Source organism: Ictidomys tridecemlineatus, chromosome 1 (assembly GCF_052094955.1).
Source record: "Ictidomys tridecemlineatus isolate mIctTri1 chromosome 1, mIctTri1.hap1, whole genome shotgun sequence".
Lineage (NCBI taxonomy): Eukaryota > Metazoa > Chordata > Mammalia > Rodentia > Sciuridae > Ictidomys > Ictidomys tridecemlineatus.
This window is the reverse complement of record NC_135477.1, coordinates 70,629,842-70,736,970: the sequence shown is the minus strand read 5'-3', so window position 1 is coordinate 70,736,970 and position 107,129 is coordinate 70,629,842. Positions and strand designations below refer to the sequence as shown.

General features: G+C 38.6%; 2 protein-coding genes across 5 annotated transcripts; one reads left to right on the top strand and one right to left on the bottom strand.

Moving 5' to 3' along the window:
* Positions 1-18,472: 18,472 nt before the first annotated feature.
* On the top strand, positions 18,473-35,474 carry Acta2 (actin alpha 2, smooth muscle). The gene is made up of 9 exons (XM_005339183.4): positions 18,473-18,626; positions 22,374-22,525; positions 23,929-24,057; positions 27,223-27,333; positions 29,577-29,661; positions 30,036-30,197; positions 31,368-31,559; positions 32,658-32,839; positions 35,178-35,474. Exons 2-9 carry the CDS (start codon positions 22,397-22,399, stop codon positions 35,319-35,321), a joined length of 1,134 nt encoding a protein of 377 aa, XP_005339240.1. The 5' UTR covers positions 18,473-18,626; positions 22,374-22,396; the 3' UTR covers positions 35,322-35,474.
* Positions 35,475-44,592: 9,118 nt separating this feature from the next.
* On the bottom strand, positions 44,593-89,088 carry Stambpl1 (STAM binding protein like 1). Of its 4 annotated transcripts, none has more exons than XM_040272641.2 (12): positions 88,950-89,081; positions 88,123-88,444; positions 65,965-66,049; positions 61,782-61,999; positions 58,602-58,677; positions 56,499-56,594; positions 55,123-55,480; positions 53,876-54,000; positions 51,767-51,904; positions 47,375-47,487; positions 46,412-46,511; positions 44,593-45,710 (listed from the first exon to the last, which is right to left on the bottom strand). In XM_040272641.2, the coding sequence occupies exons 3-12, from the start codon at positions 65,992-65,994 to the stop codon at positions 45,654-45,656; spliced, it is 1,311 nt and encodes a 436-aa protein (XP_040128575.2). In that variant the 5' UTR covers positions 65,995-66,049; positions 88,123-88,444; positions 88,950-89,081; the 3' UTR covers positions 44,593-45,653. The 4 variants fall into 4 exon arrangements, with proteins under 4 accessions (XP_040128575.2, XP_077898323.1, XP_005339241.2 ...); XM_078042197.1 differs by lacking the exon at positions 88,950-89,081 and adding an exon at positions 88,718-88,849; XM_005339184.5 differs by lacking the exon at positions 88,123-88,444 and having other exon boundaries at positions 88,950-89,088.
* Between the last annotated feature and the right edge of the window lie 18,041 nt (positions 89,089-107,129).

Sequence of the window (107,129 nt, the reverse complement as noted above, 5' to 3'; positions counted from 1 at the left end):
ATTTTCAAATCACTAAAGAGGGAGGGAATTTTAATTATCGAATTATAGAATTTCAGGATTGAAAAACCTTGAATTATATCAGTACACTGTAAGGTATATTAAATGTGATCAATGTACTTTCTCCCTTCATTTTTCATAACCCTGTTTTACATGAGCCACTGTTTCAATCTTGACTCCATCCACCCCTCTGTTTGAGATGAAATATTGCCTCAAAGTTTTACTCCGTAATTTGTGATAATAATACTATTATTTATTTATATACAATTACATGCATTATATAATTTCTATATATAATTAAGGGTAATAATCTGTGATAGAGTCCTCATCTAGAAGGGACACAAGATTCAGTGGCTGGGCCACGGGCCCTGTTCTCAAGTCTGATAAGGAACTCAGATTTTGGTAACAAACTGAAGAATAGCCAGATGAGACTTATTCACAAATACTGATTCTACATTAAGATTATTGACTTATAGATCATTAAATTATAGTATTGTAATACAGCACGATAGAATTAGAATGATATACCATGCTACAGGGAGCACTCCTCAGGGGAGGAGGCAGATCTAAAGGATGCACCTCCAAAGCTGCAAACTGCCAAAGCTTTATCCTAGTACCAGGCTCTTCCTGTCCTAATAATATAGTGTCCTCCAACTGGCTTTTATTCAATAATTTTTATTGATCCAGGCGTGGCAGGTGTATACCTGTAATCCCAGTGACTCAGGAGGCTGAGTCAGGAAGATGACAAGTTTGAGGCCAGCCTCAGCAACTTATCGAGGTCCTAAGCAACTTAGTGAGAAACTGTCTCAAAAGAAAAAAATTTAAAAAGCTGGGGATGCATCCCCAGTGGTTAAGGGCCCCTGTGTTCAACCCTCAGGACAAAAAAAAAAAAAAAAAAGGAATATTTTCAGATAGCACATTATGTGGCAGGTACTGTTTTATGTCCTAGAGCTGCAATAATGAAGAAAATTGAAAAAAAAATTCCTACCCTCATGAGATTTACAATTAAGAGAAAAAGGAGTTAGGGTCTCAATCTTGTAGAGTCCAAATTCCATAGATGTGTTTTATGACTCTTTTTCTTTTTCTCTATGTTTTTATATACTATGTATTCTCTCTCTTTTTACCTGAAATACTTGATTTTTCAGAACACTGGAAGAGAAAATTTTTGTCATACCTAATTCAAAACAAGCAAAAAGAAAGAAAGAAAGAAAGAAAGAAAGAAAGAAAGAAAGAAAGAAAGAAAGAAAGAAAGAAAGAAAGAAAGAAAGAAAGAAAGAAAGAAAGAAAGAAAGAAAGAAAAGAAAAGAAAGATCAAAAAGGAGAAATATTTTCTGTTTCCTAAAAAAAAAAATTAAAAATAGCAGTGCTATTTTCCTTCTCTCCATGAGGCTAATAGTACTTCAACTGAAATTCAGAGACTGAATCACAGAGGTCCTCTCCACCTCTGATTTATCTTCTGCATTTATCTAAATTAAGCAATCTTTTCTTCACAAACCTTAAAATGCCCACATATTCAAAGAGATAGAAAATATTGAGGCAGTATCATTGTTTGCTCTTGCTTAAATTTTTATTTTTTTAATCTGTGACAACACATTAATTTGACTTTGTAGTTTAATGTGATACTAGCGCAACCTATAGTCATAGTTAAAATGCATGGAGCATGCTAGACATTGCGCTAAACAATCTGTATCAATTTCATTAAACTCTCAAGATAACTATATTATTTTTCCTACTTTAAAGATGCGATTTTGGAAAGTGAAGCGAATCACTCCAAGTCACAGAGTTAGCAATTGGCTGATCTGGGATTCAAATTCAGTACAGCTAACTCCAGACATGGAGTTTTAGGCCGCTGACTACTAAAAACTCAACTATCTGTCCCAGAAAGCTGCCCCTCTCCCTGCTCCTGTCAACTGTAGAGAATATTATTTAAAACAGGAGCCACTGCCCACATATTTTCTGACCCCATGTTAGAACATTAGTCAGGTTCCCAAAAATGCTTCCTAATTAGGAGGAAAGAGATTTATTTTACCAAGGTCTTAAATGAGCTATGCCAAGGTCAACAATAGTCAGGTGGAATTCACAGAAATATTTTTATTACTTGATAAACATTAACTGAGTTCTCTGACTACCAGAGAGGAATCCTTTATTTCAGAGGACCACCGGAATTTTATAAATCGCATGCTATGGCAATTGCATTATACAAATTTTCAAACGAATTGAGTGGAGTTTTAGCTTCAGTCTCACTTTTAATGCATATAACATCCAGTTTAAAGTACAAACTTTTTGGACATCTATTTTGAGAAAAATATCAAGAACATTTTTCTATTTGACATTGGTTTCCTAAATTGAGAGCTTAATTTCTTTAACAAAGAGTCAAGCCGGCTGAAATATCACTTTAGTTTGGCTCTAGGTCATCTCAGTATCTGATTTGATCCCAGTTTTATAATTTTAAGAAATTTAAAGCTCCAGAAGAATATATTTATATAACTATACAAAACAGATAGGTAAATATTTATTATGTGTGTGCATATGTACCTGTTTATATTTGGTCTGGCAAAAGGTAGATTGCCAGGTGACTTTCTGGAAAAGGATTCAGTTTCGTAGCAAAAATGAATATGGATGTTATTCAAATGTCTGTAAATTAGTTAGAACCAATTGAAGTTAGTTCAGTCTAAGTTCATCAATCCTGAAGAAAGAATGGCCCACGTTAACAAGGCTTTAAGGATATGGGGAGTAGGGGACAGGCATTACATTGCATGCAAACAGGGCCTAGTGTTAGGGCTCACTGCCTCTCATCCATGGTAATCTGATTATTAAGATGGAGTAATGTATTTTTCTTTACAAAGGAGAAGAGACAATTTCTAATAAAAAAGTGTTTTCTCTTCTCAACCCTCAAATCCTAACTTCAATTTAAAAGAGCCACATGAGCAAAGATTGAGATGGCATCAGATGACTCCTTGCCATTGCCACGCTTTATAAAACATCCTGCATGGAATTTGCTTTTTTGTGTTTAGCTGTACCTTTTTCATCAAATTAACTCTTTGAGGATGGAAAATAAATGTATTATCTATTACTGTACACATTTGGAGGTGTTATACCCATTTAAGTAGTTGGAATTTGCAACTTTATGAAAAGTGAGACAAAGCAAAACATCTGTCTTCTCCAGCTCAGGTGCTCTGGAAAACCCTTTCCTCCCCAAACCCACAAGTGACTGAACAGTACTTAGAAATCAAATTCCATTTTTCAGGAAGATAGCTCTTAAGAGTATATACCTTTCATGGATCAGGGCCATAGAAAACAAAGTTTGTCTTTGAGTGGTGGAATCCCAATGTCAAAATGCAAACATTTTTTTTTTAATCAGATTTGGGATATATAAATATCAAATGGGAAATTCTACAGCTATGCAAACCCTCTAATTCCTGGAGTATCTCAATGTAATTTTGATATTCTAATATAATGTTCTTCTTCTCATTCCTTAGAACTAAGCTGAGTTATGCGCAGCTAGAACTAGGCCTATTTGGATGGTCCCAGTACAGTGAATGGGGTATCCTCCCTGAAAAGCAGGAATCTGAGTTCCAACAAGACTGGATGAAAACAGAGATGGCGGTCAGGAGGAGGCTTAACATTTGCTGCATTCAAAGGGAACCCAACAAAGAAGACAAGACAACCAGCCTCATGCCAGAGAGTTTGGCTCAAAGGAGCCCCAGGAATGTACCTACATCTTTTACACACTGCAAATCCCAGTAATCCCAATCTCCAATCCAGAGAGTAGAATAGGAAGCAGACATTAGAGAAATGAATCTCCTTGAACTGGGCAATGCCTTTGCCTTTTAACCAAGAAACAATTGATAAGAGCCTTGAAGTAGGAACATAAACTAAAACTTTTTCCAGAGCACCATACCCAGAATTTTAACATTGAACAGAAGGATATGTAGAATGCTTGAACATTTGGAACATTGTTCTGTCTCTCAAAACTCATCTAAATTCACACTCTTTCCAGTTATCAGTACAGTTATATCTGAGATCTACCATCAGCATATTTTTCAAAAAAGTGCCTTCCTTGAAGAGTTAGAGGCATTTATTTATTTATTCATTCATCATAAAGCCAAGGTAAAATTTGTAATTTACAACATCCATGCAAACAATCTTTACTAAGCCAAATGCTAGAATTAGACCTGTCTAGATGGTCTCAGCACTGTATCTGAGGCACTGTGATAGACACTGGCATACAATGGTGAATAATCAGAGTCCCTGCCCTAGCCCAGTGAGGAAGGTAGATGTAATAGAAATAATCACACATAAATATATTGTTATAAGCTATGATAAGTACTATGAGGAAAAGACTGAGTACTATTCAACCATATAAAAATATTTAAGCCAGGCATGGTGTTGTGTGCCTGAGATCCCAGTTACTCAGAAGGCTAAAGCAAAGGCTGAAACAGGAGAATCTTTTGAGCCTAGGAGTTCAAGGCCAGCCTGGGCAACATGGCAAGACCCTGTCTCAAGAAAAAAAAAAAAAACACTTTTACAAACCAACAACAACCAAAAAATTTGAGTCAAAAATAAAGCAAATAGATAGATCTAGTTGAGAGACTGGTACGGTGGTCAAGGAAGACATCTTACCTTGATAAACTCATCATCCTAGAGATCTGAAAATTTTAAGCAGTAAACCAGCCAAAACCTTATCATGATACTGGGAACATAAAGCTGCTTTAAGAAAACAAAATATACTTTTAAATGATAATGAAAAATGAACACTAAAGCTCAGAAAGTCTCCTTTATGCAATACAGGATGTGTCATGTTTTTCCTCTGATTTACAGGCTGTTCAAATAGACCCCAAAGGCAGAGTGATTGCTCAGCCCTACAAGCAGGAGTTCAGGCCCAGTGAAGCCCCAAGACATAGTAGTAGGTAGAAATATTCATATTCATTCATTTCTTACAAATAATGTTTTTCTTTGGAATATTGATATTGAAGTTTTTTTGTTGTTGTTGTTTGTTTGTTTTAATGAGAGAAGCAGCTAGGTGAAGAGGGCATTAGAAAAATCTCTGTTAATCCTAGGGAAACAGCAATGTGTTCCAATGTCCCTCATCCCCACCACTCAGGATTTTATTTTTTAGCTCCTACTTATGAAAGTTCTATTAAATATGGGAGAAAAAATTATAATACTACATAGATAATAACTTTCCAAACCTTTAACACCTATGAGTTCTGAAATACTCCTTTTTCAGAAGACTCTTCTACCCAGCCACATTTTCCATCTGTATGTAGTCTTGGGAAAAAAAATTTTTTAATAATGTAATGTGTTACCTAAAATACTAAACCCACACAGAATGCTGATGGACAGAAACTTTTCTAATTCTGAGAAATCCTCCTCCACATCTGCTTTCCGAGAAGGCTGTAAAAGGGGTGAGTGAGGTATAAGAAACCTGCGACATGTCCACACTATGTTACTAGAAAAGACATCAGAAATGCCTAAATCAACAGTTGCCAGTCCATTTTTAGCAGAGCCTCATTCCAGGCAGCCAGTGAGAAGGAAGCAGGAAAAGCCTGTGATTCAGAAGCTGCCTTCCCTTATAAAGTCAAGGTTTTCCAGAGTGGTATTTTGACTACTTTGGAGGAGGGGTTGCCTGCACCCAGTTCTGTGAGGAAGCCAGTAATTTCTGTTCCTCTCTACCAAAAAAGTACTCCACTGACAAATATGTGTTCAAAATGCAGACCGTGCCTGCATTCTTTCAGGCTGTGGAGTGCCCCGTTACCAGCATTCATTGCTGGGATTTGGACAAGGTTCTTGTTGCCATGGATTCAGGAAAACAAACAGGTTTTCAATTGTTCCATTATGAGATTTCAGTCCAAGGTGACCAAAAACTTTATGTGCACATTCATTGGGGTCTGTCCCCGAAACAAACCATTTTTGTATAACCTTACTGGAAAATAAGAACATTAATTGAATGCATAGATAGGAACGCCTCAAAACATAATTAGATAGTCTGATTAGTCAACCATTCTAGATAAATTAGGATAGCTATACCAAACCAGTTTTTCAGGACTTAAACGCCAATTAAATACACAAAATACAAGTTAAATACAAGTAACTATAAACATTCAAACTATTAATTTGAATAGTTTCTTTTCTTCTTCTTTTTTTTTTTTTTGAGGGGGGTGGGTACCAGGGATTGAACCCAGGGGCACTTAACCACTGAACCACATTCCATATCTCCAGCCACCTACATTATTATTATTATTATTATTATTTATTATTATTATTTTGAAATAGAATTCCACTTAATTGCTGAGGCTAACTTTGAACTTGTGAACTTCCTACCTCAGCCTTCCAAACCACTGGGTATATATGCTGAATATTTACTTCTAAAAGAATATTAAGACCATGAAATACTTAACATCACAACAAAATCCCAATTGTTGTTATGTGTTACAGCAACAAAACAGTTTTTATGTGGACAGGATTATTATTATGCAGTTTTAATTCTGGATAAGATATAACCTTGCAGTACTGTGATCATACTGACAAACTCTTGAGATTTTATTCCTGTAAAAACTCAAATTTGTATTTGTTCCAGGAAGTGTCCCCAGAGATTGAAAAAAAGGGTAACCTTGTCATTCATCTTCCTGTGTTGCGCTGAGTGAGGACCAAAATGGGCTTAGGTATGTGGGGCCTCATTAGGCTGAAGACAATCACAGTTATGTGGCCTCTTTTCCTTTTATTGGCCTTTACAAGACATGATTTCCAGGAAGAAAATCAGGAACTTATGTGTACTTTATATGTTCATCTTTCATCTTGGAAAATTTAAAAAACAAGGGCTCTTCCACCTAGTTTTGTCAGTGTTTGAAGGTTATCAGGTTGCACTGCAGTTAGCAATTTGGGTTTAAGCAGGGTAGATTATCACAAAATGCATGCAATTGATGCCAAAGAGATAACAGTGAAAGTCACTGGGATTCTGCACTGTCCTTTCATCAGTCCTCACAATCTCTTGATGAACCCAGTGCTACACCATCCCACTTTAAAGATTGGAAAGCCAAGGAGGCAGGATGCTGGAAAATTTACCCAGGGACTCAAAGTAAGTTGCTAAAATATTGGTGTTTGAATCCAATCTAATTCCAAGGTCCACACTCTTACCCTTATTTTATAATGTCTTTCAGCACAGATAATAAGAATTTTGTCCTCTTTCAACTATCTCAAATTCCAATCAGGTTTTTAAGCAGTGGGAGCTCTGCAGTATAAAATTACCCTATAGGGTCTCAAATTTGCAGTAAAAGGAAGTGAATGCCTCAAATTCCAAGTTGCAGCTTCTAAAATTCTTAAGCATCCAAAGCTGCTCACAGGGTCCTTTCTGTTCACTTTTCTAGGGGTGGGGGCGGGGGTGGGGGGTGCAGGGGAAGTATGCCTAATGCTAAAATGAGTTGTGTAATCTCTGGGGCTCATCTTGGCAGGCAGCCTTCCCTCTCCCAGTTTAGGTCACTTAGCTATTGTGGGATCATCTCACTAAAACCTCAGACTCTTCTAGTGGAATCCTCAGTGTCCAGTGCTTCACACATGACTCTGGACAACAAGCATTTAAACACTGCCTGACACCTGACGCTAGCCTGAATTAATTCAAATTCAGGTTGACAACTGATTGGCAGTTTATAGTTTTAAGACACTTAAGCTGGACTGCAGTTCAGTGGTAAAGCACATGCCTAGCATGTGCAAGGCCCTAGGTTCAATCAACAGCAAAAACACACTGAAATAATAATAATAATAATAATAATAATAAAGGCATTTAAGAAGATTATGTCTTTTTTTTCTGCTCAAGAACCCTACAAAGTGGTTGCTAGCAGGTGTCATTATCATTTTGCAGATGAGGAAACTGAGATGCAGGTTATTTGTCCAAGTCACATACACCGCTAGGAAGTGATAAAGTGCCCACCCAGGAATGCATGTGTCCAAGTCACACTTTCCCTTTGGGAAACTATCAACCTCATTGGCTGATTAACTCACAGATGCCACCTACAAACAGGAGAGTTTACACTTTCTTTTCAGAATTTCAAATTCCATATTCCAGTGAAATACTGTTAGAAATAGGCAGAATGTTAAATATAGGGGCCCAGGGCCTGGTCCAAGAGCTTAACCAGCTGTTTGAAGACACACAATTAGCAGCAAAACCTAAAAGAGAACAGGGGCCACACTCCTATCCTTTCCCCTTCCCCTACCTACATATATGCTGTTCACTCAACTGTTTGGGGATATGTGCTTAAGATTCCATAATCTAATGAGAGATAAATATGTAATAATGATGAAGAACCACCATTTTTTTGTTTCCCCTAACAAAGTTTTCTTTACTTCTGGGAGTTCCATGCTCCATTTTACTCCTGTCCTCTGTCCCAGAGCTTCTGTTTGGCTCCCGTTTAAATGTAGATCTCCAGGCCTCAGCCCAGATACTCTGGCTCAGATGAGCCCCATGAATGTACATATTAATCTAGTGATTGATCCTGGTGATAATGATTATGTGTTTATCCCATACTATAGGAAACTAAGCTTGAACTCACTATTTCAAGACTTGGATGGAAAAAACATTGGCTACTTACATTTAAGGAACAATTTACCCTTTGTAAATCTATCCCAAAGACCAGCTATAATAACTGGCTAACAGCCAATCAGCCCAAATCAGCAATATTATCATAGAACCTAGACTCTTCCAATCATTATGCATTTCTTTAGAAAAGGGATTCTCCATTCAGTGATCCTGGGGAAACCCATGTTTTGCAGAAGTGCTGAGGAAACATGATGGCTAACCTTGGATGCTTTGTTTAATGGCCTGACCTTCCACACCATGGGCCAACCTGCTTGTCCAAAGACTTCTGTTCTGTGTGTTGACCTGTGGTTATTGATGTCCATTAATATATGTAACTTTCTCGACCTCCTGAAACAAGGACACCAGGCAGACACACTCTGCTTAAGGAAAATGAGGCAAAATTGTCATGTTGTAATATTCCTGAAATGTGCTAAAGCAAGCCTAGAGCCAGAGAACTTCCCTTATCTCATGCATCTTATCTGTTCTTTTCTTAAAATAAATTAGAAAAGCTTTCTGAAAATAACAAAGTCTGAGATGGCCATTGCAGCTCTTTTTAAGGTTTTGGGGAAAAGAGGAAGTTGCTTAACTACATTCCTGAGCTCCCACTACACATAGAGGGACAAAATGCCCCAGATGTATGCAACCTAATAGTGACTATGTGGCAAATGTGAGAAAATTAAGAGCTTCGGAAAGGTAATTGTACTGAGGGAATCGCTAGAAAGGTTAGAATGTCCTCTGCCTGGAAAATTTCCTCTAACAAACTTTGCTGTAGATGAATTTTGACCAGGCTTTTGAAGTAAGGACAGGACATGATTTAGCAGAATAAGAAAATGGAAAGCATCCTGGGCCATGGAAATATGTGAGAACTTAAGAGACTGGACCATATGAATTTGTGTGATGTGAAGAAAGAGAAAACTTGGCCATTCTGAACCGAACATTTGTGAAGCTTGGAGTGAACATTGCAGGAGGATAACAAGTAAAAGTGGTAGCAGGAAGCCTTTCAATGTTCATGCTCTCCTAATAGTTTAATTTTTTGTAGCTACATAAAGGGAAGCAAGCCAGCTGGTACAAGATAAGTAGATACTATCTGCTGGGATGCTAGAATATACCACCCAGAAGGATGCTCCTTTGGCATAAGGATTACTTTGAGCTGAAACCAACAAGAGAGGGGGGGGAGAGAGAGAGAGAGAGAGAGAGAGAGAGAGAGAGAGAGAGAGAGAGAGAGAGAGAGAGAGAGCATTTTCTGTCCTCCACCTAGTTTTTTTAAAAAAGAAATTCATAAATTTACAAAGGTGTCTCCTTCCCTCACTACCTGGAAGGACAAAGTTGGATTGCCAGTTATGACCTTAGACCCCTACATTGCTGAGAGACAGGCACAGAGGAATCTACACAACAAACTACTAGCTTTTATCCACCATTAGTTTCCCATATATTTTGGCTTTTCCACAATTGACACTTTTAGGTACTCAAGGTCCTTTTCCTTTGTCTTGCTACTGCCCTCAAAATTTATTATTCTTTCTGGAAAATGCTACTTAAGTCAGAGTTCCAAACCACCTTTTTGAGTATTGCTCATTCCCTGGATGTCTCCCATGTGTATCTGAGTTAAATATGTCAATAGGTTTCCATTGCTTTTTGGAAGATTAATGTCTTTTGTTGTGGGTTAAGAACTCAGAAGGGTAGAGAGAAAATCATTTTTTTTCTTGTTGTATAATGCAAAAATACATTGATGCATAGTCCAAATTTTGATAGGGCCTTTGATAGGAAAAACAAGAATTAGAAATAAGATGCTGAAATAAGAAAAACCCTTTTAGTCTAACTTAGAAGGCAATTAGAAACTGTAGTGTTGTTACCAAAAGTTTGGTCCTTGTCCTCAATGCCCATCCAAAAATAAGGAGAAAAAGTAAAAAGTCTTATTGAGAAAAAAGAAGTTTTATTGCTTTGTTAGCAAAGGAGAAAGAAGCAGAGGAGACTCCGATTCAAAAGGCTGTGATTCTGCCCATCAGGGGGTGATTCAAAGGCTATATTCCACGTGTTCTCTGTCAGAATTGTAATTCACTTGTTAATTTGGGAGATAGTCATTTCAGTGATCTTCTGGTGCCATCCTCAAAGTTTGCATACTTAGTCCTTGTGGTGGGCATGTGCTCTGGGACAGCTAACTCTGCCTAGGATGGGGAAGAAAGGTAATCTTGTTTCCCCTGAGATTAGAAAGTAGAAGAGATGTTAAGGAGGACGTTACATCATTGTAATAAATTACAGAAAAGAGGAATTTTTCAGAAAACTGCAAGAATGTATAGCTAAATATATATTGTACATTTTCGTTCATTGTAAGCCACATAAGGATACCAGACTGATTACTCCAGAATCTGCCTCTTTTTTGACCAAAAATGTTAAAATCCAAGTGTGCCCATTCACCCTCTTTACTAGCCTTCCATGAGAATGACATTTTGTGGCAGATGAAAACCCAAACTTAATTCTCAAAGGACAGAAACTTGCCAACCCTACTGTGATCCAAAAGAATTTGCTGTTGGCCTAGGTCCATGGGACCAGACTATTTGAGCAATGGCAGGCACTGCTGAAATAGTTTAACTTCCCAAAATGACTTGTAGGAGAGGGACAAAAATTACCTGACTCTCTACAAAACCAGTTATGTTTAAAAAAAATTAAAATTCTCATTACAATTCTAACTATAACTCTCCTAGGAAGTCTGTTAAACTCCTTACTCACAAAGAGTAAGAAACGATATCACTTTTCTTATTATCTATGTAACCAGTATTAACCTTGGGGTCATGAGAACCACTAAATAAGTGTAAGTTCTGTTCCTCTTTGGAAATAAATCTGGACTACCTAGGATATCATCAGGCACTTCCCCCAATTCTGTGCAATTTAAAACTGCCCAGAAAACTGGTGCAGATTTCTTTGTGGAATCTGCTGTACCTCCTAGTAATCTCGTTACTTCAGACTCTGAAATAGTGCCTGACACTCTTATAGTCAGACAGTTGGTATCTGGGACAAAGACTTCATCAAAGACAATAAACAAAGAGCTTTTGTTGCTCCTTTCTAAGTGAAAATCACAGAGCCCCATTCAAGAAGCTGATAACACAACAGGAGAAGGAGGCACACCTGACCTCCCCCTAGCTGAGACTGCCCTCTTCCCTCTTTCCCTTTTACACCAACCCTTGAAATTATTTCATACTTCTGCCATTTTAAAATTAGTTATCTATTGAATGCTGTAGGATGGCATGTCAGAAACCACGGGAGTTGTGATTGGACTGATTGCCTTATTTGTACGTCAGAGTGAACAAATTGCATGCCCACAGTGCTATGGTTTGAATGTGAGGTGTCGTCCCCCAAAGCTCCTGTGTTGATGCAGGAATGTTTGGAGGGGAAATGATTGGACTGGGAGAGGTGTGACCTAATCATTTATCCTAGTTCAAATGAACCAATTGGGTGGTAACTGTAGGCAGGTGAGACTGGAAGAGGTAGGTCACTGGGGGGCGTGGCCTGGGAGGGTTTATCTTCCCTACACCCCTCCCCCCCCCCACCGCCCCACGCACACACCTCTGCATCCTGGTGGCCCTGAATGCAGCTGCTTCTGTGCTATGCCCTTCCACCTTGGTGGACTGCCTCATCATGGGAACCCCCCAGCAGTGGAGTCAGACTAAACCTTTGAAATCATGACTAAACCTCTGAAAGGGTGAGCCAAAATAAACTCTTCCCCCTTGAAGTTGTTCCTATGGGTCATTGTGGTCACAACAATAAAACATTAACTAACACATTCAGAAAGAATTTATTTAGCCTGTTCCCCTTTTGCGATTTCTACTTTCTTTTTAAAAGTAGAGGAGCTAGGAACTCCAAACTAACACATTAATAATAGGCAGGAGCTGAGTGATGGCTGATGTCTTTATAGGAGGCCTGTTCATCAGAAGTACCACTTGTTCTTTTCATTCTTCCCTTGTTTACGGACTCCATTGCTAGGGAATGCCCTTGGTGAGGCAGAACACCAGGGTAGAAGGGTATAGCACAGAAGCACGCTCCACTCAAGGCCACCAGGAAGCAGAGGTGGAAAGAGGTGTCCCAAGGAAGAGGAGCCCCCAGTGACCTACCTCTTCCAGTCTCACCTGCCTACAGTTACCACCCAGTTGGTTCTTTTGAACTAGGATAAACTAATTAGGCCACACCTCTCACAGTCCAATCATTTCCCCTCCAAACATTCCTGCATTAACACAGGAGCTTTGGGGGACACCTCACATTCAAACCATAGCACTGTGGGTATACCATTTGTCATTCTTCTCTTGTGGGCATTTGAATTTGCAAATCGTGTCCTAGATTTTGGGACGTACATGACTGATGCATGTAAAAAAAATATCATATATAGTTTATATGAAATTAAACTAAAGAAATTAAGAAGTATATCTCTTTATTCTATTTACCTAAAGAAATTAAGAAGTACAAATTCAATGCAGCAGTAATAATCCTGCCATTTATAATTTTCTGGACCACCATTAGCAAACCCTGATTTCAAGGCTTGCAGTTTCCATCAACTAGTAATACCTAGCACTTTCTCACAGCTACTGAGCAAATGCTGAGGACAAAGGGAAGATTGTGTAGAATGTTAGAACTAAAGAAAACTCACAGGCAAATTAGCCTGAAGCCTTCATTATAATATGAGTAATTGAGATCCAGAGGTGAAAAGATCTTGTCCCAGGTCACAAGGGCTTCTTTGTGGAACCATCAAAATGATGGGTCTTCACACCTGAGCCCTTGGTCCTCCTCTGTAGCTGGTCTCTTCTTGCAGGTGCCAAGTTTTCCTCTGATGTGTGTAAACCAGGTAAACCTTAATTGGTAAAAGCTTCACACTCTTACTGCAGACTACTTCGTATTTGTAACAGTTAATGCTGATGAAAGGACAGAGATGAGCACTGACATTTAGACTCTCCGCAAGGTGCCACTTCACTGTGTCAAAAGGTTGGAGAGTCAGATTTAAAGGGTACTTAAAGGCCTCTTGAAATCTCACGTAAAACAAAAGTACTTTCTGTAATAGCCCTGAAACCATCTTGTTGCCTCTGAACCAATTCTATGGGCATAGCACACACTGCCCCCAAAGCAATCTTTCCTTCATGTTATTAGGTTGTTTGTTAGAAACTTAACCTATATTTCTAGGTGAAGGTAAATGAGATCTGTTTCCTTGTAGATGTAATCTATACTAGTTATACTTTCATATTTAATACACAGGCTGCTGAAGCAAGTATTCATTTCCGACTAAAACTTTTCAGCTACTTAGAGATGCTGCTGTTTGTGGTCAGGTTTCCAGGTCCCTCACAATCCTTGCCACATTACTGGGTATTTCCGGAATTATTAAAACTTAACACTGTGTTGATCGTGCCCAGAGAAACCAACGGGTCTCTTAACTGCAGCTTTGCCAAAGCCAAGCAGGGATGTAGGGAACAGAGACTTTCTGTGTCTTATAAACACAGAAATAATAAAATACTTTCCTATTGGGAAAACAGCTTTGTCACTACTTCAGGGTATTCCCTAGTAAGAGTTGGGTTTCTGAATTACCTTTTACACCATAAACTCTGAATAGTTCATCTGCTGAAACTCTTGCTGATGGTTTAAACCTCGGCTTGTCTTTCCTCGATTGTTTCTCCAAAGTGAGTGGCTTTAATAAGGGTGGTTCCTTTTTCCACCTTCCCAAGTGGGAGCATGGTTGCCTCTTTCCTGTTTCCTGTGCAAAACATCCTATGTTTGAGGATGCACTGTTCCTCCAAGCACGAAACTGTTCCTCCAAGCATGCAACTGGTCTTCTTCACTTTAACTTCGGGTCCAAAGTCATGCTGAACTGACCCTGAATTTTATACCTGTCACTCAGTAATGTTATGACTTTGGGTAAGTTGCTTCAATTCTTCTCAGCCTCAAGTACCTAATTTTAAAAATGGATCTATTAATAGTAGTACAGTTGATGCAAAATGCTAAGTGAGTACATGGTACATGCTAATTGCTTAATGAATGTCTGGTTTTTATTGTTAATTATGGCATTGTATCTCTGAAGTGTCCAGTTATGCTCATGGGCCATAATAGTCCTCTACACATGGCCGTCTAGGTCCCAGAATCCTTTCCTTCCCAACACACCCATTTCTCTGGTTGGTGCAGTTGATATTTTCTCCACCTTTTCTCCCACAGTGTCTATGACTTGTTTCAAAGCACCATATATATCCTTCTTTTATGGCTTTTTTCTCTGCCAATATGCTAGGTTCCAATTCCCAAACACTCCATGGTGGTAACATCAGCAGTTCTATATTTATTCACTGTTTTGTGTCCAGAGGATCCATGATTTGCCTTCCCGATTAAATAAGTGACAGTCAGTCTCCACAGAAGTTCAGTATACCGACCCCTTCACCATGGTGTGTATACTCAGTGAATCAGAATAAACCTGGAAAGCCCCATGTCATTACATGGTTCTTCCCCCTTCAGTTCTTTATCTGAGAGCTTCTCAAATTTTGTAATGGATAAAAAGCATTGAGGACTCTATCCAAATCCAGATAATTTACATAGATACTCTGCCCTCAAGGAGGTGAAGCATAACTTCCCACTCTTTAAGTGTAGCTATACATAATGACTTCCATACAAGAGGAGAGTATGGACAGGGTTGAGGAAAGAGAAAATTTACATTAGAGAAAAACATCAGATGAATAGAGGAGTATCAGTAGTGGTAAACCATCTTGATAACCTGTACCCTTGATGCAAAGTGGTGGGAAGGGTCTTAACTAGGGTCTTGCCCTGAAAACATAACCTGTGTAATCATAGGGGAAGCATCAGACAAAACCAGACTGAGGGATATTTTATAAAACACCTGACCAGTATTCCTCAAAACTGTCAAGGTCATTAAAAATAAGGAAAGTCTGAGAAACTGTTTTGGTTAAGAGCAATGTGGCGTTCTGCATGAGCTCCTACAAAATAAAAGGGAAAATAAGTTAAAACAGAAGAAATTCCAATAAAGCACTGACTTTAACTAGTAATAATGTATCAATATTTGTTCATTAATTATGACAAATGTGTGATACTGCTGTATGGGAGAAACTGAGTGTAGGGTCTATGAAAACTCTCTGGTCATCTCAATTTTTCTGTAAACTTAAATCTAATGTAAAATGATTAGTTTATTTAGGAAAATTGATCCCAGGGATGTGGCTTAGGAGGTTGGGGGGGATCATCCTTATGTATTATTAACACACTCTCTTGTTAATTCTGATACAGAGAATTCATAGGCCTTGCTTGGAGAACCCTCTATTCTATATTCTGTTCTGAAGTTTCTGACCTTTGGCTACACATTAGACAGTAGCTCTGCGTTAACTGGTCTAGAATGTAGCCTGGGCGTAGGGATTTTTAAATGCCCTTTAGGCAATTTCAATTGCAGCCAAGTACAAAACTCACTAATATGGTAGTCACTAGCTACATGTAATTGTTCAAGCTGAAATTTAATTAAGATAGAATATAATTCAAATATTCCAATCCTGCACACATTTCAACCATCAGTAGTCACATGTGGTTAGTTCTGCTGTGTTAGTGGATGCTGATAGTGAACATTTCCATCACTGCTGATGAGCACCCTCTGTTTACTCAGCTCTGGACTGGGTTCCAAAGGGAATGAAAATTTGTCCCAGTTCTCAAAGGATTTATAGTGAATCATCATTAAATACATAACAAGATGGTGTGTGGTATTTGAACAACATGCCTGGAGTTCATTCTTAAATGTGTGCTTATAGCTTGGAATTTGTTTTATAGTTTCCCTGAACTGCAACCAAGTGGCCAGACACTGTTTTTCTAATTGCTCAATAATTCTTTATATATATGGCTGTCAGCCCCAAGAGCTATCTGGCCACTCGAGTGGAGTTTTCTTTGTGCATACACATACATACTCATCCAGTGCTGCTTTCTCTCACTGAAGAGACTTGGAATGGATATAAAAGTATAAATCTTGAACTCAAACAATGAGACTGTGAATCACACTTAGAAATTTATTTCAGTCACAGGTCTTCCCTGGCTAGTGTCAAAGATTCTTTTAAAACACTTGTAAGAAAAACTAAATCTTAAGTCCTCTTTTATTATGTCTTTTTTATGTCATCATATCTGATTCCTATTAGGGCTATGGATGTACACTACTATTATCAAAGAATAAATGATGCAAGAATCATAGGGTGATTTAAAAAAATTTAGTTGTAGATGGACACAATACCTTTATTTATTTATCTTTATGTGGTGCTGAGGATAGAACCCAGGGCCTCATATATGCTAGTCAATTGCTGTACCACTGAGCCACAACCCCAGCCCTCATAAAGATGATTATCAAGATTCTTCTGTTTGATTTTTAAAGGAACAGTCATTTCATCAAGATATCAGGGATGACATAGACACTGCTTGAGACAGAAAGGATAGTGGAGGGGATCCTACCTCTACTCAATCAGGAAAATATGGAATTTGTGCTTCACATGACCCCTTGTGATGAAAACTGTTGGATTAATACCAAATGCCCAACTCTATGTTGTACTATGTAGTCTTCATATTTTAGCATTCAAGCACTTGTATTTTATGGTTGATAGAAATGAGGTACAGTTCACAGAATCCTGAGTAATACAGAGATATTCTGTTATGATTTAGTATTAAGCTATTTAGGTTTTTATAATGATGGCTGGGTCTGGTGGTGCATGATTGTAATTCCAGTGATTTGGGAGGCTGAGGCAGGAGGAGTGCAAGTTCGAGATCAGCCTGGGCAATTTAACAAGGCCCTTAGCAACTTGGTGAGACTCTGTCTCAAAATAAAATGAAAAGGACTGAGGATGTAGCTCAGTGGTAAAATATCCCTGGGTTTAATCCCCAGTCCCTCCTCCCACAAAAAAAAAAAAATTCTAATGACCAACAACGAAATTCCTCAAAGATAAATATGCACATATGTATGTGTCTACCACAAATCAAATGAGTGAACAGCTGATCACAGTTGTAAACTCAGGCCTTTCATTCTGGAACTTTTCTCACATGTCAACAGTCCAGAAATACTCACAGTATCTATCAAAAATATTTCTATTATGAATTGATTTATAATCTTGGCTTGGAGGAAAGTAGTAGAGAAGTGTAAAACCATTGAAGTTATTCACTGATGCTTGAGAATGACAGCTAATGTTTTTAAGAAATGATGGGGTCCCCTGATCTGTATTCCTGTCAAAAGAGTTCATGGGAGAGAGGAGGAGGCTTCCTCCCCACCTTCTCTTTTCTCTCCAACTAATTTTGTGACAGGGTGCCTGGTAGTCTTTCTGGCCAAAGGATGGCTCCTTACCATGCTGCTAGATTGCTCAGTGACAAATTAATAGACAGATCTAATGTACCCAAGGATTAAAGTGGTTAGGGTAAATCTTACATTCTATCTTTGAAACAGGGCCCATTAGTTCTGTATCTATACCTCAACTCTTGTTTCCATTAAGCACCACTCAAGAACTCGATTTGTAAACATGGGGTGACCACCATAAAGACTCCCTCTACCTATCTGTGGGCAACTGAACTCATAGCTTTCTTTGTTGCAAGCCTCCTTTGCAGGAGAGTTTTTAAAGGTCCCTGCTAGTCGGAGGCAGCCCCGTTCTGCTCTAAGTTCCCTAGGAAGTAGCCTGAAAGGCCAGCCAGACAGCAGGCTGACATCTCCTGAGGAATGTGCAAACTGTGCCTGCATCTGCCCTATAATACTAGCCCAGTGTCTCTGGGCACTCCAGCAGTTGTTCTAAAGACTTGAACTGTTTATCTCCCACGGGCAGCTGAGCTGCCTCCCATTTCACAAGCAGAGCAGTGGAATGCAGTGGAAGAGACTCCAGCCTCCAGCCACCCAGATGAGAGAGTTTTGTGCCGAGGTCCCTATATGGTTGTGTTAGACTGAACGATGGGCTCCAGTCCGTCTTTGCTCCTTGTTTGGGAAGCAAGTGGGAGGGGAGCAGAACAAGGGGCTATATAACACTTCAGTGTTCAGCTTCCCTAGACACCACCCACCCAGAGTGGAGAAGCCGAGCTAAGCACCATCAGGGTAAGTGGTACCCGCCCAGGGATGTGACTTAAGAGATTCCACTGGCTCTTGTATTATCCAATATAATCAGACATTGTCTGCAGGGTTTTGGATAGGCTCATGCAATCTGATATTTTTGAATGAAGATCGTACCATTCATATGATTATAGCTTTTGGCTCTCGTGATTTAACATCTGAGACAAGGTGAAAATGCAGGTTGGATGGTGGAGGAAGCAGAGAGGAAGATGGAATGAATTTTATTCATGCATATCACCTATGAATGCTGTTTGTACTAAACCAACAGCTCAGATTTTGTAGCACGTTCTAGGCATAAAGACTAGCTCTTTATAGTAAATTACACATTTATTTATATTTAGGCAGTGGAAACTCCAGAATTTATTTTATAGTTCAAATTTAGTGTGGAATTTTCATTGGACTGTATTTTAGGTGCAGCTGATGCTTTTGGAAGTGGATTTTAGAAGTGAACAGAGGGTAATTTGATTTTGACTGAATTTATGTATTGCTTGTGGATTCCCCCGGATCTAATTAGTAGTATCTTATATTGGAAATGTGTGTCTCTTGAGTGTATTTGTGAACTTATTTGTTAGGATCTGCATCATTGGTCATTTTCTGCAGAATTCAGCAAGCAACCAACTTAAATTTTTCTCTGCAAAGAAAGAGGGAGGGAGCCGAGCTTGCATCTGACAGCTGTGTGCCCCAGCAGAGGGAGGTCTGGTTTGCATTTCTCTCAGCCTCAAGCTCCCCCCCCCCAGCCTGGTGAGGCAAGTGTGACTGTGGAACCAGCCCTGCCACCCCAGAACTTTGCTGTAAATCAGGGTTTGGCAGCGTCAACCAGGACTGGACCACAGTTTTCACGCTGAGATTTTCCTTCCGTTTGTGACTCATGACTAAATATGGTTTGTGTTTCAAGACCAAGGAGCTGGGAAAAGTACTATTCCTCCCTTCTCCCCCGCCCCCCCCCCACCCCATCTAACTACTCATTTTTGGCACAAGAAGGACTGTACTTGGTTGGAGCAAACCCCCTGACCCGGGTGCAGTTCCAAAAGCAGACATTGGAGCGAACATGTTTTACCTAATTAGGAAATGCTTTGCTGCAAACCAAGCTGCTCATTTCAGGTTTGATAAGAGTTGTTTGTAAACCATCAAATCAGCTCTCTCTGGGGACACAGACTTCTTACAGATGACAGTGCTCCTTTTGGAGATTCTAAAATTCTTCCTGGACATTTTTCACCAAATATAAATATATTTACTGAATTTTGAGGTTTTTTTTTTTCTTTCTGCATTCTTGCTAATGCTATGGGATCAGCCTACTTTTTCTGAGTATATTCAAACACTTCCCCCAAACCATCACTGCCCAACAAAAGGCTTCTTAGGAATATCTCTTCCTATTTTCAGAGAGCAACCTAATTTTAAATATTTTATCCTGTGATCAGCTGTTACTGTCCATTTGGAGACTAGCCTGCCTGCTGATCCCCTGCGGCCGGCTGCCTTTGACATATGCTCAGCACTCAGTGCTTCTTCTGTTGCATCTCCCTTATAGTTCCTACCTGTGTTGGAATGTCTCTGGATCTGTTAGGAAGGAAGCCAAATACAATCAGTGTCTGAAAAGGGAAGGGAAGCTGGGTGGAGGGAGAACAAGCCGTTTATAAGTTCCATTTTCCATTTTGCAAGTGGAATACACACATTGAAGATTTTCATTCTGATCTTGAGTTGTGTGTAAAGAAAGCAAAGATTAGAAACCAAAATATCGGGACAATGGTGTTAGTCATATAATAATGGTGATCATGATGAAACAGACATTTATGGAGAATTTATAATGTATATGAACAATTTATTATTTTAAATATTTCTTTAAAAATGTAGTCCTCATATGAACTCTTTGAGCTATCTACCAGTATTATAACTGTTTTATAGTTCAGAAGACTCTGATTTTGAGATTTTGGATAACTTGCTAAATCACAAAATGTTTAAGTGGTGGAGACTGGAGTCAAATCCTAGCAGTCACAGTCACTATGTAATCTCCAGAGTCCTCAGTGTGTCAGTCTGGGGATCTTGGACTAGTCACTTCAATGCCCTGAGCCTGGAGTTCCTTGTCAGTTGGAGATAATTTTGTAAGCCTTGATCTTAAACTCTGTCATCTCAACTGAGGTTTATATTCTTTGCAAAGGACTATGCTACATGGAGCTCTGCTCTGGAATTTCTGACCATTTGAGATGATATAGTGTTGATTTTGTGAGAATGATCTGGCAAAACCCCAGATCATTAATAGAAAAAAAAAAGAAAACTTTTTTTTCCTACTTCCTAGAAATTTCCTTAACAGAATCGTCGTTTATGCGTAGGTCTGGAGTAACAATAAGTTCACTCATTTAAAAGAAGAATCTGAATGAGGGATGTGGCTCAGTGGTTAAACATTTGCTAGCATGCACAAGGCAAGGCCCTGAATTTGATCCCCAGCACTGCAAAATTAAATAAGTAAATAAAAACAGAAGAATCATCTTGCTCAACTTGATATCTTGAGATCTCAACAGCATCAATGCCAGGCAGAGAACTCTGATAGTACTTCTCTTCACATACTATTTCTCTTTAATTCTGTTTGGAAAATGTAAGGACTCTTAGATTAAAAGCACAAGGTGGCCAACAGGCACCTGGTATCTGTCTGGGCTCTGCCTCAATGTCTTGTGTGCCCTTGAACAAATCACTTTACAAGTGGGGTTTCTCACTTGTAAAACTGAGAGCACTGGATGAAAACATCTACTATTATGCCTTCATTTTCACACAGTTGTACTGATACTTCTGCTTCCAGACTTCATCAAAGAATCCAAGCTTAAAAGTGGGCTGTTTAAAATATTGTTTTATAACCAAAGGAATTTATAAAATTAGAGAATATAGCAGAACTCAGGGAAGATAGTTAAAAACCGCTACAAAACCCACCACTTCCAAATATCCCCAGTCAATATCTTGATAAATATATGTAATCTTTATGGACAAAAATACTGCTTTCTCTAACCTTTTATTACTACATAAGAATATTCCGTCATCTTCTTTTTACTTATCTTTCTTAATGGCAGCAAATATTCTAATACAAGAAATGTAATTTCAATAGACTCACCCTTGCTTGTTGAACTTTTAGATTAAAGGTGACTTTTATTAATGAAGAATAAGTGTAACGCCTAAAATTTTAAGTACCATCTTAGGAAATCTTGACTCATTTTAACATTTCTCCGAGGGTCAAGTAAAAGTCCTCAGGATCCAAAAAGAGACCATTATTTTGAACATTTATGTTAACTAAATATCTAAGCAGTTTAACATTTCCAAAGTTTCACATGCTACTCGTCTCCCAGAATTTTTTTTTTTGAAAAAAAATTGAAAAGTATAACATATCTAGAAAAATGTGTTTGGGTTAATACAGAAAAGTCTAGGTGCTTCCTAAATAGTATGTGATGTGTCCCTGTGAAGATTGAGTCTCAGAGGCTGGAAGCTCAGCCTATCTTTAAAGTGCTGGTAAGAATATGTGATGTGCCAGTCATTGTGTTGGGGGCCAGTGATACAAACGTGCAAGTCAGAGTTTTGGATTATCAAAACCTTGCAGTCTAATGAAAGTACTTTAAGGTAAAAAGGTTGTGTGTTAGATAAGGGGAAAGCCTGAAACAGAGGAGGGGCCCAAACCCACTCTGGAGATGGAAGCCATCTGGTAAGTGCTTAATAAAGGCTCTTTTACACCTACTGCTTCTTCCCTGTATTCTGTAGAAACCTGTGAATCAGTTCCAGTCATGTGTGAAGAAGAGGACAGCACTGCCCTGGTGTGTGACAATGGTTCTGGGCTCTGTAAAGCTGGCTTTGCTGGGGACGATGCTCCCAGGGCTGTTTTCCCATCTATTGTGGGACGTCCCAGACATCAGGTGAGTGAAATTCTGAGAACAGCAAGAGAATAGGGCTATAGGTTAGATCCCTCTCTGCCCATATGTACTCATAAATTGTCTGTTGCTCTCTGCCCAGCAGGTATGTAACCTGTTAAAAATATATCGGTGATGGATTGAGGATGTGGCTCAGCAGTAGAGTGATCTCCTAGCATGTGTGATACCCTAGGATCTATCTCCAGTGCCACAAAAATATATAGAGAGATGGATAGATAGAGTGATAGAGAGGTAGATAGATAGATAGAATGATCCATGTCTAGGAGTAAATGCCAGTTTCATAGAAAATACAGGTTGTTTGGTGGGTGGGTGTCTATCAGATATAGTTGGCCCCTTTTTCATATGTTCTTTTTGTCTAAATATCACCATTGTCATCATCATCATAAACACTTTGAGTTATCCTATGTACACCATATCTACTCTTTGAAAAGAACCTAAAATAAAGATCCAGGTCACTCAACTTCAGAGAGCTTGGTATTAGATGGAAACAACATTGATATCAATGTCTTTTTATGTGACGTTAGCTGTCATCAAGATACATCTTCATAGTCACTAAGTGATTTTACATATTATGTATAAACAAAATATTGGTGGCAGCCATTTGGTAAAAACTAGGTGGTTTCATCTCAAAAATTCTACCTCACATCCAAAATGTATTTTGTGTATTAAGCCCATCGTTATGGCTCTCCATTTGGTGTATATTCATGAGAATAAGTCACAGAAGCCTCTTCTGATGGATGAAATCTGTCTTTTTCTTGAACTCTGCACAATGGACATATTTTATACAAGACAAATATTATATGATTTATAGTGGCCATAGCTATTTTGCAATTCTAAAACAGTCACTCCAGAGCAATTTAAAATCCATTGAGGATTTTTTTAAAACATCACCTTAATGATTTAGAAAAAAGCAGCTAACTAGTTTAGACAATTATAATCGTTGATTGCTATGATAGTTAATAGCAGTCTGCTGCGATGGTGAGCAAGACAGACATAATCTCTGCCCAAACAGATCTCATCAAGAAACATAGAAGTTTATGGGCTGGGGATATAGCTCGGTTGGTAGAGTGCTTTCTTTGCATGCACAAGGCCATGGGTTCAATCCCCAGCAAAAAAAAAAAAAAAAAAAAAAAGACCATATAAGTTAAAAAAAAAAAACAAACACACACACAGTGTAAAGTTGCCACTCCCACAGCATCCCCTGCTGCTTAAAGGCTGGTTCTTGTCTGTTTCCTGTCAACTAAGGAACTTTGCAAAGTGACAATGACTCATATTATTGCTACTAAAAAGGAGCCTCCTGTCTCAATGTTTTAACCCTTTGTGAGCTGGTTGCAACCAATTTGCAAGTGTTGGGAGAAGCTGACTTGTGCTGTGTTGAACCTTTTCAGGGAGTGATGGTGGGAATGGGACAAAAAGACAGCTACGTGGGTGATGAAGCACAGAGCAAAAGAGGAATCCTGACCTTAAAGTACCCCATAGAACATGGCATCATCACCAACTGGGACGACATGGAAAAGGTACCAGGAAGTTTGCTCCAGGTTGAGACCCCAGCTTGCATAATTCCCACAGTTCCTGATTCCAAACAACATGCTACTTCTGGGGAACATAACTGGCTCATCTTTCTCAATTGCCCTTTTATTTGTTAATGTTTATTCTAGACTATTACTCAATGGGAAAAAAATAACACTGAAATACTTCTTCTAAAACAAAACAAAAATCCCTTGCCTACCAGATTGTGTAACCAACTTAGAGGGGAGGAGTTTTATAGATTAGAGAAGCAGCCCTTTGCTAGTGGTGGGAATTAACGGCCCAGGCCATTCCTCATGTCATCTGGACCACCCTCATAGGACAAGCATTGCATGAGCATTGGCCTAGGGAATGACCCTCCCTGACACTCTCCTCAGAGGCTGTGTGGCCATTCCTTCAGTGCCACTTAGCTAAAGAGGAGTTGAAACCCGTTCTTGAAAGCTTTTCATTAATTCACCCCAAGAGTTTAAATAAAAAGTATTATTATAGTTTTTACTGTTGAAAAAGGGAACTGTGATGTTGTGGATTTGGTACATTCCTGAACACTCCTCCACATACTGAAGCACAACCATAGCTGACAAAAGTTTTGAAATTAATATTTAAAGGATGACCTTTCTGCATTGCATTAAGTGAGGCCCTATCTCCAAAACGCTTTTAAAAGAGCTAATAAAGAGGATTGTGATATTTGCTATTAGGTATTTTAAAGAAATACCAGTGATCAATGAATAAGCATAAGGAATGATAAGAAAGTGACAAAAAATATTAAGTGCAGGGGACTGGGAATATAGCTCTGTGACAGAGCATACACACTTAACATGTGTGAGACCCTGGGTTCCACCCCAACACCAAAAAAAAAAAAATGTAATTAAAAAGTACATCTGGCATTTATTTATCTATCGGCTCACTAAACTCACTTTGACACACATACTTTCATACACATTTACCAATTTTAAATAAAAACACGTAGTGTTTCTAGAATTCATTAGTAATTTAGTACCTACACCTGTATTTCTCTACAAAAATTGCCTATAAATTGGTTCACCTCATTTAAGATTATGGCTTTGGAAAGATGGCCGTTTGCACTGAGTAGAAGACGCTAACATCAGTGGGAAAGTGCTTTTTAGAAGTTTCTCTGTGGAGCTGACAGCATTTAGAATGGATGCTCCCAGACAGAGATTAGCAGAATATTTTTTTTTATTATTTCTAACATTTAAATCCAAAGAAAATTCTGGAAGGATAGAAGGAGAGCTGGATTAGCAGTTTTTTGAGTTTTTTTTAATATTTATTTTTTAATTGTAGTTGGACACAATATCTTTAATGTATTTATTTTTGTGTGGTGCTAAGGATCCAACCCAAGGCCTTACACATGCTAGGCCAGTGCTCTACCACTGAGCCACAACCCCAGCCCAGATTGGCAGTTTTTTAAAGGTAACCACAGTACACAATCTGACTGGGAGGGTTTCTTAAGTGCTCTACTCCCCTCGCCCTCGCCCCGGCCATTTTTTTTTTTTTTTTGAGAGAGAGGAGAGAGAGAGAGAGAGAGAGAGAGAGAGAGAGAGAGAGAGAGAGAGAGAGAGAATTTTTTTTTAATATTTATTTATTTTTTAGTTCTCGGTGGACACAACATCTTTGTTGGTATGTGGTGCTGAGGATCGAACCCGGGCCGCACGCATGCCAGGCGAGCGTGCTACCGCTTGAGCCACATCCCCAGCCCCTCGCCCCGGCCATTTAAAAAAAAAATGATAAACAATTTGATAAACAATTTAATAAACAAATTGAACATCTAGTTGGTGGGATGAGTGTGGAGAGTTCAGGAGCAGCTTTCCACGGATTCTTACAGTGGTCAGTTTCAAGGTTCCTAAATCACCCTTGTGTAGCCCTGCCCTCTTCTTACCAAAGAAGCAGAACTGTCAAGTGTCTCTTTTCCTTTCTAGAGACCCACAATTTCAAAGGCAAGGAAATGGAACCTTTTGTTAATTTATAAACTTTCACTAGCAGTCTTTATTTTGTTTTGTTTGGATTCTAGGTGAATCTTGTCTTCCTGGTGCTGGTAGAGAATTTTCGTGCTTTTAAAAATTAGCTCATAGTTCTTGACATATCATATTTCACCCTTTGATTCAAGTGGGTTATGAATTCCCATTTTTACCCCGTATACAGAGTCAAGAACTATGTAATGTTTTGAACGACCAACAATAAAAAAAAATTAAATTAAATTAAATTAAAAAAAATTAGCTCATGTTGCCCTGTTTAGAACAGTGTGTTCTTTGGGGCATCTGGGCATTAAAAAGGACTCTCAACCATAAAGTAAATGTATTTTTACCCAAAGCACATTCACATAAACACGCTGTATATAAAATGGCATGAGATATTTTTTTTAGAAGCACCTGAAGGCCAAATGCCTGTCCCTGAATGGAAGACCCAGATTGTGTGGACAGAGGCCAGCTTCTGACAGCCCTAGAGGGCAGAGAGGGAAGCAGGAGGCAGACTTGTTCTCTTCTGCACCCACACGCAGCAAAGAGCAATTTCTCTAAAAGCATTAAAAGTGGCAATTAGGTTTTCAGGTCAGCTTCATTTGTTTATTCATGTATGCATTCATTGTCATTTTATTTACTAAATTAAAACTTTAGTAACTAAAATGGAAGGAGAAGGTGAAGAAGATACAATTGAATAATAATAAAATTTGCTCTGTAACTAGTAATAAAATTGACTAGTAACTCTAGGTTTCTCTTACTTAATTCACATAAAGACTTGATGAGGTACATTCTAATTATTCTCATCTCCCTATACCCAGTGGTGAGACTAGAGCTGAGAACAGTTAAAAACTTGCCAAGCTCCCTAACTTTGTAAAGTGGCTGAACTGAGATTTGAAGCCAGAGTTTGCTGTAGAGTCTGTGCCCTTGATACTCCACCACCTAGCCTCACAGACCTGGGCCTGGGGTTTTGCTCAGTCATTTACCAGATGTGAACCTTTGCACAGAATACTAACACTCTTTGTGGTAAGTCTCTGCATCTGCACAAATATGAGCACGTAAGGAGGACTTGTGGCATTTCCCTTGGCCCTGGTTTAATCTAGCTCATTCTGGTCCCTTGTCGGTTTCTTCACTGCCCTACAACATCACCTCATGTGTTTCTCCCCTGTCTCCTCTGCTCCCTAGATCTGGCACCATTCCTTCTACAATGAGCTTCGAGTTGCCCCTGAAGAGCATCCAACCCTGCTCACTGAGGCACCCCTGAACCCCAAGGCCAACCGGGAGAAAATGACCCAGGTAAATAATGGCTTAGGCACCTAGGACTTTGGGGTTGGGAAAAGTCCTATTAGAATATAGCTACACAGGACAACAGAGAGAGGACCCCAATCAGCAATCCACAACAGACTGATCATTTTCCAGAAGCTAAGAAATCCCAAAGGCCAGGAACATCTTGATGGTATTCACATATTTAGTGCAAAATAGATCTTTTATCTCCAAGAGCAAAAGAAAATTTAGAAGATCTAATCAAGAAGGGACATGATTATGTTACTATTTCTATGGAAGAGTGATTTTAAAAATGTGGTATGACATATAGTAGGACCGATCTAGGCTTGAAAATGGATGTGTCATATATCAGTTATATAAAGAGCCCGCTTAATTTCTCAGAGCCTCAGTTTCTTTGTCTAATAGTTGGGAATCATAGTAGTACTATTAATTTTCAAATGGTTGCTGTGAAGGCTAATGATCCAAATGATAAACGTGTATCATGGTAACTGAACATGAAACAAATAATTAAAATAGTCATTATTGTTACCTGTCTAATGCTCAAGACCTTACAGCAGGAGCCCATCTAGCCCACTAGCCATAGAAAGTTTCTGGTTTGGATGAGCTATTATTCACAACATCTAAAGTCAATTTGGCTCTTGCTGTGGTCAAGCACAGGACCAGGCATTTGGCATGCACTGTCTCTTTAAATCCTACCACCATGGAGCAGCAATTACTATGCTGACTAATTGATTGAAGAAATCAAGACTCAGATACATTAAGTGATTTCCCCAAGATCACAGAGCTGGGAGAGGCAGAGCCTGGAACTGACCCATGGTCTTCGCCCTTGGAGAATAACATGTGTAAATCCTGCAGGTCCCTTTCCAGAAGAGCTCTTGGTGCTCACACCAGTGCCCCTGAGGTTCTTCTCCGCAGCAGAGCCCAAGTGGTCTGGGAATGACTCACAAGCTGTTGTTCTGATGTCAGTTTCTGTTCCTCTAAACGGCATGTAGGCAGAAAAATGGTCGAGAATCATGGCTCTTTAGCAAATTCCAGGCATTCTGAGTCACAGACCAGGGAGGGTAGTATGGATGGGGAAAATCAAGGCCCATTGACATCTTCTGGAGCATGAGTGGCCTGGAGGGGCTCTGGTTTTTGGGCAAACTGCATCAGCTGGGGCACTGGCACTCATCATGCCATGAAGCAGAACCTTCCCACTGCAGCCAGAGTGGCCTCATTCCAAGGTGAGGGTTGGTCCCCAAAACTATATAAAAAAGGAGAATGGATGAAATGGAAGCACAGACAGATTCACACAATCAGGGGTACTCCCAACCAGCCTGAGCATCAGATTTTGAAAAGCCTCAGGTTTAAAAGGTCTCTTTCTTTTTTTATTTTGTTTTTTTTACTGAGGAGTGGACCCAGGGGCACTTAACCACTAAGCCACATCTCCAGCTATTATTATTATTTTATTTAGAGACAGGGTTTTTCTGAGTTGCTTAGGCTGAGGCTGGCTTTGAGGTCATGATCCTCCTGCCTTAGCCTCCCTAGCTACTGGGATTACAGGTGTGTGCTTCCATCCTGCACTGGCATAAAAGGTCTCTTTTTTTTAAGCCAGAGAAATCAAAACTGGATTTTGTCTTTTCTTTCTCTTTTAGCTTTCATATAGTTAATAAGTCTTAGACTTTCTATTCTGGATGAAACTAAAAGCTCATCTAGTCTAACCCCTCCTCTGAAAGATGGTGGAATGAGATGGACATCATTACCCTAGGTACATGTATGAAGACACGAATGGTGTGACTGTACTTTGTGCACAACCAGAGAAATGAAAAATTGTGCTCTGTGTACTATGAATTAAAAAGCATTCTGCTGTCATTTTTTAACAAATTAGAATAAATAAATAAACTTTAAAAATAAATAAATAAACCCCTCCTCTGTTTATAGTTGAGAAACCTGGAATGAAGCCCACATCAGTAGACTATCAATTTGGTGACTTCTCACAGGTCACACTCAAGGCAGGGCTAGGATCAGAGCCACAAGCTAGACCCTCATTTCTCCTGGCCTAGTCTTGCATGCCTACTACTCCCCGTCTTCTCTATCAGGTCACCGATATGAGTCTCTCCATTAGTGCCTTCATTTCTCCTTGGCTCTTCATTACCTTGGTCTCTGCGGCCCAGAGCCAGATGGTCCCGATGGCATTCATCATGGAGGAACATTCTTTGAACATTCTTTGTAAGACTGGCAGCATCACTAATTTAGCTCTTTGAATTATTTTGCAGATTATGTTTGAGACCTTCAATGTTCCAGCCATGTATGTGGCTATTCAGGCAGTGCTGTCCCTCTACGCCTCTGGACGTACAACTGGTAGGTGGCTGGAATGGGAGCCTTAATCAGATGCATATACCATGAGTTATGGTATTCGATGGTTATAAACATGGTTCATGACAGATAAGGGGTGAGTTAGAATTGGTAGGATTGATCTCAGCCCTCAAAAGATCTTCTCGCCTTTTCAAGATAATCCCCAGACATCTTATTTCTAGCAGGAATTTCTCTATGGTTTCCATCTTTTTTTTTTCCCAAGCCTTGAACCACTTCTCTCTTCCACCAAATACCTTCTTTCTTCCTTTCAAATAAAAGGCTTATAAAGTCCCCTTCCCCAAAAACCTCCTTCTACTACACCAGTAAGTGACTGCCCACCACCTGCTGCAGTGACTTGTATCATGCTTGTTGTCCCCCAGGCATTGTGCTGGATTCTGGAGACGGTGTTACCCACAACGTGCCCATCTATGAGGGGTATGCCCTGCCCCATGCCATCATGCGTCTGGACCTGGCTGGCCGAGATCTCACCGACTACCTCATGAAGATCCTGACGGAGCGTGGCTATTCCTTTGTGACTACTGGTGAGGCCTGTGGGAAATAAAAGCCAGAGGGTGTAGAGCAGTGTGTTCTTCAGGGGAACTTACAGGACCACTGTGACTGTGCAGGGAGATGATGGGATGGAGACTTGACGATGGCAAGGCCTGACTCTAGGAGAAGCAAAGCACAGTTTCGTTGGCTATGTTGAATTGCTAAATTATGATACACTCCTTTGGGGAATTTCTTTGAGAACGGTTATAATTGCCTCCTATTGTGAGCCGGAGTTGTAATACTTGAATATTTTTAAATCTCCATTAGCAAATACAAAAGATTATGCGGAAGATGAAGATAAAATGATGTGGTGATTGGCAATCTTTGGCAACTCTAAACAGGATTTAAGTCCAAATTCTACTCACTAGCTATGTCTTTGGACACGTTTACAAACCTTGCTAACCTTGCTAAGCCATAGTCTCTTTATCTGAAAAATGGAGAAGAGCATAAATTCCTACTCTCATGATTGTAAGGAATGTGACATAAAATAATCCATGTGGAAAACCTAGCAGAGCATAAGCATTCAGCCATTGTTAGCTATTATTAACACTGGCCAGGCAGGTCTGTCAAAGCTGCTGTCACACACTCTCTCTCCACAAGAGGGCAGTGTCATACATTGCTAGAAACATGGAGACAGTTCCTGCACTCCAACTGCTTATACAGCCCTCACCAATTTGTCATTATCCAAATGTACTGATTTCTGGATGCACCTGAGGTGTATTTCAGGCTCCAAGTTTGAGCCCTGGTGATATTTAAAGTCTCCTTTTGCAGTATGAAGTTGAGTTAATTTCATTCCCGCTCCCCATAAGGGATCCCAAAACACCTCCCAAAAGTTCCTAGGGATTCCTATGTAATCAGTAGCTCAGAACTTCAGGGCACAGGAGTCTGCCCACTTCTCCCATATCTCCTTCCATTTGCACCACTGGAGCCTCCAGGACCGGGCTGGTCCTGAGCCAGCACCTACCTCTTTCTGGAAAATGGCAAATGTGCCTAGGGTTTGAGCTACGATCTATCTGGGACAGGCAGCAAAGATCTTAAAGGCTTCTGGAAAACTGTGGGTCCTCCAAGGAGCTGATTCTTCATAAGACCGAAGTGGAGCAGGTAGATCTTTAGCATCTGTGTAAATCCTAATGTGTGCCGTAACATCTGCATGTGTTTGACAGCCGAACGTGAGATCGTCCGAGACATCAAGGAGAAGCTGTGCTATGTAGCTCTGGACTTTGAAAATGAGATGGCCACTGCTGCGTCCTCCTCCTCGCTTGAGAAGAGCTACGAGCTGCCTGACGGGCAGGTGATCACCATTGGCAATGAACGTTTCCGCTGCCCAGAGACCCTCTTCCAGCCGTCCTTCATTGGTAGGCAACAAAAAACCCTCCCCCAGGAAGGGGAGACACCCTCTTTTCCTGCATCCAGCAGCCTGTGGCTACCAAAGCCCATCTGCATGTGAGATGTGTCAGGGACCCGAGACCAAAGACATTTCTAAACCAGGGAAAAGAAGTATCATGTTTCCAAGATGAGAAGGTGGAGGAAGCCCAGGAAAGGAGTTTTCTTCCTAGGAAGACACTATGTGGAGATCAAGCCAAAAGCCTTAAATCTGTGCTTAGAAGCCAGTGGGATGTTTGGGGAAGATGTGCTCAGTGCTTAGTCTTTGGGAATAGTGTGTGTGGGGGGGGGGAGTCGGAGAGAGAAATGGACAAGCATTGACTTGGGGAGATTTGATTTTACACCACACTCCTCATAATCACGAGAGTTGGGGTGGCATAGGTTTTTACAGAGCTAGGCTCTGGGAGTAGACACTGTGGGTTGATGACTTTGTTCTTATTTCTTCATGTATAAATGAAGACTGTTTAGATATCATTAGTAATTAATAATTAGGTGCTAGTACCCTTGTTAGTATTAGATCTCAGCACTGCAAAAAGGTGAAGAGCCACCTGAAGGTTTTTCCAAAAGGCCCACCTCAGAAATTAAAAAAAAAAAAAATTTTGACAAAAAATTATTAAGACTGAAGAAAAATGAGTCTTTGTCCAGATAGGAAGAAACACTTTTCTAATGATTTGGTTCCATTTAGATTTGAGTGGGGGTAAGAGGCAGCAGCTACAGAGAGATGGGAGAGTTCTGAGTGATGGCTGTGACATTGACTAGATGTGGGACCTTCTACAGGGAACTTGAAGGTTTTGCCTCTGATTTAAATTATGTATAATAGAGCATCTATTTAAAAATTGGTATTAGCATGCTGTATTCCCACCGTGGAGAGGCAGTAAGACTTCCCCATTAGAGGCAGAAGGACATGGAGCATAACAAGACTCTCTTGGTCTCTCAGATGAGTGACTTCTAGATTATTACACCTGCCTAGTCTCATCCTGTGTAAGATCATCCAAGTGCTCACGTCAGGTCTTACTGGCTAACCTGAGTGTTGTCCCCACCCAAGGACCATGGCTTGTGTTTCTTTTCAGGGATGGAGTCTGCTGGCATCCATGAAACCACCTATAACAGCATCATGAAGTGTGACATTGACATCAGGAAGGACCTCTATGCTAACAACGTCCTCTCAGGGGGTACCACCATGTACCCAGGCATTGCAGACCGGATGCAAAAGGAGATCACAGCCCTCGCGCCCAGCACCATGAAGATCAAGGTACTGTTCAGTGACAGTCCCCAGGCTATGCCACCAGGGGTGTCAGCCCCATAACCAGATGGAAAGGACTCTTTTGAGGCCATATCCTGGTCTTAGGCACTCATGGGTTCCAGGGCCAGGCAGTGGGTAAAATTCCACACGTCCCATACTTTGTTTAAGTCAATCCAGTTCATAAGAGAAACTACATTATTTTATACAGAATTTATTCTACACTTCTGCTTGTTTATCAGCCTCTTTCTGCAGCTGCCATCGAGGTCCATGCAGCTCCCCACATGCCTATATCTCTTCAGAACATATATTTTGTCGTGTTACCTCATCACAAAAACAGTGTGTCTCACATGTAGAGCATTTTCTAAAACTACAGATGAGCCAGACATCTCTGAAGCAGTTGAAACCTTGTAGATTAAGTCGCTTGTATTCTTTCATGGCTAGATGTGACCACCAGTGGCCAGGAATTAGAGTCCTTTCTTCATCTCTCTGTCTGAAACATCTTTTGACACAAGTGGCTCAAAAGCACAGGATGACTCTGGCATGACCAGGCTCAGTCCCTGAGCCACCCAGGTCCCTACATGGTTTTGGCTTTGAGTTCCAAGCAAGGGAGCTCAGAGATGAAATGGTGATGGTTCCTTTAGAAGGAAGTGTCCCCTGGCTGGTGACTCCTCAGAGGCTCTTATCTCTGAAATCAGAATGCCACACTGAGACCTTCTGACCCATGTCATAGGAAGCGAAAGTGGCAATTTTCGTGCAGTTCACACACACACACAAGGCAGTCAAGAGAGCAGACAAGCTCTCTGTTGTTTGCACTCCCTTCTCTCTTTAGCAAAGGATTTGCAACATAAGAGAATGAGCTAGACTTCAACACACGGTCTTTCTCTCTGTCACGCTAGCCTCTGGGAAGTCCTGTGCTAAAAGACTTCAGGTGGGGAGAAGAGAGGCTTTCCTGAAAGGCTTGTGTTCCTTGGATGTCTGCGGGATCAGCCCACAACCTCTTACTACCATACAGGAGGGAGGGGCTGCTGGGGGGTACACTTCAGCACCAAACTAGTGATGTGGGGAGGTAGCTGAACAGAGAGAGGCTGTAGGGAGAGTTGGGCAATTCCTAGTTCTCCAAACTGATTTCTTGAATAGAACTGAAAGTGAAACTTTGGCCCCCTGCATGGCAACAGAGTACAGAGATCCTTTAAAAACTACACATTAGGGAAGAATGAAACCAGGTGAGGGAACTGTGGGAACTCTCTGTACTGTCTTTGCAACTTTACTGGAAATCTAAAACCATTGCCTGAAAAAAAAAAAAAATCCACAACTAGGAGAACCCTGGTTTGAATATTGGGCCTACCCTGACCAGTTGCACTGCATTGGTTGTGACTGGTTACTTACACCTCTCTCAGCCTCTGTTTTCTCATAGATAATGTGGGAACAATTTAATATTCATTCTTCAAGGTGGTAATGAGAATTAAGTGAGATAACGCATGTAAAATGTCTAGCATGGTGCTTGGTATTTAGAGAGGGCTTAGTAAATGTCAGCTATTTGTTTTTTTAAAAATAAATGCTCAATCAGAGCTTAAGGGGAAAAAAGAAAGTTATCCCTTTCATTGCAGTTTCAGAAACACCTGTTGGTTGAAGCGTTCATTTCTACCAAAGAATCCCAGTCTGGACTGGAATTTGGAGTTGCTCCGTTCTAGTTATTTGAGTTGCTACAGGACAAGACCTGGGGTCCAATTCAGCTTTCTCCTCCTAAGCCATTCATTTACTTAATAATCGTATCCATGCTGTCACACATCTGGCCTGAGCTCTGGGAAAACTCAACCCATATAGCTTAATGGGGACCCATTCCAGGGAATTGTTCTTCCCAACTGGGACTATGGACCCAGAGTCCCCTTATGGCAGAGAATTTCTGAGAGCAGCAGTGGACTTCAGTGGGAAAAGATTTGAATAATAGTTCTGGCACAGTTAAGACTTCTTAGAAGATGCCAGTGTTTGGTTCTACAGAAAGTGCGTGTCAGGATGAGCTTTGAAACACAGCTCGTGGAACTTGGAAGACTTGTTTGTCAGGGCTTATCTGGTGGTCACCCAGGACTGGTGGTCATTCCCGGATTTGAGGTCAACTTTCAGTTGGCTAAACAATGTGACAGAGACGCTATGGGTGGTTTGGAACTGATTCCATGAAGGAAGCCAGAACAATAAATGGGTTCCGTGAGGAATCTCTAAGGACACAGCCTCCTCACCACCCAAGATTACACAGGAACAGCAGCCAAATCCACAAAATGGGGGCCAGGGTAGAAATCCCCTGTGCTGCCTGATGGCACTAATGCCCTTTCCTTTTCATCCGAACCCACAGATCATTGCCCCTCCGGAGCGCAAGTACTCTGTCTGGATCGGGGGCTCCATCCTGGCTTCTCTGTCCACCTTCCAGCAGATGTGGATCAGCAAACAGGAGTACGACGAGGCCGGGCCCTCCATCGTCCACCGCAAATGCTTCTAAAACACTCCCCTGCTCTCTGTTTCCAGCACACAACTGTGAATGTTTGGTGGAATAATGCCTTCAGTTCCTTTCTAAATCATTCCTAGCCAAATCTCTGACTTGTTACCTATTTGTTTTTTTTTTTTAAATAAATCTGAAATATGCTACCCACAACTTCTGAGCCTTGGCCTCTGACCCACACCCTCTGATCACTTCTTTCCCTCAGGTTGACCTCACTCGCTGAGCGTTGGCTCCCTCTAGTGGCCCACCCTAGATACAGCATGAGTAGGACGGCTCTTTCCCAGGCCAGGGGTAGAATCCCATTAACTTGGGAAAGTCCACCTAAATGAAGCAAACAGGAAGGATTTGAGAATACATGGGAGATGTAAAAAACAAACACAGATTAAAGAGTGTCACTGGGAAAATCCACACTGACTTCACAATTTGCTGAGTGATTACTTTACACTCTTATAACCTCAGTATTGATTGCCTGATTCATGAACAAAAATGTCAATTTTTTATGTACATAAAACTTTGTAAACAACTGTATATTTATTAAATCACATATTTTATATTAAAACGCATATATGCATATGTGTGCATGTGTAACTTTTAATATATAATGTGTGACTTTAATATATGTATTAAGCTTTATATGTAAATGCATTTAAAATAATATAACTTAAGTTTATATATGTATGTGTGTGTATATGTACTTATATGTATACACACACACACACACACACACACACACACATATTTGGTATCAGGGATTGAACCCAGTGGCGCCTAACCTCTAAGCCACATTCCCATCTATTTTATTTTTTACTTTGAGACATAGTCTTACTAAGTTTCTCAGGGCTTCACTATGTTGCTGAGGCTAGCTTTGAACTTGCAATCCTCCTACCTCAGCCTCCCTAGTTGTTGAAATTATAGGCATGTGCCACTGGGCCAGTCTTAAACATGTATTAAAAAAACACTGATAAAGATTTAAAATCTCAGTACACACGTGGATCATCTGTTTCCCTTCTTCTTTTCACTCTCTCTCACTAAAAAGGATGCTACAGTTATATTCACAACAGAAAGGATGGGAAAGAGAACAGTACTTTTCAAGATCAGTACTGTCAATCATCACATGAAAGGTTTTGCACACATCTTTCATTTGTTCTTCAGAACTATGTGGGAAAAGTATTGATATCAGCCCATTTTATAGATGAGGGAACAGAGGTTATTCCAGAAATGCAATTATATAAGAGAGCTATCATTCATATATATATAAAATAGTCCCTACCATCACAATCCTGGCAGACATGGCACAAGCTTGTTGCTACTTGAGTTTGTAAACCCACACTCTTAGCCAGCATTTCTCAGTGAACAGGCCACAGGTCAAACTCATCAGGGCTTATTTTAAACACATGGGTTTATGGCCACTTTAAATATCTGATGAACTGGAAATTCTCAAACTGAGACTAGGAACAGAGGTTTTAATTAGATTTCTCAGCTGATACTTAAGTACATCAAAATTTTAGAATGACTGTAATATGATTAAGAGACAATTTCCACCTGTAAATGAGCGCTTTGGGGGCACATTCTATACCCACCAGACTTAAAATCTACGATTAATGTACAGCTACTTACTACCATATCATAATTTACATATACATTTTCAAAAGTTAGGCAAAAGTCACCAACCACTGCTGTCATCATTACAAGGTCTATTGACTTAAAACAGGCCTCTTGTACCGTCGTTCTTTGCATTTGCCACTAGGGGGTGCCCACTCTCTGATAAAGAAATAAGTGCTTGAAAGGTCTCTCAAGTACTGGGAGCAGGCATGCCTACTGGCAAAACTGAGGAAAACCAGATGAATTCACTGAAGGAGTGTTGGTGAAATGTTTCTTTCTTGTGAGTCAACCAGCTGTAGTACTCAGCACTGTCACAGAACATTAAATCCTGCCCTGGGTCCACAGGATGTCCAGTGACTTGAAGGGCTAAGTCCCCAGGATATGCTTCATCAAAGTCCTCAGAAAGATAAAAGCAGCAACACAGGATTGTCTGCCTAGTCAACGACCTTCTCTCTTCTAACAGTAACCAACCAGACCCTTCAAAGTATGTAAGCACACTTCTTCCAGTTTTCCACAATGAGTTTTTGTAACTTCTGAAGTGCTACAGTTTTCTAATAACATTTAATTCAGATGTGTGAGTAAATGTATGGGAAGAAGCACCATTTTTAAAAATAATAGTTTTCTGATGTTGGTATGGCATTATTTGTGCATCTTGGAAATTCTCTTTGGAAGAACTTCCAACACAGAAAAGCCTTGTTCAACAGAAAACAAGGAAAGGGGCCAGTTAGAGCTGTGGTTTTTCTGGGTCAGGGTAGGAGAAACAGATGTCTAAGTAATATCAACTCAAATGATGACTATCATGAACATTTTCCTGAGTTAGGACAGAGAAAGGCAGCAAGAAAATAGAGCCAGGCAAGGCTCTGCCTGAATGCAACTTAGAATCTAGCAAGGAAAATGGACATTAAACAGGGCAAACAGGGGTGATGAAAAAAAAATATCTGGGTACTTGCTCTTATGGCCAAGAGTTCTTACCTGAGCCAGGGGCTCGGAACAGTCTTCCTGGAGAGACACTAGTGCTTAATTAGTTTTTAAGAGGAACGAGTGAGTAAATAGGCAATAAAGATAAATTGGGGGCCAGCCAGGGGTTGAGGCTGGGTAAAGGCAAGTAGGACATACATGAGATTTTCAGGCACACTCCCAGAGATGGGGCAAGTGCTGCAGACACAGAACTGAAAAGGCCAATGAATTGGATCACACATGGACTTTAGAAGTACCACTGGCTTGACTGTAATTTTCCAAAGTAGAATTCATACCACTTACATTGAAATGCCTTGAAATCAGACACCAATTACAAGCAGCTAAGGCAACTTTAAATGAAATTTAATCTGATTCAATTCCCATTCCCAAGCATTTAGTCTTGCAAGTTAATTAAATTCTCCATCTTGTGTCTGGGAAATGAGTATCCAAACACTGCCACCTCCCATTCTATAATTTATTCATGGAAGCTACAGCTATTCCAGAATGTTCTCCTTAGCAACTTTATGCTCCTTAAGGGCTGAAGGGACTATAAATGACTGTTATTTGCCTGATTGGGTTTTTAACATACTCTGTTACCAAGGAAAACTGATGACCAGAATCCCACGGTTGGTGTCAGACTCCTACTTAGTTTATGTAGATTTTCAGACACCTAAGTCTCAGGTGTCTTTAAGCAGATTTTCTATTCTTAGAGAACAATATGTGTTTCTGTAGACATACTAAGTCAAAATATGGTCTTTCCATATTCTTCTTAAATCATGCCTTTTACTTCTTTCCCTTGACATTTAATTTTGAACCTTACTCCTCCTCGTTTTACTGGATCAGAGATTTTCTTACATTTCCTTGCATATGCTTTAAACCTCCAAAGAAATGGCCTCAGTATTTGACTTCTTTTACAAAATAACAAAACTTATTTGAGAAAACATGTATTAAACAGTTCTTAAAATTCTGTTCTTAAAATTTAGAACTAGCCCTGGTTCTTAAAAAAAAATAAAAAAGTTTGCGATTTCAGTTGAATGCCCCCTTAAGAAGGCAGGAACCATTGGGTACAATAGAAAGCAAATGCGGTCTTTTAAAGTGCTACTGCAGGTGGCTCTTGTTGGATCTCTCTCTTCTATATTTCTAACCCTACCAGCCAAAAGAGCTGACCATTCTTGATAAAAATAAAAATTTTTCTCTTTCTAAATACAGTGCTAGTGGATTTGGTCAAGGCCTGATACGGGTGACCTACAAGATGAGGGTTCACTGAATTATGAATACTTTAGACTTCATCAACTTTGTTTTAAAAAGCTGACTTTGAAAGAATTAAACTAATGATGTTTTGCTGTGTCCGAAGCACAATAAGATACCACTTCATCTCTACCAGGATGGCTATCATAAAATTTTTTAAAACAAACCTAACAGAAAAGAGGTATTGGTGAGGGTATGGAGAAACTAGGACACTTGTACATTGCTAGTGGGAATGCACAATGGTTCGGCTGCTGTGGAGAACAGTCTGGAGCCCCCTCAAAAAGCTGAACATATGATTCTGCAATTCTATTCCTCTATATGTAAGCAAAAAGCATTGAAAACAGGTCCATGCAAGTGAATGTTTGCAGCTCTGCTAATCACAATTGCCAAAAGGTGGAAAAAGCCTAAAGGGGCACCAATGGATGAGTAGGTGGACAAATATGTGGTCTACAAACACAATGCAATGTTAGTAAAAAAAAAAAGAATAAATTGGAACATGATACAACACAGATAAACCTTCAAAATGTTAAGCAAAAGAAGCCAGACAGAATAGTTCACATATTATATGATTCCCTTTATATGAAATATCCAGAATAGATAAATCCATAAAGATGGAATGAAAAGTGACAGGCACTGGGGATGGTAAGAAATTGGGAGAAACTGCTTTAATGGGTAAAAGAGTTTTTACTCTGGAGTGATGGAAGTGTTTTGGAACTAGATAGAGGTGCTGGTTATGCAAATACTACTGAATTGTGCACTTTAAAACGGTCAATTTTATGTTGTGTGAGTTTCACTTCAATAAATTTTTTACTTTATTATTTTATTTTTCTTGTGGTGCTAAGGATCAAATCCAGGCCTCATGCATGCTAGCCAACTGCTCTATCATTGAACTACAACCCCAACCCTAATAAGTTGTTTTTTAAAATAATCAGTTTCCCTGGAGAGAATTTCACAAATACAGAATTTCACTGCTGAAAGAAACCTGCTAAACCAGCCGATGGGTAAAAATTTCCCCAATGTGATAGAATGTGCTTGTGGCCTTCCCCTGAAGTCAGGGATAGAACAAATGTCTTCTAAGTTTGTGCTGTTTTCCTTAAATAAATAAGCTTTAGACTAGGAGGCAACCTAACAGAGCCTGGGGCTTGTGTTATAAACAATCTGTAAATGATTTTTCTCAGAGAAGAATTTTTAAAAATCCTTTTCAGAGTCAAGAATATAAATTCACTTCTCATTGCTTGAGTACATCTGGGACCCACCTGGACAAGGACTATTTCAAGTAAACAATTTTGGTTTTTCTCTATAAACTCTCACTTACCTGACACAGATGTATGGGTAATTTTCCTTGATGGAGAAAAAAGATCTAATTACCTCCATTTGGTTGTAGAACGTCTTGTGGTCTAGATAATGCCAAGGCGTTCACTTCGCAAAAACAAATTAAATAAAGCCAGTCTGCAATGCTCTTATTTTATTTTCCTCCTCCCAGGGTTTTTCTGTTTTTTTCTCTCTCATCTTCTGCATCTCCACACCCCACCACCCCTGAGTTCTAGCAAGCCAGTAACTATCTTAGGAGTATAATAAGCTTCTTTTGTAAATAATGTTACCTCCCCTATATTTTTCTCCATCTTTTCCATTTCTCCAGCTCTTTTTTGTTATTGTTGTTATTCATACATATGCAGGGATATGGATTTTATTAAATTCCTTTAATTATAAAAACATAAATTAAAACATAATCATAAAAAACATTATAATTATAAAACATTATAAACATGCAATATATATTGCTCTACTTAAACAAAGCCTTTTTTCCAAGAGGTTTACTTTTTTTCTTAAATTGAACTCCAATACCTAGTGTAACTTAATCCAGTGGCAATTCTTTTTGAAAACTGCCCTTTTAATGAGTAATTCCTTAAATCTACTTGAGGACATATTAATACCAGATAAAGACAATCTAATAACTGAAATTTCCATTTGCATTTGAATGGTACTTTTAAATGTAATAACTATGGGATCTAAAGATTTATATTGCAAAGACTCCATATGCCACTCCAAACATACAAACTATTAGCTATTTTAGAACTTCCCTAACTATGGTCTGATGTCTGTGTTTCCCCCAAATTCATATGTTGAAATCCTAACCTCCAAAGTGATGGTATTTGGAGGTGGGGCCCTTGGAAGATAATTGGGTCCAAAGAGTGAGACTCTCATAAGGGCCTTGTGATAGTGTCCTTACAACTAGAGACATGACAGAGATGATCTCTCTCCCTTCTGTGTGAGGACAGAACAAGAAGGCAGCTGTCTACAAATTAGGCCCTCACCAGGAGCCCGATCATGTGGCACCCCATTCTTGGACATCCAGCCACCCAAGCTGTGGACATAAACATTTTGTTATTTAAGCCATCCAGTTTATGATATCTTACGATAGCAGCCCAAACTAAGACATGAGTTTTGACAATTTCTTTTTAAATATATTTTTTGGATATCAGTATGATGACTCTATAGAAGCCACTAAATAATTTTTTTGCAGCAGTCCCCAAAGAAAAAAATGCAGTTGCTTCATGAAGGATCAAGATACTAGAAAATAAACAAGTTTCTTAAAAGAATAGAGAAGAGGTCTTTGTATACTGTTTGACTTCTCAATAAATAGCAAACTAGACTCTTCTAAGAACAAAGAGCTAAAAGTTTACCTTTCTTCCTTAGTCATTGCGAAATACATGGCATTTCTCAAGCATCCTCCTCACAGAAGACATTGCTCTTGCCAGACAATTCTGCAAGACATGCCACAAGAGAAACATATGCTTTCCACATTTGGGACCCCTTCAGCCTGTTTCACAACAGAAACCTTAACTAAGACCAAACTGCTATCATGACAATCTCCAACACCACTCATGTGGCTCCAACATGGGATGAGCTGTCGGTGAGGACGGGCAGAATGAACTCATTCTAGGATGTGGTCTCAAATAAAATGTCAATTTTCCACAAGCAAAATCCTTTCAAAAAGAAGCCAGAACAATTTCAGTAGCTGAGAAAAAAAGCCATAAACATTCTGCTTTCCTCTTCTGCATTTCACAAACCCTACAGAGAAGAGAATGATCTGTACCCCATAACAACAAAGAAAGCCACTCTTAGTCAGTCTCTGAGAAAAAGATAAAAAATATTTGTTAAGAATAGTTTGCTAGGGTTTTCATAATAAAATACACAGGCTGACTGGCTTAAAAAACAGAAACTTATTTTCTCATAGTTCTAGAAGCTAGATGTTCCAGATTAAGTTGTTAGTAAGGCTGATGTTTTTCTGAGACCAACTTCTCCCAGTATTTCATGTGGTCTTCCTGTGTGTGTGTCATTTCTCATCTCTTCTTATAAGGAAACCACTCATATTGGATTAGGATTCCTCTAGTGGCCTCATCTTAGCTTAATGATCTCTTTAAAGACCCTCTACAGATACAGTCACATTGTACAGTACTAAGGGGGTTAAGGACCTCAAAAATATACTAGGTGCTTGACACTGTATGTAATAAACAGACTAACATTCACATCCAAAGGAAGCAGGCTTAATTGGTTCAATTGTCTACACAAACACAAATCTAAAAAGAAATGCAGAACTACCGTTGTCTTAGGAGGTCAGGAAATGGCACGAAGGACTGCGAAGCTGATTCACGAGTAAAAGAGGGAGCCTCACTATTGCTGTGCAAAAAACCCAAGTAGCACCCAGGGAACTCCAGGGGTCAACCACCTGCTGCAGGGGCACTCAGCCACTCAGGGTGGGCTGGCTGGCTGTGCTCTCTGGATGGTGCATTCCTCAACGGTGTGCCCACACTCCTGTTCTCCTTTGGTTCTTCTTTCAGTGATGAAGCACTGGGGACTCATTCGACCAGGCAAGGTCAGGTCAGTGGTTTGTGGTCTCCAAGAGTCCAGCTCTGTGACAAGTCTGCTGACTAACTGGGTTTGGAAATCTAAGAAGCTAAATGTTCTCGGCTCTCAGTTGAATTGTTTGCGTCTCTAAGCAACATTCCATATGCAAAGACTTTTCCTCAGACGTCATTTTACATTTTCTTCATCTATTACTGTATCTTTGAATACAATACAGAAGATAACACTCATTTCACAACCACCACCTGTCCCTACAGTTATTTTTGCTAGAATAAATTATATAATCTTGTTCTTTGCTCAGGCACATGAGAATATCATAGTGTCCTTAAGTGTTTAGAAGTCAAGGAGAGCACACTTAAGAAAGAGCAGGGGAGACAGCCTTGCAGGGTCAGTTTGCCTTTAGCAAGAGGTGGCCACAGACTCAAGTCCCTAGGCCTAGGACCAGCCAAGCTCTCTTCTGAAATCTGAGACCTGAACTTTCTAAGGCTATAGGTTGTCAGACAACAGGAACAAGTCATCCATCTGCCCATCGTCAGCTCTTCATGGAAGAAAACAAGCAGAACTTGTATGGCATGCTTCTGGAATTGAGGAACAGATAAGTGGAAGAAGACATTAACTTATCCAAGTACAGAACACAGGGTATACCCCTCCTTCAGAAATCACCGAACTAAAAAGCAGATATTAGTACAATTAGGTAGAGTTCAGACACCAAGATGGAGGAGATAGCGGGTTAGAAAGAAGCTGCGGGAGGACAAGACAAGAAGTCATGTCCATTTACAATAAATCCCATTACCATGACAAGGCCAACCACTGAGGACTTATCACCATGACAACTCCTGCCACAGGTTAAAATTTTAAAATGATCCATGCAGGTAAAGTGGGGAGGGGAATGGAAAATATTCTAATCAGATACTCTAATCAGAAAATGAGGTAAGGTCTTCAATCGGGTCCATAGAGAGAAGAGAACACCCCACAGTTCAGGATAGAAGACTGTAATATCCAGACACGGGGGCCTTGAGCCTCTCTCTCTTGCTAGGCCCACTCCACTCTACATAATGGAGCATTACCTTCACCTTCAGTAAATCTGTACTATATCTGTTACTTCTGTGTGTCTTGCTCAATTTTCTGTTTGGGACACCAAGGAGTTGGACTTCAACTGGACATCCCAATGATAACAGTACTGTGCATGTATACATGAACTGTCCAGACACCTCAGATATAATGCCAGGAGGAAAGCAAGGAGTGGGATAGCTGTGGTTGAGCATATTAGACACGGGGAATAGAGGACATTAGATAGGATTAGTTTTACCCTGTTGGAAAGAAATGGAGATCTAAGAAGAGACAGTAAAACTATTGGAAGAGTTGGGGTCGGGGGAGAGAAAAGCTAGACTAGAATCAGCTAATACCCCAAAGGATAAGAAAGGGAACTAAGTGGTGGCCAAGTATGGTTCATCAAAGCTAGGGCAACCAGCTCAGGATTTCCCCAGGTGCCTGGGAGCAATTTCTGCCAAGACTGAAGTTGTGCATGCAGAACTGGTGTTCAGTATTGTGAAGACTCTTTCCATGTCCTCAAAGTAGTCAGCATTATCACTTTCACTTTTCTTATATTTGTAGCTGAATTTTTCCCACAATGTTTCCATTCTCAGGTTTTCCTCTAACAATCTAATTTGCCAACAGTATTCATAAGACGCCCATTACTTCCATTTAATCTGCACCTTTTGGTCTAGTAAGTGCTTACATTATCTAAGTCACAGACACAAATGCTACAGCAAGCCTCAGCAGTCCATGCCACTGTATTTAGACCCTCCTATTCAGTTCCAAATTTATTTCATTTCTCTTCTCTGTGCACGAAGGTAAACATAAATACTTCAAATTACAAGTATCTCTCTAAATTGTTTTTTTTTTAATTTATTCTATTTGGCTAAGGAATTGTCAGTTATCTCATCATATGCCTCATGTTTTTCTCCCTGTCACCCTTTTAACTTTTATGGTAATAGGTTCTGATTTTAGCTGAGATATTTTTGTTGCTGTTGTTTCTCTTCCAAGCTTCTCTGCCTTTACTCTTCTAAATCAAGTTAATAAATCCTATGCTGCCCCAGATCCTCTGATACCTGATCCCTGAGTTGAAGCCTGCCACCTCATGTCCTACAATGATTCACTGCAGACATGACTCTCAGCCTGGGATTTGATAACACTGAAAACCCAGGATGGGCTCTGCTGACTGTAGCCATGTTTCTTTTCACAGGAAAGCAAGAAACGGTTTGCTGTACAGACCACCTGCATACAGAATTTGTTTGGAATTACATTTTACATGATGTATTTTTTAAATATAACAAAACACCTAAAAGTCTAAACATGTATGTAGAGATCTCCATAAACACCAACCATTTTTTTTTTTTTGCAGCACAATTTATTATCTGGTGATAGTATTTGGGTACATTAATAGGTATTTGATTTAACACCATGTGACTTTTCTTGAGACAGAGCAACCCAAAAAGAAAACTTCAAAATGTGCAAGAGCAATAAATATCAAACTTTCTGGTCTAAAATGTATAAATATAAAATATCAGTCATTTCTGGAAACATCTTAAGAAAATCCAGCCACCACATGTCCATGGGCAGATGTCTGGTGTTGATGGTGCTTACATTCGGAACATATCACCTCAGATCCAACACAGTTATTTTTATGTCTTTAACCAACACGTGTTTGCATATCTAGGAAAGAAAAAATTGGTTTTACATCATAATGTTTCACAGATGATTCTCTTTAGGGAGAAAGCGCAGATTTCCTAATTGAAAAAAATTTCCTAATTTAAAAAATATTTCCAATTAGAACAAATATGATGTTTTTTTATTCATTTTCAACAAGAAAATATTTACAGATTGCCAAGTAATTTCCATTTTAAATAAATTCTGAGCTCTCTAATGTTTTTCTAATATTGTAGCCATAAAACTTCTAAACAAGCAGAAAGAAAAGATGTAGTCAAATAATTATTTGGGGGCTATATAAAGCTATCCAAAAGTACAATTACAGTTTTAATTGGTTATTAAAAAATGATTCATCCAAATGAAGCAGAAAGAATTCATGAGACACTTAATATCATTTTTTTTGGAATAACTGTTTGCTTATTTTGACACTGAAGAAAATGTTTCAACACCACACAAATAAACAAATATAAAGGTAATTTTATGCATATCAACCCTACTATGGAAATCCTAACATTTTGTTATAAATAAATAGAAGAAATCAAAGAAGTACAAGATTGGTTTTCTGCGATAAAGCTCTGAACTAAGCAGTATAGTGTTTTACTCCATATCACACTGCTATTATTTTTCTCCTTTAAAAGAGAATTTGGGTGGGGGGATAATAACAAAAAAAAAAATGCCTGCAAAGGTAACTAACACTGTGTACTCACACTGAATAGTCTGGGGTCCTTGGTGTGAGGATGAAAGCCCTTCTTTTTACAAGCAGAAACCTCAAGCATGCCCGCATTGGTGAGTCTGAAGATTCCAGTGCTAAATTTCAGGGTCAAAAAGAAAAACAAAAAGGTATAAAATTCAGGACCACTCGGGATTTCCAGATGCTTTACTTCAGTGACACAGCATACATAGTCCCCAAATGGGACAGAGGAAGAAAAACACAAAAAAAGAAATTCCACTGTGGTTTTTCTAAACCAGCATTTCCCTGACTGGTCTAGAGGAGAGAAACTTACGAGTAAGTAACACCTTCAGGACCATAATGGGTCAGGCAGCTGTGCTGTTGTGTGAAAGATCAGAAGAAGATCCCCCCACAGAGGAAATTACAAGGGGGAGATATTTCTAATTTTTCTTTTAATGGTATTTATAGCAACAGCAGCTATTTATTGAGGGCTTGCTGTGGTGCTCAGTACTAGGCTAAGAACTGTACATACACCATCACTTAATATCACCTTCTCATCAATCCAGGATGGGCAGACACTCACAGGGATCAGGTGTCTATCCTATGACATAAGGGTCAAGTCAGGACTCCAAAATACATTTGATTCCTGTGACCATACTCTGCAATATCTGATCTCCCCAAACGAGGGACATTTTGGAGGTAATGAGCCTAAGTCTGTGGAATTTCTTGTGATAGGACATAATACAGTAGAAATAGGTTCTTGAAAATCGAACTGCAAATAACAGTTAAGTGTTACCCACTTCAAGGTCTTATTAATCAAGAAAAGAACTAGGATTTTACCACTGAAAGGACCTTCAAAACCAAAGGCTGCAGAGATACTAGTATATAAGAGCCAGCTGCTACTTAATTCTTTTTCCCAAAGACCACAAGCTATGTGTAGACACACATGGACCCAGGAGCCCAAAGCCTTCCTTGGGCTCCCCTCCATAGTTACACTTACTCTTTATGCTTTGGTGAACAAACAATGGCAATAGCCTCTGGTAACATGAGCTGATAGGAACAGTGAGTGTGAAGATCAACGCTGGATAAGAAAGCAGTTTGGGTGGGATGTGTCTATAAAACAGAAAGAGGACAAACTTATTAGAGCAGCTGAGGCTTAGCCAGGCCATAGCCTATTCAAAAAAAAATTCTATTGATTTTTTTTTAAATTTTACCATCATTATTCCAATAAGAATGTTTTTCCCTGTAAGGTAATGGGGATTGAATCCAGGGGTAGCTTAGTCCACCACGGAGTTACATCCCCAATCTTTTTAACTGTTATTTTGAGACAGTCTCACAAAGTTGCTGAGGGTCTCACAAAGTTACAGAGGCTGGCCTCAAACTTGCAATCCTTCTGCCTTAGCTTCCTGAGAGATTATAGGTGTGCACCACTGCACACAGCCGAATAAGGATTTTTTAAAATATTTTGCTGACATCCTCTTTCCTTTTATGCATTCCTATTATTTGCTTATTTGGAATAACTACGATTTTGAGAAGTGGCTCCCAGGTCTGTTATCTACTTTCTTCTTGTTGGGAAAGAGCTAGAAAATGACTTGCCAGAGGATTTAAATAGATTACCATTTGATCAGCAAAACTCATCCATGATACTTATTTTATTATTTCAATTTTATGTATAAGAATCCTGAGACTCGGGAAAGTGGAGACCTTGGACCACAGATACTTCTATGCAAAACCATGGAAGGAACCTATTCACTGAATATTCCACATTACTGTGTATCCTTTATGGATCACCATTCTCTGTAAACAGAAAGGTGGGAGTCTGTAGGTTGTTGAAGGTGTTTGGGGTCATCATGCACAGCAATGAATATTCATATTAAGAGAAAGAAAAGGAGAATGCAAATCAAAAGAAACCTTCCAAAGTTCCTGGCTAAATAAAATCTTTGGTTTATCAGAGGCAAATGAGAGGTTCATATGTGAATAAAAAAATAAATGCATATATAATGACTTAAAAATTCACATTCAAACCTAACGACCCTTGAAAATGGAATATGACAATTTTATTTATGAAAAAAAAAGGTCTTTGATACACACTATCTGGGTCTTGGCTCCACGACTCACTTGGTAAAAGACACAGGGAAGATCACATAGCCTCCTCCTGCTCATTTCATCATTTATAAAAACGTATGAGAATCATTTTCTTGGTGGGGTTGTATAAAGATTAAATGGACTAATCCATGTAAAATTCTTCGAATAGTGCTTAACACAAAGAAAGGAGCCAAAGTCATTAGCTGTTATTATGACTCTGTTTTTGTTATTTTAATGTTGTCATTATTAACTAAGGGCACAGGCCCATAGTAATAGCTTAATGCCTTTACACAAGCAGGGTATGTGGTAGAAATGAAAGATTCAAAACTCTTCTCTACCTATTTATAGATTAAAGGTAAAATCACATGGTTATTTACAGAAAGATACACGTTCTGCAAGGAAAAATAACTCTTGGCCTATAAAGAATCACATAATTTCCCAACTTTCTGTGCGTAGGTGTGTCTGTGGGCACATGTGTGTGTGTGCGCGCGCGCATGCATGTGCTGCATATTGACCCCAGAGCCTCATGCATATTAAGCATGCGCTGTATCATTGAGCTACATCCCCAGTCCTATCCTAACTTAAAGAACCCAAATATTTAGTAGGAGCATGAATACAAGGTTTAAAGCCTATTTAACTGACTGGGAATGCTTTCTTTGAGTAACATAGTGTTTCCAATGTCTTGGTGAGAAAGTAAGAAGTAGTCAAAGGCACTACTGTGCTGTGGAGGCAGCAGTTTGTCAAACAAGCAAATCTCACTCTGCCCGTTAACTTATTTTCAAGAATGTACCCAACATGACTCTCTGAGCCCTTCATGTCTGCCAACAGGAGTCACTTCTATCCAATGAGCACAGGTCTCCTGGGAGGGTGGTGTGGCCACTCCCTGAGTCCATGAAAACAACACTGATGATGATGATGATGATGGAGACAACGATAATAGCTGCAGATGCCATTTACAGCAATTGAATAATGTGCCAGGCACGGAACTAATCACTGACTGAGAATTATATCATTGAATTCTCACAATAACAAGACGAGATCAGTGCTGTCATTATTCTCATTTTATAGTTGAAAAAAACTGAAGTAAGCTGGAGAGCAACTCCTTGAAGCTCATTAAGCTAGTCAAGTCAAGAAATCTAAATTCTATTCCAGGTCTGTCTGATTCTAATTCAGTCTTTGTTTTCTATGACTAATTTAGATCTGAAAAAAAGATCTGGAATTGGTTACTATTATTATGCTCCGTCAAAACCAGCATAAAAATGTTATTGCAATCATTGAGATTTAAAAATGTAACATATTCCTATTTTCATTGAATCACAATTTGATACAGAAAAATAAATTAAGTGAAAGTCCTAGAATTCTATAATTATGCCAAATTCATTACGTAAACAATCTAAATTCATTATGGCATGCATTCTATATACAGAAAATTATAGGGAAAAAAAACCATGTGCTTTTAATTTGGAAATTGCTTTAAATAGTCACATTAAGAAAAGGAGAATGCAAATCAAAAGAAATCTTCCAAAGATAAACTACCATTGACTTGTCAATATAATGTGTGGTTTAAAAGACTATCATTTTTAATTTGTTACAATTTCTATACTTCAATTTGTTTTGCTTTAAAGTACATTTTTGTACTTAGGTTAAGCTAAATATCAACTTTAAAACAGAGCAATTTTCAAGCACACAGCAAGGCTTATTTACAGGTAGAATGGGAATACAGTCTCCTCTGTGCTCCTAAATCACATAGTATCAAATACTTGACATGTGTCTGTGTATGTTGACCCTACTCAGTGCTTCTCTATAAACAAGAATACAAAATGATTACATCATTCTTCAGGGACTCTTGCCATCATCCAAGCTGTGCTCCGGAAATCTCAGCAAGCATGGGATGACTTGTCTCCACACACTATGGTTTGAATGATGAGATTCTCTCCAAAATTCTTGCTGAAGCTTAGTGTAACAGCATGAAGAGGTATGGCCTTTGGGAGGTGACTATCAGCATACTTCTAAAAGGGTTCAAGGTTGAAGGGAGTGCTATCTTGCTCTTCTGCCTCTAACATGTAAGGACCTAACATCAAAGCACCATCTTAAAAGCAGAGAGCAGCCTCATCAGATACGAGTACTGCCAGTACCTTGATCTTGGACTTTCCAGCCCCCAGAACTATTAGAAAGAAATCTCCGTTCCTTATAAATTCCTCAACCTCAAATATGTTGTTATAGCAGCATGGATGAACTAAGACAGTATCCCAAGTCCAGCTGGGATACTGTCTTAGGAGACCAAATGGAAAAGATAGAAAAATAAAGTATCATCATCAATAATAACAGTCATAATTTTTTCTGAGCCCCTAGAAAAATATGCTAAGGAATTCATTAAGGATGAATCCAATTATTATGATACCTATTTTATGGATAATAAAATTGATGTTCACATTGCTTAAGGAACTTGCTGAAGTTCCCACAAGTAAATTCTTAGCAGAACTGAGATTTAAACTCAAGTTTATTTGATTTGCAAACACTTTCCTACTCCTATGACGGCCTTGTAGATGGTAGAACCCAATGTTCTTGACCCTATCCATTAATCCGATTCCATGGCTGTTTACAGTGTGATATTTTCTTTCCTGCTCCCAGTCTTTCTCTCTCTTCTTGACCTATAGGGGCAGTGCAGTGAAGTGAATGGACCCTATCTGATATATACAAAAGCTGCTTAAATGAAACATCTTCAGAATGTTTTTAGATAATCTAATGTAAACCTATAGAAAATATTGTAACTGCTTAGTCAAATCTATAAAAAAAAAATCTGACTAAGCCTCCATTAGACTATGTGAAATCATCAGAAAGAGTCACCTAATTTCCAAACGTTTTAGGTTTTCTTTCTCAACTATGGGTGGTACAATAAATAAATAAATAAAATACCCCTCTTCAAATCCCAATTTGAGTGGGCTATGGAGGCACATGCCTGTTAATCCCAGTGGCTTGGGAGGTTGAGGCAGGAGGATTGGAAGTTCAAAGCCAGCCTAAGAAACTTAGCAAGGCTCCAAGTAACTTAGAGAGACCCAGTCTTAAAAAATAAAAAAGGGCTGTGGCTGTGGCTCAGTGGTTAAGCACTTCTGGGTTCAGTCCCTGGTACCAAAAAAAAAAAAAAAAATCCATATTTGACAGATTTATATACAGCCTAACATTGAATTAAATACTTTAATATAATAGCATTTATTATACTTAAAAAATACAAATAAAACTAAATTTCTTCAAGGAGGAAAATAATATGCCTTACAAAATAAACTGAAATCCAACAAGTCAAACATACGTGGATCCATCCCAGAGTGAGGAGATCGTGTTGATCCTGAACACTGAATAATTCTTCTACATTCTCCACATCACAATAGTCTGGCCCAGCAGACTGCTTTGGCACGATCACATGAGTAATAGTAAATTCATTATGTGTCTGAAAGACAATTAGTAAAAAGAACCGTAACTAGTAAATAGGAAAAAATGGGAAATGTTTTGCCACAAGACTAAAGCTTTCCCTTACAACCTGGCTCCCCCCTCACCCTATACACTCCATCACAATTTAAAATGTCCCAAATATAAAAGTGGATTCTTTGCCCCAAGTTTTGAGAGCCAGTTGTTTAGAACTCGAAACCCACTTTTATAGTAGCAAATCTATCATAAATAGAAAATACCCTTCTGGGAAGCGGGGTCCAGGACAATTTAGTTAATAAATAATATCTTGACAGATTTACAATGGATAAAATCAGAACAAAACAAGGGCAGGTTTCTTTGGAAGGAGAGATGCTAGTTAAATAATTTTGTAGTATTACTAAAGTGCATTTCTAAGAGTTATGCAGATTGATGGTTTTGGTTTTATTTTATTAATTATATTTAATTTCTCTAAAAAAACCTATAACCTATAAACTTTCTTCTAGTATTGAGAAGACTCACTAGATCTTCCACAATAAAGATAATATTTTAGCTTTCACAGTTAAAGAATAAAAGATAAATTATCCCTCTTAGGTAAAAGATAAGAGCTGAAGTGAGGCTCCCAGGTGGTGAGAGATCCTTAGACCAGAGGCCCAGAGTGCAGAGTCACTGGTGGTGAGAAGCTGTCGTGCCCAAGGCAGGTTGGCATGTCCATCTATCCCCAGCACTATCCTCTCCCTAGCATTAAGACCTTCCTGCCAGTTGGGCACTGTTCCTTCTGCCTTGATTACAATGGTTCCTTCCATTCCACCCAGTCCTTTCAGGGCTGCTGGATTTACTCTTCAGGCCTAGCTTCAACATCACCCCTCAGGGAAGCTCATCTCACATCCCTGCCCACAAGGTCAGGTTCCCCAGTTACACATTCCCTTGATAGCCTGGGCTTCCACCAAGAGCACTCAGCCCCACTTAGTCATCTGTCTGATTCTTTACAAGCAGGGACCAAAGCTGTTGCAGGCTGCTGAGTGCCTGGCACAGTGCTGGCACATACACTTTGTAAATGTCTGAGGCAGATGGAATGAATAATGAATGAATGAATCAACCAATCAATCACACCAAATACAACATAAGATGTTGGGAAGGAAGCTTCCACAGCCCTCAACCCCCTGAAGGACAACCAAGGTGACTGTGGGTGGGAAATGATGGTCACTCACTGCTCATCCCAGGTGGGCTTCCCCTTTCCTGGTGGAAAGAGATGATTAAACACTGGAATTCAGCAGGAGGATGTGAGTTGAATAAAACATTGTTCAAGCAATAATTTTGAGGACTGAAAATGTGCCTGCATCCAGAAATTTAAACTGATACCCAGAGGAAATTAAAAAAAAAAAAATGCTTCCAAAGACACATTGCTCATCTTTGTTGTGGTAAGAAACCAAACCCATCCTCACTTAGCTCCTTCTATTTTGACACTGCCCTTTATTCACATACTTCTGGTAACATTTCCATAATAAAATAGAGCCACTGCTTATAGATCTTGGTTTGCCAAAACTATTGCCTTAAACCAAAGAAAACAACAAAATTCCAGTTTTATTCCACATGTACCTGAAAAACAATGGCAGGGTACCTGCCATAGATGAGAATACGTAGAAAGTCAATTATATGAACACATGTGAAACTAACAATGGTAAAGGAAATACGATGTAGCAAACAAGATGAATCTGGAAATCTGAATACTTGTGATCTTCTATTAACAAAGATTTAATTTATGGCTTGATAAAGTATTTCAAACAGGCCTTTATACAGAGCCCCTGAAATTTTCCAATCCATTTTCTCAAATTATTCCATGAAAAATGGTTGTATTTTTAGGAGATTAATATTTTAAGGCTAATTTATTATATTTACAGCTCTTAGCATGTTTTTATTCTGCTCTGCAGATTACAAGGAAGCCCTACTACTATTTGAAAAATCATGTGCAGAGAGATCTAGAAAAAAAACATACCAGCTTTCCACAAAGTATTCCACAGGTTTCTATTCCTCTTATGGTATTAGATTCAGCTAGCAGCAGAAATTTGTGGCAGAGATCTCTTGATAAGACTACACATCTCAGTCCTTCAACCACTAAATCTAAGATACAAAAAAGGAGAAAAAACTGAAATACAAATCTTCACTTTCCATGTTTTGTTTAAAAACTCTTAAAACATTGATTAGAAGGAAGGTAAAATTACATTTCCTATACAAATTATTTTATAAACAAAATAGTAAAGTGCAAGTGGCTTGTATATTTTTGTGCCCTGGAACAACTATCTTCCATGAATGTGTATGTTTCTTTTGGCACACAGCAAATATACCATTAAATAGATAGGATGTAGAAAATGCATCTTGTACCTTATAAGACATGGTATTAATATTTTTTAAAGTTTTTTTAAAGATGAATGCAATATCTTTATTTATTCTTTTTAAAATTTTTATGTAGTGCTGACAATCCAACCCAGGACCTCATGTTCGAGGCCAGCACTCTACTGCTGAGCTGTAACCCCAGCCCCTGGTATTAATATTCTTTAATGTATTTACTAGAAGTTGCTTATGTCCCAATGAAAATTGGTAAGCAAAAGCACATTTTTAAAAATGATCAGTAGCAAAGTAGCTAATTAAACAGTTGCCTATCATAACACTCTGAAAATGAGAACAGAAACTCACATCTGACAGTGTCTATCAGGAAGAGATCTCTTTGATTTTAGAAACTGGCCAGCACTGATCTAAAAAAACTAAGCAGCACTAACTGTTGGCAGAAATGCATATGCCATTTGGATTTTAGCTGTTTATGTGTATGAGACCCTCTCAGCACAGGGATAATGCTGAACATCCCTGGAATTAACATTTTATTACTGAGCAAAAATCTGGATAAGAGATTTACTCAGCAGCTTCCTTTCTTCTCTGGGTAAGTGTTTACCTTAAAAACATATGTGCTTCTTGATTAAAACACATGGAAGGAAAAAAAATGCTTGGAATTCTCAAAATTCAGTCCTACAGAGTTTGCCCTATCATTGGGCATGTTTCCTGAAATTTAAAGTTAATATATAGTAAATGTCAGAGAGTGCTGAAAGGGTCATCTGCAATTCACACCATTTAATATAGGGATCCTACCACAATTACTAATAAAATAAAGAGAGACCTTCCAAGATGCTACAGAAAAATGGTTCCATCAGGGAGCATCAGAGTCTTTGCAGGAGGCATGTCAGCACTTACTCTGAACAGCACTTAGAGTAGCTGCTGGCTTTAAGGCTCTATTCACAGGAGGAGAGTGGCTAGCATAATTGGTTGCATCACTTTTATTAGCTTGATCTGCAAATACATTCAGCAAGGAATTGTTCTGGTGTGCAGAAAAGCAGGACAGAGCACTTCCATCAATCTGCTCTGACAGCGAAGAGGTCTCCTGGCTTCGCATCTGGCCTCGGGCTAACTCTTGCTTTTTGAGTTGATCTTCAAAAAACAGAAACTGCTCCGATTCCAGCTGCTGCTGGCGCATCTGAGCAATCCGCCTCCTTTCGGCCTCTATCAATCTCTGATGCTCCAGCTTTTTGAGAATTTCGGCTTTATATTTGTTCTAAAAATGTGGATGCCATAAGAAAAAAAAAACAAAAGTTAGTTCTCAAGACAAAACAAAATCATCAAACTGGGATGAGACAGCTTAATACCCTCACAGGGACACTCATGAAACACTAAGAAAAACACACATCACAGCAAAAGCCCCTTAATCTGATTAAGACAGCTGTTCTAAACCTACTCCTATTTTACCAGAGACCATCAGTTTCTGCCTTTCCCCAGTGCTTCTGAATATTGGAAAATCAATGTCAGGGTTGTTGACTCAGCTTGACTGGCCAGACCATATGGAACAAAATATCTCACCTCTAGACTGCACTGCTCAATCTAGTAGCCATTAGCCACATGTGATTATTAAAATTTAAATTATTTGAAATTTTTTAAAAATTAGAAATTCAGTGTCTCAGTCACACTAGTCACATTTTAAGCACTCAATAGTCATATGTGACCCATAAATTGATCCAATTTCTTCTTTTGATGCCTGTCTCTTAGATATCATTATCATTTTCACTCTTTATTTTATAATGATCCAGGAAAAACCACCCTTTGGTGCCATGATTACATTATACCCATAGGGTTAGCTGCTCTATCTACAATGTAATATTGACTGTAATGATTAAGAGTCAAAATTACATTTCCAAGACCTACATAATTAGATACATCAGAAACCACACACTGTTCCCTCTATTTCCTACTGCCTTTGTTCATCTGGAAAAAAAATCCAGCCATCTGGCTCAAGGTTACATTGGCAAAAGTTGGTCAAAAGCACTATTTAAATCTCTGCAGCAAATCTATTTTCTAATGCATTGCTTTAATAGATGTTGTAGGGAAAGAAAAATACCACATCTTTGGTGAGAGTGCTTAACTTGTACACCAACATAATTTTTTTATTGATTTCACATTACTGCATCTTCAATCTTTAATTTAAATACTTATGACATTTGGAAAACATATACAAGTGAAATTTTTTTAAAAACATGCAAAGAAAACAGTCATGAAATAAATGTAGCAATTGAACTTACTTTGCTTTGCAAATATTCTTGGTATTCTACATTATATTTCTTTAAAAGGTCCTTTTTCAATTCATCTGTCCTTGGGAATGCAATCTCCTTCAGTTTCTTTTAAAAATATATATACATATTGATTAGTGGGATTTTCAGTATGTTCGTTCCGATCATTAGCTGAGAAAGAAAAGCAGCTGGCATGTGTATTAGAAATCAAGACAAGAATAACCAAAGATAATGGCAGAAAAATAAATTTCTCCATTCTAGGGCTCCAAAATATAACTTTCAGCAGGGAAGTTTTTTTTAAAAAAAAAAGAATATATATAGTCCTTTGTTAGACTATTGACTCCATTGGTTATATACATACTTGTTTAGGCAGGTGCCCCACTTTTTAGGGAGTAGGCAGAATCACACATTTTATATGTAAATCATGCAGCATCACAGACATTGGAGGATGTTTGATGGGTAAAGATTCCTAGACATGTCAGAGTGTAGAAGGCAGCTGAGTCACAATTCATAAGATTATATTTTAGGACCTAATCATAAATCTACAGAATTAACATAGAGAAAGGATTGGGAAATCTGCATTTCAAACTACTTCCCCAGTGATTCTTAATGGCAGGAAGATCTGGGAAACCTGATATGGTCTAATCACTACCCTCCTTTTTGGAGATGAGGAAACAAAGGCCTGGGGAGATTGTTGAGGGTCAGGCAACCAGCTAGTGGCCCAGTTAGGACTAGAACCCAAGTCTCCTGCCTCTAGACAGGCTCTTCCACCAAAATTTCTGTTCTTTAATCCATTGTCATTCAATTCATTCATTAATTCACCCATTCATTCACCTATCCATTTATTTAACAAAGGCTTAAACAAGAGAAATGTACAGAAGTTTTCTTCTCCCAATAAAATGTGAGCAACCCTCCATCAGAGGAAAAGAGTCACCTTGGCAGCCTGGGACTTTTGGTTTCCATACAGAACTCTCTGAGGCTAAATGAGCTGAGGGGAAATGCTATATGAAGGCACGATAACACAGTGACTATAAACATTTTTTAAAACGTAGATAACCATTTGACAAAATCTGAGTTCCGCTTCCAGGTAGCCTCAGGCTTCATAGGACTGGTCTAAGTCATCTAAACATTTCATGCTGTGATTGCCTTTGTATACATTACTTTAATTCCTTATAAGAGCAACACAAACCATTTAGGAGGAATAAATGGGAAACACTGTACATGTTTATTCAAAAGGATACATTCTCAGCTAAAGATATTAAAGTGAATGTTTATGATAAATGCATTTGCAACAATCCTTCTTTTCCTTGAGAATATTTAAGGCATACCACCCTGTCAACATTTTATTTTTAAAATATTTTTTAGTTATAGATGGACATGATATCTTTATTTTATTTATTAATTTTTATGTGGTGCTGAGGATCAAACCCAGTGCCTCACATGTGCGGGGCAAGCACTCTGAGCCACAATCCCAGCCCCAACATTTTATTTTGCATAAGACCAGTTCTCTAAGAGGTAAACAGAGTCATGTGCCAATTATGGATGGGGACACATTCTGAGAAATGTGTCATTCAATGATTTTGTCATTGTGTGAACATTATAGAGTGTACTTACACACAAACTAAGGCAGTTATGACATCACTAGGCCATATCTCTTAATGGCACCACTGTCACACATGTGATTTGTGATGGACTGAAGCATCATTATGCAATTATGACTGTGGCTAGAACTCTGTGGCTGCCTTAAAAATCAATGTTGATTTTCAAATAGTTGGGTTCAGGGCTGTACAGATTAATCAAAACACAGGGAAATATATAACCATTCTCTCTATCGCTGAGAGGAACTGTAAAATAATTCCTTCTTCATGTCAGAAGGTGACTGAGCACATTCTTTGTCTTTCTTTTCCCCCCAACATCAATTAGAGACCTCACACTGGCTCAGTCATAATCATTAAATGTCTAAAAAGAAATCGAAACGTCATGCCTAATGGAATGAATCTCTTGTGCTCAAACTCTCCAGAGGAAAAGATGGGGAGGAATAGAAACAGAAGGGAAATCAATAATGGATACTTATGGAGCATTTGATCCCACAGCAGAGAATCGATCCCACAATACCTTCATAATATCCTGCTTTTCAGGCACTGCACATTGTTGGTAATCTCGGTGGCTAGGAAGCTTTTCTACAAACAAGCTAGAGAAAGAAAAAAAAAACATATCCTTAGCATTATATGACAGCAAAAGCCCAAAGACAGTGTTATGGTTTGGACTTTTAGTTTTCCGCAAAAAAAAGCTCATGGTTTGAAAGCATGGTCCTCATTATAGCAAGGTTCAGAGGTGGGGCTTGTAGGCAATGATTAAATGATGAGAGTTACAACCTTATCAGTGAATAAATCCATTTGATGGATTAACAATTTGAATGAACTACTGGGTGGTAACTGTAGGCAGGTAGGGTGTGGCTGGAAAAACTAGGTCATTAAGGGTGTGCCTTTGGGAATTACACCTTGTCCCTCCTCTCTCTCTCTCTCTGCTTCAGCCTTCCTCCACCAATCCTTCCACCATAATGTTCTGCCTCACTTGAGGCCCAGAGCAAATGGAGTCCAGTGAACATGAACTGAGTCTCTAAAGCTGTGAACCCCAAAACAAACTTCCTCCTCTAAGTTGTTCTTGTCGAGTATTTTGACCACAGTGATGAAAAGTTGATTAACACAGATGGGAATGAGCATCCTTTTCAAAAATGACATGCTTAGTAACTTATTATTTAACATACAGACTTTTCATCTACCTTCTCAGTAAAGTTGGCATGGTTATTGTTTTGGCATTCTGGAGCAGTTAGACTCAGCAAATTAAGGACTGAGGCTAACAGGGTCAGAACACATTACTCCCTATATAGACCAAGTCACTTTGGTCTTTCCCAGGCCTTGGACACTTGATCCCATGAGAGCCCCATCTTTCTCATGTGTGTAAGAGTTTGGAAATATAAATCCTTTCTCACCCTTGAAAAAGACTCAACCAACCACTCATGAATCAGTAGCACCATCATGTATGAATCAAAACTTTTAAACTGAAAACCCAAAACTAAGAGAAATGACAACCTAAATCCCTAGTTGTTTGGGAGGTGTTAATTAGTAGTTAATTATTTGTCACCTCTTTTGGAGGAACAAGATACGGCAGAATTGAAGGTAAATCCATGAAAACCAGGTGCAAGCTCTCAGATAAAGTGAAGAAACTGTTTCCACAAGGGCGGGAATACTTTTTTGTGCACTGATGTGTCCCCAGCCTGAACTACAGTTTATAATAGTTACTGAATAAAAATTTGTAACATTATCACAATGGGCTAGAAATATGACTTTTGACCAACCCTTACGTGGTATCTTGCAATTACTGATTCTATTGTTTACAGGTCACATTTACATATTTATCAACTCATTGCATCTGATTACAAGGCTATAGGGGAAAACAGGAATGATAATATCCAATTGTCAAATGACAAAATTAAGACTTACAGAAGCTACAAAAAAAAGTTGTTAACTGCCTAAAACCTTATAAACAGAGTAAAATTAGACATTGAGAGCTGGAGGAACCTCAGAGATTTTCTTCCATTAAGCCCTTCATTCATAGATGAGGCAGTGAGGTTCAAGAAGCATAAGTGAAGTACAAATTATTGCACTGCTAACACTATAATTCAAGCATTCTAATTACTCAGTAACTCAAGGAAGGAATAGTGGCTTTTCCTTCTCACCACACTTGTGATTCCATAGGACTGTGTGTAAAATGGAGAAAGTAAAATAAATATTATTCATTGGTAACATAGTTCAGAAACAAATATTTCTGGCAAGTCTTAGTTGTCAATGGTGGTAGGGAACCTTCAATTTCATAGTTATTGCTTATCTTTAACTCAGGTAGGGCAAAGATTTCCAACCACAACCATTCCTTAAATTTCCAAGTTAAGTTTTATTGTTCACTAATATAGAAATTTAAGATTATGTAGACCACTTTGAACTTTGCCTTTGGTAGAATCATGGAAAACAGTTTTAAAATATTTTCTTTTCAATTTCTGAAATGTTTTTATGGTAAGTCCCCAAATAAATTTGTGAAATTATAAGGTAAAGAAATACAAATGATAAAAAAAAAGAAATACAAATGATCTACATGGTCATTATATACATGATCTAACTTATATGCGAGATTTTTAAAAAGTCAAACTCAAGGAAGCAGAAAATAGAACAGCAGTCACCAGCAGTTGGAGATATGGAGGGAGTTAGGAGGTACTGGTCAAAGGATATAAATTTCAGTTAGGAGGAGTAAGTTTAGGAGAGCCCGTGTTCAACATGGTTTTCATGTACTGTATACTTGGAAATTGTCAAGACAGTAGACTTTAAATATTCTTGCTATAAAAAAATGGCATTTGAGGTAATGAATATGTTGATTAGCTTGATTTAGTCATTTCACAATGCATACATATATAAACAGCCCTTTTCTGTATTATATTTAGAAACAGGGTCTCACTGAGTTGCTTAGGGCCTCACTAAGTTGCTGACCTGGCTTTGAACTTGAGATCCTCCTGTCTCAGCCTCCTAAGCCTGTGGAATTACAGGCGTGCACGACTGCACTGAGTTAATAGTAGATCCTTCTAATAATTAAGTCATTAAACCTGTATGAAAACTCAGAATCCCATTTATGTTACCTCTTTTTTTCAAATATTTTTTTTAGTTGTAGATCAACACAATACCTTTATTTTTTATGTAGCCACTTTCATTCAACATTTTGAATATCCTTTTATACATACAATTCTTACACAGCCCAATTGCCTTTTCTTTAAAGAAAAAAAAAACTAAGGACTAAATGAAATGACTGTACCCTTACCCTGAACCACATCTTTCCTAAGTTCCCCAACTTGTCCCCTAGTCTCAACTCACCAAATCAAATTATAAAAACTCTGATGGCATGTTCCAGGTGCTAAGGATGGAGCTATACTACGGATCCTCCTCTTAAAAGCCTTACATTCCAGTGAGGGAAGAAAGGCATGAAACAAGAAATGTTACTTTTGAAAAGTGAGATATTCAGGTTTCCAGGCTGGCCTACGGAAAACCTGATCGCTCCCATCTAAGTCTCAGAGGTGTCTAAATGTCTTTCAGTAAACTTGTTACTAACTTTAAAACCTGGACATTTAATGTTTTTGCAAATAATAAAACTGGTTTGAATGTGAAAATTTCCTGGTACCCAATCAGCCACATCAAAATATCATGTAAGTATTTTTCCAATTTTCTTATTTTAAAGGCCTCCAACAAGACTTACGTTATAAATTTATTATAAAGAACAAAGGCATTTTCCAAGTTTCCTTCTTCCAAATACACAGATGCCATCCTCTCCATTTCTACTCCAGACCTGAAGTAGCGGCGTGGGGTGATGTCTTCACTGATGGTGATATTACAACCCAGCTTACTGAGGGCCCGGACTCGCTCTTCGGGGGTTAGGGAGACATCCGTATGGTCAGGCATGGCAGCTAACTTTTTCTGCAAAGCAAAATTGAAGTTTCTGATTATACTAAGAAATGCATATGACTGATTAGCAGATGTATTTTCTATACTAAAAACTGAAACCAAGAACTAAGGGTATCTTTTCATAAGAGTTAAAGATGTGAGCCTAGCGCCGTGGTGCACATCTGTGACTTGGGAGGCTGAGGCAGGAAGACCACAAGTTCAAACCCAGATTGTGCAACTTAGTATGACTCTGTAGAAAACAGAAGATAAAAAGGGCTGAGAACGTAACTCAGTGGCAGAACATCCCTGATTTCCATCCCCAGGACCACACATACACAAAAAAAAAGAAAAAAAAAAAAAAAGAAGAAAAGAAAAGAAAGAGCAAGAGAGTTAAAGATATGATCAAAACAAAATCTTTTTGCACCAAAAAAACACACATCCAGTGTAAACATACATTTTTATTGGAGTAAGATTTCTTTTTCAGTTTCAAGGTACAATTATGCAGCAGTTCCTAGGTCTGTAAATATTTCATGTCATGTGAGGTAAAATACCATTGACCATCAATATACCTGGATATTTATATCTGGGTCATCCTGAGCAGGACCTGAGAGGAATTCCTGCCATTGTGGGACTCATACCTGAAGGGTCTGAAGGAGGTAGCTTGGATTCAAAGTTACTATGAGGATTTGATCTATTCCAGAATATATCTACTTTAAAAAGAAGCTTCCCAGGCCTCCATATGAGAGCAATTATGCTGCTGATCAGTCCTTGACAGAGAAAATAACATACCAAATTACTATGAAAAGACACATATTAATTACTATATTTGAATTTTATTAATAAATATATTTCTATCTAGAAATGCATATAGCATGCATATTTAGGATAATTACTCAATTATTCAATAAGAAATCAGAGCTTGGGAAAGGCAAAAAAAAGAAAATTTTTTTTCTATTAAGGGCCCTTTGCAACTTGAATTCATATCTCCTAATGTGAATGCAGCCATAAACAATAAGATAGAACTGAATCTGGCTGTATTCCAGGCAGTGAATTTAGCTGTGAGACCATACTTGATCTCTATGGGCTACCAGAGTATCTGAAGGCCTAGTCCATACAACAGCAGCATCAGCTGCAAAATGGGCCTTTCTTTAAAATGCAAATTCCTAACTGGCCCCACTTGCATCTAAAACCTCAGGATCTCTGAAAGTGGACCAGAGAATGGATGTTTTAACTAGTGTTCCCAGGGGAACTTCCGCATGCTCCAATCTAGATCATTTTCCCATTATTTCATGTACCAAAACAGAGCAAATTTAGCTGCCTGAGGCCTCTTTGGTCTGTTAAGGGTAGGTTATAAGTCTGACTGTAGTGTGGGCAGAGCTATGAAAGAAACCAAGGTAAAAACCATTTAGTTATGAATTACTGATTCAACTTTAATGTGTAGAGTGCAATGGATTAGACTTTTGGAGTTTTTCCAATGCCATTTGGTCTACTTTGGTGTTAATTTTATAGCAAATAGAACTCCAGGGATCTGAAATGACTCTTGCTTCTAAAGGCTTAATATATAACCAGAGAGCCATAAACTTGCTCCTCAAGGTTTCATAAATCAGAAGCAGGCCTTGCCTTTTACATCTGCTGCTACTCTTCTGACCTGCCCTGGAGCACTGTGGGAGGAACCTCCTTCCTGATCTTTCTTCTCCAGGGAAGCTACTGGGGCCTGAGCTTCCCCTCCTTGAGGGTCTACAGCTCCCTTTTCAGTGGTAGAGTTGATACACCTCGTCAATTTAAGGCAGAAGCAGTAAGAAGAATCTCCCACATGCTCCAGTGGAGAGAAAACTTCTGATCCAGGTTACTTATAATAAAGGGAATATGCAATTTTGATCCTCACCTGGTACTTTTTAATCTATGATTACTTGTCAGAATTCTAAAAGGTAGGACTGGCAGTGACACCAAAACTCAGTCCCTTCCTAGCATCATGTCAAATTAAAGCATACTTCCTTCAATAGAATTTGTATTGTATTGAATTGTATTGAAATACAATTAGATAGCGGGAATTAGTTCTAGTTTCTAAAGTAAGGTAACTATAGACTATTATTGTATGTTTCAAAATAATTAGAAAAGAAGAACCCAAAAGTACCCAACATACAGAAATGATAAATATTTAAGGAGATGAAAATGCTAATTATCCTGACTGTATCATTATCCCTTGAATATTTCAATTGAATTATCAAACTATACCTTATAAATATGTAAAAATATTCTATGACGATTAAAAAATAAGGTGCAAGTACTTAAAACACAATTATTTTGATCCACACCCTGTTATGCTGTTCTTTTAGTCTCTGAAGAACATGGCAATTTCAGAGAAACTCTTGGAGGTTTCCCCACATCAGAGACAGGAACCTGAAACTCAAGAACTCAGGGAGTGAGTGTGCAGAGGCTTCCAACTGAGATGTCTCCAACACTATTGTAATCCACCCACTTCCCCTAATTATACTCACTTATAAAACCCAACAAATGAAAATACTGTTATTCAACCACAGAAAATTGCCTCTATGACATCACAAAATAACTTGGGAAAAAAAACTATGAAAATTAGAGCATTTTCTAAGTGGGGTTTCTGGTTTCCCATACGTGCAAGAGTGATTTGCCACAGTCATTACTGTACAGTCTGCTGAGTCTTAGTTATATCTGTATAAATGTTTTCCTTCAAAACTCCTTGGAGTTTTAAAAAGAATCATTTTCCATTCATCTCTGTTCCCTAGGTTGAGGCATATTCCCTGAAGCAGAGCTGATAAATTCATAAATGCATCAAATAAAACAGAAAAAAGTTGGGCTGGAGTTATCAGTCAATGGCAGGTTATATGCCTAGTACACATAAGACCCTGGGTTCTATCTCTAACACCAAAAAAGCAGGAAAAAAAAAAAAAAAGAAAATGAGAGACAGACAGAATGAGAAAGCAAGGGAGAAGGAAGTGAGGAAGACAGAAAAGGAAGTAACAAGGCTATATTTAGATTATCTTTTTCCCTAAAGATAAAAATAAAATTGATCTATATAACGTTTTGGAAAAAGCATGTAAGACACACTATGAGGATGATTCCTTCCTCGGCAAAGATGGACATGGGGCAAACCTTTATTATTCCCAACACAGGGTCAGCAAATAAGTTCCTGCAAAGTAAGTCCTTATTTCTCAAAAATGCTCTGAAAGTAACTAAGCCCCTGTGAAGGACTTTCTTGAGGTTGAGAAAAAACACTAGGTCACAACCTATTTTGATGCAAGATCCAGGCCTTCTATTTCACTGTTTGGGTGTGATGGGGTGTTAGCACACTGTTGCTTACAGGGCTACTTCTATAGGGTTGCCAGGTAGAGTCAGGAGTAAAGCAAGTATCGCTTCCATTTATCAAGCCATCGTGGTAGGCTGGGAACATGGAAAATACTGTCTACAATTTTCATAAGGCACAAATAATTGCCACAGAGATTATACACACTCTTCTAAGGTATGAGAAGCCAGAGAAGTATGCGTATTGCTGAGCCATAAGGGAAAAAGTGAGAGGAAGAAGAGTTTCAAGAATGCAGATATTTACACAAGGATCCCAAAGCAAAGCTGGGGTGTTAAATATGTTTTCCTCAGCTATTAGCCTACACGGTAAGACTCCCAATTTTTATCTGTAAAGAGACAGAGGCACAAAGAGCTTTACCTGCTGTGATAACACTCTCAAGTTCTCTTCAGTGTTTTTCCAAAGGACTACACTGGTAGAATCTACCTTAATTAAAATTTTACACTTTTGTTGTGAAAAAAAATTATTTTTAAGTCTTGTGAAGATGGCTTTATTAGTCACTTCCTCAAAGGAGACTGCTGGCCGCACAGATGCATGAAAAAACTACAAGTGCTGAACTTCTTAAAGCAACTGTGACTCACTTCACATTTGTTTGGGCCCGTTTCTGTTCTTCATTTTGGGTTTTCCAACCATATGTAAAGCATCAGTTGCTGCTACCTACCAGAGAATTCAGAGTAAATGGCTGTTCCATGTTGTTCTGTCTACAAAATGGGAAGGTGTCCACTGTTTCTTCTCAATCACTTCATCTGTTTCAAAGACAAAAGCAGAGCTAAGGTTATTTGTGGAGAACCCAAGTCCCAAGTTCCAAATAACATGTTCAAAAAAACATCCAACACATTGAGATAACTTACATAACCAGATTGTTTACAGAGGCTTTTGGAAATCTGGTCAGGAAAATACAAAATCGTAGGCGGTTATGTTTTCTTGAAGCTGTACATTCAAAGTGAAGGTGTGAAGGGAATTAATATTTGATGAGCACCCAGGATGAAGCTGCTGGGTGTTATTTTATTTAGAACCCTATGCTTGGATCTAAAATAGGTTCAGTTTCTTCAAAGGAAGAAAGAAGAATTTCGTGGTTAATAGCAAGAACTCTGGGGCAATGGACTCTTTACCTAGGTCACAGGGTTTAAACTCAGCTTTAGAGTTGTGGTAGGCAGGAGTCTTAGAAGGCTCTGTATTTCTGCTCCTTGGAAACAATGGGTTTGTGTAATCGCCTTCCCTCAGGTATGGACAAAACTTTGTAGCTGGCTTCAAACCAACAGAACATGACAAAGGTGATGCTATTACTCCCATGATTATGTTACATTATATGGCACAAGTGAAGAGATATTGCAAAGATATTGGGGACCCTAGTCAGTTGATGCTCAAATAATCAAGAGAGGTTATCCTGGGTGGCCCTGACCTAATAAGGTTAGATCTTTCAAAGGAGATGCTCTTCTGCTGGAATAGAAGATCCAAATGCCACACAGCCACTAGGAAATTAATTTTGCCAATAATAACATGAGCTTTGAAGAGAAGCCCAAACCTCAGATGGACCCCAATCCCTGGTCCACACCTTGACCCCTGCCTTGTGAGATGGTGTGCAGAGGACTCAGGGAGGCTGGGCCCTGATACTTCACCCACACAACTGTGGGATTAAAAGCATATTGATGAGATCATGGAAATGTGTGAAGTAGCAATCCAAAATCAATATGCTAGCTGCATGCCCATAGGTAAGTTAGATAGCCTTTCTGTGCATACGAAAAACAAAGAAGTAATAGTACCATGGCATATGGTGGTGGCAAGGATTGGGTCAGCATATAAAGTCCTTAGAATAGTTCTTAGCACATAGTCAATTTTATAAATGTTAGATATTATTAGAATCTTTACTTTGCCATTGAGGAAACTGAGGCTCAAAGGTGTGAAGTGAACATACCCAAGTTCAAATATCGACTCAGTGAGTGCCTTCCTTTTTATGCTAATGCACATCAATCTCTGTATCACCATTTCCCACTTCTTCTAGATTTCTTTTGTCCTTTATAACCCACTGAGTCACTGAGGTGACTCTGGACATGTACCTTCTCCTCACTCATTTCCTCATTTAGGAACCAGGGAAAGGAGCCTTCATTCTCTTAAATTATAACATTGTTATTCTACAAATCTCTTAAGTAGATCAATGAGCCCCTCCAGGCTATTTCTGGCCCAAGTCCATGGCTGAGAAACCCTTCAAGGAAAGTCACTTATCTCTTCTCCCTCATTATCTGCACCATCCCAGGAGTTACCCCTAAGCCCCAAGCCTGCAGGTTTTTTTCACTACAAAATGTTCAAGAAAGAAACGACCTGGAAAGAGCCAGAGCTTGAGTTGAACAATTCTGGCAGCAACCAACTGGGGAATTACCACTTCTCAGTGATAAGAAGTTAACAGAAAAAAAAAAAAAAAAGATATTAAGAGTTAAAAATGGGGCTAGAGTTGTGGCTCAGTGGTAGAGCGCTTACCTAGAATATGTGAGGTACTGGGTTCAATTCTCAGCACCATATACGAATAAATGAATAAAATAAAGGTCCATCAACAACTAAAAATATTTTTTTAAAAAAAGAGTTAGAGACAGAATAAAAAGGAAATACTGACTAGTCATTGATTAGGGTCTTGTAAAGAGTAGAATTATTTTTTTTAAAAGACACTCCAAGCCAGGAGTGGTGGTGTATGCCTATAATCCCATCAGCTTGGAAGGCTGAGGCAGGAGGATCATCAGTTGAAAGCCAGCCTCAGCAACTTAGTGAGGCCCTAAGTAACTCACCAATATCTTGTCTTTAAAAAAATATTTTAAAAAAGGCTGGGGGTGCTGGAGTTGTGGCTCAGTGATAGAGCACTTGCTTAGCATGTGAGAGGCCCTGGGTTGGATCCTCAGCACCACATAAAAATAAATAAATTAAATATTAAAGGAAAAAAAAAAGGCTGGGGATATGGCTCAGTGGTTAAGCGCCCCTGGGTTCAATCCCTGGTACAAAAAAAAAAACAAGTCCCTCTGACCCTTAACATAGAACAAATAATTTCAAATGTTGGAAACATGAAGACAATTATTTAGCTTCCAAACAATACTTTGAGAAGCACTATATTTGATAATGGACCACACAGGATTCTTAACAAAAGGCAAAGACAATGGCTTTTGAATTCATGGAAGGATAATGAAAAGATCACATATTTCCAGAAGGACCAGAGAAATCGGGGTTGGTGAGGTTACAATTTCAGGAACATTAACCCAAATCACACAGAAGCATTGATCTGGTGAAAACCCCACCACTATCTCTGTTGTCAAGGAGCAGGGGAGTCTGAAGCTTGTTCCACCAGTTCCCGCAACTCTATCGGGAATTGTTGCCATGGAATCATTGTGCAGCTGCCTAGCACTTCTGCATGTCCCTAGTTTCTATCTCACAGAATGACATGGAGGTGTCTGACTGGTAGTGCCTAGTTCATATGCTTACAGCCTGGCTGCAAAAGCGATAGAATATCCTGACATCTCCAGCACTTTTCATTTCTAGAAGATGTAGGATGTGCCAAGTGAGAAAAGGGGGATTTAGGGCAGAGTGGCCCAAAACAATAAGCATGCACAAAAATAAACTCATAAAATGTAATGAGCTTCTATAAGTATAAAATGTTTAATTCATCCTGAACTCCTGAATGGATTAAACTATTATAGATAAAAATATTCACTATTAATTTGCACACATAAATTAATTTATTATCCAGTAATAATGAAAACCAGTGCTTCCTAAATATAAAATGCAAGCACTTCCTAAATATAAAACATTGGTCAGTTGACTTTTTTTTTTACTTTGCTGGGGACTGAACTCATAGCTTCGAGAATGTTAGGCAAGAACTGTACCACTGAGCCACACTTGGTTTACGAACAACTAATTATGTGACAACACCTAATCCTGACACTTCCAGTTGTAATATAAACAATTATCAAAATCAATATATATATTCTCTGGATTGGAGACTCTCAAAATATGGTCCAAGTCTCTCCAGATCCTTTAGGGGAGTCTAAAAGGTCAATATTATTTTCACACCATTACTGAAACATTATTTGCTTTTTTAACATCAGTCTCTCACAGTTGTATAGTGGAGATTTCCAACAGTTAATGGAATGTTTACTGGTATACTCATTTAATATTTAACTTTAATACAGTAATAATAAATACATATAACCTACATAACAAAACTTTTCAGCATCTTTAGTAAATTTTTTAAAAAAAATTTTTAGTAGTGGATGGACACAATACTTTTATTTTATTTATTTGTTTATTTTTTTATGTACTGCCGGGAATCGAACCCAGTGGTGCCTCATGCATGCTAGGCAAGCACTCTATGACTAGCCACAACCCCAGCTCTTTGGTAAATTTTAAGGAGACAAAAAGTTTGAAGACCCCTGCTCTAAGACCAACAATACAGACTCATCATGCAATGTTGAGTGAACCAGAAATAAAGTAGGCCATGAGACTCTAATAAAACAGGAAAAATGAATGGCAAGTATCACCTGCCATGTGTGCTACTAGAGTTTGCTAAAATAATTGCAAAACTGAAGCAGTGAATACGGTAAGGGATACCTTACCTTATAGAAACTGCAACCCACAAGTGCAAAGCATCCCATAATACCTATTCTTTCTTTCTGATTAAGTGCTTAATTTTTAGCTAATATATAGCGTCCCAACTAAAACTCACATTTTCCATCCTTCCTTTGAGTGAGGAATGGCCACATCACTAAATTCTGGGCAACAGGGCATGAACAGAAGTGGTACCATCTGGATCCTGCCCTGCAAAGAAAGGGCATGGCCTTCTCCACCCACCCCTTCCCCTCCTGCCAGCTGGCATGTACACACAAAGGTGAAACATGTTGGGTCATGAGGATGAGCCAAGGCAAAACAAGAAGAAAAAAGGAGCACCTAAGTTTGCCTACACTCAGACCATTAGGAGAGAAATAATTTATATCTTATTTAATACTTTGAGTTGCTGTTCAGGCAGCCGGACCTATATCCTGATAAAAGCAGCAGGTTTAACCTAGAAAGGGTGATTCAGAAGAGCCCACAGGGACTAGGGTCAGTACTGATAAGGAAAACACACATTCTCTACTGCCTCTGTACCTTTGTCCCAGGTACAGGAAGTAACAGAAATAACTCCTCCCTCTTCTCTTAGCTCACCTACATCCTGCCCCACCTTTATCAACATTTAAAACTTGTAAGATTTTCATATAAAAATTCAGATTTCCAGATTCTTCTAAAAAGGGTGTGTGTGTGTGTAGGGGGGGTTCTAGCACACACACCCTCACCCCTAGCCTAGGGCTGAGCACCTGAAATACTTAATTAATCCAGCAGTGGATCCACAAATAGAATGTTAAGCCTCCAATGAAGAAATGAAAACAACCTGAGTACCATGATTATAAGTAAATGGTACTTCAGGAAAGGAAGTCATCCTTGTGACATTAACAGCACAGTAGAACTGGCACGAAGCTGGCAGAACATCTTCTCTAATTCCTCACACTTCAGCAACCAGCATGGGGAAGACCGGTTGAAGATGAGACTTCAAGGGCTAAATATAAAATGAACAGTGCAATTTAGAGAATCAGAAATATACTGAAGCAGAAAATCAAAGGCAGATGGGAAGTATTCCATGTCACGCAAGAATAAAATATAACTCCTTTTTCAAAGCAGAGGTCCAGTACACTATGGAAATGCCAAGTGCAAACTCAGCCCTGCAGTCAGAAAAGTCTGGCTGTGAGCTTGGTCTATTCCTAACTTGCCTATGATGCCTTCTTCCTGAGCACCTCCCAGGCTTACCCTCCTTCACAAATGGTCCCCTTCATCCCACTCACTCATAGGGGCTTATAATCAACACTCATCAGAAATGCCTGATTTAATCTCAACCTGATTCCCTAAACTTCACCCCAGAACAGCCCGTTTTCTTGAGATTTGATGACATCTGAGTGACAGCCATGATACCTGTAAGATACCTTCTGGAGGCTCATTTTGCTTTAGAGTTTCTGCCTTCTAGTTTTTATCTCTAACCCCATTCCTCACTGTAACTTTCAAAGACCACCACTTTCTTCTTTTAACTGATCTTTCTCATGTGTAAGGCAGCATTTGCTTCCTGCCAGGACTGGAAACCTGGGTGTCATAACCCTGTGTGTTCACAATAAGCACATGGAGCTCAACCTCTGTCCCTGGTACCCAGCTGACAAGTAGTTTCCAGAAGCAAGTGAGCAGCCAGCCTGTCAAAAGGGGATGAGATCAAACTATGGCTATTGGGTCCCAATTGTCTCAACTCCCCCAAGAGACTATGGAAAAACTTTTATGATTCTGCTCTTTAAAACAAGCAACAAATAATGCCAAGATTGAACAGAGAAGATATCGGATCTAGTACAGTATCTATTTTTGTGGCCTTAATTTACCAAAATTTCCTTCTTTCTTTTTTTTTGTGGAACTAGAGGTGGAACCCCAGTACCTCATAGGCAACAGCCCCAGCCCAATTTGGCGACTTTTTTCATCCTTGATTTTTCCACCACCACCACCCCCCTTTTTGTTTTGGTTGAGCTCCTGACCCATTTTCATACATAAAGTAATATTTTCTGGAATACAGAAAGGAGACTACCAAACAGTGAACAGTCTCCTTGGAGACCATGTACTGAATGAAGAGCTGGCACCACCATTACCCAGCTATGTCCTTTGCTCCCTGAGTGCCCTGGTGACCTGGATAAGCAGGTGTGATCTGCCAGAAGGGGAGGGGTGGGAACACCTTATGCCACCTTCTGGTATCTCACTTCTAATTGGCCACACCAACAGTCATTCTTTGGCTATAGAATTCATGTCTTCCAGGAAGAACACCCTGCAGTTTACTTAGTTGGCAATACTTAAAGGAAATCATTGTAACCTAGGCCGTGGGCTGTGCTGACCTAATCTGATTTAGATAAAGGGAGGTAAAGGGCTATTCCCATGCTTTAAATGACAGGTACAAAGAAGACTCTCCCGAGTCACACTGTTAAAGATTGAACCGGCTGTAGAGAAAAAAAAAAAAAGATCGAAGCCCATCCTTGTCTGTCTATTTTGAAAGAGTCTAAAACTTCAGACCTGAAAACAGAGATGATTTTGAATTTTCTATATTAATCTGTATTACCTACCAATCAGAAATGTGCTGTGACCAAGATTGATAATTTATCTGTACTAAAATATTGGCAGGATAAGAATTAAACTTGTACAACTATAACTTGTCAATCTATAACTAAAAATTAAAATTAAGAAAAACAGTCTGACTTGAAAATTCAGTAACATATCCTTAATATACTTTCCAAAGAACAAAAAGGAAGTCTCCAGTGCAATAAAAAAGACATTGAACTGAATGAAAATGAAAAGACAAAATCAAAATTCATGGGGGAAATATACAACTTGACCAGAATATTAGAAATAGTTTTTATTGCATATAAAAGCTTCTGGTTTGATGAGGGAACAGTCAGAGGCGAAATGATCAGATTATGACAGCTGTAACCTAATATGCCCATCCTAGTTTAAATGGACTAAGTGGTAGGTGGGGCATGGTTGGAGGAGGTGGGTTGTTGAGGACATGCCCTGGAAGGGATCATCTTCTATGCAGCCCCTTCCCCTCTCTCTCTCTGATGCATCCTTCTACCATGCCCTTCCACCATAATGTCCTGCCTCACCTTGGGCCCCCCACAAAATGGACTTGACCTTCCACCATTAAGCCTCTAAACCTGTGAACCAAAATAAATTTTCCCTCCTATAAGTTGTTTTTATTGGGTATTTTGGTCACAGGGATGCAAAGCTAACTAATACAATGAGTATCTATGAAGGGCCAGGTTCTCATCTCTTACCTCTAGAGGAATATTCAGGATACACATTCAGCAACAGACTAGTTTAGATTTGATCTGATCAGCAAGAATGCAGTGGCTACAGAAAAGAGTATTAAGTAAACCACTCCTGATATTTGTTTTAAATTATTTTGAGCAAATCTAGGCTACCCTAAGGGCAATGGAGTCATACGTTTGGCCATAAAAATATTGTTTTGCATAGTGCAATACAAAATTTTTATTCTGATATCAGGATGAAGTGATTGGGTCCCCTAAGCACCAAGAACTCAGGTTTTAGGTCTACAAATATCTCTGGGAGAATCTAGGTTTTCCCACTAGGGAAGCCTACTACATCCTATTTATCCCTTTTGTTCAACTTATTTTCATCCTTTAAAGGAAGACAATAATACTTAGCCAGAAGAACTCAAGTGAAGTGCAAGTCAAGTGTATAAGAAATTCCATTATAGTCCCCAGGTTACAGGGAGGAAACAAAGAAAATCCGTCCTTTCTCACAGCAAATGGTTAAGGAAATGAGGTTAATGACTTCTGAAAGTTATTATAGATATCACAGATGGTTGATGTGCAATTACTTGCTTTTTGGCAATTCATTTTTGACAGACATTCAGTTATCTAACAGTTGTCCTAGTAATTCTAGTCAGGAGAGGTACTACTGTCAGGTTACATGTCACCTTCAATGCAAATCACCATAGCGAAACAGCTGTCGTAATAATAACAGGTACCATTAATAGACAGCTTTCCTTCCCTGGTTAACTGAAATCAGACATTAATACACATGATCTCAGATACCCTGACAACAGCCTGTTCAAACAGGACACAGTTGAGCTTATTGATTAGAGGTGCAACCCAGGGTGAGACTATCTGGTTTCAAATTCTGACTTCACCCACCACTGACTGCAGAATCACAGGCTCCCCAAATACAAAGAGTTAACAGTAGACACTGTCAAATTACAGGTGCTAAAAAGGAAAAATGAGATAATGCTTGTAAAGCAGCACAATTCTTGATGTCAGTAAGCACTCCCCATTTTATAGATAAGAAAACGAGAGCCTAGAAATAGGAAACTTGAGCAACTCTTGAAACAGGAATCCAAAACTAGTTGCGCAGGAACCCAGAACCAGTCTTAGTCACCCATGAAAATTAGAAATTGGACTTTAAGAGGTATCAGTAAAATCCAGGGAAGGGTCAAATCTTTGAGCCTTAGGTAAGAATGGCAGGATTTACTACAAAAATGAAGATTTTAGTTCAGTGTTACAAATGCATGACTCATAACCTTTTTCCTGCCAAAGAAATAAAAGAGCACTCGTTCCCTTCACTTTTAGGAAAAATGCTTAGTGTCTGAGGCCTAAACACCTGGTACATTTTATTAACAAATCCAAACTCTACCAAGACAGATTTCAATTCAAAAGATTTATTGGTTTTAAAGATAAATTCTAAATTTTGTTGTATTTGAAAGATATTTCATATACTAAAAACGTTCTAACTTAGAAGCCTGAGGTAACGATTTTTTAATGTTATGATTCAGTTAATATGAATTATAAAACATTTGGTAAATAAATTTGAGATGTCCAGAAGAAATTTATATTTGTACACAGATTTTTAAAAATATATTGCTCAGTTGTCAACGGATCTTTTTTTTTAATGTGGTGCTAAGAATCGAACCCAGTGCCTCACACATGCTAGGCAAGTACTCTAGCACTGAACATAGCTCCCGCGCCAGTACACAGACTTTTTTCATCATCAATTGTATGGGGATGTTAATTTTACTCTCCTGCTGTTAAAATACTAAAGTTTCCTAGAGATTATGTATTCCAAACCTAAGTCACCCACGAGACACCAAACTTTAATTTACATTTTAATATAATTTCCTTTTTATTCCAATTTGCTTTTAAGAAACCGCCACCAATAGATACCTAATGCAATGAAGTGAAATGAATCACAAATACATTTTTTATTATTTATTTATTTTTTAATATTTATTTTTTAGTTCTCGGCGGACACAACATCTTTGTTTGTATGTGGTGCTGAGGATCGAACCCGGGCTGCACGCATGCCAGGCAAGCGCGCTACCGCTTGAGCCACATCCCCAGCCCACAAATAAATTTTTTAAATGACGTCATTCTTCTGCCTGCCAGTTGCCTGAAACTCCAAAGTTGGGTTCAGTCCTTGGGCATGACTAATAGACTTTTTCAAATTTTCATAAATTTCCTGAGAACAGTTCTTCAACAAATGAACTTACTATCCAAAAGCAAGACAACTATCTTGAAATATTTGTCCACTGCTTCTCCAAAAATCCCCACCCACAAGAATTTTCACAGTGGGTAGTTGCACTCGTGTTTGGTTTTACATTAGACAATTTCTTCCATGCAGTGAACAAACTTCCAACCCCCAGGAAAAGACAGTGCCTTTCATAATATTCTCTGGCAATTCACTTTACAACTCTTGAAAAAAAGAAAAGCTCCTTTTCTTTTTGTCTTTTGTTGTTGTTGTTGTTTTGGAGTTTTTTTGTTTTTTGTTTTTTGAGTTTTTTTTTTTTTTGTGTGTGTGTGTGTGTGTTGGTGGTAGTGGTGGTGGTAGGTGCTAGGCAAGTGCTCCACCACTGAGCTACACCCTCAGTCCTTGAAGAACCCCTTATTACCAGCAAAGCCCATTCATTTACCATTTGCTCCCTCCCTGCCTTCCTGCCCTGTGACACCCCCCTAACTTTAATATGGTTTCCTCACAGTGTGGTTCCTGGACCACCTGCATCACAATAACTTGGTGGAGGAGGTGGGTGCTGGCTATAATAAATAGATTTATAGAACCCATTGAGTCAGAATTTCTGGAAAGGATGCCCCAAGGATCTCCATTTTTTACGAAACAGCCTAGGATATTTTTATGCACATTAAAACTTTAAATATTGCCTCAAATAAAAGTCCTCTAAGATTGTTACAAATAACCTTCTAAATGCTTTGCCTTCATCAGTGGAATATTTTCTACTTTAGAACAAACTTTTATGACTTGGCTTCTGCAAAGTAGAGGTTATTCTCCTTTTTCCTCCCTCACCCCTCAATCCACATTTCAAATACCAATTTTCCATCTTTACTCCTGACACACCTCCTATAGGACACATTTTTTTCATGGCTTCAACTTAATTTGAATGTTAGCAGCATACCTTCCAAAAGTGCTCCCTTCATTTCCACCAGGATATCCAATTGTTGTTTCTCACTATGTTCCAAGGATAAATACATCTCTCCCACAAATACTGCTAGCTCCAAAAAAATTTATTTATTCATTCACTTATTCAACATTGTTTATGAACCCTGTGTTGTGTTAGAAACTGGTAAGCAAAGAGCTGGGAGTGTGGTGCATGCCTGTAATCCCAGCAGATTGAGAGGCTGTGGGATGGAGGATCATGAGTTCAAAGCCAGCCTCAGCAAAAGTGATGTGCTAAGCAACTCAGTGAGACCCTGTTCTCTAAATAAAATACAAAATATTTTGATTTTGTATTCCCAGGGAGGTTTCTCAGTGGTCAGTGCCCCTGAGTTCAATCCCCAGTACAAAAGAAAAAAAAATGGTAAGCAAAGAGACATATTTGCTAGGAGCAAATGCTGGGACGGAGAGGTAAAACTATTAAACAATTATTTACACAATGGTGTAATAAAAATGATGGCAACTGCTACAGAGAAAAATTAGAGGAAATGATGAGATTTATGTATTTGCTAGCAAAAAATGCTTCTAGGGCAAGGATATATTTTCTTAGTGCATCAGGAGACATAGATCATACATTTATCTGATTATTGGTAATGTTAACTTTGACCATTACTACCTCTGTAGTTTTCTCCCCTATGAAGATACTATATTTTCAAATGTAACTATAAAGTATTTGGGGTCAGGGGGATATCTCAGTGATATCTCATGCATGAGGCCCTGGGTTCAATTCTCAGCCCCATTTAAAAAAAAAAAAAGTATGTTGTAGTATGTTGTAGGTAGTTATTTTTAGATTCTGAAAATATTTTTTCTTCTTTTTTTATTTTTTATGACAGCAGAATGCATTACAATTCTTATTTCACATATAAGGCACAATTTCTCATATCTCTGGTTGTATATAAAGTATATTCACACCAATTCATGTCTTCATACAGGTACTTTGGACAATAAGATCATCACATTCCACCATCATTTATAACCCCATGGCCCCTCTCCCCACTCCAACCCCTCTGCCTGATTACAGTTCGTCTACTCCTCCCATGTTCCCTCTCCCTATCCCACTATGAATCAGCCTCCTTAAATCAGAGAAAACATTCGGCATTTGTTTTTTGGGGATTGGCTAACTTCACTTAGCATTATCTTCTCCAACTCAATCCATTTACCTTCAAATACCATGATTTTATTCTCTTTTATTGCTGAGTAAAATTCCATTGTGTATAAATGCCACATTTTTTTTATCCATTCATTTATTGAAGGGCATCTAGGTTGGTTCCATTGTTTAGCTACTGTGAATTGTGCTGCTATAAACATTGATGTGGCTGTTTTTTTCCCCTGTAGTATGTTGTTTTTAAGTCCTTTGGGTATATAGACCAAGGAGAGGGATAGCTGGGTCAAATGGTGGTTCCATTCCCAGTCTTCCAAGAAATCTCCATACTGCTTTGAAAATATTCTGTTACCCATTAATTTTAGCAAATAAAGATGATTTTTGCCCAAAACAATTATTACTGTGATATTTGAAAATGGAGATTTTTCTATTTCCATCATTCCTTACATTTATTAAATAAGTAAAAATTCTTGGTTGACAGAAGTTGTTTTGTTTTTATATAAAATGTAAAAATTTAAGTTGGTGTGTGTGGGGGTTGTTTGTTTGTTTGTTTGTTTTTGTGGGACTGGGGATCAAACCTAGGGCCTTGTGCATGCCAGACCAGTGCTCAATGACTAAGTTATACTCCCATCCAAATCAATCTTTTTTATGATATCTACATCTAAGTCCCTGAACATTCAAGGTCTTCAAACTCACTGATCATAAAAATTTTACAATACATCTACCTTTATTTTCTGCCAATAATTTGATGGTTAGGCATTTTTGTATAAACAGCTTTGATCCTTATATAATTTATTTTTACGTAAGGAGTGTGTCAAGATTGTCTCCTCATCGCCAGGTAAAATGTCCTTTTCTTTCTCTTCAAATTACAATCAGGAATTGATCCTCATATATTTTTACCTTCTTGTTTAATTCTCAACTTTCACCCATAAGGTGATCTGCCCAAACCAGGCACTCAGTACACATTTATAGATTTAAATCATCTGACAGTGATGAATAAAGTTGGAGAGAGGACAGCAAGTAGCCACCCAAAGGGGAGAAAAGTGCAACTGTGGAATGAGGTTGGTCGAGTCTGAAAGGAATGGAGATGGATAATAGCCACGGAGGACACTGAAGAAAAATCATAGAACTTGGAAATTAAATGAACATAACACAATAGAGGAGCAAAACTGAGGGAAAATATTGTAAACATCAGCATCTAAGGAAGCTGGAGATGGTGATGCTTCTAATTTCACTGTCAAAAGGTGAAGAAATGCATCTTTCATCTCCACAAATGAAACCAACACCCAGTGGATTACACAAAATGGCAAACCCTGGAAACACCTCCCTACCCCTCCCTGCCTGTCCTTCAACCTCAAGTCCTACCTGCCACCTATATCTAAGGATTTCAATGCAATCTCTAAACTATCTCTCCAATCTGCATCTTCTCACCATCTTTTCAAGATCTTCTTACCCTAACCACTTCTGCCCTTTTCTGTCTACGTTGCTAGAACAGCCTTCTAGCTGATGTGTTTGTTTCTAGCTGGCTCCTCTTTGATTAATTCGATATACGACCTGTGTTGTGATCTTTTAAAAACTTGACTGGAATACTGTCATTTCTTTGCTTAAAGCTCCTTTGTGGCTTGCCATCACTATTAATATCCTATTGTATTTCCCCCTCCTCATCCATAGAGAATATGTTCCAAGATCCCCAGTGGATGACTAAAACAATGAATAGCACAAAACTTTACACATGATTTTCCTCTTAGTATTCCTACCTATGACAAAGTTTATTTTGTAAGTTAAGCACAGTAAGAGATTAACAAAAATAACTAGTAATAAAGTAGAACAAATGTAACATAATGCAATAAAATTTATGCAAATGTGGTCCCTTTTTATCTCAAAATATCTTGCATTGTACTCATCCTTCTTTGTTGACTGCCGGTCACTGAAACTACAGAACTCAACACCACAGGTGTTGAGGTCCTGCAAACCTGAGTCTGACCCAGCTCATTCCTAGCCAACCTTCTTTCACTTGCCCTTCTCTACACACTGACGCCTTTGGGTTGCTAAAATGCACTGTGCAAAATCAATGAAAATACCCCACTCCTTGGTTCACACTTCTGATTCATCTTCCCAGTGTTAGTTTAACCAGATTCCTCAGGAAAGACACCTTTGACCACCACCAGATTAGGATGCACTCTTGATTACAATACACCTGAAGAAACATCAGCTAAATCCAAATCAAGGGATTTTTCTATAAAACCACCAGCCAGTATTCTTTTTAAAAAGTGTCAAAATAGAAAGATTGAGCAACAACTCCAGATTTAAAAAGACTAAGGAGACATGACAACTAAATGCAATAGATGAACTAGAAGGCGAACTACAAGAAAAATTGGCATTTTTTTTTTTTACAATATACACTCCTATTGACCAAGAAATTCCAATTCTAAGATTTCCCCATAGATTGTTCTGCCCAAATGCTACACACACACACACACACACACACACACCAGCAGCAATGGTTTAAAAATATTAAAATTTTGGAAACGAAAAGAAATAGCTGCATAGGGCCATACAGTTGTTAAGTAATCAAATCTTGTTGACTCTAGACTTAAATCTTTTTATCTAGTAGCCTATACTAATATCACAGCCAAAGAGAATGCTCTGGTCTGGGTATTTTATCTGGGCTGCAAAATCTGAAAAAATTTAAAATCATGGAATATTAATGGAATTAATAATATTCAAGAAACATTTACAGAGTGTCTGATATAGTCCATATATTGTGCTAGATCTGAGGTCCTAGAAAAAATCATCTGACCAGGCACAGAATGAGTGACAAATGCTCAATGTGTGTATACATAAATTTATTATAATGCTTTTTATAAGACAAAACTCAAATCCTGGTATCAAGTAATAAATCTATGATCCTGGAAAAGATTTTTGGATTCTTTACCAGTTTTTTGTATTTTCAAAGTGACCACTGTAACAGTCGTTTCCTCATAACAGTTTGTGAAGAATAAAATTTAATATTAGCATTTAATATTCTTTCAACTGTACCTAGTACAGTAAAAAAAAAACTAATAAAAGCTAGTTACTATTATTATTTTATTTTTAAGTAGAATTGGATGTCCATGTTTGAATCCAATAGCATGAGAGAGGAGAGTTTGATGTATATTTTCTTCATTGGCTTTTGTTTGGTTGTCCACTTTTGTGGTATCTATTTTATTTAATTAGGTAGTATGAATATACTTACATTAGAAACTGAAATAGAACAAAATAAATAGCCATAAAAGGGCATATTAAAAAAAAATATCTGGCTTCAAATCAAGCCTTTAGAAGAGACCCACATGTTTGTGCACTGAGCCACAGACTTGCTCAAGTTAGAACATTAAGTGAAAAAACCAAATTGTAAATTAACATACAAAGCACGACTTCATCCTTGGAGTATGAATGTATATGTATTAGTTTATATTGGTACTTGGGAGAAAAAAGTCTGGAACACCTGTGCTTACACAGTCGTCTTCAAGTTACATATCATTACCATGTGCTGATTTCTTTTCTTAGCTGATCTCTCCAGGGTGGGACCTCGAGGGACTTTCATTTTCAATTCATTCATTTCTGTATATTTGTTATCAGTCTATGTCACTTTACAAAAAGACAAATTATAATTTTTTTTAAGTCTTAAAGCTTTGAGTCAATTGTTCTAGATTTGAATCCTAGTCTCTTCAATTTCTATGCGTGGGAGAAACTGATGGCTAACCTAGGTAGTTGTTATGGTTTGGATATGAGGTGTTCCCCCAAAGCTACTGTGTTAATACAGGAATATTCGGAGGTGAAATGATTAGATTATAAGTGCACAACCTAGTCAGTCCATCCTAATTTGAGTGGACTAACTGGGTAATAATTGAAGGCAGGTGGGGCCTGTTTGGAGGAGATAGGTCACTAGGGGCATGCACTGAAAGGGTTCATCTTCTTGTGGCCCCTACCCACCCGTTTCTAGGATGCCATCAACAGAGCTGTGCTCCTCCACTGCACCCTTCTGCCATGATGTTCTGCCTGATCTTGGGCCCAGAACAATGGAATCAGCCTAACAATGACTGCATCTCTGAAACCATGAGCCAAAATAAACTTTTCCTCCTCTAAATTGTCCTTGTCAGGTATTTTTATCACCACAAAAACCTGACTTACACAGTAGTCTTAAAGTTACATATCATTAGCATGTAATTGCTGGAAATATCAATTTACCAGCTATGTTCAGGAATACAGAGTTGGAGAATCCTATTACAAAGGCCTTCAAAGTTGGTCTCACCAAATTCTGCACCCAAATCCTCATCCTTGTTCTCTTCTGCCTTTATGGTGACAAACCAGTCTGCTTTACTGTTTCTTGATCCTGTTTCTGGACTAGATACTGTGTGGTCCTTGCTGAGGAGCACATTTGTTTCCATCAGGTGAGTCCCCTGCTCAAAAATGCTCGGTATCAACATAGTACCTACCAGAGGGAGTTTAAACACCTTAGCTAGACAGCCCATGAAGGCTCTCAGTGTAATCAGACTCCCTTTCCTTCCTTCTGTATTATTAGACTATTTATCACTTCCTCCTATGTCTTCCTCAACTTCTCTTATCTAATCATCTGACATTCAGAAGGACACATAATATTATCTCTAACATATTACTGCCAACTGTGGTTTTCTGATTCTGTCCATCAAAAAAAAATAGGAATTATTAATAAGATGAGAGAAAGTGTTTTACTCCAGTATAATCACTCCAAGACAACAGTGAGGTGTTTGTACTGAAATATGTTATTATGTGAGAATGTCTATGGAAATCAGTAAGAATCAATGCTGAAAACATAAAAGGAGAGGCAAAAGATTGAGTATAAAATGAGTTTTTTCTCAAAGTATAGTTTATGATCACCTATGTCAGGATTTTCTGAGAAGACTATTGAAAGGAAGGGTTCCAGCTCCACCCAAACCTTCTGAATAACAATCTACGGGGTGGGATGGGGGACATTTTATTTTTTGGGGGGGATAATTTGAGAATCATTGTCCTAGTTACCTTTCTACATCTTTCAATAACATTACACTTGACAAAAGGAAAATGATTATATATACCATAAAACATGCCATACATATTTCTTTCAAGATCCACTTTTTGATTTCTTGCATTTTTCATGAATTGGAAAAGCAAAATTCCACCCCCACCAGTGATTTCAAGTAGTTTTAGTTTTACTTATATATAAAGTACCATAGTTTCAGAAAGGAGTTTTCCTGTGCTGTTAAACACTAACTAACACATGAAAGATTTTCCAAGCTTTTCTTTTCTAATCTCATTCCAACCATCATGTCCATAATGTGCCTATAATTAAAGAGAACTTACCTTGTAGGACAATTTATCAACCAGCCTTTCAGAGAAAAAGAGATCAGAAAAAAGGACAGAGTCAATCCACCAGAAGATAGAAGCACAGACCCCCCCAGGCAAGAATGAGCTCTCTTCCTTTTTTCTCAGTTGTTAAAATGTGCATTTCTAGTGTTAAAAACATATGGCTCTAGTGATAGATAATGACAGAGTATTATCCTGTCTAAAACAGGAAGAATGAAAAGGCAGTATCCTTAAATGAGATGAATTTAACCATAATTCCATTACTGATTGTAGTTTTCCTTCTGCTTTTAATTAAAGGTACAGAAATTATTGCTCCAGCCACTGGCATTAGAAGCACAGAGCTCACAAAAGGAGCCCACACCGGGACTTCTCTCTGAACATGGGGAAATGCAAAACAGGCAGTTTTCACACGGAACCAGAAGGGTTAAAAATGAGTCATGCTGGCCTCATGTTTCCAAAATAAGCCAGTGAATCAAGTCAAAGCAACAAAATGACTATTCTGTGATGGGTCCCTTAGCACTTATCTCTTATCTGGGCATTTGGTGAATTTCTGGTTCCAGTACTAGAATGACACTAAAACATTAAAGATGGCAAAACTTTAACAAACAAAAAATCAAATTCACCAAATCTCCTTAATCAAGTCTGTACTCATGAAATTTTTGAAAAGTTTTTTCTAGAATGAATGGAACTTTAACTAAATCATAAGATGCATAATTTACACAAAAGGGTAAATCAAAGAATACAGAGTATATTTAAAAAGATGAGATTTTATTTTATTTTTCCTCTACTAAAGAATTCATTCCATCCATGAGTGTCATGCAAAACCAGAAAAAAAACTGGCATTTACTTAGAAAAACACAATACTGGGGCTAGTGGTATAGCTCAATGGTAGAGCCTGTTCTTAGCATGCATGAGGCCCTGGGTTCAATTCTCAGACCAAGAAAGAAAAGAGAGAGAAGGGTATGGGAAGGGGAAACCCACAATAATAGGTATAGATTTGTGAGTTATTTATGAGAACAAAGATTATAAGCATTAGTGTAACAATGTCAAAATATGGAAATCAGTGATGGCAGATTCCATTCTAGAGAACCTCTGGAGAAATTGACAATTTTCGTTCTTTACTGTCATAGCAATCTTCCCACCTATAATTAAAATCTGACCTCCTATAGTGATGTGTAATTTCATCAAGTTAAAGAACAGTTAAAATTTACTTTGCCACTACTCTGTAGAATTTTCTGAATTAACTGTGAAAAAAAAATGATTAGAAATGCCATCATCACTTCACCAGGCTCACAAATGGGAGAGATACAAGACTCTAGGGCCATGGAGAGAGATGAATGGCACCAAAGTGTCTCAGAATACTGATACTTACTCCAGAACCTGATATGCTATATTAAGGAGGCATCTCCTCCCTGCCTCCAGAAAAGAACCACTGAATACTGAATACATGACAGTTGTATGTGCTGTACATGTCAATGGTATTAGGCAAAAATAACAAATTTTTAAAGCCTATGTAAAAACACAAACTATAATACTTTTTGACAAAGAACTTCAAAAAAATTATAAAATATGAAAACATTGAGAAAAGAAAAACGTAGCCAATAACCTGTGTGCTAATTTTATTTTAAAGATAGCAAATCTACATTAGGGATGACTGGATCTCTAAAACTCCATGAGAAAAATCCCACACTGTTTTTACTTGAATCAGTATCCCTAGCACCTACCATGTGGGATAAGAAACAGGAATCTATTCAAGATAGGAAAGCAGGTGTTGGAGTCAAACTGTCTGAGTTTGACTCCCACCTCTATCATCTATCTACCAGCCTATGACCCTGAGCAATTTACCTAGCCTCTTCGAGTCTTACTTTTTAAATCTGTAAAGTGGTACCTATTGCATAAGGTTGTTTTATGTGTTAATAAAAACAAGAAAAACAAACACATAAAACATTAACTTTTTGCCAGACACTGTTCTAAGCACTTTTCATTCCTTGCTGGGCCTTATGAAATAGAAACTAACATCCCAATTGAAACATGAAGAAACGGGGACTCCAAGAAGTTAGTAACTTGCACAGAGATATACAACTGGTCAGTGGCAAAAGGATTTCATTTCCTAACACTGATCATCCTTGAAATTTCATATGTTATTCCAAGTACTGCTTAATACTATCTCTGGCATACAACACAAGGCCAATCCTTAACATTTATTAGGAAATACTTGTCAAACATTTGCATAATTCGCAGGTTACCCAGAGCCCAGCAAGAACAAATGCAGCCATCAGCTGGCCTGAGTGGGGGCAGAATATGTTAGTGATCATACTTGTGTCCTTTCCACATGCAACAAATAACTCTGATGTCTGACTTCTTGAAGTTTTCCCTTCTTCATCTCAATGCCCAGGGCTCTTATATCATACTGTCATCACCTGATGTCAGATAATCACATCCCCCTTTCTTCTATTATTCCACTCCCACTCAATTGCCAAAGTGATCTCACAAAAAGAAGCTTTCATCCCTTACTCTCTGTCAAGGAACCTACAACCAACTAACAATAAAAATTCTTCTTCCTGGCTTTCAAGGACCTTAATAAGTCATGGAGGGAACATGTCTTTAACTCTCATTCAAGGGCTCAAGTACCTACTTATCAAATAAATACTTGATATGAATGGCCTTGTTTGATTATGCAGAGAATAGCAGTATTTGTGTTACTGCAGAATGCTGATAAGCATTTTCTTTATGTTATGTGTTTATTTTTGGACATAGCTCAATAAAAAATTTGAAAATATCACTCGATTTTATTTAGAATGAAACAAACGTGATCAGAGAAGCATATAAAGGGAAGAATATTGATGAAATTTTGCATTATTATTAAACAATGCAATGTTAATATTTAGGTACACTTTGTATAGCTTTCTAATCTTTCATCTTGAAGTTAGATTCTGAATCTCATAGAGAACCTCTAGTGATTAGAGAAGTTAGAACTAAAACAAAAGGAAGGCATGATCTTCTTGTATTCCAAACTGAACAATGCCCCATTTCTAAAGTTCCTTGAAAGGTTAACAGCTAATCACAACATAGGAATTACTGGAATTTATATTAAGGAATTGCTTTTAATAAACACAAGTTACTAAGTAACCCACCAGCCTGGATTAATGTCTCTAAACAAACTGCACCAGTAGACAAAAATAACATGGATTTAATTTAAAATTTAGAAAAATCATCAAGTAGTATGTATTTTAAAGACTTAGTCAATTGCCAAATGTTCAACTGGCCCCTCCGCTTGGCATGAGGAGATGCAGGATTGTACTAGAAGTTCATGTGACTTGCTTAGAAATGCAAATAATTTCTGACAAAAGCCACATCCAGACATAGACCCATCCAGATTATTCCTGAGTTGAACATTCTGATGTCAACTCAGGATTTCTGAACGTAGGCTCACACAGCCAGGTGGATAGTTCACATATCCAGACAGCTAGAATAAGCAAGTCAACAGGTACCAATATAGCAGTTTTAGAGGGATTGCTATTGTTCCTTCACTTGAGGAAGATAGTCTTCTTAGTTGGTTTTATCAATGGGGCTGCAATTTGGTGAAAGGTTTGGTGATTCTTTTAAAGTTATGACTAGAATAAAATCAATACCAGAAAGGTCAGAGTAATTAGGTTGGGAAGATAAAGACATTCTAGGATTTGTTATTCATTTAACAAATATATTTATTGAACAGCTGCAACCCATTAGCCCTCAGGGATGGAAAAACAAACTAATATTTTCAGGGAAAACCATGAGTCATTTCACATAGTTTTAACTGAAGCCACTTTTTTTTACAAAGCCAAGAAAAATTCCATTATTAGAATCACACATCCAATAGCTTAATTAAAATGTCTTTAATTGGCAGATGTATCCACTAGGAAGGCACCTGGCACTTCCCAGAAAGCATCTACATGATTCCCTGTCATATTTTTGAGCAAGAATTATCAGGCTTCTCTTTTCTGTAAACTGCAATCTCACTCTTTATATTGTAGCTGTAAATAGGCCTGGAGAGAGTCCTTAAAAAGGAGGGATGTGACCAAAATAAGTCCTATATCCTAAAAGTAAGAAGAGGAAAACTTTTAACAACAACTCTTTAGGTATTTTTATGCACCCTTTTCAGGAATCAACCCCATAAACACCCTCTTTCCAGGAGCAAATCTGTCTGCTGAGGACACATGAAAGTCCTCTCAATGCCCTCTCCAAATCCCACCCAGGCACTAAAAATACTACCAAATAGGGCAATAGCAGACAAGAAACTGGACTTGAAGACTGAGATACAGGTAAAAGACTTAGCATCTGCTTCATAGTCCAAATGGTGTTTACTCTACAAAAGAGTATAAAACAAGTTTCTTCTCAAAATTCCCAAGAAACAAAGACAGGCCTGATTGCACACATCTATAATCCCAGTGGCTTGGGAGTCTGAGACTGGAGGATTGAAAGTTCAAAGCCAGCCTCAACAACTTAGGCCCTGTATCAAAATTAAAAATTAAAAAGACTGGGGATGTGGCTCAGTGTTTTATGTGCCCCTGTGTTCAATCCCTTGTACCCCCAAAAAAAGAAGAAAAAAATTCCCAAGAAACAGATGATGCATAAATTACAAGCAAAGTATATTCAAAAATGTATTTCCATGTGGCAAACATTTGCTGTATGTAAACTTTAACAGAAAGCATGCAGTCATTATTTTCCAGGTAGATTCCAGTAACATTTCATGCCTTTTAATAGAAGAAGCACTAATGGAGGTAAGAAGGTAAGAAGAGCCTAGGGCTCAAAGACATTGACTCCAGTTTAAAATTAACACAAAACATGTATAGTGTAGCTACAAATATGTCAGATATAATTCAGTCATGGAGTACATTTTGAACTTAAATTTACCATCCATCCTAAAAACATACAATTGCCAACTGAAACAAGGTCTGGGAACACCATAAAACATAGTGGTTAAATCTCTGTAAAACAACCATAGAAAACTAATGCCTATGGGCTGGGGATGTAGCTCAGAGGTAGAGCTCTTGCCACTGGGTCTGCCTTTCATCCCCAGGACTGCAAAAAGAAAAGCAAACAACAACAAAAAAAAACTCCTCCCCCAAAATTGAAACAGGAAATCAAACATTCAGGTGTAATTTATCTGCTGGAACAAATCTTCCTTACCGATTTTGACAGGATCTTGAATCATGAACCATAAATCAGCATCCTAGAAATATTCTCTATATTCCTGAAAATGTCTTAAAATCCAAGACTTCATTTTATTTTCAGCGATTAACAGGATATTTAAAAAGCAGTATGGTCACTTACTTTGAATGATGTCTGTTTCACTTGCTACCAAACACTGATTTCCGGAAAGCAAGCCGCCCCTCCTCCCTCCTCCCAATACTAGAGATTTTTTCCAGTCCTCTAGACCAGCTTGAGTTTCCTGAATTATTTATTCCTTCGGCAATTTTCTTTTATGCAATTTTCTTTTATTAAACTTCGGGAACTAAACCACGTTAGGCTTGGTTGTTTTAGAGTTCTGGAGAATTGTGTTTTGTTGACATTCCACTTCTTAGTGCATTTTACTGGGGGTTTTCAGTGAAGGCTAAAGTTATTCGGAAGGCAGAAATGTCTTTAAAGGATCGCTCTGAAAAGGCAAAAAAAAAAAAAAAAATCTAGAAAGGCGTCCCACACGCCTTGCAGGAGTAAATGTCAGTCTTTCCAACCCTTGCCCCCCTGCTTCTGCACACACGCACGGTCACAGAGCGGTGATCTTTATGTAGACATTATTTTCACGGTTGCATTCCAAGTCTGAACAAGAAAAGCACGCGCACCTAGGTACAAGTTGGAGCCAGAGTCCCGCCCCCTACCAGGAACCACAGCTTCCTGCCTCTGCCTTCCCCATCAAGGTGAAACTAACCCCTAGGGACTGGCGGAGGAGCGCACGGGAGCCGGCCGGACCACAGCGCTGGCTGGAAGGAAGCAAGCAGACAGCAGAGCGCATCTTCCCCTAGGAGCCAGCCGGCGCCCCGACGCCGTCAGCGGAAGAGGGGCCGGCGCGCGCCGAGCCACCAGACACGCTCCTGGCGTGCACACTCGCTTGTGCGGGAGCGCGCTCACACTCTACCGCGCGCGCGCGCGCGTCTACTCACCAGCAGCCCTTGATGTCCGGGGCCCGCGTGGGACGGCGACCGCGGCAGCTGCCCGCTCGCGCGCCGTGTGGCTTTGGCATCCGTCTGGCCGCTACAGCCCCGTATTCGGTGGCTTTTGCTGGAAGGTACTGCAGCGGACTGATAATGGCACCCAGCTAGGAGGCGCCCACCCGCTTTCCGCGGCGTGCTTCCTCCCGCTTCTCCCTGCCAGCCGAAGAGCTTTGCTAGTTCCACTCGTTCGGGGTCGTAGGTTGCTCCCCTTTCTCCTATTCTTCCTCCCGATCGTAGCCCGCCTGCCCAGCGCCGGGGTGGAACAGCGTCCTTGCAAACCCGCGCGCAGGCCCGCTGATTCGCAACCTGCAGCAGCTCTCCCTGCTGCCGCTGCCGCAGGAAAAGAAATTGTCACTGCGATGGTCCTGGCTTCCCCGGCCCCAGCCCCTGGGTGCCGCCTCCGCCTCTGCCTCCGCCCCCTCCTCCGCGGCCACAGCCTCCCGCATTCTGCAGAAAAACCTCGCAGGTGGCGGCAGGGCCCTGCGGACGGCCTAGAACTAGCGTGAAACGGTTGGGTGCAACTTACCCATCTGAAAACCACGCCTCTTGCCCAGCCCGCGACCACCTGGACTCCCCCTTTATTCCACCATCACTTTCACCCTGATGGACCAGAATGGTGACCGCAGAGCACACAAGCTGTAATGCAGCTGGATTTGACAGTGAAACTGGCAACGGATAGGGTTTTGGTAAAAACCCCACTCACACATACACAAAAATTTCATTTTGAGATTTATCCATAACTGGACATGCTCACCAAGAAAGACATTATCTCTCCTATACACCTTCCTGAACTTCGTATTATCCTAGCGCCTGGATATTATTATATTGTTATTATCACTTCATTCATGTGTTTTTTTTTTAAAGAAAAAGAAAAAAACATGGTCCTGGCATTGTGCCAAGCACTCAATACATGTAATCTTATTTATCTGTTACAAACCCGTGTATAAAAAGTACTCAGATTTTTTCCATAAGAAAGATACAGAGAAGAAAAGTTATTTATCTTGGGTTGCTTGCCTAGAAAGAAGTAGAAGTTTAAAGTTAAATTCACATCTGGGAGCAAAAAATTTAATAAAAGCCACTCTGATCTGATATTAAAAACTGTTTCTGTTGGCTGAACAGATTCTATTAGTTTGTAAATATTTTACTAAAGCTGCTGGTACTGGATAAAACTCAGGCACTCTTCTTGAGTTTGGTTGGGAGGCTAGCTGCAAATGGGAGAAGCGACTACAGAGTAGGATGGTTGGTTTTCTTTGGAATCCAGACTTCTAGCCCTGGATCTGTCACCTCGCAAGCTATTTGATCTCAGGCATTTCATCTTATGTGTCATCATCCTGCATTGATTTTCTTAAATAAAGAGGTTTGATGGAAGCTGTTGGCAGCCTTAACTTTTAAGGGTTTGAATTTGGTTCCAAATTCTAAATTTAGAAAATTTCACAAAAATTCAGATTTTTTTTTTTGTATTTTCTGAAAAGCTATAAGATGGGACAGTATTTGGTCCTTGGAGGGTCTAGCAACCATCAGCTGGAGATGAATAGCAGTTGTTCCCTTTAGACTGTGAAGGTGCTCTTCAGTTTTTTGCAGTCTCCACCACTCCTGTCCATTTACCAACCACCTCACTGACATTTAAGAATTTGGTAGAAATTTGGGTTTGCAATTCTGGACTGCATCTCATGATCTACTAGACAATTTAGAATTCAATGACAAGAAGGCTAACCAGTGGCTGGTATGGTGGCTCAGTGGTAAAGCACTTGCCTACCATGTGTGAGGCACTGGGTTTGATCCTCAGTACCACATTAAAAAAATAAATAAATAAAATTAAGATATTGTGTCCATCTATAACTAAAAATATTTAAAATAAAAAAGAAGAAAGCTAACCAGAGTCCTAAAAAGTATTATGAATAAAGAATTCCAGGCACATATTTATAGCAGTCATTAATCATGCATGGATGATCTTACTACCAAGCAGCCAATTCATATTAAAAATCCAAGTGCAGTGGCACACAGCTGCAGTCCCAGCAATTTGGGATGCTAAGGCAAAATGATCATTTAAACTCGTCACACCTAGCAGCTGGGGCATCATTAAGTGACTAAGTTCAGCCAATCGGAGTCTCCTCTCACTCTTTGAATCTGGATTCTGTGAATCAAGAAGAGACGTTTTTGAAGTAACCCTGTCAGGCAAGGCATATTAAGTGGCACATGCCTGCAATCCCAGTTGCTTGGGAGGCTGAGGCAGGTGGGCTACAAGTTTAAAGTCAGCCTCAGTAACTTATCGAGGCCCTATGTAAGTCAGCAAGACCCTGTCTCTAAAGAAAAATAAAAAGGGTTAAGGATGTAGTTCAATGGATGAGTGCCCCTGGATTTGATCCCTGGTACCAAAAACAAAAGTAACTCCATCATCCGTGAAGTAACTTTTATGTCTGGGGACAGTAATGCCTGAAGTGACAGGTGGTAGTATCCATCATGACAGTGCCAGTGGTATCTAAACAGGCTGTTGGAGTGATGTAACCTATTCTGATTCCAGCTGCCAAGTTTCCCTGCCTATTTGGTAAGCCTGATTCTCCAGCCTCCCTGTCTCTTTGATATGCCACTTGATGGTCTCCAAATACATTTCTCTTCTGATTAAGGTAGCCAAAAATTATTACAGTGTTTACCACCAAGAGGTTTGATACAATTCTGAGGGTGGTTCATTAATTGAGTCATTAATTGAATCAAAGAAGAGTGATCACAGTATATTTATATAACCTTTATCTTAGAGAATTTTAGTATGCTTTGTAGTTATACTTGAATTTTTAAAGATCCAATCTAAATAATAAGCAAAAAATACAATTTTTTAACAGGATAGACTCCCTTCCCCTTACCAATCATAAGCTAAGATTGCTTGTAAATACCTTTATACCAGTCGAGGTGCAATGAAATGCACCTTATCTAGTGCATTATCCAGCGCAATTATCTGGTGGTGTAATTTTGATACATTGCTTGGAAAGGAATTTTTCAGTACATAAAGTGTGTATACCCACCTCCCCCAGTAATTCTACTTCTAAGAAGCAACTTGTTTGGAGGAAATATGAAATGAGGAATAAGATTTTCCCATTGAAATATTCATCACCAACATTGGAAATCCAAATGTTTAAAATGAGTTTTTAAAGACATTAAACCTACTTATAATACATATTAAGCAAAAAGATGTAAAGATAATATTTGGATAATCTCAAATAGGTAAAAACAAAAGAAAAGCTATGGGAAAACTTATTAAAATTTCCTCTTAGAGATTCATTGGAAATTATACCTATCTCTTTTATTTATACTTTTAATCTTTTTAAAGAATATACTTTCCTTTTATTTAGGAAGAAGAAATATTTAATAATTAAAAATAAACAGAGCTGGGCATGGAGGCTCATGCCTGTAATCCCAGTAGCTTGAGATGCTGAGGCAGGAGGATATGGACTTCAAAGCCAGCCTCATCAAAAGTGAGATGCTAAGCAACTCAGTGAGACTCTGTCTCTAAATAAAATACAAAATAGGGCTGGGGATCTGGCTCAGTGATCCAGTGCCCCTGAGTTCAATCCCTGGTACCAAAAATAAATAAATAATTTAAAACAGAATTGACAGATAAAGATGAAATTCTGTCTATCAAAGTGCCTCACTTTTAATAGAAACATTATAAATATTTCAGAGGAGCATGAAGTTGGGAATAAAGCAGAAAGAGACAGCACATTATTTCAGAAAGAAGAGTGATGAATTAAGGGATTATGACTCCCCTGTCATTTGCTTAGTCGATGGCATCTGTAGAAATAGAGCATTGCATTCTAAAATGCTTCATCAAGCAATGCCATGTTTAAGTATGTCCCAACTGAAGACAAGTGACAAAACATTAATATCTTTCTCACGGGATGATGAGTAATCTGGAACCAGGACTCAAGATTTTTTTCCTGTCTCACAACACCAGAGATAGATCTGTTCTAAGAATTTAGAATACCCTCAGGGTGTGGGTATTCAAGACAAAAAGTTCCCTTCTTGCCTCTGGTTGATCAAAACATGGAGGTTTACTACTCTCTTTGGGGCACTCGAAAGCCAAGAGCTTGGGATAGTCTTAATTTCCCATCTGTGGACAGCCTGGTGGGGTCTTACTTCTTGGAAGTGATAATACAAACAGAAAGTCTGTAGGGTTGAATTTGCTTTCATCCAGAAGCTAAAACTATGTCTATGTACTCCTCTAAGTATGTTCACAGAATGGTGGACAAATAAAGTGTGCCAAGCCCTGACACTAGGCATTCTTGCTGACCCCAAAGGGGCTGAAATCCTTGTTCCTTCAGATTTAGGATTTCCTGTTTCTGGATTGTTTTTAAAGTCAAAGTCTCCAGGAAAAGACAAATATAAAAATAGCCAAACCAATTAAATTGGAGAAAATATTTATCTCAGAGATTATTGTATACTTAAAAGTATATGCCTTGGTGGCCAGAGTTGTGGTTCAGTGGAGTGCTTGCCTAGCACGTGTGAGGCACTAGGTTTGATTCTCAGCACCTGATATAAATAAATAAAATAAAGGTCCATCAACAACTAAAAAAATTTTTTTAAACTATATGCCTCAGAAATAATCATATCTTAAAACACATGTTCTTAAAACCCTTGTTTTGATATTATTATTCCAATAGTTCTGGAAGTATAGTTTAGGAATTCCTGAAATTCTTTCAGACACTCTGCAAGGTCAATATCATTTTCATAAAAACACAAGTGCATTACTTGACTTTTTCACTGCAGTTCTCTCATGGGTTTGTGATGGAGAGTCCCAGAGCTGTATGTGTGATCTCACCACTCAAAAGCAGGTGCGGATAGGAGAGTCCAGTCATCTAGAAGCTAGACACGAAACTTTTGTAAAGAGAAAAACCAGGGCTGCAGATGTAATTCAGTGATAAAGTATTTACCTAGTTTGCACTCTGGGTTTAATTCCCAGCACCTGAAAAAAAGAAAAGAAATATAAAGAAATCTTGAGATTAATCACAGATCTATGCTGTTAAAGAGCTAATAAGTTCCAAATAATTTATTTTTCACTTGAAGAGTTAAGGGAATTTAACCTGTGTCACTAAATGCAGGAATAAAGTAATTCAAAAATAGAAATTTCAAGCACACTTGATGTTTTTTTTTCCCCATTTCTATGCTTTATTTTTGTGTTCTCTGCTTTAGACTTGGACAATTTTATACCTATCATATCTCTCTATTCTGTCAACTGCATGAGGTTTGGGAATACCTGGAACCTACTCCCCTGCTGTTATTTACAAACTGTCCTGGACCTCAGGTACATGAGCCTAAGTATTCTCATTGGAAACATAAGAATGGTGACTTTATATAACGCTTGAGGTAGATATGAAGCTGACGAATATGCGAACATTCTGACAACTATAAAGTGCTTTGCAGATATAGAGCTTCCTACTACTAAACATTTCCATATATGGGCAGATATTGAATGAAAAATGTAAATTCTCCAATACCATTTGATCCCTTGGATTTAATAAGACATTAACAAAAGACCAAATATCAATTGTATTTGGGGTGTTAATGTTTTAAAACATTTTTTGCAGACTGACTTATAGATGCAAATCAAGTATCAGGAAGGAAAGAAAGGTGGAAGGAGGTGGGAGAGGGGTGGAGATGGGACAGCATCCCTCCCCCTCCCCTTCAAACATACCCTATAACACTCATGTCTCTCCTAGGGCTGCTCCAATGTAATAGGAACCCTTTCATCATAGGCTTTTGCTATTATTTAACAGCTATTCAGGTGTTTTGAACAGCTTCCTTTAAAAAGAAAACATGCTAGATACACAGATGGCATTGTACTGCTTATTTACTTTGTCAGCACAGAAACAATATCTTCTGCTCATTAAAAAATGAGATCACTACAACTTTTACTGTAGTGAAAAATAATACCTTAAAACACAACTCTTCAAGTTTTCTATGGATATAAAAGCAAAGACATGCTATTTTCCAGAGACAGATACTAAAAATAACAGTTCTCTCAACACATACGTAGGCATGTGCTGCTGGGCTTAACACTTATGCTCATAATGTTGATGATTCTTACATCTTAATCTGCTCAGGATGGCATAGAATAACACATACTGTGTGCTTTGAACAACAGAAATTCATCTTTCACCATTCTGGAGGCTGGGGAGTTCAAGGTTTTGGGGTCAGATAATTCAGCCCTCATGAGGGTCTTCCTCCTTGCTGGCAGACTTGTGTCTTCTCAGTGTCATCACAGGGTGGGTGTGTGGGAGGAGGGGGGAGGCATGAAAGCAATCTCATTGGATGAGGACATAATCAGGATGATCTCATCTAACTTTTTTTTTTTAATTTTTTTTTAAAAGATGTCGATGGACCTTTATTTTATTCATTTATTTATATGTGGTGCTGAGGTTCGAACCCAGTGCCTCACATATGCTAGGCAAGCACTCTACCACTGAGCCACAACCCCAGCCCATGATCTCATCTAACTTTGTTTTGTTTGTTTGTTGGTGCTGGGGAGTGAATCCAGGGCTTTGTGTATGCTATGCAAGTGCTCTATCATGAGACTCCACTTAATCTTATAACTTCCTAAAAGCCATATTTATAAATATAATTCCATTTGGGTTAGAAACTCCACATATGAATTTTGAGAGGCTATCTATAATTCAGTACATAGCAACTGATTTACCATTTGAAAGTACTGAATACACCTTGAATGAAACTATATAATATATACCAGTTTCTTAGGAATTTGGTTCTCCAAGGGACAACATCATCATAAATCTGTCTTTTTATACAGTGGCTTGAATTCAGTTTCTCTGATGGATTGCAGGACTTTGCCACGATAATTTACTCTGTCATAATATTATTCATGTTTTCAGTAAACATAAAGAACATTCTCCCCTCTCTAAAAAAGAAGGGAAAATTCTAAAAGATTATTGAGATTGCCTCTCTTTTAATTAATATTTTTTTTTTACCAGAAGAATCTTTACTTTTCCTTGAATTAGAAAATAGGATGACTGTTAAACCAACAGAATGTTCAAGTTTTAGGATCAAAACTCACTGGAGATATCATGTAGTACAACTTCCTTACTCTAAGGAAACTAAGATCTTGAAAATGGGGACAACGTGCCCAGGTCACTGAAGATAGCACTATAGTCTAGTCTCATGTCTTTTCCATTACGGTTAGAAAATATAATTAGTTTGCCACTTACTAGTTTTATTAAATTTTACCTTTACTAATTGTACATTGCTGCCCCATGCATGATGTCAGTTGGCTCCTTTAGCTATTCTGTTAGATAATAGAGCATAAATTAGGCCAAAGGATAGAAGATTGTTTTTCTGGAAGTGGTTCACAGAATGAAATGGAAAAGAGAAGCCTGCAATCTGCAAAACAGGAGACAATATTGTTCAGAATTAAAGTGGCACTCAGCAGGTAGAAGCAAATGGGAATCTATTCCAAATTATCAAGAAATAAGTGAATCTGTGAAAGCTGGACATCAAACGGGCAGAGCACAAAAAGTGCATTCTTTTGTTTGGAAGGCTTATACCTTACCTCAAGGGTAAATGGATTCATTTTTCTAAGGTTCAGTTTCTTGAGGAGTAAATATAATAGAACTTAATGACAACTAAATGAAATCATGTCTATAAAGCATCTAGCACTGTGTCAGCTATAGGACAGTCTATGGACAGGATTTGAGCCTGGACTACAAAAGGAGTGGTGTTATCATTGCTTGAGATGCAAAGAATAAAATAAAATCAAACAATAGTACAGGCTTTAGTCAGACAGTGATGTCCTTGGGATGAATGCAGAAGAAATGCCTGGAAGTGTTGAGATGTTAGCCTCATGGTGTAGATTTGGGGAACATTTGTCAAATAGTGACAGGAAACCCAAATAATGCAGAGGCCTCAAGGAGTGTGAATGGGGAAGGCCTGTGCATCAGGAATTGAATCTTAACAAATGTCTCCCATGTTCTGGGCAGTGCAAGGAAGAGGGGCAGGAAAGGATGATCTTAATGACAACTCAGGCATCAGAGAGTGAGTAACATTACTGATAACTACTGACCTTAGAGATCCTTATCCGTGCTAGGTGCTGTGCTGCGCAATTGGCTTGCCTTGGTTGACCTGTGATGTAGGTCACATTAACCTCCTTGTTAACACAGGTGGTAGTGCAGCCATGATGGGAGTTGGTGCCCTGAGCCATTGGAAGAGTCTCAAGAGGCTCTTGAGATAATGATAAGCAGGGACATATGCTGCAGAGGCTATAAGAACAAGTTGAATTTTTAAGTTCCCAGGTGGTATCTTCACTGAGTTAAGTTTGAGTGGGTGACCTTTTTATAGTATCTTTTACAATCCAAAACATTTCTCCCTATTTGGATCTTTACAACCAAGAACATGAACCATCTTGATGTAAAGCGAGCCTATTTACTCCAATAGTTAAGAGAAGATGCTTTGAAGTCAAGTCAGACCTGGGTGTGAATCTTAGCTCTTCCACTTTACAATGGCATGATGTCTGGACAAGTAAATTAACCTCTCTGAATTTTCATGTCCACATCAGTACAACAGGGACAATAGCCTTATTTCAAAGGGAGTTTGTGAATATTCACTGAACTTGTATCCTGAAGTGCTTACTTAGCATAGTGATCAGCACTCTATGGTCTCCTGGCAAAAAAAATTATCACCATGGTTAGTAGTAAAAGAGAATTCTCAGTTAGCAAGCAATAACTGAGACATAAGGAGACATCCCTGAACTCTCCTGAAAATTAATTTGTTTGTGCAGTAATAAAAGCTTTTGTGGAGGAAGGGAAGACAAAGTCTATGTATTTACAGTCCATTTAACTTGTTTTCCTAGACAATGGTACACTTGTAAACATTTGATTACTTTTTCAGCCCCTGTGTCCGAGCCAAACAGAGATGTTTGCAATGCAGGCTAGACAAAGGAGACATAATGCATCTATCAGCAGTTGTTTCATTAAGATTTGGGAATACCTTGATTAAAATCTACATTGACTTAGCCAAAGGAAACTGTTGCAATAGAGATACCTTAATTCTAGCATTAATTTAGAGCCTGGAGAATGATTTGAATTCTAGGAGCTCTTGGTTCACGGGGGATGGTATTATGTGTGATCTTGGAATTTTTTTTTTCTTTTTTCTCTATTCTTGGTACTGCTATTCTTTTTTAGTTTTTTTCAATCTTCCTCCAAAGAACATCTATTACTTATATAATACTAATATTTTACTTTGTGAAGGACACACGCCTTCTCTCTCACTAACAAAACACTGTGAAAGGCCATTTTTGCAAGAGGCATTAGGCCACTGTGTTCAAGATGATTTGGAGAGAGGCTCTGCATGCTAGTTCAGGGAAGGGAAAATATTCCCTCCATCCTCTGAGGGTCTGTAATACTCTGTGAAATGAATGGGCAGTGGGTAGGTTAACAGGATAAAAAGGTGTCCACATTCGTTATGTGCATGGGAGCATCACATGAATGAGAAGTGAATACCCCCAAACCCAGGGAGCTCTAGAAACTTGTACACCCTCCTCATCAGGGAAAGGGGAGTGGAGGTGTAGGCAACTTAGGGGATGATAAATAAGATGATGGGGCCCTCAGAATCACAAGAGGTGTGGCCTGTGACAAAGTTTCTCTGGGCAAGTATCACCCTCTAGTTTCCTCTTCTGTGAGGAGAGGTTTAATCTTCCCTGGTTGATGAAACTCCTGGGGAATCTTGACAAAGAGTTCCTTTCGGAGTCGTTGGGCAGGTAAGAAAGTTGAGAGAAAGCCTCTGCTGTTCCCCCAGTGATCTCAGTTCGAAGAAAACAGCAAACCAAACCACGTACTTTGTGGTGGCATTTCCTGCTTTCAACTAAGGTGTTTTCCCACAGTAAGTCTCTAAGATGAGCCTCTGAGAAACAGTTGGGTCCATATCTACTACTGCACACACTGCTCTTTTTCGATTGAGACAAACATTTCTCTTTTTTTACCCTAGGCTTTGTAGAACGACATTTAAACAATTACCCAATCAAACTTTTGAGGCAAACAGCCAACTATTTACTTCTTATATAAAACTAGAATATTTTCTTTCTTCATATACCTGTTGTTTATTTATTATTTTATGTGTTCTAATTAGTTATACATGACAGCAGAATGCATTTTGATTCATTGTACACAAAGGAGCACAACTTTTCATTTCTCTGGTTGTACACGTTGTAAAGTCGCACCCTATGTGCAGTCATACATGTACCTAGGGTAATGATGTCCATCTCATTGCACCATTTTTCCTACTCCCATGCCCCCTCCCCTCCCCTCCCCTCACTCCCCTTTGCCCAAAGTTCTTCCATTGTTCCTATGCCCCCTCCCCCAATTGATCAGCATCCACTTATCAGAGAGAACCTTTCATTTTGGGGGATTGGTTTACTTTGCTTAGCATGATGTTCTCCAACTCCATCCATTTACCTGCAAATGCCATAATTTCATTCTTCTTTAAGGCTGAGTAATATTCCATTGTGTATATGTACTACATTTTCTTAATCCATTCGTCTGTTGAAGGGCATAAAGGTTGGTTCCACAGTTTAGCTATTGTGAATTGAGCTGCTATAAATATTGATGTGTCTGTGTTACTATAGTATGCTGATTTTAAGTCCTTTGGATATAGACCGAGGAGTGGAATAGCTGGGTCAAATGGTGGTTCCATTAAAAAAAACTAGAATATTTCTAAAGAAGAGAACCAGGGTATGAGCAAGTCTAGAGATTCAATGCACAACATGAAGACTTTAGGTAATAAAATTGTACTCTATTTAAGACTCATGCTAAATTAGTAGATTTTATAGTTTTGTTTTTGTTTTTGGTACCAGGAATTAAACCCAAGACAGCTTAACCATTGAGCCACATCTCCAGCCCATACTATATTCTATTTTCGAGGTCCAGTCTTTCTAATTGCTTAGGACCTTGCTAAATTGCTGAGACTGGATTCAAACTCAAGATCCTTCTGCCTCAGCCTCCCCAGTCACTGGGATTATAGGTGTACCTGGGTACAAGTTCTTGCCTTAAAAACAACAAAAGTGGGGCCAGGGGTGTAACTTAATGGTAAAGTGCTTGTCTAGCATGTGTGAAGTCCAGTGTTCAATCATTGGACACACACACACACACACACACACACACACACACACACAGACACATATACTCTCTCTTAATTGTGAAATGGTGGATATATTAATTTGCTACACTTCAGTAACCTTTATACATATATAGTTTTTCATTTGTGTGTTTTTTGTTTTGGGGGTACTGGGGATTGAATCCAGGGGTACTTAGCCACTAAACCATATATATATATATATATATATATATATATATATATATATATATATATATATATATATATATTTATTTAGAGACAGGGTCTCACTGAGTTACTTAGGGCCTCACTAAATCCTGCCTCAGCCTCCAAAGACTGATTACAGGCATTCACGGCTGTGCTCAGCCTATTTATTTGTACATTTTTGATGCTAGGAATTGAATCTAGGGCCTCTCGTATGCTAAGCATATGCTCTACCACTGAGCTATACCCCCAGCCCACATAATTTATTAAAAAAAAGAAAGATTCAAAAAGAAGAAACAAAATTCACACACACACACACACACACCCCTCCACATATCAGTCCATTTATTTTTTGCAGTGCTGGGGATGGAACCAGTAGTTTGCACTTGCCAAGCACGTACTCTACCATTGAGCTACACCCTCAGCCCCAATGTATATTTATTTTATTAAATTAGTATTAATATGTATATGCTCTTTAATAATTTTTTCTCTTAATGTATGGTGAACATTTTCCCACATCTTTAAATATATTCTTAAAATATTAATTCTACATCCAAATACACCAGCTCGATACATTGTTGCTGGATGATTTCTAAAACTGAAAGCAGTACTTCCAGAGTCCTGGTTCTCCTACTTCCAAGCTCTTTACCCTTAAATAAGTTACTCAACCTCTATAAGCCCCAATTTCCAGACCTCTAAAATAATGATGATAATATTCTCTACTTCAAGGCTTATGTGATAATTCAATAAGACAATACATCTAAAGTACTGATCAAGAAGGTTTCTAGCAGGTAGTAAACAATACTAAATACCATTGTTAGCATTAGTAATAATACTGTTAAGTTTGTCTCTACTGTACCTTTTGATGACATATGTTATCTTGACCTAACAGGATTATTCCATTTTTGAGTAGGAATCCCCATATTCTTTTTTCTTCTGGGGGGTCATATAGTTTCAGGGCACATTAGCAACTGTGTTAGTTTGGAAATAACCATTCCAGCTTCATGTCCATCAATTAGGACACATAGTCTAACTTTACATTTTATCATAGTCATATCCCCTCTATGCCCTCCCATCCCAGCCAAACCTACAGAAGCCCTCCAATTCAAACTAACTTTTAGGGAGGGAATATTTTACCTAAGGACTATGAATAGGAAAGTGAAACAATAAACCGAAAAACAATATTTTAAAAATTCTTTCATAAAACTGTTACCTTTCCCCACTTTTAGAAGCATTGACACTTAAAAAAAAGTGATGTGAAGCTTTCTGGAAAAATAATCAAGATATAAATGAAATATACATTTTAATCTAAACACGGGAAAATGTGCAGAGAGAAATAATGTGGAAATATCACATGTAAATATTGATAATGAATACTCTTTGTATGACTTTTCAAAAGCATCTTACTTAAACTTGGAATGGAACCACCATTTGACTCAACTATCCGACTCCTCAGTTAATACCCAAGGGACTTAAAATCAGCATACTACAGCGGAACTTTAGATTGTGCAGAGGGGGTGAGGGGAGGGGTGGAGCTATGGGGATGGAAAGACAGTAGAATGAGACAGACATTATTACCCTATATACAAGTATGATTATGCTACTGATGTGACTCTGCACCATGTACAGCCAGAGGAATGAAAACTTGTGCTCCATTTGTATACAATGTGTCAAAATGCATTCTACTGTCACATATAACTAATTAGAACAAATGAAAAATTAAATAAAAATACACCTGTAAATATATGCACATACACACAAACATAAAGTGCTGGAATAAAAACTTGAAAATAAAATGCAAAATGATACAAGTGGTCCAAGTGTTAAGAAAACCTAACAACGTTTTTTTTTTTTTTTTTTTATAAAATATAAGTGGAATAAAACCTACCTGATTATGGGAAAACAAACAAGGAAACAAAGAGCATTTTACTTTATTTCCAATTGTTAAAAAAAACAAGTGTTGCTAGTGTGCTTTAAATAAAATTTAACAAATGGTATGTTTTTTAAAAAATATTTTTTATTTTTCAGTTTTCAGCAGACACAACATCTTTATTTTTTAATTTTTATGTGGTGCTGAGGATTGAACCCGCGCATTCCAGTCAAGCACGTTACCACTTGAGTCACATCCCCAGCCCAAAAATGCTATATTTTTTAAAGAAACATTGAGTACTGTAATTTATAGCATCTGGGTGTCCATCTTGCTTTTTAAATTGAATGGTAAAGTCAGAGATAGCTGAAAAACCCCATTTTCAGCAGTTTGAGTCTTTAAATCGAAGGTGCATTGGGATGTTTAACTAATGTGAAATATAGAAGTAGGAACATAATTTAAGCAGCTCATCTAAGAGGGAAAAGGATGCAATATTTCAATTCCCCACGGGAAATTATTAGAAAAAAAAATTTACTATAAGGACAATACAAAACACTTTTTAGACAAAAGTCAGTATTAAATTTTGACCTTAAGAAGCACTGCTCCAAGTACAATAATTGCTTTTTAAGATTCTCAGAATGAAAATGTGTGCTAACCACGAAGTATAAAAATGGAGATTATTGTCCAATTCATATGCAGATTCTTAAACAAATCAATGAACATAAATTATATCTTATGGGAACTGAAAAACACTATTCCAGGAGGCATTGTTGCAGAATAAGCAATTAACAAATGGTTACACTTATCAATGGTTGTCTGGAAGCTGAGTTTCTTTAGATAGTTTAAGATACAATCTCCAAGTTTCTAGAAACTTGCAGGCTGGGGGTTCAGCATCTCCAGGAGCAGCTGTTTTAACCCACCTCAGATAAAATGTCCTTGACATTTGTATATCTGATGTTCAGAAAGTTGGTACCTGTATCATCCAGAGAGCCTGCACATGGATAATACAGGCTCTCTGGATGATACAAGTACCAACTTTCTTTTAAGATTGAACGAAGGGGAGACCTTACCCCTGACCTTTGTAGATGGGAAGGCAGCTGATTTATCCAACATCTAACCAAAATGAAAGGCAAGAAATGGGAATGTTTAGGCGTATTTCTTTAAGTAGTGTTTTTTCCTTTAGTGTATGAATCAGGATCCAAGAAAAAAATTATTGGCAAGAGTTCACAAACTCCACACGGGTTTAAGAATCTGGTTTGAAGATAATGCAGCCAGATCCAACACTGGAATTATGCTGCAGAACTGGTCTGATGACGAAACCGTGGCATCACTGGGTTAAGTCACTGTGATTAGCACCTCCAATTTTACCAACATTGGTAAGCCTGTCTTAAGAAATAATTTTCCACTGGAGTCGTGCATTTCTGCATATCTTTCAAGTAGAAGCACTTATTGCATTTGTTCCGGATTATCTTTTCAAGGATGTTTGTATAGTAAAAGCCTTAGAAGGTGGAGACAGTATTTTCCTACAGAGAAAGGGTAGGCATGAGTACTGCTCAGAATAAAAGATCCAGGTTCCTCTCCTATAACACACCCACCACACTTTTAGACATCTGGCAAGATCCAGTCACATCACTCCCATGCAAACTGGGGTCAAGGGGAATAGGTGTACGCGCTGAGGTCGGCCTTGCTTAATGTACCATGAGTAACAGAGTCTTTGTGTCCCTGACCCGAGGGTCTTTATGCTTTTTACCAGCATTTCTAAAACTGGCTACTTCTTAGCCTGCAAATAGCATAAAATCTCAAACCTTTCACAATCCTTGCACTTTTATGCTAGAACTGTTGCCATCACTACTTTTAGAAACTAGAGGTGGACACCAGAATGCAGTGGCAAAGCCTCAACTTCTTTTCTTCAGGATTTCCAATGCTGAGCCCAGGTGTCAGATGCTTCTAATTGCAAAGTAACAGACAAATGTCCACTGTGTAGTAGTCTCACTCTGCTTCTTAAATTGACACATAGTAGCAATTTTTAGGACTTCTTAGGAGATTAGTTCCAAAGAAAGGGATCTGTAATGTCCCATAGAAAAAGGATTTAAGTCTCAGGCTCTTAGCAGAGTTGTTTATGGCATTTCGCAAACATATGCCAGATGGCACTCTCAGTGTTAAATATACTTCTGCTTTCTTCTAACTGAATTGAATGAAGTCTTCATTTATTTTATTATTATTATTTTTTTTACTCATGGCCTGTCCATAGGAGGGGAAATCAGCACACATCAGAATCCCTCTAGGAAATGAGAAGGAATCAAACCAAACTCCAGGTTTTACTATCATGCTTTTAAAATAAGATGCTTTCCTATGATGCTGGGGGTGAGTCAGAGCTGGCATGAGGCCCAGCTAAATGTGTCTGGGTCATTCTATTCCCTTAAGAGGAATCCAGTCATCACCACCTGGGAAAACAAGAGGAGAGTGAGACTGAGGATGGGAACTCTTCGAGTTGGTGAGGGAATAGATAAAGAGCACTTATGGGACAAGGTTCTAGGGGTCACATTTTTGGGAACAAATTATATATTTAAGTCCTTGATCTGTAGAAAGCTTGACTTGTGTGTGTGTGTGTAGGTGAGTGGGAAGTTCAATCGCATGTGTATAGGAGGTTATTTTTAACTTAAGAGCAGCATTTGTATGGGAACATATACAGACTATAAATTCAATTAATTAAACTAAAGTGAACACATCTGTGAACTCATAACCCAGATCAAGAAATGGAATATTTCCAATACCCCAGAAATTTTCCTCTCAAGTACTTTTTCTTTATTCCTCAAAAGTAACCATTATAGTAATTTTAGTGTCATGTACTAGTTTGCAATTTCTTAAATTTATTTTTTAAGGGGACTAAGAACTGGGTACAGGGAATTCACCTGTAATCCCAGCTATATGGGAGGCTAGAGTTCAAGAAGATCTAGAGTTCAAGACCAGCCTGGGCAATATAGGGAGACTCTGTTTCAACGAAAAGAAAAAAGGAAGGGGGGCGGCTAGGCATAGAGCTCAGTGGTAGAGTGCTTGCCTAGGATGAGTGAAGCCCTGGGTTCCACTCCCAACAGGGAAACAGCAAATTACCTTAAATCCCTTCTTGGTAACTTTATGACCCCAAAGAAAATAGAAATATCACTGGTGCCTGTAGAGACAAATATTTTCACAAACATTATCTCTTGTTTGTTCTCTTGAAAACCTATTTATCTTTCCAAAATGTTTCCTATAAGTGCTTTTCTCTCTTCTCCTATTAAAATAGTATATAAACTGTGAATTCCAACTCCCTTGGAGTTACTATCATTGAGATTTACCACGTGCAGGCTGTTGAACAGTAAAGAAACTGTTTTTTTCTTCTGTTAATCTGTCTTTTGAAGTTTTGTTGTAGAGATAAAAGAGGCAAAGCACCGAAGATAGCAGGAAACAGTTTTAGTTGGCTGAAACCAGGTTCAGAGGGCACAGCTTTTGCCGTCATCAATTAATACCCTGAACCGTGAGTTCAGGGAGTTTCAGAGTTTTCTATCCAGCATGTAAGGGAAGGGGCTCAGAAGTTCACATAAAAGCAGCTTTTTCTTTCACTGTTTTAGGCAAGTTAACTTTTCAAAGGCAACACCTGAGAAGGGGAGAGCTTCTTTTCTCCCTCTGCCAGCTGTTACCATGGAGCCCATTGGTAACTTATCTTAAAAATGTAGACATCTCTGTGAAGCCCAGCTCAAGGACAGAGGCCTTGTTTTGCACAGTTCTACAAACTACTATACTGGACATATGTTTGTGAAAAACTAGTAAGGGGGTGTCCAGCACTTGGAGTGCTGGTATCTTCCCGGCCAGTGTCCAAGTAAAACAAGACAACACGAAAATAGGAAGTTTATCTACATTGGACTCTTTTACAGAGACTCTTTTGCTGACTGTCCTAAAATCAGCCATGGTGAAGAGGGCTTTTCTGTGGAGAAAGGGGGTGCCACTTCAGTTTAATTCACAGGCCCTAGTGACAGAACATAAGAGGACAGAGGAATAGAGGAAATTTTTTTTCTTCCCTTAATTACTGCATTTCTGTCTGTGCTGTGTTCATAAGGATGAGACTTTTGCCCCTTAAGAAACAATTTCACTTCCTGAAATGTCACCCCCCTGAGAATGTCTGATTTAAAATAAGAAAAAAAAAAACAAATTATTGATAGTTAAGGAATAAAATTGTAGTGTTTAGGAAATTTAGTAAGTCAAAATCCTAGAATCAACATTGAGACATAAGCCTGTTCATGCTCTTATTTCACAGATTTCTTGTAAGGGATCTTTTAGACTTCATGCCCAGAATCCAAATGAATATGCAACCCTGGCCTCCAAAGCATCCATCATAAAATGAGTGTAGCTGTTGAAACAGTAGGAGTGATAAGGTAGAGGGTATTATTCCTTCTACAACTTCATTCATTTTATGTGAAACAATTTCAGAATCTCAAATTCAAATTCATGTAAATACAAGTGCGAAGCCAGATAAAAATGTTAAATTTGTCACTGTGCTACTTCCTTTCCAGGCTTTTGTGTTGGAAAGATAAAAATATCATCTCTACTCAAAGTGGCCCTAGACCTCCAGCTTCAGAATCATCTGGAAAACTTAATACACACAGGTCTCAGGTCCTCTCCTAGAGACTCTAGCTCACTGCCTCTGTGGGTGTGGGAATTTACATTTAAGCAGGCTCCCAAGTTATTCTCAAGTACATTACATAAAGAAAAATGTGATACTAAGGCCATGGCTGAGAAAATGCATAGAGGGACTGAGTGTGCCGGACACCAAGAGTGCCTGCATTTCCCAAGGAAGGGGAAATTCCAGAGAAATCAAACAATACCAATTTATTTAGTTGTGTGTGTGTGTGTGTGTGTGTGTGTGTGTGTGTGTGTGTGTGTGTTTATGGTATCAGGGATTGAACCAAGGGCACTTA

What these genes read in the sequence shown, in the direction of transcription:
- Acta2 (XM_005339183.4), top strand. Translation starts at nt 22,397, where the DNA reads ATGTGTGAAGAAGAGGACAGCACTGCCCTGGTGTGTGACAATGGTTCT. An exon ending in CTTCCAGCCGTCCTTCATTG is followed by an intron (nt 31,560 to 32,657) that starts GTAGGCAACAAA and finishes GTTTCTTTTCAG; the next exon opens with GGATGGAGTCTGCTGGCATC. An exon ending in CCAGCACCATGAAGATCAAG is followed by an intron (nt 32,840 to 35,177) that starts GTACTGTTCAGT and finishes CCGAACCCACAG; the next exon opens with ATCATTGCCCCTCCGGAGCG.
- Stambpl1 (XM_005339184.5), bottom strand. Translation starts at nt 65,994, where the DNA reads ATGGAACAGCCATTTACTCTGAATTCTCTG. An exon ending in CATTTACTCTGAATTCTCTG is followed by an intron (nt 62,000 to 65,964) that starts GTAGGTAGCAGC and finishes TTTGCTTTGCAG; the next exon opens with AAAAAGTTAGCTGCCATGCC. An exon ending in TCACTCTGGGATGGATCCAC is followed by an intron (nt 47,488 to 51,766) that starts GTATGTTTGACT and finishes TCTGTTTTATAG; the next exon opens with ACACATCCCACCCAAACTGC.